Source organism: Centroberyx gerrardi, chromosome 21, assembly GCF_048128805.1.
Source record: "Centroberyx gerrardi isolate f3 chromosome 21, fCenGer3.hap1.cur.20231027, whole genome shotgun sequence".
Classification (NCBI taxonomy): domain Eukaryota; kingdom Metazoa; phylum Chordata; class Actinopteri; order Beryciformes; family Berycidae; genus Centroberyx; species Centroberyx gerrardi.
In genome coordinates, this window is record NC_136017.1 from 11,887,119 (window position 1) to 11,991,616 (window position 104,498).

The 104,498-nt window shown below is 41.9% G+C and overlaps 3 protein-coding genes across 8 annotated transcripts; 1 reads left to right on the plus strand and 2 right to left on the minus strand.

Annotated features, from left to right (window-relative positions):
• Positions 1 to 34,281: 34,281 nt before the first annotated feature.
• LOC139930595 (lysine-specific demethylase 6A-like) lies at positions 34,282 to 83,843 on the minus strand. Of its 3 annotated transcripts, none has more exons than XM_071923814.2 (30): positions 83,668 to 83,843; positions 83,467 to 83,530; positions 68,440 to 68,548; positions 67,805 to 67,854; positions 66,034 to 66,092; positions 62,909 to 63,029; positions 61,337 to 61,391; positions 59,558 to 59,592; positions 58,530 to 58,623; positions 57,384 to 57,510; positions 56,202 to 56,300; positions 55,564 to 55,783; positions 53,502 to 53,639; positions 50,118 to 50,249; positions 49,450 to 49,521; positions 49,035 to 49,142; positions 47,038 to 47,442; positions 45,364 to 46,247; positions 43,815 to 43,944; positions 42,681 to 42,786; positions 41,776 to 41,981; positions 41,471 to 41,532; positions 41,038 to 41,112; positions 40,416 to 40,564; positions 40,052 to 40,166; positions 38,847 to 39,034; positions 37,983 to 38,124; positions 37,686 to 37,812; positions 36,260 to 36,430; positions 34,282 to 35,804 (listed from the first exon to the last, which is right to left on the minus strand). In XM_071923814.2, the coding sequence occupies exons 1-30, from the start codon at positions 83,841 to 83,843 to the stop codon at positions 35,775 to 35,777; spliced, it is 4,449 nt and encodes a 1,482-aa protein (XP_071779915.1). In that variant the 3' UTR covers positions 34,282 to 35,774. The 3 variants fall into 3 exon arrangements, with proteins under 3 accessions (XP_071779915.1, XP_071779914.1, XP_071779916.1); XM_071923813.2 differs by having other exon boundaries at positions 55,474 to 55,783; XM_071923815.2 differs by lacking the exon at positions 53,502 to 53,639.
• Positions 83,785 to 89,802, plus strand: LOC139930583 (FUN14 domain-containing protein 1). 4 transcript variants are annotated; one of them, XM_078291185.1, is made up of 5 exons: positions 83,785 to 83,869; positions 85,322 to 85,487; positions 86,589 to 86,664; positions 87,667 to 87,801; positions 88,555 to 89,802. In XM_078291185.1, exons 1-5 carry the CDS (start codon positions 83,842 to 83,844, stop codon positions 88,630 to 88,632), a joined length of 483 nt encoding a protein of 160 aa, XP_078147311.1. In that variant the 5' UTR covers positions 83,785 to 83,841; the 3' UTR covers positions 88,633 to 89,802. The 4 variants fall into 4 exon arrangements, with proteins under 4 accessions (XP_078147311.1, XP_078147312.1, XP_071779900.1 ...); XM_078291186.1 differs by having other exon boundaries at positions 87,667 to 87,795; XM_071923799.2 differs by lacking the exon at positions 83,785 to 83,869 and adding an exon at positions 84,660 to 84,778.
• A 1,124-nt stretch (positions 89,803 to 90,926) lies between these two features.
• On the minus strand, positions 90,927 to 95,338 carry LOC139930592 (centromere protein L-like). The gene is made up of 5 exons (XM_071923809.2): positions 95,280 to 95,338; positions 93,442 to 93,616; positions 92,387 to 92,641; positions 91,578 to 92,168; positions 90,927 to 91,324 (listed from the first exon to the last, which is right to left on the minus strand). Exons 1-5 carry the CDS (start codon positions 95,294 to 95,296, stop codon positions 91,250 to 91,252), a joined length of 1,113 nt encoding a protein of 370 aa, XP_071779910.1. The 5' UTR covers positions 95,297 to 95,338; the 3' UTR covers positions 90,927 to 91,249.
• Between the last annotated feature and the right edge of the window lie 9,160 nt (positions 95,339 to 104,498).

Below are 104,498 nucleotides of genomic sequence, written 5' to 3' on the forward strand. Positions count from 1 at the left end.
CCTAGAGAGAAGAGCTGAAGATCACGGCTGGCCTGCGACTTGTTGGTCTAGGCCTGTTGACATTTATGGGAAGTTTATTGGACGGTCTTGGCAAAAGGACCGGCCACAAAACTGCCATGTGCCGAACCACGCGGACTGACGTGTGCTCGATTCAACTCTCCGTCCCAAGTCTGTGATATAACACTCAAGTCAGTTGGGAGTTAGGAAAAAAAATCCGTCCTCCAGGTATTACGGAATCCACTTTGCTACTATCAAAGTGTTCAAACTGAGTAGTCGGCATAAACATTTCTGCGGCAGTGTAGCCAAGTGGATAGAAAGATTCCCGTAACCAAATGGTCACAGGTTCAGTCCCTGCAACAATCAATGTGTCCATCACCAGCCATATAACCTGCCAGTGGGTCCTTAAGCAACAAGGCAAAAACTGAAAAAAAAAATAATAATAATAATAATCCATCTGGGGTGAGACAATTTCATTTTTTTTCCACTGCAAATCAACTTGTTTCAAGAATTTTCTTGAATCAAATTAAATGATCTTGACACTAGTTGAAAGATCTGCCTTATTTCAAGACTCTGAAGAAAATTCTCAGAACAGGTGAAACTTCATTGGAAGCAAGTGAAATTATTTCAACACGTTGGCTGATTTTTAGGAAAACACTTGCTTTAAAGGGCCAATAGGTAAAATTTCTACTGTCCTATAGCACACAGTGACCATAATATATCTAGGGGTTTGATAGGGTTGTTGATCAATACCCATAATCATACCCATACCCCCCCAACACACACACTCCGTATGTACCAGAGACTTGCGTAGGAAGAGATCAATTCTATCAATGTTGTTGCAATTCCTGCTTGTCACCAGTAGAGGTCAATAATGGTCATAGATTACTTAATGCCCCTTTAAGAAAAACAAGACTTAAGACTCAGTATGACACTGAATGACTTGTTAAGACACATTTGTTGGAGTGGAGACACTGAGCCCCTGTCTGCTCACTCATCATAAGTCACTGGATGAGAGCGGATGTCAGCTAAATTCTTAATGTTATACGCATGTTGAGTCAGCAGTAGCCTCACGGTCAGAAAAATGAACTGGTTGAATCCCTTGGGCAAGGAAAAATCTAGGTAGGGGGAAGTGAAAAGCAGCAGTCTCCCTCTCTGACCATCACTGCAGCCTCCTGGGAGTAACACTGAACCCCCAGCTGCTCACTGGCAGACTGTACGAGACTGTGGTTGGCTCCCAGGTGTGAATGTGTGTGTGTGTGTGTGTGTGTAACCCTCCCTACAGCTAACTCCCCCAGGCTGTTCCTGTAAATAAGACTGCACTCTCAGTTAACTTGCCCGGGTTGAATAAAATAAATAAACCGAATTACAGCTTAGATAAATATCTCGCATTTTCATTCTGCGCTTGCATCCATGTGGGCGGATCGGCAGTTTGCAATCGAAGTTCGCAGTCGCCGAGGTTGTATAATTGTTGACTCATAAAAGCGTGACACGAGTCCAGTCCAGAACATCCCGTCCAGCCCAGAAACACAGCAAATGACACTGAAACTAAATGTACTGTACCGCAGGACGCTTTAAGGGAAGATTAGCTATAGCCCCTTTAGCCTTTTGCTGCGCTGGCAGCGGCGGGCGATACGTGCCAGTCGCTCGGGTCCCGATACTCTCCACTCGTAAAGATGCCACTCCGACATCTGAGAGAGGCAATTAAGGGAAGAGAGGAGGAACTAAACATCCAGCTCCATCAGTCTCTATTAGCGTCAAGGCTGGGGAAGCGGAGCGATTTTCGCGAACCGCCTGGCTCGGCAGACCTTCGCCTGGTGTGAATTAAAATGACTCAAGTGCATCTTGTGGGTTGTAAAATCCTCAATGCAATGAAACTGACAATAACAACGCACTAGGAGCTTTAGTTTCAAGTATGAGAATATATCTATTTTACCCCGTTTCACCGGGGTCCGTCTGCTTTGCTGCACCTGTTTTGGAGTGGCCCGAAATGTAAAGTGAGGCCCATGTGCTTGTGATTTGAAGTCATGCATAGTGTCTTTGTTTTTTGCCTCCACTGCTGGTTTGTATTTGGCAAGCATCTGCAGGGAGTTTGTTCCAGAGAGTAGCCTATCCAGTAATTATCAGTGTATGTGAGGAGCAGAAGCTTAATATGATCGGAGAAGGAGATATCCAGGAGAGAGAGGGGGGGAGAGAGAGAGGGAGAGAGAGAGAGAGAGAGAGAGAGAGAGAGAGAGAGAGAGAGAGAGAGAGAGAGAGGGTGAGGGGAACTTGGTGTTTAGTTGTAAAGATGTATACTGCCCTCCAGTGGCAGTGGATTTAGCATTCAATAAATCGAACATTTTGATTTATTTATTACTTTATTATGACTTTAAATAGTAATCAGACATCCAGAATTTTCTGTGGGTGCAACAATGTTGCTAATGTTTTCATATTAACTGTCTATATGAGATACAAAGCATCGTCCATCTTCTCCTTACACTTATGCATGTTTGTTTATGAATATACCAGAATCATAGATCCACTAACAGTACAGTCATGCCATACAGAAGAAATGTCCACCTTTCTTCTTTCGACATAAAAGAAGTTAATACAATGTTTCTTTCTCTGTCTCTCTGCTCACCTTATCATACTATTTGTGAGTAATTGTTAGCGCTTGTTTCAACCTACTTGAAGTGTCAGATGGGTGGTGCTCACTGCATCAGAATTATTCTGATAGTTTCAGGTAAGTTAGAGTGGTCTAAAGTCACTTTCAAATGCTTCTTATTTTGCAGTATTCATTCTATTTTCCTCTGTGGCAAACCCCACCCATCTGGTACCACGAGCAGAGCAAAACAAACACTTTGCACAGACTGTTTCCCCTCAGTCTGCTTGCTTTGCTGCAGGCATTAAACTGCACAGTAACAACCTTGGCACAACTGGCTGCTGTAATGTTTTCACCTCGCCACTAGAGGGAAGAAGAGAATAGCAGACAAAGTAACGACTTTCCAAGATATACTGTATACTGTATGTATGTATTAATGTGCTGATTTATCAATCTATCTGTCAGGTTCTTGTGGTGTCTTCTTGTTTTCCTCTTAACTTTACTGAAAACTTTCAACTGGCTTGGAACATTTCAAAGTGTTCCACACGAAGAGAAGGAACATATTGCAGGACACAGCAGACTGGGCAACAGATGTTTAGGTTACATTATGTTTCCAGATTAACTGTGTTGTTGTGGATCTTTGTGTGTCTCTGCTGCATTCTGGTTAGTTGGTATGCGGCATGCGCTTTCACACACACACACACACACACACACACACACACACACACAGTTGCTGTGTCTGAATTCTTTACACAATTGTCACGTTCTTTACATACATCGTCCCCGGTACGGCAACCATCCTACGCACCGTCATGTGCAGCATGTGACAGTTTGAATCCCAGCTGGGAAAATCTGGGCAGGGAAATTGAATGAATAAAGCCCCCCACCCCCTCCCCCCTCCCTCCCCTCCCCTCCCTCCCCTCCCCTCCCTCCATCAAGAGCTATTCTAGAAATGCCCTTGTGCAAGGCACTGAACAGAAGAGCTCTCAGGTGTGAAAATGTGTAACTGTATGAATGTCAAGCAGGGTGTTGCTTGAAAAAATAAAGAGCTCAACAAAACCATTTAGGAAAAATAAAGGTTAAAATATGTTAATTTAACCATCATAACATTTGGTTTTTTTTTTTACCCCTGTTAGTGTTTTGCTGCTGGCTACTTAATCAAACCTGCAGAACAGTGTAACGTCCTGGCATTTTCAGCATTAAGCATTGGTTGGTAATGGTAATCAGCAAGATCCTCAAATTTTTTTATGTTAATTACATCTTGGCAACAGAATTTATTTATAAATCCTGATTTAGCCCAGTTTAAAAGTTGTCCTTGTTGGTGCAACCCAGCCTTATAGTGGTAATCCTCAACTTGTATTTATTTTATTTTGTCTTCATCTTCGGTGCCAAGCGCTCATTGTTGTGGTGTTTCTGCACTGCTCTTCCCAGAGGTCACCTGTCAATCAAACAGTGTGTCAGTACTGTGACGTCTTTTTCTGTTGGTGCAGTTTGAGTTTCTGTAGGTGGCAGAACAGCAAATGTAAAAGCTTTCATGAACCGGAATCACTATTGTGTTATCACTCAGTAATAGAGAGTAGCAAAACGGTGGATTATTACTTTAAATTGTATCTATGAAAACAGGCTGCTAGTCAGTAGGTGCTGTTCGTTATTCAACAGGACATGCCTCTTACTTTCTCAAAGATGCTTTAAAGATGGACTCAGTCTGTCTCTGGGAACAGAAATCAATGTTTTCTCCCTGGACGGTCACTCTAACCACTGAATTATCTGTCCATCTGATAGAAGGAGAAAATCTAGGGATCAACTCTTCAAACATGTTAGCCTGGCAGCAGTACAGCTCCCCAGTCAGCAGGCTCCTTTGTTGGACTCTCTCCTCTGCCTCAAAACTTCAAGCCTAGACTCAAACGATGGTATAAATTAATGGGTTCATTTGCAGGTTTCCTCATCCAGGGTTTCACTCCAGTTCGCGCTTATTGCAACCAAATACTGAATTTTCTGTGATTAGTCTGTGTTGAATTGCTTTAGTCAAGTTTGTTTCTTTCTGTAAAATTGTGAGGATTTATGAAAATTGTGGCCCTGTCATTTTCTTAAAAGATTTTAGGGGATTGTTGACGCCGTTATGCACGAAAAGGTCAAAATTATAAGCAATTGCAAAACCAGCTGTTCATTTTTTTTTTTTTTTTTTGGGGGGGGGGGGGGGGGTCTTCACAGATTCCTGGAAAACTTAACAGCAGATTTATTTAAATGATAATTGGGAGACCTAGTGAAAGATCTGGGAATGGAGGGAAAGCTGAGGGAATTCTTGACACACATAACAGCCGTATTTATAGATTTATCTGAAATTCATGTATAGATGTGGGATCTCAGTCAGAAAACTCTGTTGTAAAAGTCAGCAGTCAAGGCACTGTGGCACCAGGGTTGCGCTCAATTTACTTTCAGTTCAGTCACTTCAAACTATGAATTGAAACTGCAATTCACATAATAACGGTAGAGCCTTTATTCTCAGTTCTTTCTTTATAGTCTGTGTATACGAATTGAAAGGGAATTGACCCCAAACCCCCCATGGTACTATTACCTGATACAAACCCTCTGTTTCCCCTTCTCCAACTTTGTGGAGGTGTGAGAGGGGGAAGGGGGGGGGGGGGGTGGCTGTTAACCCTCCCTCCCCCTGTCTATTTGCTTTCCCCTCAAAGGGACTATGCGAGGAATGCTGGGAATCCGACTGATCCCGGTGCGTCCCGGTATGGCTCCCGGCGCTCCTGCCCGCTCACGTTCTGGGAACAGCAGAGCTATACCTGAAACCGGACACCGGTCGGGCCGGCCCGCCGTGGGAAACCGGCTCGGGACGAAAATACACCCCAGAGAACGTTTGGGGGGATATATCTCACTCTCTACTGGTGGAGGGCGTGAGATGTGCTTGTAGTGGCTCAATTTAGGAACTCGCTCAGTCACTATATTGCACAAAGTGTAATTTGCAATATGTTTCCTGGCCTGTTCCCCCTGAGAAACACAATATGCAGCATCTAAAAGCATAGCACAATAAGCTAAAGCAAGTGTTTCTCAACCATATATTTTGCTTCTGGCATGTTTTTTTTTACAAAAGCATCCAAGCACAAACTGAGACCATCCATTGGCTTTATTGACCAACAATGAGCCATGAACAAAATTACTTTGGGGAAACTGGGTCCACATCTGGAAACCAAAGCACCGCTGAATAAAACAAAAACAGAGAAAAACCTAAGCTGGACCCAAAGCCGAGGCACCAGTACATTCAAACTGGGTTATTCTTGCTATAATATGTTGCCAAAATCTCTCCGAATCCCTGCAATGTGATGCAATATACTGCTTAAAATACTGAGCAGTAAGTTAGTTAGAAGTGGGATACATTTTGCTTGATTAGCCCGCATAATAGCCTGCAAAAAATAGTTTGAAGATGTGGTGATAATCAGAGGTAATGGCTGAGCTGAAAGCTGCTTTAATCAAGCTTTTATTGAATCTTTTCTTTTTTTATCAGATTCTTTCACTTTATAGCTCGAGTGTTCTTCAACTCTGGGTTTCTAGTGTTTTCTCTTAGTCACACAGTCGATCCAATCCACCGCCGCTCTTCTCAGTCTGTTCACCTCACCTCACATCCTCCGTTTCTCTCTTTTTCTCTCTCTCTTCATAGTTTTGTCTCTCAGTCTCTACTTCCTACAGTAGTTTCCTTTCTAAGCATGCTATTCATCTGTCTCAGCCTGTCACGCTCACTTCAGTTGATTCAATTAATTTGATTCAATTAAAGAAGCTGCAGTATATTGTCATGATAAGATCCAATAAGATTACCAATTATCACCTTATCTCAAATTAGATTACAGTTTTTCTCAGTTGTTGACACATTAACGCTGTCACTGGAGACACAGTGACAAACCTGACGCTCATGTAATAAAACCTTAAAACAGTACAAGCACATTTTCTGCTTTTACCTAACTAAAATCCTCTTTGTTCACATGGAAAGCAGTGCCATGCAAAATGCTGAACTGAAATTACCATTTGGCCACATTGATTACTCACAGGTACAAACAATGGCTGCTAAATTGAGCCCAACCTGAGTCGCTCCACTGTAGCTTCTGTTGTCCGTACTTTCAAAATGAGAATAGCTAAATAAGCTCTACTCTACACAATGCTACTGTTTACTGTAGCACTACATATACAATCAGTGTTCAGTGATTACTGGACTATAGAACGCACTATTGCAAGTGGAGCATAGTATTGTAAACAACAAGTATGTTCCATGTATCATATCAAATTGGGAGGCTGGGTATTCCTCTGTTGCCAGTGGAGATGTGTAGTATTGTATGTGTAATATCTGCTCTCAAAACAGTTAACACAGCCATCTAAACCCTTGATAATTGATAATTTAGCAAATATAACTGCACAGTTTTCAATACAAAACTATAATTTTTCCAAACAATACACATAAAGCACTCCAAAGGTCCATGCTCTTAAAATAGTTCACACTGCTGTCTAATCATTTTGTGTTATAATGTACTTTTACCTAATAATCTAATAACACTGTTTTCATTATCTCATCGTTAATGAGGAGTAAAATCATTGGTTACAACAGTAAACTTGTTTGTGTGTGTGTGTGTGTGTGTCGGGGGGGGGGGGGGGGGGGGGGATGGGGGGGGGGGTGGACAGAACTGACAAAAATACTACAAAAATTTACAAATATACTACATATGAAACCAATACGAATATTACAGGTTAGAGTATTTCCAAAATGCTTAAGGATTGTGGAACTTTCTGATAACGTATTTTATAATCAGTATTCCTGTGTGGATATAGCTGAATATATGATCTAATCAACAGATGGCATGTGTGTAGTTGGTTTCTATTACTGTAACATGTGATCTGAAGAGAAAGCAGAGATTCTTTCACTTTATAGCTTGAGTGTTCTTCAGTTCTGGCTTCCAAGTCTTTTATTGTATTTCTGTGTTTGTTTTATATTTGAGTAGTAACATGATTATCTTTTACAACAGGCTACTGTACATATAAGTGTATAAGTAAAGGTACTTATTGTACGTCGCGTTGGACAAAAGCTAAATTACATAATGTACTGTAATGTAATGTAATGTTAAGTTATTCATAGTGGTGCTTTCCATTGAGCACATCAGTGTGCAATTGGTTCTTAGAAAAATTGATTCATCTGATGGTGTGTGTGTGTGATTTGAATGCAAAATTGAACCTTGAGAAGACATGGTTTTGAATATAATGTTTCCTTTTGCAACCGATTAGTTGAGTTTTGCATTCTGTGTCCGTGCTTTTTGGATTTGTGTTCAGAAAAATTCAGAAAAACTGTATTATATTATCTCAACCTAAATTTAACAGACCCCCCACACACACACACACACACACACACACTCCCCAAACCCAAGTGCGTCCCCCTCCTCTTTGACCTCCTCATCAACCTCCTCATCAGGTCACATTCAGAAGGAGGTCGGGTGGGGGGGGTTCTTAGCAGCAAAGGATTGTGGGAAACCGTGGAGAGGCCAATGAGAGCCCTCCAGACAGATCGCTGCCGGGCATCGCCACCCACCTATGACTGCTCTCCAACCGTTGCCTAGGCAACAGCAGCGCTTGACAGGAGAAGATCCTACTTTTTAAAAAGAGATGTGTGTGTTTCGGTGCATGTAAGTGCATATGTGTGTGTGTGTGTGTGTGTGTGTGTGTGTGTACATTTATTTAAATCTTGAAAGCCAAATTCCTCGCAGTTGACCTCCATCCTTAACAAAGGGGAAGCAGCATCAGAGCGGAGCTCTAAGTTACATAAAAAAAAAAAAAAACTGTCGATACTGGCCAGAACGCTCTATTGATTTATTCCTTGGCTTCGATTTTAAAAAAAACTTGGAAAAAGAAAAAAAAATCTGAAAAGATTTGAACACAATGACATTTGACAGATTCACATTTTCAGCTAGATTGAAATGTTTAAAGATTAGAATTAATCAGTGCGTATGTCGCTGTGTGTGTGTGTCAGTGTGTGTCTGTGTGTGTCTACGAGAGCTGAATGTGTGTGTGAGTGGGATAGAGAGAGATTTATTGTGTGTTTACACGTGTTTTCATGTTTGTATGTATGTGTGTGTGTCTGTTTGCATCTGAAAGTGAGGTAAAGGCAGAGATTGACAGTTTGAATACAGAGGAGATAAAGAGAGTGTGTGTATGTGTGTTTGTGTGTGTGTAAATGTATGTATATGTGTATATGAAAGACAGGTAACAAGAGAGATTGAGTGTGTGTGTGTGTGTGTGTGTGTGAGAGAGAGAGAGAGAGGCAGAGGGATAAAGAGGGAAAGATGTGTTTATGTGTGTGCATTTAAGAGAGAGGTAAAGAGGAGAGATTGACTGTGTGTGCGTGTGTGTGTGTGTGTGTGTGTGTGTGTGTGTGTGTGTGTGTGTGTGTGTGCGTGCGTGTGTGTGTGTGTAGGCACTGTTACATTGGCGTGGGCAGTGCTGTTCATGTTTATTCATAGCAATGCTGATCTCCTCTCAGGTTTGGATATTTCTTGCTCTTTTCATCCCACCCTTTCCTCTCTCACCTTGTCTCTCTCTCCCTCTCTCTCTCTCTCTCCCTCTCTCTCTCTCTCTCTCTCTCCCTCTCTCCCTTGTTTCTCACTCTCTCTTGCTTGTCTTAGTCCAAGCAAATTATCTCTCTGCTTGCCTGTTTCTAATTTTCTCTAGGACTCTTTCTCCTATTCTCTCTCTCTCTCTCTCTCTCTCTCTCTCTCACATACACACACATACACACGCACACTCACAGGTGTGGGTAGCTCAATAGCGGGGGAGAGTTGTGGTGAGCCTACACACACACACACACACACACACATTTAGAAGTGAGTCGTGACTAGTGTGGAGTCGCCTTCACAAGACAACTGAATGCACTCTGCAATGATCCTGGATTCCAGCTAGCAAACTGTGTTACTCAGTTACTTGCTGCCATTTGCAAATACAAGTAAAAAACTGTTGAAAAGACATAATTAAAGGTGCTAAGTGTAACATTTTAACATCAATAAATCATTATAACATTCATTTTGAGACATTAGTATAATTACAATAAACAATCAAGATCATTGATGAGAAGACAAACTCTACCAGCCTCTACACCGCATTAAACGCTGTGAGCCGTCGGGTCGGATTTGGCGGGAAATCTGCTGGATTGCTTTACGGCACAAAGGGAGATCGCTTTAGGGCACAAGACAGGAAGACGGAGACGGAGCTTCTGGCCGTGGCAGATGGTGGAAGGAGTGAAAAATCACTTCCAACACGTTTATCCTCTTCAGTAAAGACAAAGAGGAAACAAATGCATGTGGAGCGACGCCAGGGAGGGGAAGGAGGGGGGCTTATTGTGACAGGACGCAACAGGGTTTAGGGCTTATGGGAAATGTGGTTTTAACTTTGAGAAACACTAGCACTAACAAGACCACTTCTGTGAGATAGAGGCTACCAATCGTCTTGACCATGGTCTCATTTGTTTATGGTAATTATACCAAGGTATCACCATTAATGTGACAATGATATATTGATGTATAAAGATGCACCTTTAAGATTAAGATATTACACAAGGAAACTGAACTTTGTCTTTCCACATATCCCTCCCAGATACATAAACACATAGCACCCTGCATACATGCATTTGGTCAGCTTGTGTAGTCTGGGCACTGCAGATGTAACAGCAGCTACACATCAGTCACCTACAGTGCAGGGAGCCAACCAGCAACCTTTTGGTTATTAGTCAGCCTCACTATCTGCCTAGAAATGACATGCTGACATTCACCAGTCAAAGGCTGTAATGTCACTATTCACCGATTCAACTTTCACTAACTTCGTGACTCGCTCATCTGTGGTCGAGTATATTTCATTTATCTGATTACGTGGCTCCTTCATTGTTAGGCTGCGTAACAACGTTCCAGCATCAAACCCGCACCGAAAACAGCCTTCCTTCCTCATCACCTGCCTCTTCCTCCTCCTCCTCTTCCTCCTCCTCCACTTCCTTCACCATTCCACCCCTGCTCTGCTTTTGTTTGACTCTTGTCCTGTGTATGTGTGTGTGTGTGTGTGTGTGTGTCATATTTTTGTGACATTTTTCCCCTTTTACATATTATTCCTTTGACATTTTTTGCTACCTAAGTGCGAGGCAGGATTTCTTCTCTCTCTCTCTCTCTCTCGCTCCCCTCAACCTGTCTTCCAGTCAGTATGTGAGCGCTGCCCAGGTACTTCAGTGGCTTTGCTGTGATTTCACAGTTTGCTGGCATTAGAAACAGACAAATGTGTGAATTATAATTCCCTTAAACAAATAGAAAATAGATATTTAGATTTGGTTCACTGTGATTTGGATGTAAATATGCGTTATGAGTGGGTGTATGTTTCCTCACTCCGTCAGTGAAAAGAAAATAGGTTTCAAAAATGTAATCCATTACATATTACTGATTACCTGATTAAAAATGTAATAATCTATAAAATAATCTGTTGAATTAGTTCAATCCAGTAATGTATTCTGATTAGTTCTTGTTATTTTTAGGTTGCTGTGCCTCCAAAATCGACACAATATGTCAGATAAAGTGTATTGTAATTTCCAGCCTAGTTTAAATAGAGATATTATCACCTTCTGTGAGCATAATAAACCAGTATTTCACATTGTGCGATCCAACAATGAATCATATTTATCGGAAAGTATCTGCATTGTGATGGCTGTTTTTTTTCAGCATTTGCAGCAGACTCCAGCCAGGAATTAACCGACGAATTACTGTAAAGCGCAAACACACCAACACACTCTTCTTAGTGCTTCTTGTCATCAGCGGGATTCACACTTGACTGTTGCCATGGCTCTGGGAATCTGCCGATGTCTATCCGTCAAGGCCAGAGTGTTTGACAAAGATATTGTCTGGAACGATGATTCACTTCGCACTCAATAGGCAGGGTGTGTGTCTGTCTGTGTGTGTGTGTGTGTATGAAAAGTGTGTGTGGCGGAATGCAGAATGCAGCACATTTGTGTTTGTCCACTCTATCAAGGGAAACAAGAATATTAAAGTTCAACACAATGTCTGTCTCTACAAGCAGCCGCTGCAATAAAAGAGGATTAGCAAGAGGATTTGGCCTTCGACGTTGTGCGATTTCTAATGTTCAGCCGAGTTCGGACTCAACACGCTCTCAATTCGCTCAATTTGACATATAAAGTGAGGCTGCAGAGCGCATAATGGCACCAGAAACCTTCAATCTTCTACAGCGTCAAGATAAGAACCTTTTTATAGCGATAGATTTCTGGGTTTTTGAATTTTTTTTTTGAATAAAATCCACCTCCTGATTTGAATGAATTAAAAGGAGCATAAAAAAACAAAACAGGTGCATGCTTAGTGTTTTTCACACGCAAATCCATCAGAGATCAGACTGACTTTGCGGCGGATCCCGGGCTCCGTGTTGAGAATCTTTTCTGGCTTGCGAGAGGCATTATCACTATTTCTCAGATACGAAATGTAGCATTTCTTCTTCTTTGTTGGAAGAAGGCAATGTGAGCGTTCTTTGCCAGAATACACCCACGCGCCCCATGTGTTCTTGTTCTCTTCTCTTGTACACAAGGCACACACACACACACACACACACACACACACACACACACACACAAACACTTGAATACACACCAGCCATACTCTGCATCGAGTCGGATCTTTCTGCATAGTAACAAGCTGCGATGTTGGTGAATAAATGCTCTCTATATCAATACATGTATTGTGCCAATAGCTGACTATGTGTATATGATTATTTTGTTACAAATATAACAATGCAGCTAGATTCACTAGTGACTAGATTCACTGTCAACCAGACCGACACTAGTCCTGGACAGCAGGCAGGTTTGTGGAATATTCCCCAGGAAATATAACATTTGTATGCTTTTATCATCCTTATTACAGCATTCTTGTTATGTGGTGTATTGTGTCTCAAATGTGGATTGCTGCTGCAACGGTTGAATTGAATAAATTTAAGTCCCTACCCAGCAAGCATTTGATGGCGATGTGCCGGAAGCGGCCAAGTTCAGCCTCAACCCAACAAGCACAAAATTTCCATAATAATGATACTGTGGTATGGTAAAAATTCATATTACTGTAAAACAGCTTTGGAAACTGTGTAGAACTGATGTTAGGAAGATATTTAGGGCCTGGTTTCACAAAACAATGCAGGTAGTTTTCAATGTTGCAGGTTGTCTATCTATCTGCCTGTCTGTCTGTCTATCTGTCTGTCTATATCATAACTCACAAGTAGTTTTTTAAAGCCTTTACACCCAGTGAGGTGTTTTCTTTCAAAGTGAGATATTCACCATTTGAAAATAAAGGGACTACTCTTACAAAATGATTGACAGTACAAAATCAAAATAGATGATGGTACTTTATAGCTAAAATCCTTGGTTGACAAAGTGATGATTCTTTTACAGAGTGCATTCAGACGTATTGAAAGATGAACTTCAGGTCATTACTTTTTTTTTTTCCCAAAATGGATTTATGGTGTTTTGAAGCAGAACTCTTCACTTGCTAAGCATGTATGCAGTTTTTCATCAACATTTATTCATATTCATATGAATTCACACCTGGGATCTGCATGTAGTTTTTCTTTTAGCCTGGACTCGACTTTCTCTGTGAAGTCGTGATCCAATATTGTGATCCGCATCCCAATCCGAACGTCTTACACCCCGATTTTGGTTCAGGAGCCACCAGTGTAGCAACACTGCTCAACTAGTGCAACTGCCAGGTTTATATTTTTAATCCTGGCTCATGAAACGCTTTGCTTCTCTTTTACCTCTCGCCCAACCCCCTTTCCACCAACATTCAAGTTTGATTTCTACAAAGCTGTTCATAATTTAGTAGCAATTTAGTAGGATGGTAACATTTTACATCAGATCCTGTGTTTTGGTAAACTGACTTTGCTTTTGGTTTCTCTTTGAGTTAACACTGATGATTTTACTGTGTCATTCAGATACTATTTGTTTCATTATTTGTAGCTACTAGAGAAGACTGGCCACCTGCCTTAAAATAGAATAACAATAATCACCTATAATAGTATTTTTATGTGACATGATGACATGATGTCGTCATGGTGATGTCTATGTATGTGTGTGCACCTTGCTGCATACATTTTCATATTAATGAGAAAAAACAGATTTTCTTGAAATGACTATAATTATAACTCCCCATGTGTTATGTGAAGACAAGCATGTTGGCATAGATATATTTGCCAATTAATGCATTCATTAGCTTAATTAATGGCCTCATTAGCATAACTGGCTATAGTTATAGTTTTGTCCATATCATGTCCATAACTGGGTAAAATAGTAAGCCATGCAGGTATTTGGGGGTGCAGCAATAGTGATGCTACCACTCTCTCTTCATGCTTGTTAGCATTAGAAAGTTATGTATTTCCTTATTTCTTCTTATTTCTTCTATATTTTCTTCTATATTACAGTCTATTTGAGCAAAATGTACTTATTGTAAGTCTGCTAAATTACATAATATAATTAATGTAAATGTATTTATGGCATAGACAGTCATAAGTAATTTGACAAGGGTAACATCATGACAAGCAAACAAAACTAGGAAAAAGATGTTTGATGATGATATTTAGTGGTTTGGATGGGAAGGCATGTGCCTGCTCATGTGTTGTTACCTGTGTGTGTGTGTGTGCGTGTGTGTGTGTGTGTGTGTGTGTGTGTGTGTGTGCGTGCGTGCGTGTGTGCGTGTGTGTGTGTGTGTGTGTGTACCAACTCTACAGCTACGGCTTCATCCTTACATCTTCAGTGTGCAAACCCTACTCGCAGCAGGTTCACACACCTCCTCCACCTGTATAGACACCAGCAGGTGAATCCAAGTGAAAGCTGAGCTCCCTCACTGATTTCACCAATTGCACTACTTCAGTCCAGAGCGGGAGATGGAGATGAACACAGATTAAAGAAGGATTATTAAACCACCATATTTTTTCATCTTTTTTCTCCTGCCTCGTCCCTCCTCTCCAGGTGTAAAAAAAGCCCACGAAAAACCGTTTGATTGATCTTATTGAGTTATCTTGAGTCTCAGTTCAAATATGGGAAACCATTTTGAGAGCCGTTTTTTATTTTCTCCAAGGTCAGCGATCACTCTGCTGCCATCCAGGGTGACTCATTTGCTTAAAGCACAAATTCCTTGAAAGTCTCAACGCATGTTATAATGTTATTGCTCTCACGCTTGCACCCCCACAGTCTTCGCTGCCGCCTCGCCTCCCCACACACACACGCACTACACACACACGCTCAAACACCTACACAAACACACACACACACACTGTCTATGGAAGCGAGTGTTGAATGCTGTTCATGCATGTCTAGCAGAGTTGAGCTATGTGGAGAGGATCTTTGATCTCAGCCAGCCAGCCAACCAGCTTCTCCACTATTTGCATTTCGTCTCCTGGGTCTGTCGGCTTCTTGGCCCCTCACCAGCTTCAGATGCAGGTTACAGAGGTAGCCAGAGGGAGATTCCCACACATTCCTCATGTGTGTGTGTGTGTGTGTGTGAGAGAGAGAGAGAGAGAGAGAGAGAGAGAGTGTGATTTCTTACATGCACAACCCCTGTCACAGGCTAAGAATATAGCCGAGCAGTTTGTGTGTCTGTTTGAGGGGTAAGTGTGTGTGTGTGTGTGTGTGTGTGTGTGTGTGTGTGTGTGTGTGTGTGTGTGTGTGTGTAAGAGATAAAGAGAGAGAAAGGAGAAAGAGGGCCAAGTGAGAGTACCTGGGCCAGTTCCACATCAAAGTGCAGCAGGCTGACAGAGAGAGAGAGACAGAGAGAGGGAGAGAGAGAGAAAGTGAGGAATAGAGAAATCGTGAGGGAGGGAGAGAGAGAGAGAAATAGATATGCAGAGCAAGAGAGGGAGAGAGAATTCTAAACACCTTTAGTTTGACTGAAGTCCAACTGAAAGCAGCGACATTCAAATCATGATCACATCAAAAGAAAAACAATCAGGGTAACAATGGATAACAAAGATATTAAAAAGCTACACAACTGTACTGCAGTTTGAAAGAAAGGAGCCAAGAGAGGGAGAGAGAGAGAGACAGATAGAAAGAAAGAGAAGCAGAGAGAGAGAGAGAGAGAGAATAGGTTTTCGGATAGATAAATGAGTGCAGAAATAGAGAGAGAAAACTAGAGAGAGAAATAGAGAAAGAATGAGTTGAGGGGAGAAGGAGATAGGAGAGGAGAGAAATAGAGAGTGAGGAGAAAAATAGAGAGAGTGAGAGTGAAAGAGGTAGAGAGAGCTAGAGAGAGAGAGGTAGAGAAAGAGCGGTAGAGAGAGAAGGGTAGAGAGAGAGGGGGGGTAGAGAGAGAGTTAGAAAGAGAGGTAGAAAGAGAGAGGTAGAGAGAGAGAGAGAGAGAGAGAGAAAGACAGAGGAAGAGAGGTAGAGGGAGAGAGAGAGAGAAAGAGAGAGAGTTAGAGAGAGAGGCAGAAAGAGAGAGAGAGAGAGAGAGTTAGAGAGAGAGGTAGAAAGAGAGAGAGAGAGAGAGATAGAAAGAGAGAGAGAGAGAGAGAGAGAGAGAGAGAGAGAGAGAGAGAGAGAGGCCTCTCCAGGAGGTCACTGAGTTTCTGGATCTCCGCTCCTTTTGTCCCACAGCACATTCCATAGCAACAATCTGACCAGTCAGCCAGGGAGCCGCAAAAATGAAACGAAATATAGAGGAGGAGAAAAAAAGAGCTAGCAGCCCACCTCAAACTGGTCCAGACACACTTCCAGAGGAGTTCATCTTATTCTGCCGCACGGACGCTGCAGTTTGACTTTCTTTCTCCCCAGGCCGCAAACAAATTATACAAATGTTTTTTTTTTTTTTTTTTACAGCAGATCCAAATTAGACTCACTTCAGCGGCATTTACATTTGCATTCCAAATTCTCATTCTCAGTGCAATGTAAGGATTAAAACGTGATTTTTACCTACATTTTTACCTTAATTGTTTCAAAAAATACAAGTGAGGGTATAATCCTGCAAGCAAAGTTCTTAAAATACTTAATAATTTGACTCGGAATCCATAGCGAGTTTCACTTTACATAGCAGAAATAATATATATCATACCATATACCAACATCAGTATCATCTTTTAAGTCACTTCTTAAAACCTATGCTTATGTGATGGCCTTCTTCTATTTTAGTTATTTTCATTAGTTTTATTATTTATTGTATTCCATCTTTTAGATGGTGTTTTCTATTTTGAAGTGCTTTATCTCGTATGATGATTTGACTTTTTAACCTCTATTTTTCTTGTTGTAAAGCACTTTGTAACTCGGATTTGAAAAGTGCTATATAAATAAAGTTTATTATTATTATTATTATTATTTATTATGAGTGGGCATTGCCCCCAGTGGGCATTGAACCCTTAACCCTGGCAGTGTTAGTGCCATGCTCTACCCATTTGATTTCAATCACTAAAAAGTACTACTCAATGCATTAAGTATATAAAACAACTTATAAACTCATAGAACAGTGTTTTCCTTACCATGTCCCTCTGTGAAACTAGGCCACGCTGTTTGATTGACGTCATTTGATTAAAGCCGCACTCGGCAGCTTCGCACGTTGGCGGCTTCAAATGGCAGCGAGAAGTGACTCGCTGAAAATTTTGACCTTCAGTACCCAGAAATCATGCGACGTGACGTCAATAAAGCGCACGCAGCGCGCTCGTATTCAACAACCTGTCCGGCCTGCGATGCTTTTAAAGGAAACCGAGGGGAGGAGAGAGGAGAAAGATCAAACGCTGGCGAGTCCAGCTCTCTCTGGAAGGAAGGAGCGCTGACTCACTGCTGTTCAGGAGACAGTTTGTTTTGCTCTTAAGTTTGGATTTGTCACTTCCGGTGGCAGAGTTTCATTCGGGCAAATAGGGCAAATGTACAGTCTTAGTTAGAGGAGATGAGATGCTCTTCTCTGTTGCAGCCTCACTTTGTGATTTAGGATAATAAGACAGCTGTAGTTTTACATAAAAATCCATCCTAGTGCAGCTTTAAGCAACGCAAAATCCTCAAAATCCTCTGCAGGACAAATTCAAACTTCCCGACTCCTAAAATAACTCAAACTCCAAATTGAAAATTGCATAACAATGCTAATAGTTTTTGGGAGAGTGAGATGCGGAATGAGATGCAAGATAAATCCGATTTGTTGTTTGAGTGAAGTGCCCCTTTAAGCTGGTATTTTCAACTATGCAAATCAGCGCTGCCTAAACATAGGAATTCTAGAAATTACCTATTGCTCACTGATTTCACTGCTCTTAATGCATTTCCCTGCGCACCAGAGTCAGGGAGTTCGCTCTTGTTCCCATCGGTAATTTGAAATGTAATTACCCATCATTTTAGAGTGCTTCAGGAGCCCGACACCTACATCTCCCTCTCTCTCTCTCTCTCCCTCTCTCACTCTTTCTTCTCTCCCTCGCTCTCTCTCTGAATGTTTTCGTATGCCGGTGGAGAATTGTATATTTTCCGCCCCCGCACATTTTTGAGCGCTACCCCTACCATTACCTATGTAAATGATTCAGGCTCAGACAGGCGGATTACAGAACTACCTCTCCTACACCATGACTAAATGAGCGCTTTTACATGCACACGGCGCTCCGGATACCAGATCATATCCCTGTTAAGGTCATATTCGGGAAAAGCTGTTTATGTGCATCTTCACATAAACCCCCCCCCCGGACCGCAAATATCCAAGTGTGCATGAATGAGCATATAGCATATTCCTGACATTACAGCGGGAACGGAACCTATACAGTTGGAAAAAAATTGAATAATGTGTTCAGATGCCTCAGTAATATATGTATATATGTGTTAATATGTGCATGTACCAGCTGTTATACTGGGGTCACTAATAATTGGGGTATGAGCTTCCCAGCTATTATATTATAGCTCAATTGCTATAGCCTACTCTAGATAGATAGATAGATAGATGGATGGATGGATGGATGGATGGATGGATGGATGGATAGATAGATAGATAGATAGATAGATAGATAGATAGATAGATAGATAGATAGATAGATAGATAGATAGATAGATAGATAGATAGATAGATAGATAGATAGATAGATGGATAGATAGATGGATAGATAGATAGATAGATTTCCTTGTATCATATATCAAAATTCCCTTACTTTTACTTACTTTTACTTCTACTTTACTTTTCCAGGAAAGCAATATATTTTTGGTGGTTACTTCATGGCATATCAGTAGGCGTACATAAAAAATTCCAACCAACAATACCAATATCAGATTTTTGAACAATCCTCCCTCCCTCCCTCCCTCCCTTCCATCATATAAAACCTGAAACTACGGCGGTGCATTTTTGGGTGTTCACCCTCGAAAGTTTCCTTTTCCATGGTTGTTTCCCAGTGGCTGGAATTGAACAGTTTTGAACAATCTGGAATTTGTGACAGCTAATTGTGTTGGAGGAGGTGAGCGGTGCTGCTGAGTCACTTTCCATGTTTGTTATGGTCCAACCCGCCCACTTTTGAACAGTCCCACGTTATGTTATGCAGTATGTCCCGCCCCAACATCACATTACAACTGCAAATACGTCACATTACGGAGGCAAGACACAAGTGATGATCCGCAAGTTCATAACTTTTTTAATTTTGTCTCCATCTTTGTCGCTAAGCGCTCACTGCTGTGGTGTTTCTGCACTGCTCTTCCCAGAGATCACCTGTCAATCAAACAGTGTGTCCAGTACTGTGACGTCTTGTTGCTTGGATTTTCTGTTGATACAGTTTGAGTTTCTGTAGGTGGCGCTCTATTCTGTGTCTGTTCAGACATGGTGGCTATCACTGCTCATGCTAACTACCCAGTTCTTCTTCTACTTATTCCAAACAAAACGGAAACGTAAAACGCATCACTTCCTGTGTGGCAGAGGATTGTTTCCCAGGAAAGACCTACCAGACACCGAGTGTTTAGAACAGCAAATGTAAAATCTTTCATGAACTGGCTATAGATTGAATCACTGTTGTGTTATATCTAACGCTGATAGAGAGAAGAACGGACATATATTTATATGAAAATGTTGCGGAAAGAGAAAATGAGAAAAACTTTGATCAAAACACACTTTTTTGATTTAATAATTCAAGCTAGTCCATTGATCCGTATTATATAATATAGCATTTTAAAGCACTGAAAGCCTGTGTTTCCATTTGGTCTAAGTGTAGCGCATCCTCTTAGACAGAAACCCAGCTCCATTAATGTGTTTTTTGGGGCCTCAAACCAGCAGCTAATTTGTTGTGATTAGATTTGACCCTTCGTGATTCCTCCACTGAATCACTTGCATTGATTCTCGACCGATTGCCTCTCCTCCTCAAACAGCGGGCGGAGCAGGGTGAATTTAGATGACTATTTATAACCCTGTTGGGCTGGAAGTCGCTCGCATTCCCTTAGTTCCAAATTAGCTTGAGCCGCCGAACGGTTAAAACCCAAGCTTTGCGTAAAACAACTCATTAGGAGGGAAGGCGGTTGACACTTAAAGATGTTCTTGTTACCTCGTCTCTCCATTATTTCTGAGCTCCTCTGGAAAACTCTTCAGAAAGGGTCAAGTGTGACAAGCTCAGTCACGATCCCAACCAGAATCAGGCTTTTCTGTGCAGCAGCGAAGGCAGGGAAGGGGATACAGCCACGTACAAAGTATTAGGGAAACTTACTCTTTTCAAGAAGTACACTGATGAGGTGAATCCAGGTAAAAGCCTTTATCCCTTATTGATTTCCCTTATTAAATCTCTACCAATCACAAAGGAGGAGATGGAGATAAAGAGAAGCAGATGGATTTTGAAGCTTTGAGACAATTGAGATGTGGATTGTGCAAAAGGAGCAGAAGATTTTGTAGGCCTACATTCACTGTACACCTTTCTCTGTTTCAATTGGTAGGGATCACGAGTCATGTTTAAAATTCAATAGTTGGTGAAGTGCTGGACAGCTCCCAGGTGTGAATGTGAAGGCCAATTTTGAAAGAGAGCACTCATGCTTTTGATGTTGCTGATGATGTCAGCCGTGCCAACTTTTACATATCTGGCTGTCTCAGCTGTTAGAAGACGGTAAAATGGGTACAAGTGAATCATTTTCTAATGCTAACAGGCATAAAGAGAGAATGGTAGCCCCAAAGTTGCTGGATGGCCTGTGTCTATCTATTCAGCCGCTATAGGGAAGTAAAGACAACATCACATCCAGACCAGTATAGACTTTCCTACTTCATACAGAATAAATTACAAAATATAAGCAAACTATGCAATGTGTCACGGGATTTCAGGATATGTTCCCACTTATAGAATTTGAGTTCAATTCAACCACAAATACACAAGTTTTGATGTCTTGAACATTGCAGGGATTACTTCATCATTTCCAGTCAAGCAACTGACGCACTCGACGGATCCGTCTCTTCCTCTCCCTAACATCTGATGTAAATCTATCAAACGAGCAATAATTTTTCATAATAATGGTCGCAATCAGGTCGCCCATAAAACATTCCATGCCAAGTTTTCATTCTGTCTGTACCAATGGGATTTTAGGAAAAAACTGTGGAAAATCACACATGATTTATGTGTTTATGATGCGGAATGGGCTAAATTTAAGGGGACGGAGCAGAATTTTATGTCATTTGACTATGTGAAGATGTACATCAGTGGGTCTATACCAGATGTGGATCTCCCTGTGTCAGTTGTGCATATAATGGGTAAAACGACTCCCATCAGAAGCTACTCTGCTTGTCTCTGGATGAGTCACAGGTATCCGGAGCGGTTTTCTGAAGATGCTTTCGGCTCTAGAGCTCCTGCTGCTGTCGTTGCCCTTCTTAAGACTCCAAAAACCCACCACCTCTTGATTACAGATGACACTGGAGAGTGGGCTTTGATTTTAATGGCTTCACTGTGTGTGTGTGTGTGTGTGTGTGTGTGTGGATGTACGGGTGTGTTGAGCACCTGCGGGCGCGTGTGGGTGTGCTGGGGTGTTGCGCACGCATTCACACACACATACACACATGCTATTGATGCGTAGGGGTGTGGAGTGGTCAACTGATGAGGCACTGTGGAGGCTGAGAGCTCTGGAGAGTGGTGTGTGTGGGTTGGAAGCCTCCTCTCCTCGCGGCAAACACACACACACACACACACATAACACACACACATAGAGTAAAGCTGGGGGAGGTGGAGGCAGTAAAGCTTGCTCGCCGGTTGCCCATTGATCAGTGGAGAGGTTGGGAGTCTTAAAAGATGAGAGTAGACACGGAAGATACCGGCATCCCGGAGGATATGGCAACAGCGGCAGAGAATCAGACAGACAGAAAGAGAGAGAGAGAGACAGAGAGAAAGAAAGAGAGAGAAAAGCCAGAGAGAGTGGAAGAGAAGCAGAAAGACAGACAGACAGAGAGAGAGAGAGAGAGAGAGAGAGAGAGCGAGGCAGAGAGAGGGAGGGATTGTCTCACTCACCAGTCCATCTCTGTATGTGCACTGCTGCAGAGTAAGTCGAGTGAGAGACAGATGGAGCGCCGAAAGAGAGAGAGAGAGAGAGATGAGCGAAGTGAGAGTGTGTGTGTGTGAGAGAGAGAGAGAGAGAGAGAGAGAGAGAGAGGGAGAGATGAAGGCGAGAGGAGAAATAAAGAGGCAGATCACGCCGTCTGGGTTGCCCTGGGTTTTAACTGTCTGGATCAAGCCTGCTGGTAAGCACTTGATATCTCTGTGTTTGTGTGTGTGTGTGTGATATGTACATATACATATAGTGCTGGCTGTGTATTTGTATGCCTGTCTGTGTCTGTGTCCATGCCACTGCAGAGCAATGCCAGCCGCTCGTGTCTCCACAGTGCAGCAGCAGGCAGGATGAGTAGAAATCTCACCGCTTTCCACTGCAGACAAACCATTCAGTCTGTTATCTCTTCAATTAGAACAGCAGCAGCAGCACTCCTGCCTTCCACTGCTGCAGGATTCATTCAAACGTGTGTGTGTGTGTGTGTGTGTGTGAGAGAGAGAGAGAGAGAGAACGCAAGGTGTTAGGGTGGGAAAAATCACAGAGACTTGCTTGCATTTCAAGTTGTTGCCTGCGAGGGAAAGAAAGAGTCATAATCCCCATAGATGCAATGTGTGTGTGTATGTGTGTGTGTGTCCATGAATTGGCACTTCAGTGTTTTTCATGAAATGTCATCATCTGCCAAAATGACTTTTTTTCCCCCAAGTGTAAAGACAGGTTCATGTAGTAGAGGGGATTGACAGACTGATGGATTGTATTGATCCATCGCATGCACAAACCTAAAAATCCCATTAACAGAAACATGCTAAATGTAATCAGTGTAGTCTCTCTCTCTCTCTCTCTCTCTCTCTCTCTCTCTCTCTCTCTCTCTCTCTCTCTCTCTCTCAATTAGTCAATCAATAATCAATGATAAATGGCAACATCAGTGCTTTAAATCATGATCTTGGATGGTGTTGCAGCCTACTGAGAACCTCCCTAACAAAAAAAAAATCTCTATAGTATTCCTATAATATTCCTATAGTGACTCATAGTGTGTCTGTGGTACTGAATAGTGAGTTTATACTGACCTTATCAATACTTTATAGTATTTTGTTTTATCTCCTATGGTATCAGCATAGTATTTCTATAATATTCCTATAGGGACTTATAGTTTTGCTCTTTTTTCACAAGCGCAGTATGCATTCTGTAGCATTTCACACTGGTTCCAGTAGCTGCAGTCTGTGTTAGTACATACAGTTGGGGATTGATGCTCTGCAAAATGTAAACTATGGGATGTCGGTAGGCTAAAGCAGGGTTTTCCCCAACATTTTCAAGTCAAAGCCCCCCAAATATATATAAGCTTTTGTCCCACCTGAGAACATTTTTGTAGTTCGACATGATCTAATATTGAATTTCATAACTGTCTGACTGCAGGAGAGCACAGGCATGCTCATGTATTCTCATTTCTTTAACTTTGAGGGAGTGAAATAATGAAAATGATAAATAAAATAGACAGTTCTGGTGCTCGTTTCTGATAGGCTGGAGCCACTGTAAAATAGCCAATAAACGCACACCTGTTACCGCATCATAATTAATTTAAATATGAATGCACCAACCAGAAATTACCCCTCATATCTACTTGTGTGGCTTAGCAACCACTTTGTTTGGCAGCCACTGTCGAAGAACTAGGCTATATTAGGTGAAAGAATAATTATGATTGATTAAAAAATAAAAGATTTCTTGAACATTTAGATTTGTTTTATTACAGTGGTGTTTTATCAAAGCAATATGTTTCGAGATTTACAGTATAAGTTTTGATTTACAGTGATTTTAAAACAGCTGAAGGTTTTTAGTCATAGGTGTTAATGCAATAAGGGACTCAGAATAGTGAGTGCAAATTTGATCTTGTAGTTTTTAAATCATCACAGACAGCAAAGATCACACACAAATAGCCAGAAATTTATTTGGAAGTCATATCTACAAAAAAAAAGAGAAAAAAAAAGGGGAGCATTCAGGTCCAATGTTCCCTCTAAACTGATACGTCTAATAATTTATCATGTTGAAAGCAGTTTGGAAGTTTTATTTGTCTGCAAATGATATTAGATGCAGGGATTTTACCACATACATAGGGTTTAATAGATTGACACCCCTTGTTTTAGGCAACAGCCTCTCAGCTCTTCTAAAATCACTGTAAACCACCGCCGCTTGTGGCTTACTCCTTATTAAACTATCCCCCATTCTGCCGGGAAGAGGGGGGGGGGGGGGGGGGGGACCACCCTGGGGCCCCCGGGAGGTCCCCGGACCCCGGTTTGGGCACCACTGGGCTGCAGGCAGCAGCTGAAGAATCCCCTTTATGATATGGAGGCAACATGCGTTGACGTGTCGCGCTGCGCTTCCGACCACTAGTATCGGTATGCGTCTCCTGCACACAACACTCTCATGGGGACATGCGGCCAGCAGACAGCCACGGTAAGTGGACCCGCTTTTCATACGGCACTTTATTCCCCAGGCAATGCTCAATATCAACTTTCTCCAGCCTCGATCGCTCGTTGTTGTTGCTGCCTGTCGGGGAGAGGGAAGTTTAATAGACTTTTTCTCGTTCGTCGGCACCATTCTGCCTTATCGTATCCATGCAGATTGCGCAACACGGTGTGCGATCGGGTTGAAAACGTGAAAACAATTCAGTATTGTTGTTGTTATTCAATAGTAGTGGCGTTACTAACGGCGGTCCGTGGCCGAAATCCATCTCATCACCTCGTTTATTCTTTGCTTTAACCATGCGGGGCTTCCCCGAGGAGCAGATTTCAATCTGTCCACTTGGTTAAAAAGGGATTTTCACGCACCAATTGTCGTTTTTTGGGAAGCAAAGCCACATCTAGAGTGTTGTTGCCGACCGAGGATCAGTTGTTGTTTTTTTCCAAGTTAAATGGTAGCCTAGTTTGAGGGCCAAGTGTGCTGGTTGGTCCCGTGTGTGGGGGCAATGCGCAAAGTGTGTGGTCTCCAAGCTCTCCACCCCCGCAGAGACGCACGGTGGCGCACACACACACGCGCGCGCGCACAGGCATGCAGGCACGCACGCACGCACACACACACACACACACACACACACACACTCGCTCTGTCTCTCACGGCCGGGCATGGTTGTCTCTGGATCTCAGGAATGCGCCCGGCGTTTTCTCTGTATTTTTCACATTAAGACCAGTTTGGGAACCGCTCTCAACCCTCTCTCTGAACCTCTGCCACCACGGTTAAGCTGGCTTCAATTAAAGAGAAGGTTTCCGGTTATAACTTTCACAATAAAAGCCACATTGAGGAACGCGCGCAACGTTTTTGGAGTGATGCAAAGTAGCCTAACCAAGTGAACATAACGAATATATTAAAGGAGGAATTTGTAGTTCCCTAAATGAATTTTTTTTTTTTTCTAAAATGTCCTTTTGACAGCATATGTTCATATGGTCATATGCATGTGTAAGATTCCATATTTCGGCTACAGCTTCACTCTATAATGTCATGAATTCACTATTTCACTGTAATTTTTGCGGATGTGTAGCTACAACATGGGTTAGGCTATAATACATTTCGAATTTGCATCCGTTTTTATTTGGATTTTATTTTGAAATTGGAGTTCACTTTTAGTTTAGTTTCACAATGATTTGCGAGAAATGTTTAGTTTTAGTTTTTATATCATGTAGTTTCAGTTTAAGTCATGCACAAGGACAACGTGTCCTGAGTTGCCATTCATGTAGTCTATCCACAGGAGTTTAGGACTAAAATGAAACTTTATCACTTTATCATTAGGTAAAAAAAAAGAAATGAAGTAGCCTAAAATATGGAAAGCTTCACGAATTTGTGGTTTCATAGTATGTAACTATTAATGTAATGTCATGTGATTTTAACTGATTTCTAGATAGTTCTTTCCAGTATCTTAATTTGTCTTAGACTGAAAGATGTACACTGAAAGTAGCCTAATATTTCAATATTTTTCATTTATCTCAGTTAGTTTTGGAGGCAGTGATTACAGTTTTAGTCTTTTTCTAGTCTTAACTTCTCGTTTTAGTCCACTATAATAACCTCAGTGCAAAACTGGTGGCTTTTATTTCGAAGGCGAAATCACCTAACTTCCGGTATGCGTCTAGCGAACCGCGGGCGGCTTGACGCAGCTGTAGGGAGGAGGGGTGGTATGCCTGGAGAGGAGAGAGAGGGGGAAATTCTTGTGTTTTTTGGTATGCGATTACCCAGTGGAGAACCCATGACTGAAGAGGAGGAGGAGGAGGAGGAGGAAGAATTGGCCGACTTTAGGATGCATTCCTGGCCCTCATCTTTAAGTTAACCACATTATTTGAGCTGCTGACATGTCGCCTCCTCACATGACACCCATGGGCTCCCAGCTGATACATTACAAGTGGACAGAGTGGTCAGATGACCTCTTCAACTGAGGAAACAAATCCTCATAAGGAACCAGACTTCCTATAGGAAACATGGCAAGGATGCTGCACAAATACCACAGTAAAAGTCACTATAGGAAAATTATAGTGATACCTTAGGAGAATAACAAAAAGTATTATGTCACCATAAAGTCACTATTGAGTACCAATGGCACACTATAAGTTCCTATAGGAATAATATAGGAATATTATCGTGATACCATAGGAGATCAAAATAACATAAAGTATGATAATGTCACCATAAAGCCACTTTGCGTACCAATGACACACTATAAGAATATTATAGGAATATTATAGTGATACCATAGGAGATAAAAAATACCATAAAGTATGACAATGTCATTGAAACTCACTGTTGAGCAGCAATGACGCACTATAAATCACTATAAAAATATTATAGGAATATTATAGTGATACCATAGAAGATTTTTAAAAAAACAAAGTTCGATAATGTCACTATAAACTCACTATTCACTACTACATACACACTATAAGTCCCTGTAGGAATATTATAGTGATACCATAGGAAATAAAAATACCATAAAGTACCATAAGGTCACTATAAACTCACTATTGAGCAACACTGACACATTATAAGTCCTTTTAGGAATATTATAGGAATATGAAAGTGATCTATCTATCTATCTATCTATCCATCTATCCATCTATCTATCTATCTATCTATCTATCTATCTATCTGTCTGTCTGTCTGTCTGTCTGTCTGTCTGTCTGTCTGTCTGTCTGTCTGTCCGTCTACAGGCCACTTAAGGCTAGACTAATGTTAAATTACAGTATGTGTGTTGTTCCACTTCATGATCGGTGTGGTTTCCCCTGCTGCTCCGCTCCTGACAGCTTGATTGGCCTATCAGCCCCTGCAGGACTGCCTTTGCTCAAATCTTTTCTTCAACTGAGTCAAAGAACTGAATACAATCCGTCACTTTTATCAAATTCCTTTTTTTTTAATCACTAACAGCCTGTAAGACCTTCAGGTGGCCAGTGACACACACACACACACACACCCTAGCTCACTGTTAATGTCACAAATACAGTGACATTACATTTGACATATTAAATGGGGCTTGCCAGATTTGCATAAAACCAGCAGAGATTTGCCCATTCTTTGGCATCTCTGTCGAAAAGTAATCGCCCACACGCTAACGACAATTATTATAATGGACCGATTGTTGGATTATACCACCAAAGTGGTTTTAGCACACATCTGCATAATTGTTCTTAGCATATACGCGCCTCTGGGCTCCTGGCTGCCATTAACTGTTGCAGAGCGGAGGGTGATTGAGGAGTCTTTTGATGCTTGAAGAACAGCAGCAAATTGTGTGCCAACTGTGTGGGCGCTCCCTCTTTCTCTCCCTCTATGTGTGTGTGTGTGTGTCTCTTCATAATGGCATTGTGGAAGCGGGTTAAACTCTCAGGATGGAAACGCGCTAAGCTTTGTCTAATTGAAGATTGTTTTTGGATCAGCTGGACTGATCCGTGCTGTTGACAGACGTGGGACTGGTGGGATTCAGACAGGCGTGGGGAGAGGTGGGTGTCACTGACAGGCGGCAGGGTGCTGTTAGGAGATGGGAGACCGTCCAATAACCTGAAGGCCCGGTGTGTGTACATGACCCTGTGTTTTCTTGTGGGTGCTCTCTGTGGGAGGGGTGGGAGTGAAATCAAATAGAGGTGGGGAAAGAGAAAGTGGACGAGTGACGCTGTCCTTTTCCTCAACAATCACCGTTGAGGTGCCTTTGAGCAAGGCACCGAACCCCCAAATACTGTGAAACATGTCGTCCCCCACGAATGATGCAGGCAGCCCTCGGGCCAATCAGTAACAAGATGCATCATCCCTCCAAGTTTCATCAAAATCAGACCGGTGGTGTAGCAGTTATGGCCTTTCAAAGTTTTAAATTTTGACCTTTAATTATTGCACCCCCATTAGGACAATTAGTGTCATTTTTTTAAAAGCCACAACACAGTGCGAAGATGCGTCATCCCTCAAAACTGGACCAGTAATGTGATTCTGAGTTAAAGACCCCATTAAATGGCATCTTTACTTTTCTTTTATTACTACTGGATTTGATGCATTTCCTGTTGAAACAGGATGTTGGGGCGGGACATAATGCAGTGAGGGATCATTCAAAAGTCTAAACCAATGGAATATGAGTCAGGGAGAGAAACGGAATTTGATTTGATGGGATGGTTGAGGAGGGGCGAGATTGATAAAATATCTGATGGTTTTATTGGTTAGAAATGTATATTTACGCCTGCTAGTGCAGCATGAGGTCACCATGAAAGATACTCTGTTTTCTGTAGGAGTTAATTTCATGGGGACTTTATGACCTTAAGTCATAGCGCCTCCATCAGGCCAACCAGTGACCCAGATCAACAGTCAAACCTCCTCTTCTCCTCCTCTTCCTCCTCTGCCTCCTCTCACTGCTCATCACTCCGCTTGAAAATAGGCCCACATCCCACACACAAACTTGTGCTCTCTCTCTCTCTCTCTCTCTCTCTCTCTCTCTCTCTCCTTTTCTCTGAACAGCACTTTATGCTAATTGCTCTCGGTTTCCATGGCAATGTGTTGCACCTCTTATTTTTTTTTTGGCAACTTGGGTAGCCAATTGCAAACATGCACCACATCACATAATTTGATCAACCTGCCTCGTCTACTTCTACTTCAGTTAGTGATTTCCTACATTTCCCAGAATGCCTTTTGACACCCCTCAGAGAACATGCCTGAACTTGTTGCATCCAGCTGTGTGTTATACATGTGGGTGGAGCAATAGCGTTAGCGAATTTGGTTACGTTTAGCCAGTTATCTGCAGTAATAAAAAAAATACTCCACTAAACAACAAAATGGACCCAGAAATGCAAAGTACATCACCAATAGTTCTTTTTAACAGCATTTTTTGGGTGGATTTTTCCTTTAAAAACATGGACAGCATACATTTACATTATGGTTTATCACTGGTGTGCACAGACTACTGCATTAAAACAGATGTGATAGTGATATTACCATAAATTCTCATTATTAATCAATATACAGTATGCTTGTTTATGTTAAAACATATATGCATCTGCTTTGGGGTTTTCCCTCTATGCATCTCCCATACTTCATAAAAGCATCAGAGCGGCCATTGTTTTATACATGGAGACATTTCTCATGAAGTTATGAAGTGAAGTATAAGCGTCATGTTCAACTTGACTGAATGAATGAATCTGCAGTGTCAGCCTCTCTCTCTCTCTCTCCCTCTCTCTCTCTCGCCCGCCCCACCCTCCTGCTCAGCTATCGGCCTGTTCTCTGGATGTCACACGTTACATACAAGTGAGTCACTTTGACACAGAGTCACACATGTCTATATATAAGAGTGTGACTTGAGGGGGAAGAGAGGAAGCGATCGACGTGGAAAGGGGGCATGAAAACTGGCACAGGTGGTAATGAAGGGGGGGAAAGAAACGACACGAGGGAGAGTCAACCGCTTCAAGGAGTATTAACGCTTTTGAGTTGAACCTGAGGGCGATAGCTTGAGAAAACAAAAAGGAGAGATTACCGCCGAGTCCGACTGACCCTCAGTTCATTACTCATTAAACACACAGGAATTCTCTCTCTCTCTCTCTCTCTCTCTCTCTTTCTCAGACTGGATGGAGGGAGACTTTAAAGGATAAGCATTCTTTGCAGCTGTGACGGCCAAAGACGTCGTGTCGCTTCACACTCCAGTCCCACACATTATTGACACCTTAACATGTGTCAATAATGTGTTTGATATATGATATATGTCAAATGGCATGGGCCGGATTTGAACCCATGCTGCTGCAATTAGGACTTGACCTTAATGGTATGCACTCTACCAGTTGAGAAATTGTTTGCTATAAAAAAAGATATAAATCAGATATAATTGACAAAATAATTGATAACAGCATCATTAATAGGTGAGTTGCAGTTTCAGTTTCCATTTTGAATTGAATTGGAATTGGTGTGTATGGGGGTTAAACTGTATATATGGGGGCTAAACAGGAGTATGGGGGGTAAACAGTGACCTCCTGTCAGTGAGCATCTTAAGGCATCCACCAACATGAACAAAAATCAATTATACTTTCAGAAAAGCATTAATTTATCATTTTTCCCCTTAAAAGACCCATATCTTCATTTAACTTGAATCTCTTTGATACTACTTACACTGAACACTATGAATTTATATCATGAAGATTTATGTCAGGCTAAAAAGGTGGGCAAGCTATTCTGGAAATTAAAAGGTGGGTAAATTTAGGTGGGTTTACCCTCCACTATATCCCTGCATGGGGCATAATACGAGAATACACTCTGTGAACGCAGTGTGTGTGGAACACTGTGCCACACTCAGTGACCCTGGGTTTTATGAATGGGCAGCAGGAAGCTCTGCCATTGGCTGAGATCGAGAGCCAATCAGGGGTGGAGATCATTTGCGGCAGGGGGGGAAGGGGGGAAGGGGGGGGGGGGGGGGGATGAATGGAAGAGTTAACGAGTCAGACATTTTTAGAGGTCAGGGACCGGGGTGTGTGTGTGTATGTATATGGTGTGTGTGTGTGTGTATGTGTGTGTGTGTGTGTGTGTGTGTGTGTATGTGTGTGTGTGTCGCTCACACACTGACCTACTTGGTTTATTGCAGGCGTCTATACATAGCTGTGGGAAACGCAGACGGACAATCGGCCCGGGTTAAAATTAGCAGTCAGGGCCACCTGTCTGCTTCTCACATAGACGGAAACGCAGGAGCACACAGAGCAGAGATGGAGGGAACAGGAAGGAAAGGGAAGAGGGAGGGGAGGAGGGGGTGGAGGTGGGGAAGGCATTGATCACTCTGCTGGTTTCCCTTGTTCCCCCTCTCTCTCTTTTTTCCGCTGCTACACAGGGAGACATTGTTAGCCAGTTGAGGGGGGCAGGTGGGGGGGGGGGGTTATGGTCTGGGCCAAGCAGAGTTCACATACCTCTCCGCTGGATCACTGCCAGATTTCACAGAGGATATAGGTGGAAGATATAGGGAGAGAGAGAGTAAGGGGGGTTTAAAGTGCTACACTGACTTGAGTCACTGAGTTTTGCCCATTGGTCACCTTACCCAATATGTGATGAGAGGATTGGCAAAATCATCTCTGTGTGTCCAAGAGATAGTCCAGTGTGCATGCTAACGCTTTAGCATACAATTCAAACCCATGCCATTGCGAATAGGACTTAGCCTTAATGGTACACACTCTACCAGTTGAGCCACCAGGGATTGTTGGGTAGTTTAGGTTAATGACACGCACCTAAATCTTCGCACAGACTCTTCTCACCTGTATCCCCTCTCTCTTAACCTTGAATATCTTTATCACCGTATCGCACAAATCGAGTTTCCTGCTTTTGTCATTTCAGACAGCGAACAGGAAGCCTTCACCTTCTTTGTTAACACTCAAATTAATGGCATCTTGTTTCCTAGAGTCAAAATCTCTAAGCCTACACCCTGTGTGTACCTTCTCTAGAGTTTTTAGATTTAGAGTAAACCTTTAATATCTCCGAGAGGCCATTTGCTTTACAGCTAGGAGGCGGCAAAGGCAAAAATGCATTCTTACATGTATTAATACTATGACTAATTCAAATGCACTCAAATGCTATTGAATATTAAATGTTGGGTGCTTAATTTCCCTCAGGAATTAACTAAGCATCTGTGTTGAAAGTACAGCATATATGTAGTCTTTCACTGTCCCCTTGCACTGTATGTGAGGTCCTGCTGTCCTGTGTGTCAGTATGTGCTGTAAATCCCCGTATATTTACTGGTCTTGGTGATGAAAGTGATTCTCATCTGGATTCCTTTCTCTTTCAGGACTTGCATCAGACAATCCGACAGCAGCTCAACAGTCCAGGAGAAGCGGCAGAGAGACGCTAAACTTCTTCAACATCCGTCTTCGGCAGCCATAACGGACACATCCACACTGAACCAGACTCATTCCACAACAACAACAACAAAAACGAAGCACGATTTTAATTTCGGCTTCAAGTGATTCTCGGCTGGATGTGTTTAATTACCGGTTGCCAGGATGTGGAGAGTGATTCATAGGCGGCCATCTTGGTGTCAGTGTGGGAGCGGAGGGACTGTATCAGCTCAGATGCTAAGAGGCGAAAAGGGAGATGCAGGGGGAAGACAATAGAATTGAAAACACCAATCCTACATTTCTCTTCAGCAGTTTCTTTCAATCTTTAATCGGTGTGCCGATCTTTCTCTCAATTCTGTTCTTCTCCTGCATCTTCCTTCAGGAGAAATCATGAACACAGTGGATGTCAAAGGCATGTAACAACTGCTAGAACAAAATTCAAACCTGCTTGTCTCACTCACACTGTAATGTCAGTGAACAAGGAGGAGACGATATTAGGGTTTGACCCATATTGGTTCTTGAAGGCCGATACTGATATTTTTATATTAAAGCTGCCGATAGTTGATATTTTAGACTATTCTGCATATTAAAATTTGACAAATTTCTTGCCAAAAAATCAAAAACTTTCAGTCAGATTCAGTGTTTTCCCCCAGAACTGTATTCTTATCTGGGTGGAAAAGCAAATAATAATAATGACAAACTATAAAAAATATAAAATCATATCCTCACCTCCATCATATTGGCAGTGGCCAACATTGACTGGTCGATTTTTATTGAAAGGCCAACATATCGCTCTAACCCTAGACAATATCATGAGTCAAAATGCAGGGTCCAACACATGCCTGTGACATCTTGTGAAATCCAGTCTGCAAAAGACAAGTACAAGTGCATTTGTTTGCCATGTCTGAACTGAATTACATGACATTACATGACAAACACAATCCCGATGGGAAGCGAACCGTCCGGCACGCTGGATGTGAAAAATGTCAAGAATGCCTGTGACAGCTTGAAGGTCCCACATTCAAAACACATTGAAGCCCAAAGTCGGTTAAGCGTTAGGCTACATTGTTGTGGCTGGTTAATTTTTCCATCATGTCAAACCGCAGGGCATTGTGGGTAATTTTTCATACTATTATATTAGCATTTTGCCTTTGATGTCGTCTCAGTCTCACAGGAAAACAGCAGAAATTGTGATATACTGTATGTTTACATTATACTGATGTTGGGAGAAATATTTGCCTTCTAAACTCACTATAGTTGAATTTATCAAGTAGTACCACACAATTTTTTGTCATATTCCCCACTTCTTCCTTGGCACGGCACTGTTTTCTTCCTCATGCTTTCCTCCTGGTTGCACTGTTGGCAGCTGGGAGGCCATCTTGGCTCCGAGCGGAGCCGCGGAGCCATTGGGTGTCCAGCAGTTGCTCAGTAGTCAGTGTAGATCCTGTGGGGCCGGCAGCAGCTACATCTGGCTACTGGGTCTCTGCTGGCAGCCATGCTTTCCACAAGGATCACGACATACTGTACGATCAATGACGGAGACATGCAAGTCTACTGCGACAGTTTTAATGAATCCCCATATTCAGAAGCCTGTAATTGTTAAAATGTATTCTGTAAGTCTTTTTTGGACAGATCTGCCATTAATTTCTATTGAGATTGCTGTATTTTTGCTTTTTTCACAGTGGTTTCTAGGTAAGAATCCTGAATCCTGCAGCCTCTCTCCATGCCCTTTAAATTTCAAAGAATGTCTACCCACCGTTAAGAAACAGGTCTCCAGCAGAGTTAATCCTTGCATGGGTGCATTTGAGGACAGTAGGAATTTCAAGTGAGACTAAAAATGAACTGGATGTTTTGACGTGCTGGGTAACTTCTGGACCTGGCATACAGTGTAGGATTCTGTGTGGGTGAGTCTACAGCTACATTGTCTGCTGGGTTTCAGGCTGTACTCTTACACATCGGAGTCTGCGTCAACATGTTGCAAGTAATGTTTGTTTTGCTTAAATCTTACGGTAAGTTCTCCCACCTCTGATTCTGTGTATTATGGCTGTACCACATCAGAAATAAAAGCTGTCCACATGTTCAAGAAATGATGTTAGCGAGTACTGTGGTATGTCAACATTCAACACATGGATAATTTGACAACTTTGTGTTTATTGACTCATCATAAAACATTCTTCAAACAATAAAACAATTTTAAATGTCCGTTTCTGTACAATGCTTGCTAAGCAGTTTTATTCATATATAGAAAATGTAAGAGGAGTCGTGTTAAAATGACAAAACTCCTTCAAATTTAATGGCAGGTACTCTGGAAAAAATAACAGCATTCCATCAACAAATATTTTCAAGCAATAAATATGTATTTATAAATAGTGTAAATTTACATCAAGATTAGAAACATAACGAAACAAAATCACAAATTAAACTTTATTCCATAAGTCTATGTGCAACCCATTTTCTTTGTGACTTGGCTAGTAATTTTTTTTTTTTCTAAAATTTTCCTTTTTTTACCTAAGAAACAAAAACAAAACTGAACGTCATAGTTTCAAAAAGAACGAGACAAAGATAAAACATAAAAGCCGTAAAAAAAAAAAAAAAAAGGAAGAAGAAGAAAAAAAAAAAAAGAAATCACCTAAACTCTTCACATTACAAATTTTTTTTGGAGATTTTGCTGTCCAAAGAGTCTTAAAATTACTATCTACCATAGAAAAAGACCAGTTAGGCTAGTGCTCCTTAGAAGGGGAAAAAAAGAAGAAAAATCCTGGGGAATTCAATAAAACAAGAGGGGAAGCCAAGGGTTCATCCTGTTACCAGAATACAAAAAGAGAGAGAGAGAGAGAGAGAGAGAGAGAGAGAGAGAGAGAGGGAGAGAGGGAGGGAGAAAGGTTGTCAAGTCAGTAGTCTTTTAAGGGTGGTGTTGCCAGTTGTGACAGTTAACAATTATCTACAAAACATTTTCATCACGCATTAATAATCCCACTCCTCCCCCCCGTCCCCCCTATTCCCAACCGCTTTTGATTAAGTCCTCCATTAAAATAGGGCAGAACCATTGTCACTAGAGGGGGGGAGGAGGGAGAAGAGAGAAAGAGTCCTGTATTGGGTTAGTGTGCTCGGTGGCGCCCCCCTCTGGGAGGGCCGGGCCCGGCACTTCAAACAGGTTGCATAGACAGACACTCGGCCGCCTCGGCCTCCAGCCGTCGCTATGGAGACCAGCCATGTGGGAGGGGGCGGTGGTGAGGGTGGGGAGACGGCCTTGGCTTTCCTGAATATCAGAAATGGTCCGTGTATGTAGGTGTGGTTTTTGTTCCTTTTTTGTTTTTTCTTTCTTAATACAAGTTCCTGTAAAATGGGCTTGATGGCTCCACAGCAGAAGAAGAAAGGGGGGTGTTGTCTAATGTCAAGATGAAGATGAATGAAGAGGAGGGGCCTGGGGACGAAGACGAGACAACAGAATTAGTCTGGCAACTGTATTCACTGGCTTGGGGTCTGTAGATTTCTGTAGATTTCCTATCCCTGATTTTGAGCTAGGTTTCACACCAAAAGTTTGTATTTTAAAAATGACAATACAAGGAGTAAATGTTAAAACATCTAATTACATAAGGCACGCATTGCAAAATGATTGGGGAAATGTAAACTAGACGTAGACAGAAGTAAATGGGATATAACTCTAAAAGACACTGGCATTCTCCTTTAAGCATGAAAAGGCAGATCAAAAGTTTCCATTTTACATTCAAGTTGGACAGTTTTTAGTCCAAATGAATCATGGAGGTGAATAATACTTGAAGTAGAATTTTTCTGAAACGTTGATTTCCCCATCCTCACATAAATGTGCAGATTTTTCTTTCAGTTTGATAGAACTGAGCACTGTGTCTGGTGACTTACTAATGTGAACTGGTCGTAGACCTGCATGAGGTCCTCCATCCTGTGCTGTTCCAGCACCACAAAGTTGTCCAGCGTGGCGCTGCCTTTCCTGGCACAGTCCTGGCAGTGAACCACGTACTGCTTCCTGGACAGCAGCTCGCTGCGCACAAACAGCAGGTTGAACACCTCCACCTGCAACACACACACACACACACACACACAAACAGGTAAGGGGTGGCACAAAGTGCGTGAGCGACTCCATGCACTTAATAGTTACTGCAATAGTTACAGTTACAGGTTCTGTACAGTCCCACTGCACATATGTGGCAATAACATATAGACCTAAATAATTATCATTTTATTTGAATGTGATCTCAGCTCTCTGGCTCCGTGGTTGATCCACTGCCTTCATCTCCTCTATGGAGAATACATTAATGTAACTTGGCTTGCTATTTCACATACAGCAAGTTGAAAACATAGCTTATAACATACTGTATTACATACATAAATAGAAGCACTTCATATAAAACAATCTGATTTATTATAAAATACCAGAGTATGTGTTGTCTTACGATCATCAAAAGATTTAGCTACATATATAAACATCACAATATATGACAAAACATGAGGAACCCAGGAGTACGTTCTCCCATTGTGTGAGTGTGTTGTGTCATCGAAATTCATTTGCATACCAGGAGATGATTATGGGAGTTGTGTGAAAACTCACAGCTAAGATGAAAGGATTCATAGTTCAACTTGAATTTTCAGTTATACAATATTTACTTGCTTTGATTCAATATATACTGCTTAATACAGAACAGACTTAGTTTGTAGAAAATGATTTTTACCACACCGTGACAAAGTTTGATAGCATCCAGATATAGAGCTGTACTGTCTCACCCATACTGACCTGACTGGCTCTTGAAGACCATGGCACCGCAGTTAAAAACTAATACCATTTCAAGATTTCAAAATATGTATTTGAACATTTTGGGTCAGAAGTCAATATGATACACAGTTGTGAGGTAAAATGACAGTTAACTTGGTCATGTCACTGTAGCTGAAGATTATTCTTCACAACGATGAATATCACAACCCCAAATGGCAGAGGGTCTACACCTACCTAAAATATGCGGTCATGTGCATTGGAAACTGAACAATATTTTTTTTCCTCCCATACTTTTCCGCACATTTTGTGCGAATCCCAAAGTTGTCAAGACCTGCAAATTATCAGATTTAGACCTGCACAGACACCCGGGCAAATACATTTGGTTCCAACCAAGCATGTTTAGGGGGGAGGGTGTTATTCGGGATGTGAACAGGAACAAAACAATTGAGAAACAATAGTCTTCCAATAGAAATAAGTATGAGTTGTGTGTCCAAAAAGCTGAAATCCTGTAAAACTTCACACCCCTGATGATGAAATGTTGGCGGCGGGCTCACTGACCTCACAGATGGTGCAGTAGTGGGCCGGCTCGTCCCTGCTCCTCGGCCTCAGCACCGTTTCCTTGCCGGCTGACGCCAAGGCTTCCTTCACCCACTGGCACTGCTTCAGCGTCCGCAGCAAGCAGTACCTACGCAGGATCGACAGACATGCAAACACACGCGTCACATGAAAGGATTTCAGCCTGTGCAAACTGCAAGCTCAAACACTTGAGCAAACATATAACACAGCCACGCAAAATCGGCATGCTGACAAGCTTAACAATTGTTAGAGTAAAGAGGGAAGGATTTTGTGACTCACTTGATCATCTCAAACAGTTTGTGGTCGGACACTTTGATGTTGCGCGCCATGTTCCAGGAGAGGTGCACCATGGGAACCACGGACTTAACGCTCTGGAGCTTATTCCACTCGTACCGCTCCACAGCCAGCTTGTACTGGTGGGCTGAAAGCACAGTTTAAGTTTTAAGTTTATTTGTACAGTGGTAAAACAGACACAGAGAAATACAAAGCAAGTACAGATTGCATTCAGCCCAAAGGCACATTCATGGTTTTGCAAGCTACAGCTCGCTAGATAAAGCCACTTCAAAGACATTGTAAAAGTGCAAGTATCAGCCATAATCCATGTCAGGCAGGGTTGTAAATTCTAACTTCCTTTTGCTAGTAAAAATATCTATCTCCAGTAGTATACCTCTAAATAAACAAATGAGATTTGTCCTCAGATGTTGCTGTAAGTAGTCAAAGAGTCAACGGAGTAGCTTGTGGTTACGAGAAGAGGATTGTGGGAATATTTGCAGCTAAGGTGTGAGGATTCATAGCTCAGGTTAAATATTAACAATAGAATGAATTAGACACTGCTCAATAAAAAACAATTATAAACTGTGCTTCACGCTTAGGTATAGAGGCGTGAAATGTCTCACCTCTGACGTGAATTTGCCTCACACACTGATAAAATGTAATAATTACACAATAATCTGGGCAGGTGAGAAAAAAACCTAATAAAAACATCTCACTTCAAAACAAAGCGACAACAAAAACTGACTATTATTTACCAACAGAATCACTGAAATGCTGTGATTCTGGGACATTTCCATATATTCCAAGAATTTTCCAGACCTGCACGAAAACCCCCAACATTACTCCCGTATCCCATAATCCCCGGTTTACCGGTGAGAGGTCCGACGTTCCAGGCGATGTTGTTGCACCAGCCGATGGCCTGCACCCAGTGGACGGTGCCAGTGTTGAGCCACACCAGGTCGCCCGGACGCTGGATGAACCGGTAGACGGGGACGTCGGCCTCGTACAGGTCCTCCAGGTTGGGCCACCACGAGCCCATCAGGAAGTTGATGTTGTTCCTGGAGGGGAGGGAGGGAGGGTTGGGATGGATATACGTATGGAGGGACACAGGGAAGAGGGGGTGTAGGATGGAAAGAAACAGGGGAGGCGATAAAAGTAAAGAAAATAAAGGAATGAGAAGTGTGGGGAGTAAAGCGAGAAAAGGGGCAAAGAGGGAGCGATGTAAGGAGAGGATGGGAGAGTGGGAAGGAGGAGGGAAATGGTATGAAGGATGTGTGTGTGTGAGTGTGTGGGTGTGGAGGGGGGGCAGAGAAGAGAAGTGGATGAGGATAAGAGAGAGAGAGTTCAAATGAGGTTAGGTCTGGTGAGATCTGTCACTCTACTGCTTTACTTTTTTTCCCTTTCAGTCCAACTCTTCCATTTCCTTTTTCGTCAAGATTAAAGTGATCGATTTTCTTCCCCCCCTTGCTGATTGTAATTCAAGTCATCTTCTGTTCCCTTTGTTCCACTCACAAGCGCACATATCTTTCAACATGCACACGTCTGACTGTTATGAGCATACGTGGCATTTCATTCCATGTATTCATCTGAGAGTAAAAATTCTTAGCTGATGTTTTTTGGTCATTATTTCCAAAATACTAAACGACTACATTCTTTATGTTCTTTTTGTAATGCAAAGGTTGTAGGATCACTCATGTCTTCAATAATATTCCCCAGACAGACAGGAGAGGAAACCTGAATGCTACTTTGCTTCTCCAATTAAAATGCTAGGTAACATTTGGACACCAGGCTCTTCAAAAGCAATGAAATGCAGGCACTCCAAAGCACTTAGGAAACGGTCTAAAAAAGCTTTTAAACTATTAGCTGTTCATAATAACAGGTTAAAAACATTGACCGTAATGGTTTTAACCCTCTGTGGCAGCCAAGAGAAACAAGACTTTTTAATTTTCTGGAGTGCTGTGGATCCCTCTTGTTCATTAATATTCCATAGTGACTTTCAAGTCTCATGCCAGAAATAGGCACATTTTTAAAAGAGATTTTTTTTTGGATCTCACAGTTAAGAATGAAGCTCTTACTTTTCACAGAAGTTGCTCATCACTCCCCAGTAGGGCTCCGGTACGGCGAACCATTCACAGTCTCCTGGTCCGATGTTGATGTTGACCGAACAGAAGTTATTGTGTTCCTGGTGACCTGGAAGGACAGAGGCAGCACCCGTTCACAAACTGGACTACTGTATACCAAAACTGACACAATGACAGGCTGGACATTTTTATTTATACTATTATAGAAATTCTGATATAAATAAAACGTGAGAATCTTCTTGTACTGACAGAAAATGTTTGCTGGGGTGATTCCCGTTGCTTTCATGTAAATAGTGTGAATGTGTGCACACTGTGTGCCTGAATGTGTATGTGTGTGTGTGTGTGTGTGTGTACTAACCTGGTATCCTGCTCGCCGGGACCTTCATGTAGAGCTGAACGGTGTTCATACCCAGGATAGTGTGCCCCACGTGGCTGAGCAGGTTGCCGGCTGATACCACCCGGGCAAAAGCGGGCAGTTTACTGAGCTCCTGGAGCTGCTGCTTCCACCTGGAGGAGAGCGGGTCAGATAAGGACACAGGTTCAGGCTGAGTGATACACAATGCTCCGTATTAGCTTGGATTATAATGGTGCAACAATAAAACAAGTCATTAAATTTGACTCTTTTGCTCAAGGCATGGCAGTAATGCTGCCAGTGTTAGGGGTTCGATTCCACTAGGGCCACCCATGCTAAAAATATTATTAACTTTTGGTAGTGTAAAAATTGAAAAATGTACACATCAGAAAATCAGAAAATGTGTATCACTTATGATGGCACCAGAAACAAATCAATTATGATTTGTGTGATTAATTCTAGTAATTAGGATGATAGCGTTGAGCTTTAAAGTTGAAATGTTCCTAAATGTTACACAACAGCTCGACGGCACCAAAAGACCTAAGATGAGATTTCAAGACCGGGGAAGTAAAAGGACTACAGGAGAGATGCTGAGTGTATTTGATTCAGTGATGAAATCCAGACTCACTTCCTTTCATCTGACACGTCGATGTTGGTTCCAAACTTGATGTGCTTTAAGGGTCCCCTTCTTTTGCGTGCCACACTGAACACACAAGCACACAGAAAATATGATTAGCCACATGAAGTGAATCTGATCACCACCTTCTAATAATAAATTCACAGTGATAAAAAGATTAAACCAGATTGCACCAAGTCCAAGCCAGTTATAAGGGCTGCAATAGCAATTCGATCAGGTCTTATGTCATCATAGGGTTTGTTAATGTGCCATGTAATAACCAAGTTACCTCAAAATCATTCCTCAAAATATAAATAAAATGCATCCAAATACACAAAATATGATACCACTTATCAGCCTCTGGAATCCTTTTATGGAGGAGAATGATCAAGCTAGGGCAGCTAGATGTGAAGAAAAATATGTGTGGAAACGTGAAGGTATGTACCTCTCTGCTGACGCTGGCTCAGTGTCTGAGGGCTCCTTTAGTGCCTTCTTCTCATTCTCCTCCTGGACACAAACAGGAAAGGCATCAGTAAGTGTGTGTCTACCCACAAAAAGGGCCAAACAACTCAGAAATTCTGTTCAGTCTCTACAGTATTAGGTATTCAAGCTGGAAGCAATACTTGTATCCTTAAATGTCCTTAAACCTTGTTGAAGCTCTGTAAAACTTGAATCCTGCATAAATTGTAAGTCAACCCAGTGGACACAGGTAAAGCATCTAAAATGTTGCGTTATCCATTGGTCACTGACCCGTAGGGATTCCTGGAAGGAAGCAGCCTGATACTGGGCGTATTTGGCGATGGTGGTGTGGGCGCGGGCGCTTTCGCAGCGCCACATCTTCTTGGTGCCGCTCGGGTCCCAGTTCTCGTCTGCGGGCTGGGAGAGCTGAGTCCGAACCTCCACCAGGTGCTCCGGGTTAGCCTCCACCAGCGTCTTGGTGGAGAACAGACCCAAGTCTAAGGAGAGGAGGACACCAGAGAGGGGGGTGAGTGAGAGGGAAGCTAATAAGACTTTTGAATGCAATAATGATCAAAAAGTTATGATTTAAACTGCAGTGCAACACATTATACGCACTTGTAGCCTGTTTAAGGTTGTAACCATTTTGCTTTTAGCACCAAGGGCAACAATAGAAATAAGTCCGACTTCACCTTCTCCTTCTCGACAAGGTTGCATATGCTAGTCCAGTGTATTTTACATTTAATTGTCAAACTAAACAAAAATGGACGGAAGGCCAAATTCAGGACATTTCCAAGACAAGTATGAGTCAACCTGCCTATATACTGGAGCTACAAACTCCTGTCTGGCCTTCACCGTGTCCAAAAAGCATCTTAGAGTAGCTGAGGATACAACTCAGAGCTGTCTATTGCAGAGAAGCCAGCCAATGAAATCACAGTCACCAATAGTTCTCAAGGTTTCATGAACTTTGCTTTGTAAATTAATGTTGCCAAGCAACATAAAATTGTAGCCTATGTTCAGAATTATGGCTAATTGTGCTTTGAAACAAAACGTAGCTCCAGGGAGAAGACACAAAAGAAACACCAGTGGCAAAACATAACTAGACCCCTCATTATTGCAACCATGTTAGATATGCATCTGTGCTGCATGGAACTGCACCCTGATCCTGTGCATTGATATATAATATAAATGCATTTTACCCAGTTTGAGTGCTCCAGCCAGTCCTCTGATGACGGTGACAGGGTTGGAGGGGTTTGTGCAGAACTGGTGCAGTGGGGGGAAGAAGGCATCTCTCTTGTTCTCCAGCTGACAGAGACAAGAAACAGGGAAAAATGGGTTATCACACATTTTGTGTGCAAAGTGCTGCGAGCACCTGCTCTTTCATGAATTAGACTGACCAGGTGAAAGTTACTATCCAGTATTGATTTCACCTATGAAATCCCCTTCAACTGTACAGGCAAGATGTAGATGAATGGGAGACAGGATAAAGGAGGGCATTAAGACTTGCGAAAACCAATATGAACTGTGCAAAGGGAGTGTGGGTGTTACAAATTGTACTTGTACACTCAGAGTATAGCTTAGCTGTGTCATCATTTAGCGGCTTTAAAAAAAATCTGGTTTCATTGCAAATGTTTGCAGATAGATTAGGGGATATCATAAAAAAACAGAAATGGAAAGAAAACAGTGCTCTTCAACTACAAATAGTTTAGAGTAATGTCAAAAAAAACAAAAACGAATAAACCTAATAATCCTGATAAACACTGGAAAAAAACAATCTGATCATAACCACTCAGACACCTTGTCAAAGCAAGAATAAACCCTGAGTCTCCAGCAGACAGACAGGATTTATTAAATACTTTTCTCACTTCATATTACAAGACTTATAAGACTTAAAACTGATACAGCGGGGCAACATAACCCTAGGACTTGTCCAAACACACTTGCATCAACTGCATGGCTTTAATTTTAATATAATTGTTTATACATATAAAAATCATGAGATGGAGAGAAAAAAGAAAAACATATTAGATTTTGCAGGTGAGATTAAAAAAACATGGGACTAACCCTAACCCTAAAAAACAAACACACACAAAGAATAATCAAGGTAACAGACAAAAACTGATTAACTAAAAAATGATGTTGCCAAGATAATTTCTAGTGTATATTTTCCCCTCTCTCTCCTGTCGCCCTGTCACGCTGTCAAAATGCTGCCAGTTGGACCATAACCTTTAAATTTCAATCCTAGCCTGACATGACCACAGATATATATTTCTAAACAAAAAAGGTCTTTAAATCAGCTCAATCTAGCTTGCAGCCCTCTGGGTAATACTTACATAGATGCTGGGCGTGGGGGGGTTGAGTTTGTCCTTAGGCAGGACCGGCGAGGGCGGAGGGGGCAGGCGGGGCGGGGGACACTTATCCAGGAGGATACTGCTGTTGGAGAGACCATTCTTCCCCAGGTTCCTGGACAGACAGAACGCAGAAAATGGCTTTAGTGGTAGAAGTGTTACTGCTGACTAGTCCACTAGATCTTATGTCCAAAATATAAGATGCTGATTATAATCACATTGGTTACTTAGGTGAAGGCTGGATACAATATTTGAACTAATCTGCTCAGTTAAACAAGCAAGGTGGGAGGCTACATTTTAACCATCAAAGATGAATTGAGAAATTGTTCATTTCCATTTGATACTTACAAGAAAAGTGCTTCCACAATGGAGGAATCTATTCAAATTAATGTTTTGTGGTGAATAATATCTGCATGGCAACAAGACTGTCCAGTAGCCTTCGGTTTTGTTTACAGTTACATAACGGTTTGTCTCTGATTTTGTAGTTACTCTCCTATTCCACTGGGGGGAGACATCTTCAAAAACAAATCCGAGTCCAACCTCATGGCATCATCCTTCTTTCATTTGCACATTTGAATGCAGAACCCTTTAACCTTCGCCTTGATTAACCTCACCAACAGTTTTTACTTTGTTTAACATACTTTGCATGAAAATTATTGGTTTAGGCAAGAGGCACCTCACCTGAATTTCCCCACTGCACAGGTAAACCTTATGATTGGGGTAAAGACTGCTTTCAAGAAAAACTGCTTCAGGAAAAGCTCAGATTTAATATTTATTATTTTATAAACCTTATTGCTTACATATATACCGGTAGTACATCGTTGTTTTTATATGCAGCTCTTTTGTTTCAAAAGGAAGGCATCTTTTCTGCTTGGTATTGCTTACTATTGTTCACACTGGCTGGTAACTTTTTGGGACGATAACACTGGAATGGCTTGTTATAGAAAGTCTTCGGTCTTTGCCTGTTTTCAAACTTTTTTTCCTGCTGGTCACCTACACTCTCTCTAACCGTGAACCAATCAAAGCAAAGCAAAACAGTGGCTCTGTATCAAATTGTTGATTGGCTGCCTGTGACTTCTGTTTCTCTGCTACCTGGATGGTTAACTAGTGTAACGTTAGTTGAAACTTATTCCCGTGTGGTGACACATGGGAATAAGGTGTGAGGCCACCAAAAAGAAAAAATGATGGAGACAAAAGAAGATCCACTGTATGAGTCAGCAAATTTTAAATTAAAACGAAATCTGGTCTCCTTACTAAATGTTTCACACAGTACCTGGCCCTATACACAAAAGAGCATTGAAAAGGGTAGGGTGACATATTTCTATCAAAAATGCCTATTACTTATTTTGGCGAGTAAAAATTATTCTTGGCAGGTTAATTTTTTTAGTTTACCAGGTATTGGCAGGTATTTTGCTGTTGACGACGCCCCAGTTTCCTCGCCAAAACCATCATTCCCACCATGAGGAATAAAGCGGGCCAGCAGGCCTTGAGGACATTCTGATGTGAGAAAAGCAACAAGGCAGTTCAGTCTCACCTGCAGGCCTTGAGCACATCTGTGGAGCTGGGGTAGATGGATATTGAAGATGACGATGAGGAGGAGGAGCTATGTCCGTGTGGGGGCGTGGCTTTGAGACTGGTGGTGACGGCGGGCGGTTCGGCCTTCAGCGGGCTCTGAGAGTCCTCAGAGATGCCTCCTTTGCCGTTACCGTTCATGGCGGGTGCGGTAGATGTGGTGGTGGTGGTGGTGGTGGTGGGACTGTGGACGCCCGTTTGGGTGTGTTCTGAGGATTTGGGCGAGGGCGTAGCGGTGGATATGGCAGAGATGGGCGAGGAGGCGGCCGAGCTGCCCTGGGCATGGGGGGTGGAGGGCAGGGCGGCCGGGTGGATGTTGTTGATTTTCTTGTGGGGCTCGGGCGTAGCAGACGCGGCCCCCGCCGACTGTCCGTCACCCTCCTCCCGGCCCTTCCCCCCCGCCAGCAGGGCGGATAGCCTGGGATTGTCTGCGCTAAGGCTCGGCTTCTCGCCGCCCTCTCCCGCCTTGCCGGCGTCCCCAGAGTGGACGTGATTGGCTAGGCCCTCCGCCTGTGCCGCCGTGCTATTAGCCGGCGGCGGTGGCGTCTGGCCCTCGGAGCCCCCGTTGCCGAGGGCTGCGGTCGCCGCGCCGAGGGCGGTTGCGGTGTTGCTATCTTTGGTAGGGGGCGCGCCGGGTGTCGCTCCACCTGAGGTAGCGGAGTGGGGGAGGGCGGGAGGGGACGGGAGGTGGTTGTGAGCCTGCTGCCGTGGCGACGGGGCGCTAGCGGAATGTCCGACCTGATTGTTGGGGTGCGGGGGGGCGGTGGAGTTGGGCGTCTGGGGGTGAGACAGGGTCCCCTCACCATTGGAGCCCGGCGCATGGGGAGCGGACCCCTTCTGAAGCCCCTGAAGGAAGAAGACATGGAAGCAAAGAGACTGTTAGAGTAAACCAGAAAGAACAGCTGGCAGAGCTTTATTGATTCATTAGTTATGAAGACAATTGGTCATATTGGTCACCAGGTACTAGACGGACATTATTCAGCATGGAAACCTTTAGTAATTGATGTCAGAAGGTGAAGGAAATTTTGGTCTGTATCAAATTTGAACCAAACAAATTTGATACAGCTGCTGGGGCAAGATATTGTATGCCACATTTCCACCAAGTAGAAAAACAACAACGTGAAGTGAATGAACCAAGCCTAGGAGAAAAGGCCCTTGTATTGTATGTCAACACCAAAACATTCCAGAAATTCCATGACTAAGAGATATCCTGACACTGATTACTTAGAGATTGTGTTGTATTGAGAGACTGTCACTGAATTCTGGGAACTGTGTTTTAGACAGTCAGGCAGCTTGATAAATTCTATGATGCAGTCAAGGAATATCAGGTAACTTTACAGATGCGTTAAATTACAGGAATCTACTGGGATGGATTTCACAGCTTGTTTCATGACATCACTTGAATTAGATGGATTTTCTCAGCTGTTTATGACATTCAACTGACACTTTTTTTTTACAGCAGGGTCAAGTAGACCAGTAGGAGCAAACTGACCTATATTAGATTAATCCTTTTACAACAGAAAACATGCCAGGAGGGAGTTTACATTTTTAGGACATGGAGATGCTCTGCCATAGGAATGGAGAAGTCATGGCAGAGAGCGCTGAAACATGACAAAGGCAGTGAGTGATGTCTGACCTGAGAGGAGTTTAGGTGCAGGGCCCGGCGCGCCGTGGCGTCCTGTGTTTGGGTGCTTGTGCAGGTGTGAGGTAGCAGTGCTGCGTCGCCGCTGCCGGCAGGCTGCAGGTAAGGCACGTCTCCGTTGGGTCCTGTGGCCGTGGGCCCTGGCTGATTATTACTACTACTATTACTAGTACTGTTACTACTACTGGTACTATTGCCCACAGAGAGGGAGTCCGAGTGTCCGTGTGTCCCGTGGCCCAGGGGCCCGTTGGCCAGTGGCTGAGGCGGGCAGGGGGGCCGGTGGGGTCCCAGGTGGGGTCGGGAGGGGTGGAGGCTGGGGTGGGGGGAGGGGAGGGAGTTGGTGGTGGGGCCGTTGGGGAGAGACGGGCGCAGCTGACCTCCTGAGGCGTTCTGTCTCATCTGCGGAAGGGAAAGACGACAACCGTAAAACACCACGGTATAAAGTAGTACGGTTCAGGCTGTCTCAAATACTGATGGCAAACACTTTATTGTGTTTGTTTGAACTTGCGTGGAGAATCAGATGGGTGGGATCTACCACACCGAGACAACTCAGAGACAGTCAGGGAAACAGAAACTTAATTGACTTTCAAATACTTTCACGGGATCCTTTTAACTTTCTGGCACTCGCTTGTATTGTGATACATGGCAAACCACACCAGCCTGACACTTAAATAGGCCAAAACAAACAATGAACAGAATTTGAATAGACTATCTGAGCCCAGTCTAGTATAACTACTTTTAGTATGGGATCATAAATCATGCTTTGTGTTTACGATTTCTGGCTAGGTGAGGTTACCCATTCATTTCTTCTGACATCATGGTTTGAGCCTTGAGCTACATAGTACTGTCATGTTTATGGAATCCTGATCTCAATGTGTGCCATTACAAATGCAGCTGTTTTTGATGGCAGCCATGTTGACTCAAATCCGTTTCCATAGTTATGCCTTTGTAGACTGACAGGTAGACCTTTATGCATGCATGCATACATTTGTATCTGCATCTAAATTATTCATTTTCTTTACTGGTTCCGTAAATTGACTATAAATTATTCAAACTTTTGTGCGCAAGCATGCATGTACATGGGTACGTGTGTCAGAGCGCATCTGTGTGTGTGTGTGTGTGTGTGTGTGTGTGTGTGTGTGTGTGTGTGTGTGTGCATCATATACAAGGGTGTCAGTGGGTATTTGTGCATGTAAATACATGCTGCTGTGTCAGACCTAGCTCTACCAGTATGTGCAAATACTGTTTGTTTTAACCTTGTTTCGAGCACCAGATGGGCAGGGTTTGCCAGGAAGGACAATATAGTGACTGCCAGCTCAATCACAAGAACGTACTTGAAAGTCAATTTAGTTTACTTTTCTGTGATTGACAACCTCGCACTGCCTGATGCGGTGAACCCCACCCATTTGGTGCTCCCAGCAGGTTAAAAACATTAAGATTCATCAGCAAATATTAGACAGGAAACACAGTTAATTGTTTAACGGCCAAATTGGCTAGTAGATACAAGCATCTCACCAATTAACTGGCCAAACTGGTTTTCAGAAAAGATAAGAATCTCAAAATGAGTATTGTTTACCTGCAAAAGTAGCTGTGAGAGTAGACATGTCACAACATCTCAGGGTTCTTACACGTTATGCTTTTCACAATCACATATTTCTCCCAGACTCACTTCTTCAATGGATTTGAGGATTTTGTTTGGTGTTCAATATGACGTATGTGTTAAATGGCTAGGCAGTTTGAGTGTCAACTAGGCCGCATCACTCTGTAGCTGGAGAATATTCCTCACAACAACAAATATTTCAACGTGAAATAAAACTACATGAAATCTGCCGTTATGTCTATTGGGGTTGAACAACAGGTTTATTTTCCTAGTTTTCCAGACTGTCCAAGTCCCAATGGAAATTATCAAATTGATTTTTCTGGTGGCTGGTGTCCACCCCCCAGTTCTGGGGTGTGTGTGTGTGTGTGTGTGTCTTTGTAGTTTTTTTTACCTGCTGCTGGTGCTGCTGCATCATGGTGAGCTGAGCCTCCAGCTGCTCCAACATCTGAAGCTGCAGAGGCTTCAGGCTGGCCCGGTTACTCCGCAACTGTTCCAGCAGCTGAGGGCAGACAGCAACAAACACATGGTTAACTTATAGTCCCAAACACAGCACTACGGTTCCAACAGGAATGATCCGTGTTTTCTTCAGTGACTGAATGGCTTTCCAGGAATTAGAGGCATTCTTTCACATACTGCATTCCAGGGGAACAATGTTAACCAAGACTTAACACTGATATTGATATGAGAATGGGATAGAGCAGAAAAGAGCACAACAGTCCACATAAGGTAGAAAATTGACTTTGACCTCAGCTGGGATGAAAAACAGACATGCTTAATACATCAGAATACAATATGGTGTTACCCACCTGTAGTTTCTGTGGGGAGAGGTACCAGTTGGGAACTGGCTGCTGTGCTGAATTACTGGCCCATGAATCACCCTGGGAAAAACACATTAAGAAGATTAGAATATTACATGACATATGACCTCAGAGATACGGACAGGAACTGAGAATTAATGCTAAAAAAGACTTTGCAGATATTACAAGTTAGGAGATTTTACTTGAAGTATATTGACAGCAGAGACATAACTAACATCACAGGCTAACAAAAATTAAAATGGGAGGTTTAGTCTTGGTTAACCGATGAGCTAAAAATATTTGGTTTGGATGGGAAGCTAGGAGTGGGGAGCTAACGTGTATCCCTGTACAATATATGAAAAAAATATATATATATATTACAGGTATTCAGTGTTTCCCCCAGAATTTTATTAGCATGGGGAAAGACCTCTGAAACAGCATTTAAACTATCATGTGACACTAAAACTTTCCATTTCACCTATTCAATAGTAGGGGGAACTACATTAGGTCTTTAAATGAAGAATTGACTGAAGACCATAACATTCCATGTGAGTGTTTGTATGTAGCATAAAACCATCATATTGGCAGTGAACGACATGACTGGCAAATATCTGATGTTTAATAAAAGGCCAATATCAGCAAACCACTATATCGGTCAAACAGCAGCAGGTAGTTACCTTGGTTGGGCTGGAGGCTCTCCTCCTCTTGGCCGGGCTGGACTGGTCCTCTGCCTGGCCCAGAGCGCCCATGTGAGGGGGCAGAGACTGACCCGAGCCCCCGCCCTCTGCACTGTGATGGGGCTTACAAGCCTAGAGAGAGAGAGAGATGGGGTGGGAGGGGTAGGCAGGAGCATAGACAAAGGGAGACGCAGGAAAAGAAAGGAGGAAAAAAACAGGCAGGTAAAAGGAAGGACACAGCAAAAGGTCAGGGAAGAGAGAGAGGGGTCGGAATAGAGGAATAGGAAAGAAAAAGATAAAGGAGTGAAGCAAGCGAAGGAGAGGAGAGCAAAAGGAGAAATAACAAATGCCAAAAAAAGGTGAGAATGAGAAAGAAACAAAGGAGGGAGAGAACGCAAGTGAAAAAGATGTAGACACGCATATTTGAATATCAAGGAATGATAAAAGAGATAAAAGAGCGATAGGGAGGAAAAAAAGCATGACAAGAAAGAGGCCAGAAGGCAGAGCAAAGCGATGGGGAATGAGGAAGGGAGAAAGAGGAGAGCGCTACTGTGATATTGTGTTAGCACTTCAACAAACAAGCAGCACATGTAGCAAAACATTCCTGTCTATCTAGGTGTTGCTTCATAGGGCAACAGCAGCCCCGGGGCATTTTTCCTGTTTTTAAGGATTACAGGTAGAAATTCACCACTACTGCTTGTTGTCAACACTTGCAGCACTAAAATCACTATTACAGAAACAGACAATGTCATATTGGCTTTCAACAAAATCGTCTTTCTTCACAGCGATTCTATTCATTTCAAATTGCACGGTCAGACTTTGTAAAGCAGTTGCTGCTGCTGAAGCGTACATGTAGCATAACTCAACCTTTAAAGCAAAAGGTTACACCACATTCCACACACTGAGAACCTTATCCTTACTTCTGAAGACGCCTATGGGCCAGATGTGACTGCACACAACTTTAGCTCAATAATACTTTACTGTTGTTTTCACATAAGTCTCTCATGTTCACAGAAGTTTCCAGTCTCTCTACATTTACTCTTTATTTACTACAATTCCATTCCAATCTCTAACTGTCACTGCAATTTGAGGGTTCAACAGTACAATCATTGCTGTTTTGCTGCCAACAATATATTCATGCTACTTAGAAAAGTGACATGTGAAACTTGAGCTTAAAAAGGAGAATACCGGTGTCATTTAGAGTTATAGCCCATTCACTACTGCCTACCTCTAGTTTACATTTCCCACAGACATTTTACAATGCGTGCCTAATGCAATTAGATTTTTAACATTTACTCGTTATGTCATTTTTAATAATACAGACTTTACGGTGTCAAACCTAGTTTGAAATTAACTGTTACTGACAAAGGCGCTCTCAATAAGACACAGATGGGACAATGACGTTTCTAAGGCAACATGTTTTTGAGGGATTATTTCCTGGTCGAGACCTCTATCTCTTCCTGTGGGTGTCAGCTGATTGACAGTAAGCACAGCGTAGCGTAATGTGCGCATTCATATGAAAACACTCAACTCAGGCAGAATTAAATAACGATAAAACAGAAACTTTGGCAAAACCAAACGAAGGCTTCATATTTACTGTGATGGATTATCTCGCTCTGGCAATTTTCTTTCTGCGGAAGTTGTTTTTCATACTTTACAAAAATAAGTGGCAGCAAATGGCTTCTTCTGAACGGAGGAAAAGCCCTGATATGTCCAACTATGCTGACTGTGTACAGAGACCCCCGGGAATAATGTAAAGGAGAGGGGCAACCCAGATGACTGGCACAAACTTAAACACTGGTATTATCTTTTAAAGCAGGGTCATTCAATCTCAATTATTTTTGCAGATTATACACAAATATTTATCCTGTGTTCTCAGTTTTGGAGCATGTATGCTTCTCAGGTAAAAAATGTCACTGTAGATCACTGTGGCTAAAGCCAAGTGATCCAAGCTTCACCTGATGTGTTATTCTGTCTTCCATCGACCACAATGGAAATAAATATTTTAATTAAGACGTTTTAATTAAGACGTTCTCATCATGTTTCTTTTCTCTATTTCCCAAATCAAATCAGGCATGCAGTCACATCTGACCCATTGAAAACCCAAGGCTTTGTCTGACTATCCATTTAGAACTTCCCCATTCCAAAACACCTTCACACTGTAAATAGACATCTTACAATGAATTTACTGGGACCAAATCAAATCACTGCTGAAAATCAACACATTCCAATGCCAAGTCAACAGCACAACAGTGAACACACACCTACGTAGACACAATGGAACTACTGGCCTCTATGATGGGAATCGTGAATGGAATGAGTGGTAATGCAACACTAGGGGGCGCTGCTGGGGCTTTGCGAGCAGCTGCAGGACACCTAAGGTCAACTACTAAAAGGGGGAGGAAGATGGACAGAGCCAATGGGAGACCTGGATCTACTCTACGGCAGCACGACCTCACCAATCACGTCGGGGCAGGGTCAAAGGCCAAACGTCAACGAGTGTGAGAATTACAAACACTTGGCTCAGAATTAGAGCGTTTTAATCTCTCCAGAAAGGCGATCATTCTCAGCCTATAGCAAAGCAGATTAGGAACAAACAACAGCATGGTGCAGGTACAACCACAGCTTTTTCCCCCCCAAAAAAACTGGCTTTGTCAATGAACTCCAGAGAGGTCAAGTCAGATTAAAAATAGGATTAGAAGAAAGAGAAAAATGGGAAGATTTTTTTTCGAAGGAAGTAACAATAGCCTGCACAACTGCTTTATCCATTTATTTAGTTAAACTTGTGCTGAGCGTGATGGGTGAGGCCGAGTGACTACTGTGCTGTGGAGAAGAAAGGGAGTAAGGGCTGGGTAACACTTGGCTGGACCCTCCCTCAGCCGTAACAGATGCCATAAAGCAGCCGCGACGTTGACGTGTTACAGTGGCCATTTGAAAATGTTACAACTGACTTGACTGTGTGCTGACAGTACAGTCTAGTGCTCCGATCTGAGTGAAACAGCATCCATGTTGCAGTGAAGTAAAGCCATGACACTTATTGATCAGTTTAGTTTTGTGAGCGTACCTTGATGTTTTCGGCTTCTTTAGGCATCTGCGTTCGCACACAGAGTGTGGAGGGTGGAGTTAGGCTGAAGTGTTACCCATCGTCGTGTATGTGTGTGTGTGTGTGTGTGTGTTTGTGTGTCCACCTTGTTATCAATGGGTGAGTCAGTGAGTGTACACATGAACGACAGTGCATGCGTGTTTGTGTTGACCTGCAGGTATGTCTGTGTGTACATTAAGATTATGTGTTGGAATGCCTGTGTGTCTGTGTGTGCGCTTGGTAAAAGGCAGGGGAGGGAGGGGGAGGGAGGGGAGGTGTAGTTGCTCTATCTGGTCTCTCACCTGCTGCGGTGCACTGCTCAGGCCTCCCTGCCTGGAGGTTAGCTCAGCTGGGATTGGTAGACTCCATGCCTCCTCAATAAGAGGGAGCATTTTACTTTTACCCTGTAGGCTACTGAGCTGGGGGTTACTCAACTGAGCCTATGGGAATGGAAAACGACGTGAAAAACAAAACAAAAAAATAAATAAATAAAACACAAGGTTTTAAAAAACGATGACCTCAAAAGAAGGAAATGATCAGTAATGGTAAATAGGTAGAGGTTATAACACAAGTGAAGCTAGATTGGAAATCGATAGCGACATCCAAGCTTGTGCCTTCAAATTGTTTTGGCTACATAGTATGGCTGCTAGGACCATGTCACGCATCAACCAAACAAGGAGGTCTTAATACTTGAATGACGTTCAGCAACAATATTGCACAACCCAATAAACACAATCACAACAGGTCCATTAAAGCAAGCCACTGAGCTTGTCTTAATGCCATGGAATTATGCTAAATTAACTGGTGAAAAATGTAACGTTCCTTCATGCATACGTACAGGGAAATGACATTGCTTTTACAAAAGGCTTGGACAAAAATATAAATGAATAAATTAACACATGGGATAAGGGGATTGGCAAGATCCCAACTATTAAACCTAATGAAGGCAAAGGGTGACTTTAAGACTAGCTATGATTAACCTGATCATGAATCCATCCCTGCTCCAAATTAACCGCCCCATAAAGATAAACCTCAGAATAAGGAAAATAACTCTCATCTTTCCCTAAGGGAGCTAAGGTGGAGTTTTCTTAACGAAATGAGAAGGGACTAAAGATTTAAGCTCAAAAGAAGCTCCACTTAGGAGCAACCACCCTGTCAGCCAGACACAAGTATAGATCTCAAAGAACAGGATAGGTATAACCCAGGAAAGTTAAGATGCCACCAGAGGGAAAGACAAGCCTGGGACCACCTGGATTCTACCCATCCAGTCAGCTGAAGATCTATACAAACATCTGAGCAACACAGGAAAAGGTGCTTCTGGACAAAGGCTCTGGTCAAATCATTTAAGAAAGGGACAATTTTCTTCTCTTTACAGGAAAACGTTAGAGCGGAACACCCAGCAGGAGAGGAAACAGAAATGTGATTTTTCAGAGCTTTTTCTTCTAGGATTTCAGATATTTTTGGGTACATAAGTTTCATTCATGTCTAATGGGAGTTTGCTGTTTTCCTGCTTTGTTCCCGGCTTTTTTGTACTCCTAATCACATCCCTATGGAATGATACACGGACTAATCCAACATAGCTGAGGCCTCACCGGGATGCGAACATGAAACGACAAAAAGCAGGAAACTGTAATCTCCTCTGTGCAACGAATGGTAGTTATGTGTGCTAAAGAGCAAACCCTGAAAAATTCCATCCGTTCCTCTCTGTCCTGGTGGAAAGGGTTTTAGGGTCTGGGAGGTTTAGGGGGGACAGAAAAGGAGGAGGCCGCTGATGTTGAGGGAGCCAACCATCAGTAACGTTTCTTCTCAGATCTTGGTCAAATAGTATTTCCAAATAATTATCAGCGTTTGATTTAACCTGCTTGAGGTGTCAGATTGGTATCAGCTATTGTCCCTCAAGTTGTCAATTACAGAGAAGTCTAGTAAATTTAACAGCCAATTGTGATTGTCTACATTTTTTTGGCACTTATTGTGGGGTTAGGGTTAGAAATCCATTTGTAATTATCTGTATGTTACATTTGCTTCACAGAACTAGCGCTAATCAGATGGGAGTATAATAGTCAGCTAGTTCGTCAACATTAACCTGATTAGCTTAGGGTTAATAGAGTAACTGATCTTAGGCCTGAACAAAAGATAAGATACTGAGCTCGCTAAATGAAATAATCAATAAAACTGCTGCCAAAATATAGCCTATTTAAATATAGGCACACACAACTGAATAAAACAACATCAAGTCCAGAATTATTAGAATACACTGAAAAGAGCCATATTCACATATATCAAAGTAGGCTCCCATGGCATCGGTGACTCCTGCTTTTCGTTTTTCCCCTCCAGAGGGAGGGACGCGCTCCCCTCTCCACCCACCTGCAGGCATTTGATGCGGTGGGTGAGCGCGGCGGTGTTGGTGCAGGCCTTGCTGCGCGTGGCGTTGATGTAGCACTTGATGGCGTCGTGCGGCTGGTTGCAGGACTCGTACAGCGTGCCCAGGTCCATCCAGGCGGCAGCGTGGCTGTGGTCCAGCTGCACGGCGCAGATGTAGGCCTGCAGTGCGTCCATGGGCTGGTTCTGCTGCTGGTACAAAACCCTGCAGAGAGGGGCGGGCGGGGGAGGAGAGGAGGATTGGGAGAGAGGGAGGGACAGGCAGGAGACAGAGGCGGAGGGAGACAAAGGGAGGAGAGGAGGTATGAATGGAGAGGAGAGAGGGATGGACAAAGAAAGAGATGGATAAGAAGTTAGAAGTGGTTGATCATGGAGGGAGAATGGACATATGGGGGATGATTGAGTGATTGAAGCAAGGGTAAAATTGGGAGATTGAAGGTACAATTTTGAAAACAATTGTAGGGGAAGCAGGATAAAACATTGAGAGAGAATAGGTGGTTGCAGAAGAAAACAGGAGATTGTTGGATATATGAGGGAAGCCAAAGGTAAAAAAAATAAGTGCATAAAAATAGGTTATATGGTGATGGTCATCTGAGAACATCATTGAACAAACTGGCCCTTACCCTATAGAGCACCAGGTATCTGCACTGGCCTCCGATTTGTCTATGGATTGCCGATAGGAGATGAAGGCGTCCTGGACCTTGCCAATACTAGAGTAGCACCTGGAAGAGACAAAGGCATGTCAAGCTTTTGCTGTAGACAAGGAAAAGCATTCACAAAGAAAACAAGTACACCAAGTACCTTATAAATAGGGTTCCTACAGATTTTCCCCATCAAATCTAGCAATAGAATCATCAACTAGGCCCTGTCACTCTAAAACTGAAGATTATTCTTCTAAAATGTGTGGTCACATGTGCATTGGGACTGAAATCATTTTCCATACTTTTAGACTTTTTGGGGAAATGTCTTCACTTTTCAAAACTTTTCGTGTATACAAGGTTCCTTCATACTTGCTAAGCAAATTCCATGACCTTTCCTTGATTATTCCATGACATAGAGGAATTTCCAGGACCACTATTTGCCAGTGTCTGTGTTCAAATGTTACACTGTTTGCTGAATAGCTGATTAGAGTGTCTGTATATCCTTGTGTAAAAAATTGTGTAAAAATGTAGCTACCTGAAATTCATCAATCAACATTTCAAAAACAGACAATTCTATTGGCAAAGACTATTTTGGTGCCAGAAGAAGTCAAAAACATACTAAAAAGGGTGAGTTCACAGCCCGCTCTCTTTAAAAAAAAAATAAATTAAAAAAAAGTGCAATCTGTTTTGCAAGCAAAGGTCATGTAATCACTTCCATTTGTTTTGGGGTTATTCTTCCTTCAAAAATGTGTTCCCAGTACTGCTAGGGCCAAGCTTGAAATTAAACTCTTAACCAAATGAGGGTAAAAAAACATTCCATGACATTTCAGATAAGTGTCCTTTTCCACAAGTTTCAAATTCCTTTACTTTTCCACGTTTCCATGACCATAGGAAGGAACTGTATATTTGTCTAATTTCACAAGTGCTGTAAATGTGCCAGGGTCAGACGCTGGGTATTCCCGGTGGGGTTTAATGAATCAGTAAGTTTCAGATACTCTCAGGTAAATTGTTGATGACAGAAAAGTAGCTTAAATTCAAATACTTTTCTACGATTGTCTAAACTTTCTGGTACTTGTTGTACTGTCCTCTACAGCAAACCTCCACCCATTTTGTACTCAGGTTGAAACACACACACACACACACACACACACACACACACCCTACCTGCCAAGGAAGTACCAGGACTGTCCAGAGTTGGGGTCGGCCTCCAGAGATTTCTGCAGACACTGGATGGCATAGCTGTCCTTGTTGGCTCTGTCCCCGAGCTGTTCCACTGTGTGATGCATCCAGCCTGGAAAATCAGATGTGAATCAAATCACCTCAGCTGTTCATCAACTGAAGCCCTCAGACAAAGAACCGATTTGAAATCGGTCCGTTTTGAATTTTTTATGAGAACCCAACATAATCACTTGCATATGAGTGTTATACTATATCACCTCAAGGTACACAACCTCTACTCTGCCCAACTATTTCTTGTGTGTTTTCAGGGTCAAATGCTATGACTCAGGTTTAGATTTCATATCAGCAAAGTTTACACCCATAAATGCTACTAAATGACATCCAGTCCAAATCTGTATCAACAGTCACTTTGTCAGGATAGAAGAGAAACTTTGAAGTAATTTTTCTTAGTTCCACTTTAAAAGGTAGTGCCCCTGAAATCATAAAATGGACTTATATGGTTCTTTGAGGAAAGGCTTCAATCAGTTGGCTTGCAGGTCACCTAAATGATTATATAGTACAGGCTGGGCTATGCAGCAATCAAGTATTAGGTCTTGAATAAGGACAATCACTTATGTATATATTTGTATATTTGGTATAATTTGTGGATTTGTATAATAGCTTCATTCAATGAACTGAATACGACTATACACAAAGCCGTTTTATTGGTCAAATTGATTATTTCATCCATCAAAGCTCCCCTTTTCTGGCTAGAGCCCTTGTCATTTACTCTTAGACTTACTACTTTTTTAAAATTAGATCGGTCAAGTTTAGTTAGGCAGAAATCAGTGTATAACAAGAACAGAAAACTAAGCAATCAATAACTGCAGGGAGCTTGTGGTGATTAGAGGGAAAAGCAATGTGTGTGTCTCTAAACATTTTACTGTAAGTTGTAAAATTCACTGGAGTTCACCCTTTTTTAGGCAAATTATGTTAATAATTCTTTGTGCTGTACACTGTCTCTCTCAGGGGTAGCAATTCATAGTAAGTTGGTACATTTCAAAATACATTTTGTATACCATACTTTTTAAAAAGGTGGTAATTGTCAGAATCATTTTTCATACTTCATGTACAGCACGTGGGTGTTCTTACCTAGTTGCTGCAGGGTAGTGGCCTTCACCTGTGCAGGGAGATCCTCCGTCTGCAGAAGGCTCTCATAGGCCTCCTTGGCAGCCCGGTATCTCTTCTGGATATGCGGAGTGGAGGGGCAGTGAGGGGGGAAAAAAAGGGGGGAGAGAGGGATGAATAGGGTGGCAAGAGATGGAGGGGAAGAGAGCAACAGGGAGACAAGTGTAAGAAGAAATCAACAGAGAGGGGTGGGGAGACGGTGACAAGAGAAGGAGGCAGAGAATGAAGCGATGATTGAAAAAAAAAAAGCTGAGATGCATTTGAAAATCCCTCCGTTGGGGCATCCATGTGGCTCAGCAGGCTAAGTTGTTTACCGTGTGCTAAAGACCTCATGGATTTGAAATCAACCCATGACCTTTGCCACATGCCATCCTCTCGCCTCTTGTCCAGCTTTCCTGTGTCTCCACTATCCAGCAGAACAAAGCAGGACCGCCAAAATAATCATCTTGATGAAAATCCTCCCCCCCTCCAAATCTAGTCACGCTTTTGCACCCAAAGATTTGCTGCACGCAACGGAAGCCTGAGACTTCCACTGCAGCACTCGATTCTGACACAGCACAAAAAACACATTAGTCCTAAAGCGCTGGCACTCCCAGAGCCGGCGAGAGCTACTGTACCTCTCCACTGAAACACAGAGAGAGTGAGAGAGAGACCACCAGCATACAAAAGAGGGGGAGACAGACTTTCTTGTTTCCGTGGCAACCTCGCTGCACGGCCAAGAGGAGTCTCCCATCCCCTCCCACCCAACGCCCACCCACCCATCCTGCTCCCTCCTCAATTTGTCGGCACCTGGTTCAAAACAAAAAAATAGGGCTATCCCCGGCGTTCAGATGCATTGTGATTTTACTAAGCTAACTAGGCTAGCAGCTATAGCCATGGTACTGGACATTTAATGAACTATTCTCATAAATTAAAATGACAGAAAGAAAACAAGAGTCTTGTGTCCTGGGGAGGAAATGAAATTGAAACAGAGGTTTGATAAAAGCGCTTACCTGAATCTCATACAAATGAGCAATGTGGAACTGAACTGTGAAAGGAAAGGAGAGAAAACACACATTAGGCAGAGATTATTTGGCATTTAAGAAAGCCTTTCCCGCCCCTTCTCAGAGTTAGTCCTCCTTATAGGAGTCTTCTCAAAAGTAGCGCTCCGGTGCCAATAGATGGGTCTTAGTTAATCCAAGGTTGCTTGTCTACGCTGAGTGTAATGGAGCAGATAGGTAGCTGTGCTCCTGGCGGCACCTTCCTTTGTCTGGAGCGCTGCAGTGTCTCTGATCTGAGCTGCCTGAGTGACTCTCAGCAGATGGAGGGAGAGAGAGAGAGAGAGAGAGAGAGAGAGAGAGAGAGAGAGAGAGAGAGAGAGAGAGAGAGAGAGAGAGGGAGGGAGAGAGAGAGAGAGAGAGAGAGAGAAGGGAAGAAAGAGAGAGGGGGGGTGTCCTTGGTGTGTGTATGTGTGTGTGTGTGTGTGTGTGTGAAAGAGAGATAGAATGAAGGGACATAGTGAGGGAGAGGCAAACAGTGAGAGCCTTGTGTACATGTGTGCAAGTGTGTGTGTGTGTGTGTGTGTGTGTGTGTGTGTGTGTGTGTGTGTGTAAATAGCAAACAGGATCTGGAATGGAGTGTGTTGGGGTAGAGAGACAGATAGAGAGAGCGAGGCTGGGCAAAAATGGATATTGCTGTCTCCAAGGTAACAGGTACCGGGGCCGGGGAGGAGAGAGATGGCAGCGGCATATCAAATAATGCCAGTATCCTACCCAGGCTGAACCCCACCAGTCTACCATAATCAAACAGTCTGCTCAGACAACATGGGAACACAATTAACAAGATTCAAGCCTTTTTTACCAGCGTGTCCTGTCAAATTTTTGGTATATGAGCAGAGGGGGGAGTGGGAGTCCTGGGCCCATTCCAGGATCAGTTCCTGTAGGTGTTGTAGTGCAAGAATGGCTCTCATTTGGCTATTTATACCATAATATGTGGACAATTGTGCTGTAATTGCAGCTGCAATATTTTTTTGTGGACTGCACAATAAGGGTCCAGATGCTGAATTTTCATTGCATTTACATTTTCTAGCTGTGGGGCAATTTTCCTGCTGTCAGTGGCCACCACAGCGTAATGAATGTAAAGGAAACACTGCATTGTACCAAGCAGCATCAATAACATACCGTCTAATCATGTGAAAGAAAACAGTCTTGCTTGTGTTTGCTGCATTATGTGATATCACTGTTGTAGTATACAAACCATGAAAATGAAAAAAGGACGTTTTTGTGAATGAGGAATAGACTGCATACTTTCTCATTGAAGCACTTGAATGAAATCCTACAATGGGCTTTTAACAGGTTTCAAGGGCCCAAGGGTAACAACAGTCACTCAACACCACATACAAGCATGTAGGCTTTCAATTCAAAGGAGAAAAATGTCAAAACTGCAGCAGCAGCATTATGGTGTTTACTCTGCTAAGTACAGTAAGGAGATTGAGTCAACGCTTTCCACACTAAGTAAGTACATTTTCAAGGCTTCATTCCAAAATGCTTGACATCAATTTTGACAAGTGGTTACCTGAAATTTATCAGTGTTTCATCTTATAACTTAAATGTCTTTTCATGTCAGCAATTATGTCAGAGTAGGTGTCACATTTTTCCCCAAACGGTGACCTCTCATTTTGGAATAAAACGTTTAATTTCTACAAACCTATATTTCTAAGATACTTCTATACAAATCAATATTATATGATGCAATTTTTTTAAAAGGAAAACAATTCAAAGGATGTTGCTTACTTTCAGCTTTGGACAAAGTGCAGGGGTTGGAGTCAATCAAAGCCAGCTGAAAATGCTGTTGAGAGAACATTGGTGAAAATCAGTAAGCTCATACAGAATTATCATAGCAACTCTCCCTCCCTTTGTGTACTGAAGGCAATCTTGAACCTTAAACACATTAAAGTCCCACAGATTCCGTCGTGTTCCATTTTTTGGCAGTGCTACAAAAAGCAATGGCTTCAAATCACTACATTAACCACCCATTCAAAGTAGCGCGCTAAAGCTACAATTGTCCTATGTAGCTCAATGGGTAGAGCACAGCACTAACACTGCCAGGGTTAGGAATTACATTTCCACTGAAAATATATGCACTCATGGCACTGCAGACAAAAGAATCCGCCTTCTGGTTAATATGTTGTTTTCTTCACACTAGTCATTTTTTTCTTCAGCTAGAGTTCTGTTTACAGCTAGATATTTCAGAGGTGTAAAGTCTTCTATCATGTCTGGGTCCAATAGCTTTGGGTGTTTACCTTTCTTCTTCCAGTCAGCTAACTAACAAACTAACTTTTGCATCCCCTGACCACAGTAGAGAATTTACTTGTCACCTCATTATTTCTCCCGCCAGTTAAACAGAAATTAACCTAAAAAGATAGGTTACTTGCCACAGTGGCTAATAGAATAGACAGAAGTACTGGCCACAACCAAAAAGTATCCAAATTTGACTGCTGGCTGGTGTTAACTGCCTCACTGACAGACAGTCATATATATTTCTGATACCTGAGGTCAAGTCAACAGCCATGGTCAGGGTTCCCACACATTTTTACCAATGAATTTTCAAAACTTTTCCATAATATTTTACCCCATTTCCATGACTTTAAGTAGTTTAAAATAGGTAAGGCCTATATAGCGATCATAGGGCACAATAATGAGGCTCTTACTCCAGTGTGCTATGCCCTAAGACAGGCAGTGTAGCAAAAATGTAGCATGGAATATGGAATGGAATGCCTTTGCCAAACGTTTTGGTGCAGAGCCTACATCCAGCGCGGCTAGGGTCTGCCTCTCTCTTGAGCCATGTATTATATTTGGCGTTCGAAAGCCATACATTATTGAACACGCACTTCCCAGGCATTTTTGCAGATAAGCAAACTGCTAGCGCTTGCTAACTTTACTCGCTCGTTTCCCACCGCCAACTAGCTGCATACGCCAATGTGTATCACGTGATACTAGTGAAGTTTCAACGGTCACACAGCCTGTGCAGCGCAGCACTAGATTTTAAATTGGTAATACAAGGAACGTATTTCGCGTAACATTAGACATGTTTTGGGATTTTTATGAACATATTTTAAACAATTGCCAAAAACAGTTCAAATTCAAAACTTAAATTCCAAACCATTTCCAGGCCTGGAAAACAGTTTTTCTAATTTCATAGCTTTTCCAGGAATTTCATGACCGTGGGAACCCTGCATGGTGTTAAATCTGTGTTTTCCACTGAAGATCTATTTCCATCCACTTAAACTAGAATTAAGTCTAACAGTAGGATTAATCCATGATGGCAAACCTGAACTGTGTGTTAAAGCTGTGGAGTGGCCCTACCTTTAGGCTTGACTCATAGTCTGTGTTGACCTTGAACATGAGACCCAGGCGCAGGTGGATCTCCTTGGCCCGGGAGAAGCCTGGGTCGATGTACAGCACCTCCTGGAACGCTTTGATCGCCCTGCAGGAGGGACGGAGGGAGGGATGAGGTAAAGGAGGGAGGGAAGGATCAAAGAATGAGGGACAGAGAGAAAGAGGGAGAAAAACAGCACTTCAGAGGCCAAGGAAAAAATAAGATAAGCCAACATCAAGACTGGATAGCTGGTCCAGGTCCTGGATAGCTGGTCAGATTGGACCAGTGAACCAATCAGTTTTTCCTATATCATGTTCATACTTAGGAAGACCACGCAGGTAGATTTGTGTTTTAGATTAATTTTGGGTGCTGTGATGCACAAAGCTGGCATTTCTCATTCATGTAGTTTTCAAAAAATCCCAAATGCCGTAAAGCTCTGACAGTGTGTAAGTGGACTACAGTGATCATAATTCATTGCACCTATGATGCAGCACAAGGTGTCAGACAGTCAGCGCTCCTCCGAGTCTCGCTGTGTCGACATGAACTGAATAGCGAGGAAGCATGAGATGTTGCTTACACAACATGCTGTGGAGGTAACCCATTTGCAATCAGCTGTGTGTTGCATTTGCTTCACTGAAGTAGTGATAATCAGATGGGAGTGTAACAGTCAGCTCATGTTGCAGCAGCAAGTTAGTCAGTGCTCGCCTCATTAACTTACACTACAGCAGGATTCGACAGTGCAAGCATTTTACTCACATTTGCTCCTACAAATAGAGTGAATGAGAAATATCAAACACAAGCACCTGTGCAAATAGAAATTTTGCCTTCTAACAGGTATGGCTACACTGCAGTTTATTATTTTAACGCTGCCACTGTGATCAATGTGTTCGTCATTGTTTTAAAAAACACAATTCAAAATTTGGTGTTGAGTAAATGGTAGTAAATGAAGTAAACCTTAGTCGTAAATGAACTACAAGACCAATTTAAAGGTGGCAGGCAACTATTCTTTTGTGAAGGGGAACCTTGATTTGAAGAGAGACACTGTTGTTAAATACAGCGTCTAAAGGAAACACATTAACTGCTGTGACTTGTACTGAAAGAAAAGCAACCACTGGTGGCAGCTGTAAGGAGGCAAGTGGTGTTATCTGTCACACACACATGCGCGCGCACACACACACACAAACGCAAAAGGGAAACTGACTCGGTATTTACAAGCATTCTCAAATGAAATCCGAAATGTCTGTTCACTGTTTATTAATAAAACCTGACACTTTTAATTTGTAAGTATGCCCCTAAATTTATTTCTGTGCTCGTATGAAATATACCCTGAAGAGTGACATGAAATGCTGAGATGCTGGGCTTGTTAAATGAAATGTAGCAGGCAAGTGGGAAATTAATTAAACTCTGTCCTTGGTATTTTGGCTCATATTCCAGCCCTCTGATGACATTCTCAGAAAATTAAGCTTATACAGTAGGTCACACAGAACTGAAATGCTAAAATCTGTTGAGTAGCAGTAAACATTAAACAAATTAATAGAGGATTAATCAGAACTCAATTACAGTTTTCTTGTTTGGGGACAGTGCAGATTTATTCTGGACAAGTAGATTTCTGATGTATTGGCTCAACCAGGCCATTGTGGGGAGAAAATATTTAACCTCTGGAAGATCAAATGACCACGTGAATCAAAGTCTGTCCTGGAGAGATGCGCTTGTCCCTTCATCATCATTTTTAATAAAGCTCTGGGGGTAGATCTTTGCATGAAAGCGGCTTCTAGCAAATGCACACATCACTTCAAAAAACTTCAAATAAATAGTTGTAGCACACTCATTCACCTACAGTTTGATGCTCTAATTGTATCCCATCCAGATGGCCCTGTTACGTGACTCAGCTACTAAAAGGCCTTATTTGCTAGCTTGTAGCTATCGGATACTTGTTGGATTTCTAAAACAAGGCAACAGTAAACATGCTGTCCCCTACGAATGATGAAGTCCCCACCTAGGCCTATCAGTAACACATACAGTATGTCACCTTGTTTTGAGCTGTAATTGTCGTTCCCCCTTTGGCCAATCAGTGTAATTTTGAATGCTGGAATGCAGTGGTGTCTGAGATATTGCATGTGACGAATGAACAAATGACGTTCCTCCAATTTCATCGTGGGGAACAACTATTAACATGCCAAATTTAGAAAGTGTGTCAACAAAAGTGGTAAACATAGCAGGGGATCCACCAATGTTGGCAGTCCAAGGAATTAAAAATCAAAATTATCAGTTATATTCACATGAATACAATCAACCATACCCATGAAAAGCAAGAAATAACTGGTGTATTTTTTTATGGTTGATTTTAAATTTATAAAACACAAATGATTTTGGGTGTGGGTGTAAAACACATCAAGAACACTTCTGAGCTAAAGCCACAAGTCATTCTTCTATGACATGAATGCAGCAGAAAACCGGCAGCCAGTGAAATAAATAAGGAAGTGTGTGAGCAACGCTAAAAAAGTATCAAATGGGCTATTACAACTGAAATGTCGTGATCAGTGTTCAGTCGCAGCTATACACGTTTAACTGCAGTGTGAGTGTTGTGTGAAAGAACGCGTTTTAATTGCTTTTTGGATTCAACCATTATTTATGTATTGGACAGCAGCGCTCCCAGTAAACTGAAGCTATGTCAAGCTCTACAGTGAAGTAAGTGTTATTATCCTTTAAATTATCCTTTAAATTGAGTACTCCTGATGCCTGATTCTTGTTGGTACTTCAGCCAGAACTGAGTCTTATCTGGTAGTGGCGTTACCATGGAAACAACACACCACAGCTTCACTCACAGGCATTCTCCAGCTGGTAACCACACATACACACACAAATACAGACACACAAATATACAGACTACAACAATAGCACCTAATCGCGGTCTCTCATTCACACATGCCATTCTATGGATAAGCAATCACTTGAATGGAGATGTCTTTCCATTGTGTATTATACGCCAAGATTACAGCGTATTCAACAGCGTTACCATCAAGTCAGTGGTGTTTGCTGTTTTGAAGCACCACTGAAAATTGCCTAGCAGGACTAAATTAAGTTAAGTGAATTGAATGGAGTTGGTACTCACCACTGAAAGGCATTATAGTGGAAGTAGACCATCCCTAGGCCGTATAGAAAGGCAGCATTCTGGTGGAGAGATGGAGAGAGGGGAGAGCCAATTAGGACAAATAGTTAAATGAAAACACACTTTAACAGCTACCCACATTTCTCTGTAAGTGCACACACACAAAGAACGCGCACACACACACGTTTGTAGCAGACAGCTGCTAATGCTTTTAATGGCTAAAGCACAAGTGATGGAACGATGTTTACAGGAATAAAACAGGATTATCAGACCAACAAAGAAACAGAATAGATGGTTTCAACATCAGCAACAACACTGTAGTAACCAAAAACAGAAATCCTGCTCAAAAGGGGATAAAAAAGGTACTGTAATTTCAAAATATACATTGATGAATCATTTCAGTGTGGTGTTCAAGCGCTCTCTCTGTATATCAAAACTAGGAGGGTGCCTGGCAGTGTCAGAAATTAAAGGGGGCTTGGGGCAAAAATGAAAGTTTATAAAATGCCTGTGAAATTAAACATGACAATTAGGAGCACCGTTTTTTGCATTTCACATTTTGTGTTGTCAAATATTCAGGTATGAATGTGACAAATGCCCCCCATGGGCCACCGTAGGTAATTCAGGGGGGCCCAGGGATTCTTTCCAGTGCATTCTGGGCAAGAAAAATTGAGTGGCTGTTGATCAGAAATCAACCAAGCGCACAGCCTGAAGAAGTAGAGGAAAATGCAGACCCCATACAAACCACTGCGTCAACAAAAAATAAAACCAATACCATAAAAAATCCAATCAAGGGGCGGAAGATGGACTGGTTAGGGAAAGAGAGTGGGGGAAACGGCACCAAACCTCTCTGTAATGCCTGCTGCGGGTTTCCAGCAATGGGAAACAAACTAGTACAAATTTATTTACTAATAGGCCCTATGCAATGAAAAATTATTATTTCATAGTTAAATTAAACTGCTGCCAATTGAACAAAATGCCTCTAAAATTCAGATCAAGGAGGCAAAAAAATGCCCTCCGGAAAAAGTTAATTTTTCATTTCCTTGTGTCTAATAGTCCAGAGGTTGCAGGTTTAATCCTAAGTATCAACAGTACCTAAACATGCCCATGAGTCCCTGAGTAAGGGTACCTATGCCCTGTGTATATCTACCAGCCTGCTCCAAACACAGGTATTGATAACTATTCAATAAAAACATCAGTGATGGGAGGAGCCAACTTCATATGCCCAGTGATATATCACGCACCCCTCGTTCCTCTAACATCCAAGCTAGGTTCCTACATAAGGTGCGCACCTAAACAGCACCTGAATAGCAAAATCAGATCCTGTGTATTGGTAAATACCTATCATTGAATAACTACTGGGATACAATAAACAGCAATACGTTCCTGTGATTGTATCCGTTCTTGAAAAAACAAAGCATACATATTTACATAATCTTGCAGCTACTTGGTACAGCTCATTGCAATAGTGAGACTTTCATCAGAATACCAATAACCAGCCTTCAGTCTCACCGCAGAATCTCAATACAACAGGAGAGAAGCTCAAAATGACTCCAACACGAAACCTGAAACCGCACCTCACACCAGAAACCAACCCAATCATGACCATACATTCATCCTGTGTGTGAGTGGGTGATCGTGTCAGTGTGTGAGAAAGAGAGCCAGACTGTGAGAGTGTAATTGACAGGATGTAAGTGTCTGAGTAACTGAGTAAGCGAGTGAGCGAGCATGTGTGTGTGTTTGTGTTTGTGTGTGTGCATGTGTGCATGTGTCTTACCTTCCAGTAGTCTGACTGTAAACTGTAGTACCTCTGGTATGCCGATAATGCTGTAATTAGAGAAGAGGGAAGCTGAGAGTTAGTCGGGATATCTAACCGCAACACCATGGAAGAAAAGCAGCCAGCGTTACAATCACGTTACGATTGTTATCGGGACAATTCCATGTCCTTGCCAAATTTAGAAAGGTGAAGAAAACCACAAAGAGGTAGTAGGAGACAATGGTGTATGTGTGTGTCTCTGTCTGGATTACAATACAGTGAAGTGACAGTTGGCTGTTCTGTGTGTGCATGGAAGTACAGCTACACAACTCCCAAAGTCCTTCAAGGCATAATAAAAGTTTTCACATATGGAGGTCTTAACAAGAGGAAAAAAAGGTTATTTTTAGGTTAGGACTAGGCCTTTAGTGGTGAGAATTAGGTGCTAAGAAATGAATGCAGGTCAATGGAAAGTGCTCAGAAATATAGCAATACCAGTGTATTTGAGTGTAAACCAAAGGTGAGGATGAAACAGAACATTTGACTTAGTGTGTCTGAACAAAATTAATTATTCGCACCAATTGAGTACAGTGGAAGAGAAGAGAAGAGAAGAGAAGAGAAGAGAAGAGAAGAGAAGAGAAGAGAGTCGACCCACTCACCTTTCGGGTAATCCTCCAGGAGGAGGTTGAAGTGGCCTAGCTGGCAGAATAACTCGGGCTCCACTTTGCCCTCGGCTTTCAGGATGAGCGAATCATAGCAGCGAACAGCCTGGGGACCACACAAGAACAAACTGGCTCAACTTCAGGACATGGGGTGCGTGTGTGTGTGTGTATTTGTGTGTCTGTCGGACATGCGTGCACACACAAACAGGGCTTGAGAGAGGTGAACAAGAGCATGTCACTATCTATGTCTGTGTTATGCAAAGAGAGAAAGAGAAGAAAGAGATAGAGAGAGTGCAAAAGAGAGAGCGCAAAAGAGAGAGAGGCAGAGAGAAAAGAAAGACAGAACTTTTGAAAGTCACAGCCAGCCTGACGTCAGCGCCCTAAGTCTGGCCAAGCCGACTCAATTTCATTTCACCAGATAAAAATCAGCCAGTGAATAACTGGAATGAAGTTTGCTCTAGATAAGGACTCATGCTTCAGGGTTTTTTTGCCTGCCGTTGTGGAGACGGTATGCATATTCCTGCCTTGATAAAGGATGTACAAAAGTAGTCGGCGCCTGTGGCTGGATACACACTACCACATCTCTGCAGTTAATTTAAAAAGATGGCAACAGATACTTGTAGATGCCAAAACTTTAAAAGGCGTGGAGGTAGAGTGCCTCTGGTATATACAGAGTCATCATAAGCATATTCAAATGTTTTATTAAGGCATGTGATCAGAAGATTTGTGTGCGTGATCTGATCCCAGTCCCCAGCTTCAACAGCTTTGCACGGATATAAAATCTGTCATGTGCAAAGTCCAGGGTAGAGGAACTTTGTTTACAAATCACAATTTCAAACTCCATTTGGCTTGGTGAAGAAACTATTTTAGTGTCATCAGATTGGAAACCAAGGTTTGTAAGTTTACACTTAAGAAAATGTATTGCCTCTAGTTCATGTTTCCTCAGATTTGAGCCCATTTCACATTTGTAACTGGATAATCAAAAGTTGGAAAAGCATTTATTACAATCACCTGTTATTCTCCTACCAAGATGTGTGGTGATGTAACAGAATACTATGAATAGGGCCAATAGACACTCCAAAAATACAAACACACCAAAAACAATGGATCTCAGCTATGTATGCCAGAGTTTTTTTTACACCCTCAGAAAAGATTGAACATATATTTTGAGAAAAACAACCGTTATTGCCCATCAGGGCTGGGCAATAGTGTATCAAATTTAAACATCATAAATCATAATTTTTGCCCCTGCGTCTGCTTCCCCATTTCTGTGTCAGTGTTTCCCCTGAAGAAATGTGTTAGTCGAGGTGGTAGTGGCTGACTAACTTTAATACCTAAACAAATAACACGCACAGTTAATGTTTTCCATCTGCCATTTCTGGGGAAAAAAAAAAAAAATCAAAGGAATTCCCACTTCCAATGGACACAGTCTGTTGCCAATCCCCAATGTTTTCATCCAATCACCCAATCCTATCGTCCATGCTGCAATTTAAGGCCATACCACCCAGCCCTATCCTGAAGCGACACTTTTTTTCTGGCAATATGCATACATTTTCTGGATCAGAGGTATTAGCGCTACTATGAAATAAACCTCACTTAGGTATAAAAGCTGAAGCACGCACAAACAAGTCAACAAAGTCATCTTTTCATATACTAAAAATGTAACTTCAGTAACCCTGTTACAAATACCAATGATGCCAATTAGCAAGTGAAGACTGACTCGTCTTCTTTGCTGATGCCCTGCTTCAATACCAATAAGGGGCTGTAGAAAAATATGTTGTGATTTTCACAAAACTTCCATCTTCTACCTCACTCTCTGAAATCTTCCAATTCACAACGAGCTCTGAAATCCATCCTTTATAAACAATTTTCTCCAATACCCCTTTCACACCAGACTAGTGAAACAGGAAACTGGAAATATCCAGGTCATCTGTCAGTGTGAAAGTGTCGATCCGACAGACAACGACTCTGGTACACAAGTGTGGCGTAAAAGGTGCACTATACAAGGGTGGTGTTTACCGAGCTGGGACACTGTCACGGTGACAGAGGCGCTGACGACATCCAATAATCTACAAAAGAAGAAATGGATAGCTGGAGAGATAACAAAATTAAAGAACTTCTCTTCATTCAAGGGCAAGAGGAAATTCACAACCAAATAACAGGCACAGCAAGCATCATGTGTTCCTCTGTGTCGACCACAGAGAGGTGATGATTAAGAAAGCACACTTGCATGCAGGTCTGTCCTGAATGGTAGTGACAGAGTACATTCCTGTATACCAGGCTCAGTGGGAATTTCCTCCTAAACAGAATGAACCCGAGTCAAGGGTCTAGACAACTTGTTTTTCATATGCCTACTAGGATTACCCCGCAGTCAAAACCAGCTCCTGCCAACTGATCCTCCAAGTAATAATTTGATTGCACAATGTTCGAGACTGAGGAAAATATGAGGTTGTTCACAAGAGGCAATTCATAGTTTATTTTACTGTAATACTTGTTTTCTCAGTTATCTCTCCTTTCACCTCCTCTGAATTGAGTGCATTAAACTGGAGCAGGTGGGCAATGTTACCCTAGCCAAACAATGCTAAGTTGCTATAAGTTTATCTACTCTTGTAGGGAACCAACCACCATTTATAAGTCCTATTTTGTTAAAAAATCTAGTTTGCTGGTAAAATAGTTACAGTAGCTGGTGAATTTTGAAGTTTAGTGTCCTGCAGTCCTGTGGGCATAGTTATTGAAAGTAAAGAACAATGGAAAAAAACAATACAAAACACTGTAAGAGCAATGAAGGAAACTGACCAATAACTATAGAGGATTCTCCCTCTCTCTCACACACACAACATGCAGTCTGGAAGCTCAGAGAACCAAAACACAACCAGGAATTTGCGTTGAGTGACATACAAACACCTACCGAATCTTTCAGAGGTTACTTCACCTCTGCTTCTGCATTACACTGTCAATAAAGCTTGAGTGCATTTAATTTAATAATGAAGTATTTAGCCTGGGATACAGAGCGCTGTGATTCTTCTGTGAATGCCAAAAGAGGCCAAAGCAAGATAATACACTCCTGCCAGTTTATAAGCTCAAGTTGCTAATCTGGCCTTTATATTCAATTTCTGCTGCCCCGTTCTTTATTTGTCATGCCACACAAGTAAGCCTTAGGCAGTGACAATGATCTTTTGACATTGATGAGGTTCACAATCATGCTTTATAATTTTCAGTGTAGCCCCAAGAAAACGGTGAAACAAAAAGGACCTCATCAGCACCTCATGAGCAATGTACCATGATAAAACCTTTAGTTTCTCTTTTGGCAGAGTTTCAAACATCCTGTTGCAGAGCTACTTCAAAGAAAGTCAATAATGTCTGACCAATGATTAACCTGATGGCATTACGTCTTTTCCTGAAAATGTCTGTGTGCTAAGAGGGGAGGGAACAAGGGCAAAATGACCGCTTGATCCACATCTGTGTAGGTCTAGAGCTTGGCTGAGTTATCCAGTATATAACGAGGGTTCTCAGATCAACTGAGCCCACTGAAGTACAGCAAGGAGCGCAAGTCAGAAAAGAAATGAAGCGTATGACGTAAATGTCACTTTCCACAACAACTTCATAAAACAAAGCCGAGGGTGGCCTTCCCTGGTATGTTGGTAAGTTCCCCTGACGCCACACTGAGACCACATAAAAAACCGCCTCAGCTGGTCCCCAACACCGCCCCTTCAAAGCCAAAGAGCAGCAACTGCGAGAGCTGTGAAACTGAGAAATATGACTTCTAAGTTTGGATTGGCGATACAGAGGTGGATAATATATCACCAGATAGCATTTACGGGGACATCTTTTTCTCGATATGAATTCTAAACCCTACTCATGACCTTTGTCCTTTAAAAACACAAAAAAATACTCACTGCTGTTTGTCTTTCTTGGGCAGTGTCCAAGCCAAAAAGCAGCTTCACGATCAACTGCAATTAATTCACACAATTATGAAGATGCTGAAAAGCCCAAACCTATAGCCAAGACAACACATAGCACATGTGGCAACGAGGCAAACCACAAGACAAACAGGGACACTCTCTTTCAACAGCTGAGCTGGCTGTGTGCTGAGTGATGGAGTGGCTGAGGACAGACGGGCTGCGACGCCACTGAGGCGTGTTTACACTGGAGGAAAATCTGGCTTTTAACGTCTCGGAGAACAGAACTCCAGCCAAACAAACAAAAAAAACATTTCATGGACTTCAGATAATCTATATTGAAGGCAGGTTCTTCCTGTTCAGACACAGGTTTTTGTTTTTAATATCAGTGAAGAAGTATCCACAAGGATTATCTCAATACCACAACTGTTTACTCAACAACGCAATGCAACACTAAAACGGCAACCATCCTCATTATCACAGAGAATTTAAGGTTACTGTTTCACCAGGTTTACTGGGTCATACTGAACAAACAAAATGTATATACACATGTGTATGATCTCAGCTGCAAGTAACAGTTATACGCTACATAGGCAATGTGGGTGAGATGGAGTAAGAAAAGAGCGGAACGAGTCTATCGATGTAAAATATGTTTTATGCTTCTCTAACCAAAATTTGACATGGAACAAAAGGATGGTGACCATTCCATCATTGGAGAAATCCTAGCAAAACATGGATGCAATAGCACAAACACATCATGTAAACCACCTCACCTCAAAAATAATTTAGTTTTTAACTCTGTTGGACATAGGTCAAAATTCAAACTATATAGTAGTGCATCAACATAATCTGCTATTCCATATGTGCAGTTGAATCTGATCCTTAGAGCTCAGTAATATTTCGTACTCTTTGGTAGTGCAATTCTTCAGTAATGCTAAATCATTGTCAAACGTGCAAAATAGCCAAAACAATATTCTCTTAACATCTGTGTACAGACTAGAGGTTTACTGATGAAGTGCAGGGGGTGGGACCAGGGCAGATGACTGACAGCACAGGTGTGTCAAAGGTGTGTGCGATGTGTGAAGTGTGCAGTGGGCGTCCAGTTGACACTGCAGATGACTGGAGGCACCCTTGCTCGTTTTCCCCCACAGTTCCACTGCTTATACTGGCAATAATGTTGATGGACACAACTATGTCTGGCAAATGGAGACACTTGGCTTGCTTGTTTAGTCTCACTCAATCAGAAAGTAATGGAGATATTCAAAATGTGGCGAGACATGTAGACTAGGAGGCCAGTCCACTTTTACGCAATTACAATGAGTCTATACGTGTATGCACGAGTGCACACAAAAACACTTCAAGTTTTCCTAGTAAATTGGAACAGATTTGCCATATGCGCCACAAATCAAAAAGCTCCAGGAAAAAACTACACTAATTATCCTTGATAATGAGATCCCACAATGCATTTGTTTGACTAATGAGCAGAATATTATGACGTGTGATCTCCATAAGATGATTCAAGTCAAATGAACATTTCTTAAATGCTGAATTCATACCCCCCCCCCCCCCCCCCATGGGCTATGCTAATTTGCCAAGTGTTTGAGCCTTATCAGTGTCTCCTATACACACCTAGCAGCGGCGTTACGCCACTGCTGAAATATGACCGCAGCTGCTGAATAATTTTTTTTTTTTACGAGAGGAGAGAGGAGAGGAGAGGGCTCCGTCTTATCTCTTTAGAAACTAACATTATATATAGGACGCTTCATATCCAGGTCAATTCACACACCTGTGAGTAGGGATGCCCCGATAACGTTTTTTGACGCCGATCGCCGATCGTCTATGAGCCATATCTGCCGATACCGATCGGCCATAGATATTTTTTTTGTTTTGTTATAGCAGCTGGTATAGCAGTATTATAGGTCAGTTTCCATTTTATATACATTTCATCCATCAAATTGAGTCCTGGTTAAAAAGTATCAACATTTTCTTTTTTTCTACCTCAATATTTACTTGATCATTATGTAAACAAAACCATGTGCGTTCTAGGTAGCGCAACATGATTTAGTGAGATAACCGAAGCACAAGACTCAGACTGTTGCCACTTGCCTGTGTTGTTGAGTCGAGTTAAATAAATGGAGACACCCTCCGAAGATATATATCCGTTTCAGTCTTTGTTTTTGTATAAGTGAATGTTCTTAAGAGAGAGAGAAATGAGACTTTTCAGTTGCCTCTCCGCTGTTAGGGTCTCGACCGTCGTCCAGTACAACGTGGACAGCGGTGCGGAGTGCAGACCATTATGTAAACAAACGCACATGGCATGCGATGAATTGATGCATTAAATCAGCAGAGAATTAAATGAGGGGAAGTAGCGGGCGTGACGGACTGTGACTTTACTGGGTTGTCCATGAAGATTTGTGTTTTTAATTAACATGTAGCCTAAAGAAATATGAATTCAAGAAGTTCAAGAAGAGAAATGGCTCATGTGTTTTGCGTCATCGATCGGTTTTTGCAATCGGCGACTATAAAGCATTATCGGAATTCTCCTATCTCATATTTATACTGAATATCGGCCGATTCCGATTGCTGGCCGATCGATCGCGGCATCCCTACCTGTGAGTGAAGCATATAAACGAGAAACTTTGCGCTTACCTGATAATGTCAGCACAACGATTATAACAACAAGCACCGGGTAGATGTCAACAATGAAGCAAGCAATGCTGATCACGGATTCAGGATTATCATTCGCCGAAGGGAAAACAGTCCTGCAACTTCACGTGAGTATCGCACAGTAATGTTACAGCAAACGCAATCATTTGATAGGAATACGCAAGGAAACGCCTATCTGTGAAATAAACAACATTTGGAAGATCCATCTTGATACAAAGATAGTATTCCACAAGCACCGATTGTTTTCTCATTCCTGGAGGCGGGCCTTACTTTGCGCGAGAGCCACCGTGACGCGCGAAAGCTGTCAATCTCAAAGACAACTGACAGATTCCCTCACAGAGATATTAACGTTATATATTATTTGGATAGGATTCCCTTAAAGAAACGTCATAAATGTAAGTTATTTTATCATTGAAAATGTCATTACATTTAAGTAAATTAACACTGTTTGATAATACAACAGTGTGGTGATGCAAGTTAATTCTGGAAAAAAGGACAGTTAAGAATGAATAATTGGAAGAATGAATGACAGCTAGCTAGCCGCTAGCTAACACCCAGTGGATGTAAACGTCACCCAGTGGGTGATATGGGTCACACATAATAGCTTGTTTGTCAAATCACGTTTGAATTTTTAAAAGTTTAAAAGACTGGCTGATCAAAAGAAGAAAGAATTAATAATTGACAATAAATGTCAATAATTGTTTTAAAGATTATACTTTTATTATGTTCAATAAAAGTGTATTTTCCTAAATCTTGAGACACCTCATATGTATGCTAGACAGACATTTCCCCTGCTCATTACTATTATCAAATGTACTGTATGTACTTAGGCCTCAAGAGCCCTTCTGGTGCTGGCAGAGACATAGAAACCTCCCGGCAGGGCGCGCTTTGCGAGCGCACAAAAATGTTTTTGTGCAAAAAAATATTTTTCCCTCCGTTGCTACAACTCCATCCTAGGGGAAACACTGCGTATAGTTGAATCTCAAAAGCATCTGAACGGCTTATAGGTGTTACTACTCCTATGGTCAACCAATGTTTGTGAATATGAATAATTCTCTTGCCACAAAGCTAGGGTCCAGCAGACCAACTCTCTGATTGGTAAGGTCATCAAGAGTTAAAACCTGGACTCCACTGGCACTATATAGGAGGCCCAGGGAATGTTTCAATTTTAGTTCACTCTAGTGCCAACAGAGATGAAACTTTTAACTCTCTTGTTTCTAGCTATGGAAGCCATTTGTTCTCATACACCAAAGTGAGAAAGGCTGTCAAATCAGCACTTACAGACCCCAAGAAGTGGAAGTGCGAGATAAGATCTACAAAATGATGCATCTTTCATTTAAATCAGAGAATAAATGAGTAAGCTATGACTTGATAAATGTTCTTTTGCTGTGAAACATTTGAGAAAATGCCTTTCAAAGCTTTGCTAGTTTTGAACTCCCTCTCAGTGTATTTCTATGGTAGCATGCATATATTCCCAACAGCAAGAACTATATAAAATGCAATTTGCACAGCAGAGGGGTTTTCGCATTTCCATCAACTTAACATGACATCCTGACACGTTATCCAAATAGGCCACTGATTTCTGATTTCCCCATTACTCCAAACCTATTCCAACATTTAGACCTGGATGTGTTACTTATTATCATAGAGATGCAAGTTAGGACTGCGATTATCAAAACAATAAGACAACCATAGCAAGCACACAGGAAGTTAGCATCACAGGAGCTGGCTGGCTAGCTAACTGATCTGAGCAAATAAGTAGACACATTGAAGTTGTCATAATCTTACAGAATAGATGTGTTTTACTTTTACAAATCTGTATAGTGTTGCTGTGCATCAACAACAACTTTTTAAACACTACTATTAATATAACATTTAATATAACACATGTAACAGTATTTAATCGCTCAATATGGATAAAAGGATATCCTAAACTGATTTATCACAATAATTACATGACAAGGCTGGAATATTTCTTGTCAAGCTGACACTGGTTAATGACTACTAGCCAGCCAGCTATGTCTCACTTTCCTTTCCTCTCTGTCCATTAGGGCTAAATCACAAAATAATGAAATTACAATATTGACCCCTGAATTTGAAAAGCAGCTGGATTTTTACAGAGGGAACAGTATATCAGACAGCCTACTAAACCTGTTGTGGTGCTGTGCATAATCTCTGTCTTGTAAATCAAGTTGCAATTCAGAGAAAATTGTCATTGTATTAAACCCTAAGCACTGGCACCTCACACCCAAAATTCACCTTGCACAGAATTTGAGCCAGGATGGTTTTAGAGGAGGTCACATTGGCCCCCCACTACATATCTAGAGGGTCAATGCCTTGAGGGGTCAACAGAAAACAATGATCTGGAGACTAGGGTTGTCAAAAATATCGATACTTCGATACTTACGGTTGAAACGGTTACAATACTCATTTTCAACAGTATCGATACCAGCAGTGCTTTCTCTTAATGAAAAATCAAACATATTATTTCTCCGCCTCCACTAGCCCCACACACAGACACACACACACTCCGCACCGCTGCCCACAGCCACTCCTCTCACTAGCAGTCAGCTGGGTTGTTGCCTCAGTCAGCAAACAATGCTACAGAGTGGTGCCGACGAAGGGGGGTAACACGTCAAACTTGGCGCAGCACCTTAAGGACCGACACCCCAGTCTTTATAAAGAATTTTGAGAGGTTAGCTAAAGCTCCCGTTTCAACATCACTGAAGCATTAAACATTTATCATAAACGTTAACGTACTGTGCACATTAGCTGTTTTAGTTTAGCTAACTAACCAAGCTACATAGAGCTAGCTAACGTTATCACGTAGGGTTGCCAGATCCCCCCTTTCGACCGGACTGTCCGGTTTTCAGATGCATTGTCCGGGCCCGGTCAGAAGGCTTGAGCAGACGTTGAAATGTCCGATTTAAAATGATTCTGTCAATAATAATCCACTAACTCTAGCCCTGCTGATTTTTCCCTATCATTGGTAAGTATCTGTTGCGACTAGTTTCTGTCTCTTGTGTTTGTGTTTTTTGCTTAGTTGCTAACAGTCTATGCTGCAGAGGTCAGGAGGTAATATGATGTTTCACATGCTTGTACAGTATAAGCTCACTCCCCTCAATAAAAAACAGCAAATAATGACAGCGACACCTGTCAATCAAAAATGTGTTGTTTGATCTCAGACAACTTTAAAATATTGTTTTCATGTTAAAAATATTAGATTTTAACATGAAAAAATATTTTTTTTAAAAAGATTGAAAATCAATTTTTAATATTAATATTAAAAATCAATTTTTATGCCTCTTAATGTGTTGTAATTTTTTTCCCCTGTGGCATCAAAAATGGTATCGAATATCGATATTTTCCTGGGTATTGTATCAAAGTTAGAAATTCTAGTATCGTGACAACCCTACTGTAAGTACAGATACCAAACAATATATTTTTCAATACTCTGTGCTAATGATAGGGATGTGCAAAAACAGGATTGTGAGGATGTGTAAATGTTTTTTGTACTTTTATTCATGCCTGGTAAATATTTTGCCAAAATGCAAACCAAATGGAGAATGAAACAGCACCGATGCACTGCCAGCCTCTCCCCCGACACAATGTCCTCAGCCATCAGAGATGTCTGATTGGGCGATGTGACGATGTGTAAATGTTGGACATCGAACAACCCGAGACAGAAGGGCCTCCCACCAGCAGGGTCTGCCTGGGTGGCTGCGACATCACATGGGAGAGAGCGCAGGGGACGAGACTAGTGCTGGTAGTGGCAGCTGGGTGGCTTTTGGCTTGAAATATAACCATCACATTCCCTTGGTTTGCTCTTTCTTAGATAAAACATAGATTAAATAAAGTGAAACAAAATGTGTCATGCAGCTTGTAGTAGCAGCAGCGAGGCCACTATTGGCTTGTTGTGTTTGACTTGGACTCAATATCGCATCGATCACATTGCATTAAACATGCACAGAAGCAGAGTTTGTTTTTCTGAGTTGTGTTGGAATGGCTGTGTGTCTGGCATGTAGCCAGACACACAGTAGCCATGCAGGTTAATGTACAGCATGTTGCTGCCCTGCCAATCACAAGTAAAGCTGAACACAAAAACACTGCTAGCGACTGGCTGAGAAGAGCAACAAAGAAAGGGATTTCTCCGGAATCTCAATTGAGCGCGCTGACCAAATTCCACCAGGACATTTTATATTTAGGGGGCGCGGCTTTGATCAAACCCCGCCAGCATGATGGGCAGCTGAGCCCTTTTTAGCCCTTCTTATTTTCCATGTTTATAGGTTGCATTCAAAATTGCAATAAGGACTAGCTGAAGTATCTTCAAGATTGTTTTTTTCTGACAAAAAAAAGGGGGGAAAAAACTCCAACAGCCAAAATGACAAAAAGTGTGCCCTTGCCAAAAATGGGCCGGTGCCACGAATGCCTTGATGATTCACAGTGTGCCACAAAAACAGGACTGCCCTGCCAAAGACAATAGGAATGACAGTAGCCTGCTTTATGGTTTAGAGTGAATTTTCCCTCCTTGAAGTAGATGGTCAAGGTATAAATACCTGTGACTTGTTTACTTTGGGAGCAAGAAAACAGAATCAACTGAAGCAAATAAATTGAATAAAGTTCTTCATGCAATTAAACAAATACACAACTGCAACACCAAATTGTGACACACCAAGACATACTGTGGTCATCTGTAGCTTAATGGGCAGAGAACAGCACTAACATTGCCAGGGTGAGGGGATCAATTCCCACTGGACCACCCTAACTAAAAATTTTGATATTCATTTTGGATAAAGGAATCCAACAAACGGTATGTTATATTACATATAAATAGTATGATACATTACTGTGATAAACTCCTTGCAAGTGCAGTGCACAAGGTTTGAGTGTTTGGAGGGGGAAAAAAATAAGTCAGGTCCAGCAGACATAAATTAAATACCATTTATGTTCTACATTAGGCTACCCAGTGTGAAAACAGTCATACATCAACACTGCACAGGTTTTTAATGTAAAAAAACAAGTCCAGGAGACCTCAAGTAGAAAATTTGTCTTCCTTCTACTTAATCTAAGTCTACGTCATTGCCACCTAGTTATTGGTGGTGATACAGTGACCCAGTTCTGTCAGAAATGTTGAACCCACGGTTATCTGGTGTAGATAGCGGTGCAACAGAGCTGCAACACGGCCGTCGCAAAGTGCCAGACAGCGAAGTCACTCAAAACTAATAAAGCTGTAGAAGGATAGCGAGTCATAAAATGCATCACGCCTAGAAAAACAATTGAAATATTTGGCAAGCAACAGAGAGAGGCAGGTAATGATGACACAGCGTATAAAATCATTTTGAACAGAATCAAATACAGAATGTCTGAAATGTTAGTCTGAGATTAATCGCCTGTGATGCCACATTCTGGGTCACGTGCCGTTTTGTTTTCATGAGTCCTCCTCAGGTGAAGACACAAGAAAACCTATGAAGACTCATAGTGTCACAGAAAGACATTCTTTAACGCAATTAGGGAGTGTTTACACTGGCAGAAAATGTTCAATAAAGCCAAGCAAGACTTAGGTCAATAGGTTTGCTTTCTGTTTGTACTGACACTGAAAAATAACTGTTTATTTGCCTCTAGAAACAAATAGTTAAAATAATATGTTAATATAGTACACCTAAACTATAAAGCTGTCAATAAGCAATATTCACAATAGTCTTCATGTGTTCTACACAATTTACTGGTCCAGTTTCAGCATGAGACCTATGCTATATAATGTGTGCTGCTCACCTGACTAAACTTTGCTAAGAACATAGGTATGGTTAGGGTTAATATCAAGTCCATAAACAGAGAAGACTTGTGCACACTTGGATCAATGCCCTTATAAAGGTCTTGCAGATGGAAAGCTAGTGATAATTATGAGAATTGCCTCGATGTAGGTATGCAGACATTGTTAGGAAGAGATGTTACATAACCACTCTGCTTATCTGAACCTCAAACTTTCAAAGACAACAGTTACTGAAACATGCCTAATAAACAAAATATACAGCAATGTAAACATTTTCTAGTAATTTTTAATTTTGGATAAAAAAAAAGGCTATACTATCCTCCAAAACAATTGCTATCTGAAGCAATAATTTTCTGTTTATTCCACTGTCCACAAGTTTATTTCTTTAACACATTGCAGCATACAATATTAAAATTGATCTGAGCAAAGAAAAAAGACAAAATGAGTCTAGAAACCTATAAGCTAAATCTACATTGACAACAAATACATTTATAGAACTGCATCATGTCAACTTTAATGTTGTCCACAACACAAAGCTTGCATCAAGATGTGTGGGGTGAATGGATGCACATGACTAAGTGAGGAAGAACCAGTGGGGTACACACATTTTCCACGTTTGCAGATTCCCATCCAGTCCACAGATTTTTACATTATCAGTCAAGCAAATCTAAACATCTCACACACTTGGTGTTTTCGTTAGCCTGTCATGCCGTCAGCTATGTTTGCTGCTACATACTTGACTAGCGTCACTGTTAGACTGCAAAATGGTCAGAATGAATATCTTCACAATGATAACAGGCTTACAGGCTGCGAGTGAACTGTACGGGCGTCAGTAACCAGATGACCTGTGTGCATCTATACCAGGGTATAAAACAGTGGGGCTGCATCAGGGCTCCACACCACTCCCTGTAGAGCAAGATCTGGTTCATACCAATGTGAAACCTCACTGCCACCAAATACCCACCAATGTCGCATTCATTCTTTAAGACACAGAAAGTGTTTGAATCCAACAATTTCCACACTAAGAACAAACTACAAGTTGTGCGAATGACATGCAAAAGTCTTGTATACACGCCACTAACAGCAAACCAATTGCACAAGGCCTGAAGGTGACCAACCAGCCTTCTCATCGTGACAGGGTATGTTTGTTTTGACGCTATGGGAAAGCTTTTTTTTCATGCCAGTGTACCCATACATGGCAGTAAACAGTTGATTGAAATTGTCCTGTTAAATCAACAAATTATGCACCCCTTTTCTGGACTAGGTTAAACAATTTTGCAAAGAAGAAAGTAAGGGAAAGAATAAGATGCTGATAAACTTGCTCTACTATGAATTAGGAACTGGACTGTTTGAGTGAAGACTACTGCCTGTGTTGTATAGTACATCATCCATATTATCTAATAAGTCTATCTAGCTCTACTGCTTTATGCTTTGTCTGTGCAGCTAGATGAGCCCACTTCCTAGGTATCCCACACCACCTAGCGAGCAGATTTTGAGTCGTGGATGGCCCCTAAAACCATGAGCTGTCAACAGCACCATTTTTTTGGATCTAGGGTGCAACACAAATGCACAAGGGGTGCGTTTTGCTCTTTGTTAGCCGTGCACGGTGTTACCTACAGGTTGATCGTGCCCGTATAACACGCAGCTTGCTAGCTGGGGTTCATGGAGAACACATGCAGAGCCAGAGAGGGGCAATGAAAACTGTAAACAAAGGACCCTGACATCACTTAAGTCGGGCTGAGAAACACATCATTGCAAACGGTCGGGAACTGAGAAATAAACGCAAACCCGCTTCGACTAGAAGTAAAAGCTTTGGGGCAACATATTCATATCAAATTGGGTATATAGCTATCGGTGTCACTCCGCCATGTCCCGCCATCTTGGACAGGCAGCCAGCCATTAACGTTACTTGTAACGTTTATCAACTCGTTCACATTGACTTGAGTATCCACACTGAAAACAACCAGAATCCAGCTTATAGTCCATTCAGTAGAGCGATGCAGTGTCACAACACACACTGACACAGCGGCCAAGACACTAACGTTACAACACTGCAAGTGCACATACAACGCAACTGCTACTTGGCACTAACCTTACCAGCTAAACGGGCAAGCTGTAGTCGCTGCACCCTGGAAGACAGCTATACTTCCAACTAACGTTACACATTCAGATACTTCTGTGTTCATAGCTTAATATGAGAGTCTAGTAATAAATCATTTCAAGACAACATAAAGTTTCCTCATTAATAGTGCAATGTTTCCAAAGAGTGCTACACAAAACCGTGACGACGTTGTGTTATGGGTGATGCATTTGCAAGCGCACGAAACTGAGTTGTATAGAATAGCTACCCAGCTAACCGGGAAGGGCGGCTGCCTAACAAACATTAACCAAGGTTAGTTAAAAAAGAGAACCGTGGCTAGTTGGCTAGCTTGGATAGCGACGCTGCGTAGCCGCAGGTGCAGGGTCGCTGTTCATCGGAGGATTGTAGCTAGCAAGTTAGCTGACTGGCTAAAGAGGGGCTGCGGCTAACTGGCCTTGCTCTCCTCAGCGAGTGGGCCTCGTACACTCAGACTGGCTAGCTAGTTTGACAGCAAATAAGCCGCCCTGTGTGATAGTTGAGGGGTCGGTGTATGTCTTGTGGACCACGGTCCTGCTTGGTTGCAAGATAGGTCCAGTTAGATTTGCTACCTTCATCAGCAGGGCCTTCGTTCTGGCGCCATCTTCATGAAGCCTCTGAAATCCAAACAGTGAGCTGCAAGCAAGAAGACAACATAGGCGGCTCAGTATCACTTGCAGAGCGACTCAGAGAATTTTTCGACATGCAAACAAAGAAAACAATTTAATTTCAAAAGGAACGTTTCGGTGTGTGTACGGGGCTGCTGTTCCGACCTGTCAATCCCGGCCAAACTGTCCCTCTCCTGGGCTGTCAGTGTCGGAAAGTCCTCCTCGGTTTCACTCGCTTTTCCCGCCGCCATTTTCTTTTCCTCATCACCACCAGAAGCCGAGCCGAGACTCCGAGCAGCAGCGCAGGCAGCAACGGCGAGCGACACACCGCACGATTGCATGGAAAATCGCGACGCGGGGACGAACGGTTTGCTCCGCCGAATCAAACAAGAAAAACTGAAAAAAACAAAACGATCAAAAACTTTTTTTCCTGGAGGAAAAGATGCGATTCGATATAGTAAATCCTTTCGGGGGGACAGAAGCGCTCTCCGGGTAGCTCCTCAAACGTCACATTTTTCAACACAAAGTGATATTGTGTCGCTATTTAAATGCGAATTACTGAGTACAGTATCCAAGAAGTGTATATTTGACAATAAAATCCGTTACAGCCACGAAGATAAAGTTGTTATAATTGTGTCACCCAAGCGAACCCACGCGCCGCTCTAGCCACGCCCTCTCGTCCCTCTTCAGCCAATGGGAGCGTCCGGACCCCACCATATGACTTCTCTTGCTATATGATTTTTTTGTCTTAAATATTCATATTCTCTCTGCAAACCACTCATCTATATTCCACGATTATTCTGGAAGCATTATTGCAAAAAATATTTGCTGGCGGAACGTGTCCGTCGTTCCCGTGCATTGCTGTGCATTGAAATGCTAAAACAACTTTTTTCCACTGTCGAAAGCAATCATTTTCATACGATAAAAATTCATCTCATATGTAATAAGTATTGACAGTTGGTTGTCAGTTTTTCTACACAAACTGGTCAAACGATGACTGCAATGCATCACTGCAATATTCGTGCCTTTCACACCATGCAGTCTCCCTATGCACTTTTTAAAGTCCCATCATAATTCTGCGAGATCTTTCCCATGCGGGCAGAAGTTGCAACATTTAAGTAATATAGTAGCTAAATTGCTGAGACTAATCAAACCAGATCAAAGCATTATAACTGACGTGGCAGAGCATCATACAGAGTGGGCGGGGCCTAGTATTGTCAACATCCTGGTGACACAACTAGCTTCTCCAAAATGGCGGAGGTGGACCATAGAGAAGGTTAGTGACTTTGTTTGGTAGCAAGACCGGCGTAATGGCTCCGTTTAAAAGAATAATTGAAAACGTTTTACACCTAGGTTTATGAACTTGTGATTTGGCCATTAAATCGACGCTAAAGATGTCTCGACGGGAGTCTCAGTGTTTATTATATTGGCTTGGTAGCCATTTAACGCTAGCCAGCTAACATTAGCTAGCCATTTCATTTATATGGTAGTATCTAATTTAAAAAATAACCAAGCTGCAGAGCGGGTGGTAGCTGAACGGCTGTTATAAATATTTGAAGGGTCACTGTGGCCATTTGGTTTTGTACAACTACGTATGGAGCCCTAGCAAAGTAACTGAATCATTTTGGAGCGCGTTCATGTGGGAGCGGGTGCGCGCATGGATTAGTTATGTGTTTTTTGGGTGACGTGATGTGCAGCAGTACATATTTGTTTGATGGCTGTCTACACATGGAGGGGCCTAGTTCTGACGGACCGGTGGTGCTGCTAAGTAGGGTACTAACTCACTTTTTGTTTTTATACATAATTTTCCTCATGGCAGGTCAGGACGAACCAGAGAGTGAGGATGAGGTTTATGAGGTCGTGGACCTGACAGAATATGCCCGGAGGCACCAGTGGTGGAGCAGGGTGTTTGGGAACAACTCTGGCCCGATCGCTGAGAAGTATTCCGTGGCCACACAGATTATGATGGGAGGGGTCACTGGCTGGTAAGGCCTGGGGAGCTGTTCATGTGTTACACACACTTCAGTCATTTCCTGCTTTCAAACAATGCTTCAAGCCAGGAACCAAAATCTTGCTGTGTCTTGAAAGTGACAAACGAGGCTTCACATATCACACCAAAGATTTGCATGATTCACATAATTTAAAGCATTTGAGAAACTGACACTTTATATATACATAGTTTACTATCTTTTAAGGAAATAACATCTTATACCTTTAAAAATGACCATGGTAAATAAACTGCTACAGGTTATTTGTTTCTGATGAGGAGCAAACTGTACACTCAAGGCCAAACTCTTGTCTGTAATTCATGTGACAACACAGTAATCAAAAACACTGAGCAGATGGACAGTTTGTACTCATTTATTAAGTCCACCAGGTAGAGCCAGAGGTATGCATGTTGGAAATCTGATGGTATGGTGAAGGAAAGTAAATGTGGCATGGAGCAAAGTTTGGTTTTGTTATAATTTGGGATTGTCCTGTTTTTGTCACATTACTAAAATAGCACATTAATTTGCATTATATCAATTGTGCGAGGCAGCTGTGAGTGTCAGCTTTTATCTCTCTTGGTCACAAGCAGTGTTCAGTCGATCACTACTCCACTGTCCATGCTGTGACTAGTTGTCTTGACAGGCTGAGACACACACACACACACACACACTAATTTATTAATGCAGCCGTGGGCCGTGGCCTGTGGCCCGTCATGTAGCTGAACAGGACTGTTAATAGTAGAACAAACTGCTTGAAAAGACCTAACACTCATGCCAAAGCAAAAACACTGAAGCATGATAAAGTGCACATAACGTAATGAAATTATAGGAAAAAAGGAATGATTTAATAATGGCATATTCTCATCCAGCAGCTGGAAGTGTAGATGTGTCCAAAGTGTCAAATATATGATATAGAGCCAAAAAATCCTAAAAAGCCCTGCCGTTGTTCATCATTGTCTATGTTTTGACCCAGCTGAGCCAAGATTACATTGCAACCGTCCATCTGTCGGTCAACTGGTTGATCAAAGAGCTTAATCAACATTGTTGATTGGTTCAGTCAAATAAGGAACACTCCCTCTCTTCTTCTCCCACATCCAGGTGTGCAGGTTACCTCTTCCAGAGGGTTGGGAAGATAGCTGCTACTGCTGTTGGCGGAGGGTTCCTCTTGTTACAGGTGAGAATACTGTAGCATAATGTTTCTATTGAGTCAGTGGCCATAGTGCATCATTTGACACAACTATAGTGTCTTGAGTGATAAACACAGTGCATCATTTGTGAGATTCACATTTTAACAACTACATTAACGACTGAAGATGCCAGCTGGCCGGCATAATGCGAGGCTGGTCCTCTCTACAGCAGAAAGACTGGCATTGTTTATCAGCTGGCTATAGATGGACACGGACCATCTGGGTACATATGGGGTGCAGTTAACTCAGTCCCGATGCTACAACTCTGTTGATTTGCCTCTTAAAATTACAATGCAGTTAATTCTTACCATTTCACCATCTTAAAACACCAGAGACGGTCAGTTAACAGGTTGAATAAAAGACAAAATAGATGTTTAGATTTGGTTCAACAGCAGTCTTATTCAAAGAAAAGCATCCACGCATAAAACTGAAGAGATGGTCAGCCTACTAGAGCGAATCAGATAAGAGAGAAAAGAAGAAAATCAGAACTGATGGTGTCTCCTACCGATATGATGAAAAGGTTGATGCCTACACTTACAAAACCAATGCTGGCATTAAAGTAAACCACATTATAGGTTTCTATTAAAACTATGAGTCATTTACCTCAGCCTACAAAAATAGTTATGTTTTAGACTATAGAGTCATCTGTGGTTTTGAAATCTTTGTTGATTGGTGAATTCAATCTTTATTGTCCCTTAGTGGGGATTTCTTGCAGACAGGGTCTACAGTAAAAACACACAGTAAGAACGCATAACAAAAGCAATATAACACCTAATAAAACACATAATATTAAGTCACAATAAAACATATTACAAATCGCCACAACATACTGCAATATACTGTAGACAAACTTCAGTTGATGAGACCAGACAAGGAGTCAGTTGCTCAATAGAGTGCAATAAAAGGTTGTTTATTAGTGTGTACGTTATTGTGCAGGCATAACATGCTACATTAGAAGACAATTTTGAGCACCAGGTCTTTTTCCACAGATCGCCAATCACAGTGGCTACGTGCAGGTGGACTGGAAGAAGGTGGAGAAGGATGTGAACAAAGCAAAGAAGCACCTGAAGAAGAAAGCAAACAAAGCAGCCCCCGAAATAAACTCTTTCATTGAGGAGGTAAAGGTACCTGTAACAAAGCTTCATTTCTTCATTTTTATCTCCTTACTGCTCCCAATGCATGACTTCGAATGTTTCAAAAAATGAATCCAATATTTCTAATTTGCATTCTTTCTGTATAATAGAAAAACACTAGTCAAGCACTATATTTCTTTTAGGTGTGGGTATTAATTATAACATGATTATTGTGAAAATGTCTAAATGTTTTTGATGTCTTGTCTTTAGTGGAGGGGGTTTATTGCTCGAGTCACAATAAACCAGTAATGCCCTCTAGTGTGCAGTTAGCTGTTATTACACCCACTACCTGTGACACAGGAGGCTGTAGAGAGATGGTGTATACTAGATAAATGTGTTCATGACCATACACAGCAACACCAGTATGGATGTTTTTCTTACTACATGTCCTCAATTAATCAACCACGCTAGAGAACTAATGGGCACAAGCATGTTTGCTCAGGATTTTCCAGTTTACACTTTGGGCATGTAGCGGATACTCTTATCTAGAGTGACTTGTATCAAGTTTTTGTTTTTTTTAATTCAGGGAAAGGTGGCTTAGCGTGCACGCCCTGCTTAACGCTCAAACAGTTACACCCATTTAGAGCTGGGAGTCTTCTACTGTTGGCTACTGAGCAGCTCCTTTACAGCAACTGGGCATTTTTCAGGTTTAAGTCAGGTTTTCCCAGTCTGTCTGTCTAACTCTATGGTCTGAGCTGTTGGTCTTCTCCACTCACTCTCCTGCTTTTCCCTCCCCTCCTCTAGGCCACAGACTTTATAAAGAGGAACATCGTCTTGTCCAGCGGGTTCGTCGGTGGCTTCTTCCTGGGCCTGGCCTCCTAAAGCTGCTGCACACGCTGCAGTCGACATTTACTGTGAATCCAGACACTGCATAGGATGTTGTCATTTTCCTCTCCGTTGTTTACCTCTCTGCCAAAAGCGTGCATTGATTCTCTTTTTTTTTCGGTGAACTGAACCAGGGTTTTTAGAGCATGATCTGTTGTGACAGTGGTATTATCACTTCTCCCATTCTTCATTGCACCAATCCAAGCTAATTATTTCCTATGGGGAGGACTGAGTGCACATTATGAAGGGGGGACACAGTAGAGACTGGGGTGCTTGGATTGTACTGTGAAAAAAGCCTCCCACCTCTCTACTGTCAGAACCATCATGGACTTGTGCCAGACTGCTGAATATGCCAAGCTGCCACAAACTTAACGCAGGTTCCTCTTTGCTTTTTCAACACTGATCTGAGTCCAGATTGTCCATCCCCTTGTTTGCTGGTGGATGCTGATCTCGGATCAGTAAAACTCGGCCTGTGTAGGCACCCTTGTAAATATATAGCCAATCCCTCTGAGAGCTGTAAATAAACACACAAGAGTAAATATTAAACAGAGGATATGTGGATGGCAGCAGGGTGGGAAGTTATCACCAGACCCCAGCCCAGTACTTGGATGTTTTTTTAATGCGGCTGCTAGGTTTGTCTGTTTCACAAGCCATGTCAGCAGGTTCGAGTTTATGAAATTAGTGATACTGTGGCTGGGGGATGAAGTCAGTTTTCCACCCTGAACGGGACTTCTAACCAATATACGACACATATCATTAGCATAAATCACAACTCTAAACTCAATGTTAAATATAATGTGTGACTTTTCTCTACTTTACAGCGAGTACAAGGACTTAATACAGAGAGTATTCCTTTATTACTGTAATCCTCAACCCCATTATGCCCTTTAATTACTGGCCTAGCATCTGCTGTGTCCTAATTACCACCATCACACACTAGACGCCAAAAGAGACACCAGTCCTGTCATTAAGGGGCATAATGGAGCACCAGTTGTGATTCCTGCACCTTTGCTTTTGTCATTGTACAATTAGAAGTGTCAGTGTAGCAATAAGAGAACAGCCATGCTGCCGAGTCATGTGTCATCAGATTAATCATCTAGATAGGACATGCACAGTTACAAGTGCAGTTAAGTTGCTTACGAGTTGCTTATCTTTTTTTGGCCTTTTTCTAACAGTGCAATATAACGTTCCAGATGTCAGATGTATGTTTCTGTTGAAGTGCTAGTTACGTCTCTTACTGGCGTTTTTTTATGTTCATATTTCCACAGTGTTTTTATTTAATTTTATTATTTTGAAAACCTTAACTGAACTGTATGAATTGGGTTGTCTCTTTTGAAATAAAGTTGCCTGGTTTTGTTTTGAGTAACGATACAAAAGACTGAATTAATTAATTTCTACAGTCGCAGGGATGAAAGAATTAGATTTTTGCAAAGCAAACATTTTTTTCTTGGGAAAATATCTTTCACTTCATGGGTGCATAGTTGTAAATGCTAACAAGTTAATTATTGTATCTGAAGTTAAAATTTACTTCATCCTTGTGTGTGTGTGGGAGGGTGCAAACTCTCACCACTTGCACTGTAACTGAATTTGGTAAAAGAAAAAAAAACTTGTCAGAGTAGAGAGACCGAAAAGAGGAAGAAATGAAGGTTTCCAGTACAGGGCCAAGCCGAGCCAGCCAGGCCTTCTAAATAATATATGCACCTGACCACATATAATGCAATGCAAACTCATATTCCATATTTAACGTCATAACTCTTTAGTCTAAATATTTAAATTCATCCCCGTTTTCAGAATTGCTTACTCTCTGGCCTATGTTATTATCAAATGAATCAAAACAGTATTTAGCAGACTTTGCCAATATAAATTTGAAGCCAAGTCAAAAAACTGAGAATTCTTGCAATGCACGTGTGCAATGGTCAGTTTCTTGGTGGCCCTAATAAAATAAAACATTTAACATTTTTCACAGGGAGTGGTGGCCTGCAAATGATTTCCATCAAATGCAAAGTGACTATGAATGATAATCCCATTTGGGAGTTTCAGCACCACCTAGTGTCGATTTGTTATATTTTCTCCTTTTGCAATCTATTCCCACATTGTAAACATTTCGGGCATTTATACGCCTATTGTCAAGTTACTGAAAATTCATTGAGATGTACATTTTCTACTTTGTTTTTCAGTTTCACCCTTTTTTAGCTAATAAACCTGTGGACAAAATAACGTCAGTCTATGGAGTCTTAGTTGAAGAAAGGTGTTTATCTGACTGTCAAAGCACTTGGTGGGTGTGGAGGACAGTACACTGTCAGTCATAATTGTGGCCACAAGATTTTCTGTTTATTTGCTGTAAAAAAAAAAAAAAAAAAAGTGCTACTATAGGGGAGAAAAAAAACTCAAATAAAGATACTGTTGGTCGTGCCTTCATTAAAACTGCAAAGACTTGTGAAAACGTCTTTCACTGTTTTAAAAAACAAAAAAGGGTTTACTCTAATAAAAATACAGGCATCTGGACAAAAAACTGCATGTCCGGTCTTCCCAGGCAGTGGTTGGTTTTTCAAATGAATGCTGCAATTGCAATATTGAATTTGCTGTTGGAGAAAAGTCTTTATTCTATTGTTATTCAGATGGGCATTTTGAGGAGGGCGCACTCTGTCAGCAGCATCAGGGTGGTGATCATGTAACTGCTGTTGGAGATCTGAAAAGGAAGGAAACAAACATCAGAGCAACACCCACAGTGACATGGTTGTGCTTGATGGTTTACTCAGTGGTTGTAAACCAGCAAACAAAATGACTGAAACTAGAATAAACAGCTAACATTTCTTTTACATATTCCAATCCAATCCCAGTGTGTGTGTGTGTTTTGAAGGGCATTTGTGAAAAGAGAAATTTCTCATGTGGACATCTTTTTAAAACGTTCAGTAACAGCAGCTGTTTGTGTGTGATGTTACCTTGATCCTGCCGTTGTGCTTGGCCGACCCCAGCGCTGTGGAGACCTGGTTCAGCCTTCCAGCCGACAGATCCACCCTGAAGTGTCTGTAGAAGTGGCTCTTCAGCCCCTGCATGAACCTCGTCACCTCCTCAACATCGATGCTACCCTCCTCCTCCTCCCCTCTCCCTCCTCCTCCCTCACTGTCGTCCTCCTGCAGCTGCCGCCTCGTGCTCCTCCACAGCTCCCAGGCGTCTTGGGGGTGAAAGGTGCAGGTGACCTCCAGCGGCGTCGCCACCGGAAGAGTCCACATCAGTTTGAGGTGCTGGATGCTGGACTCGGGGTGGCAGTTTGTCCATAGCGCCGCCAGCCATTGCAGGTTCATAGGGTTGATTTCCAGGGGGCCGAAGCAGCAATCGAAGGTCCGCTGGAACCAGGATTTGACCAGGGAAGTGAGCCACTCGGCCCCGCTGCTGCAGAAGAGCGGCAGGCACACAAAGTCTTTGGGGAGCGAGTGCAGGTAGTCGGGGCTGCCGTTGACGCAGGTCAGCCAGCCGCTCCACACCAACTTCTGGGGCTCGTCCTGCCCGGCAAAAAAAGACTTCGAATGGATCTGTGGTGGGAAGACAGAGAGGGAACGGTTAGAACATTTAAAGGTGCAATGTGTAGCATTTTTAAACCTCAATATCTCATTGTCATATTAATTGTCCCGATTGGAATTGAAAAAATGTGAGTCCAAGCAGCTTGAAGCTTTTTTTTTTACACGTCAGATCTGTGTCAGAAACATCCGAATTGAGACACTCTGAGCTGCAGTGTGAACCCTGCGCTGACCTGTAGGAAGACGGTCTCGGCGTCGGCGTCCGTCTCCGCCACCCCCTGCACCACGGAGAAGGAGACCCTGAAGCTGCTGTCCTTCCCCTCCACCTCCACCGCCAAGCCCTGCCGCTTCTCCGCCACGATGAACGCCGAGAGCTGCCTGGAGTAGCTCTTCAGCAGGGTGTGTCGGAACTGGTGGAGCGGCGTGACGTACGACAGCTGCCACTCCTTTTTCACCAGCAGGGCCAGCTGCTCGGGGCTCACCTTCTCCTTTAAAGGTGGAGGGGAGAGGAGAGGAGGAGGAGGAGGGGAGTGTTATTGAATAGGGTAGAGAAGAGAAAATGGGGAAGAGCAGTGGGAAGGGAGTTGAGTGAAAGAAGATAAGGAATAATGTCAAATACAGTACTGTTAAATACAAAAACTTTTACATAAATTACATTTTGATTACTCTTTTGGTCCACCTCATCACTTTTGAAGTGTTTAAGTAGACATGATGATGAACTGCATGTTGCTGTGCGTCCCTCTTCAGAAATAATAACATGCATTGATTATGGTATGTTTAATATAACATTGGTATCATTTGTGATGTCAATAAGACTAGCTGCCACTGCATTTTAAAGTGGGAATTGGACCCCTAACCCTGGCAGTGGTATTATGACTTAGTAAGATTTTTTACCCATTAAGCCACACAGGGATCCAGTTCAGAATCATAACTGGGATCCAAACGAATGACTAAAAGAAAAAGAGACACTGACAAACATCATGCAGCCTATTGTAAATCTAAACCTATATCTAAGTTTGCCAGTGAGTGTAGTAACAGATAATAACAGACACTAGGCAGGATGAATGAGAATTTTTCACCAAGCCATTTCTAGACAATATATACATAGGAGCATAGGAGGGAATTAGAAAACAGGCAGGATGTGATCAGAACAACACAAAAAAGCCCAAAAAACTTGGAGAAAAAGTAGGAAAACAGGAATCTTGGTGAGAACTGAATGGGGAGCTGCATGTCCAACACAACTGAAATCCTGGATGAACCTTGAGTATAACAGCCTGGGCTCACTCACGGTGATACAGCGGGACTTGGGAGCTCTCCTGCTGGTGGTGAGCTTGCGTGTGGTGAGCCCCGGGGTGAAGCCCAGGTGCGAGGCCGTCCCCACACAGCTGCGGTACGACTGCCGGTAGCTCTTACTTCTGCTCCTCCTCTGGACCAGCACGCTGTTGAAAGGAGTCCTCGCCATGCTGAAAAGACACACACACACACACACTGTGAGCTCTCGGTTTCCTCTGTGTTTTTTTTTTTGTGGCAGTAGTAATAGAGATAGTGATTGTAGTGCTCACTGTAGAACTCAGCCGCTCTCAAGTGGATGCTTTGCTGTTTTTAAAGTGCTGATTCTAAACATTGGGTCAGTACTTACAGCCGAATTGTGGTGAAATATACATTTCCACAGCCCACCTTTTCTAGCAGGAGTGGCACTTCACTTTCTCATATCAGTTCTGAATGAATAACAGACTCACTGTGTTGAAAATACCCAGCCTACTTGCAATGCTGCAACCACATTCTCTTACATGGTGAGTGAAAATCAGTCTGTAATCTGTAATTGGTAACACTTTACAATAAGGGTCACTAAATTAAGGGTTAGTTAATGCTTAATAAGCATTAACTAACCCTTAAATAACAGTTAACTAATGTGTCTGGTAATCATTTACTAATGGTGTTCATGTTAACTAAGGTATTAATTTATACATTTAATAGTCATCTTTATAAACTATTAAATAATGTATAAACTAATACCTTAGTTAACATGAACACCGTTAGTAAATTACACATTAGTTAACTGTTAATTGTAAAGTGTTACCATGTAATTTTTATGTTTCAAGTAAATCTAATCTAGTTTTCATATATGTGTTTCATAATTAAATTTCCCCCCCTTTCCATAAAAACATATCATCAGATTCTTCACAAAATGCATCTAACCTAGTTTTTATATATGTGTCAAGTTCAATTCCCTCTCTTTCCATAAGAGCATATCATCAATCAGATGTCCATACTATCAGCCTCAGTACAATTTAGCAATGTAGTGGGTCTCCACGGTGTTTTATGCATCTTGATGGGTGGGGAAGCATTCACACCAAGAAGCTAACATAAGATAAGATAGCACTTTATTAATCCCCTTGGGGAAATTCAGGAAGCTATTGAGCAGGCAAACTGGAACTATGGTAAAAAAAGGCCTCTACCTTGTAAAGATTTCACTTCTTTAAATTAGCCTGCACTAGTTCATAATAGTGAGTCTACGTTATATAGCCTGAGGAACCATAGGCCTTTCTTTCTTGTTTGGACACATGCCACGAAATCCATTCAAAAATATGGTAGTTTAGCGTGGCCTTGTCTATTAGCAAATGCACATGCCTGGTAAAACATGCCTTAGGATTTTTACTATTATAACTATTAGTATTCTGGTAAATTCGGCATGTAGATAAACCACCACGCGGCACTATATTTCAATTAAATTCCAACTTTAAAAAAAATTCCACCAACTTGGTGGAAGACGACTGCAGGAATTGAGGCGAACCAATTCTAAAAGTTAAAATTTTGTTGAAGAAAGTGCCGCTTGGGGTATTGGATGTATGCCGAATTGACAAATAGACCCTAACGATTCGTAAAAGCTCTTGTGTCATATTCTACCATTTATGTACGTTTCCCGATAAGCAAGCCAGCATTAAACGGCTAGTTTATTGAACGGAATATGGAGTGTGGGTCTCTTCATGCGAGAGAGAACCAAGTATCGGGGCGAGAGTAACCGTAACACATTGGTGCATTAACTAGGCTAGTTAATAGAACTAGTTGTTCCAGCAAACTAAAATGCTGACAATATAACTGTTATTATATATTATAGAAATGTACCTGCCATGTCGCTCCATGTCCGAGACAACAAAACACACTTCTTCTTCTCTTCTTCTTGTTTTACGGCGCCTGGCATCCAGCTAACAAAACAAAACACACTGCACCCGGAAGCAAATTTTGAACATCGCGTTTTCCCGGGAGTCCACGGGGTTCCGACCAGCCAATCACCGGATCATCCAACCAGGAAGTGGCATTCTAATTTTTCTGGTTACTAACCTTGTAACCAATACACTACAAATATCGACACGGTTTTATCGATCAGAGATTATGTATTCAGTTAAATTTCGAGCGTCGCTGACCTTACATCACGTTTTTCCCTAAATTAGTTGAGATCGATTTTGCAGATTGACTACTTTGGTCGAAACTGAACAACATTGACGTCACACCGGCGCATTTTTTGTGCACTTTTTGTTGCCTTGATGATGTCAAGATGTCTCTAAGTGGGAGAAAATGTATTAATAACCTTTCTAGTCATTTGACCTCAAAATAGTTGTCTTTACACATAACATTCAGTAAAGTGGTCAAGTTTGATATTCAAATATTTGTATTGGCAATGTAAAAGTGGTAGCGGTGCATCCACAGTACATGTAAAATAAATTTAAAAAGGTCTCATTTGTCAGATGGAAAATGTATTGCAGGGTTTGATATTGAAAGAGTGTACCGCATAATAAATGATAAACAAATAAGGCAGAAAAAATGTCACCAATCTGAATTTCCTCAAAATGTTTCCACATATCATGCTGTTAAAGGATTGTTCTGCCACAGCATGAATTGAGTCTGTCTGTGTGTGTTTGTCTGCTAACCTCCCTGTCACACAGCTGCTGTCCTTGTCTCGTTCTGCTTCTGTGAGCTTCCAAATCTTATCTAGTGCTGCTGGTATTGACAGGGTTAATGCAGAAGAGCCACTTCAGCGGCAGGACCAAGGTAACATCTCAGAGGAGTAGCTGTTCATCATGATATTGAGCATTTCACAAAATAGTCCACATGAGAAATTTGTCTTTTCACAAATGCCATTCAACACACACACACACACACATTATTCTAGTTTCAGTTATTTTGTTTGCTGGTTTACAACCATTGAGAAAACCATCAAGCACAAAGAAACTTGTCACTCAACTAAGAACAACAGAACATTTTTATAAATTCAGAAACCATATAAAATTAAAAGAATAAAGATTGTGAGTTATTTTCACAATTCTACAGCAACCAACAAGCCTGTTTTGAAAGCACCACAGCAGTCATATTATTGTGACTTCTTATCTGCCTTTATTTCCCCCACGAGTATCACTTTTACAGTAAATTAACACTGAAATGATTTTTGCTGAGTGGGTGTTGGGTGTCAGTGAGCCAGCAGCATGAGTTGTCCTTGTGAGAATATTCTTTGTCATTTTTTGCTTTATTCAATAGATCATAGAGACACGGGAAAGATGGTAGAAGATGACATGCAACAAGGGACATGACTGGATTCAAACCTAGAACATTGCGAGAGCACAGCAAGATTCCCTCATTTGTCCTTTATGCTTCAATTTGATGGTGTATTTTGAACTGTTGAGTGGAATTACAAGTCAAAAGTGTTATTCATTTTGTCCTATTGATATGGTTTAGCGACTACTTCTGTTCTAAATCATATATTACAGCAAAATCTTCTCAGATGGGGTTCCTAAGGTACCCATGATCTAATGCAAATATATTTAGAGGCCTTTGATATGAAAATGTTTGGGAACCGCTGCCATAAGAGCGCTTTGAATAAAAGCCTGCATCACATTACATAGGGATTTCAACAAAAAGAATGGTGTCACATTCCTTCAACAGAGTGTCAGGTACTGTAGCATTAACATCTTGGGAGATATTTCAGAAATGGTGGATTCTGTGTGGCATTGTTAATCTGAAAAGTGTAACATGATGTACAAAAGTGTCTTTTAAGCTTATATGGGCTGAGAACCTCAAATGCATGACATTTGAATAATTATCAATATATATATATATATATATATATATATATATATATATATATATATATATATAGAGAGAGAGAGAGAGAGAGAGAGAGATTACAATAGTATTAGGGTACAATATAGATTAATATATCAATATTCATCTATCAATGCAGTATCAGTGCTGTTTATTTGATGTGATGCTTGCTTCCACTTACTGTGGCATCAGTGTTCTGGAATACTGAGGTGTCCCACAAACATTGTGCACGTTTCTTCTGAACGCACAGTGATAGGAAGAAGCACTACTGGAAATTGGGTTGCCTGTTGGACAATACTTTCTGCAATCTCACACCGACCGACGTACGAAATACATCATGGAGCCTTGGTCAGGCCACTGCTTGACTAAAGTTCTTCATCGAAAGGTAAGTTAGTTTAGTTAGTTCAAAAGGAAAGATGCAATTCTTAAACGGGGCACAAAACAATATTCCACATTGTTTTTTGGGACAGCTATGGACTTAAAGAGGCCAACAAATAGTTAACAGTTAATTAAAAATATTGAATGAAAAATATCTACTTTTTTAATGTGTGAACTAACATTGAAAATTGTCACTTTTCCTCAGGTAAAAGGCAAGGATCTCCTATACTTACAAACAGCCTGTGGTGCAAATGCCAGCAAAATCAGCTACAGTGCAGATCTCCAAGAAAACACAGACAGGTAAGTGTTACATTACACTTAGACTCAATTATATTAGACATTACACTTAATCAAATAACCTCAAATATACTGAACCAGTGTTTAACACAGTTTGGCAGGCTATGTTTCAACACAAACAGAGCGGTACTCAAAAGAGCACCAAATGTCTGACCAGAATTATGGCAGTTGTAGTTCACAACACATTTTGAGTGCTCAACAGTATTACATCGTTGACAAGAAACACAAGGTTTGAACACCAGCTTATAATGCTGCATTCATATCGTATGGGAAACACCATCAGAATGACTTGACGGCTCTAAGCAACGACTTGGAAGTTTTCACAGCGTTCAAGCTTGTTTGAAACCATCAAAGACCATGAATGAATTTTTCTGTAGGTTTTGGTTGCTCCAGATCAGATTTTTCACACTTAACATGCATGCACTTAGAGAGATACATTGGAGTTCATGTTTTACAGTAAACCAAACATTGCACTGTTAACCACTAACCATTAAAATTCCAGCAAGTTGCGGCCTGCCATGACATTTTAAGAGGTTTGATCACAAAATGAATCATCTCATGAAAATCATTCATTTTGCTGTTTTATTTGAATTGAATACATTATTCCCTATACTTGACTCCAAGTGTTTCCTTGTCGGTAACGTCACAATTTGATTGCCAAACCTCAAGTTCTCAAGTAATATTTACGACCTGAAAGCTGACATGAACAGTATTTTCAACTAGTAAGCTCGTATCTACAGTCTTTCCCATAAGACATGAATGCAGCATTAGTGCATAACAGCACCCAACAAAAAAATCAAATATAATCAGTACATGGGAAACTCTGAGAACCCAATGCATTTAGAACAATGGTGGTAAAGATAGAAATGATAACAAATGCATAGTCTTGTCTATCTTATTTCTTTGTATTGTATGGCATTAACATATTTTCAACCTGACAATCTTCTGCAGAGTGTCCAGCTTTCAAAAAAAGTGTGCAGCCTCTACACCAACTGGACCAGGGGAAACATACCACCACTGTGTGTTCTTTCAACCTGAGGAGGTTCCACTGCCAAAAAGCCCAGGACCAGCAGACCTCAATGTGTCTGCAAACCGGACAGAAGCAGGAACTCCGAGTCTGTTGCCTCATGAGATTCCACTGCCTCCAAGCCCTCCACCTGCTGAGGCTCCACTGCACATGAGACAAACCCCCAAGAAGAAGTACCCGAATTTGCCAAATGTAGGGTTTCCTTCTCTGGACGATGAGGATACTTGTGTCAGCCTGTTGCCTCATGAGATTCCACTGCCTCCAAGCCCTCCACCTGCTGAGGCTCCACTTCGTATGAGACAAACCCCCAAGAAGTACCTGAAATTGGCAAATGTAGGGTTTCCTTCTCTGGACGATGAGGATACTTGTCTCAGCCTGTTGCCTCATGAGATTCCACTGCCTCCAAGCCCTCCACCTGCTGAGGCTCCACTTCATATGAGACAAGCCCCCAAGAAGAAGTACCAGAATTTGCCAAATGTAGGATTTCCTTCTCTGGATGATGACGATTCTTGTGTCAGCCTGTTGCCTCATGAGATTCCACTGCCTCCAAGCCCTCCACCTGCTGAGGCTCCACTTCATATGGGACAGACTTCAGAGAAGGACGCAAATCTGGCAAATATTGGGTTTCTCTCTCTGGATGATGACAATTTTTGTGTCAGCCTGTTCCCTCATGAGATTCCACTGCCTCCAAGCCCTCCACCTGCTGAGGCTCCACTTCATGTGAGACAAGCCCCCAAGAAGAAGTACCCGAATTTGCCAAATGTAGGGTTTCCTTCTCTGGATGATGACGATACTTGTGTCAGCCTGTTGCCTCATGAAGTTCCACTGCCTCCAAGCCCTCCACCTGCTGAGGCTCCACTTCATATGGGACAGATGTCAGAGAAGAAGAATGCAAATCTGGCAAATATACGTTTTCCTTCTCTGGACGATGACACTACTAATGTGGTTCCACGGACTCTCAGCCCTCCGCCTCATGAGGTTCCACTACCTCCAAGCCCGCTGCCTATTGCAGTTCCACCTTCTATGGGACAGACGCCAGAAAAGAAGTGCCCAAATTTGACAAATATTGGGTTTCCCTCTCTGGACGATGAAGTCCTCCGCCTCATGAGGTTCCACTGCCTCTCAGCCCTCCGCCTGCTGAGTGTACGCTTCCTAATGCACAGACTCTGGAGAAGAAGCACCCAAATTTGGCACGCATAGTGTTCCCTTCTCTGGGTGATGAAACTCTCAGTGTGCTTTCCAAGCCTCTCAGCCTGCTTCCTCACAAGGTTCTGCTGCCTCCAAGACCACTACCTGCTGAGCTTCCACCCATTACAACACAGATTCCTGAGGGGAAGCCTCTCCTGAGAAGCATCTCAGTCCTCCGCGTCAGGCGGTCCACACATCGGAGAAGATGTACCCCAGTTTAACTCAAATAAGGTTTCCTTCTCTGGACAATGAGACATCTAGTGGCCTTTTTATTTTCTTGTCTCTTGAAGAAATTGCTTTTTGAAAATAAAAAAATATTTGCATTCATTTCATGATGTTTTGTCTCTTCTATTCAGTCCATCATTTTTAAAGGTAAAATGTAAAAAATAAGTTTTCGACATGGTGTTTATTCTGATAAATCCAAAGCATGAAGAAAAACATGAATATCGACAGCTACTCATCAGAAACACTTTTCAGACAAAGCATGCCAAGGAGCCGCTTCAGAGAAATACTGGGAGTGTGTTGACTGTGGATCGGAAGGAGGACAGAAGAAAGGCAAGTATGTGCACCAGAGCACGTTCCCAAACAGGACAGAGTTCATTATAAATGTATAAATATTTAGCAAACATTTAGCAAATGTCATTCAAACTGTTTATTTTATATGATTTTATACTATACACTGTAAGGTAGGCTACAGGAAATGTGAGGTAAGTCGTACAATGCGGCACCCCTGAAGGGCAAGGTGTAAAAAAATATAAAATGCAGTCAGTGTCGGCCAAAACCTAAGTTTATCTCGTACCTCACATTTCCTGTAGCCTACCTTAATATAAACTTAGGTTTTGGCTGACACTTACCGCAAACTTTTTTTTTTTTTACGTTGCCCTTCAGGGCTTCCGTAGCATGGCTCTTTGACGTGTTTTTTAATAGTTTTTTTAATACAATGGGGCTACTGGGACATGGCTTTATTGGGCATCAGCTACATGGACGAGACTTGTTAGTGAAACAAATTCATTGCTGATTTTGTTATTTTCATAGGATTTGTTGACGGTAAGAAATGCATTAAAAAACACCAGCCTTATCCTTTAAACCAAGCTGTATCACAGCTCATGGTGGAAGAAATCTCATGCTCAGGAACAGAGATGCAGCCACAATGTTCAGAAAACCACAGGAGGATGTTAAAAATAATGTTTAATGGTGTAAAAGTCAAAAACAGCATGATGTCTCAGTTATAAAGTCCAGCACCCTAACTCTAGGTGGGTGTCTCTTCTCTTGGGATGTTACCAGTTGTTCTGTGTTGGCCTCCTACTTCAGATTTGTTACCACATTATTAGAGAAATGAGAATGACTGACTTTAGGTAGATACAGATAATGTAATAAATATCAGCGCTAAACTGCGTTAAGATTGCATAAGATTTACGGCAATTACAGCAGATTATGCTGCTGATGCTGATTCATTTTATATAAACATCTATTTGCAAAAAATGTTCTGCCTGTCAAAAAGATATATTGTTCTTATATGCTCTTTCTGAGATTATATCAGTCTTATCTCAACATTGTTTTTTCTGCATGTCACTGCTTCTTTTTCCTCTTCTCTGCTTGTCACATTCTCTCTCTCTCTGTATCTCTCTCTTTCGCTCTCTCTCTCTCTCACACACGCACACACACACACCGTGTCTCTTTCTCAACATTGGAATGTGATCATCTTCTATGTGCATTGGTCTAAAGTTTGTCCATGAGGACTGTTGATTCCAGCTAAATGAAGGAAGAAAGGAGGGAAGGAATAACTAAAAAAGATTGATGTATGGATGCACATTCATAAACTATATATATTATGTGTGTGTGTGTGTGTGTACACGCATGTGCATGTTATTATGTGTGTGTGTGTGTGTGCACGCATGTGCATGTGTGTGTTTCACTGTAGCTGCCAGTAACACACAACTGCTCCCCTCCCTGTTACCATGGAAACTGCGCTCTTCTCTTTTTTCTCTCAGTGGTGTGGTGCTTCCTCACTCTTTCATTCTTTCTTTCTTACTTTCTTTCTTACTTCCTTTATTTCTCATGTACTTTCCTCCATATTCTCTTCTTCTATCCTTCCAGTTGCCTTAAACCTGTATTATTCTGTCTGTGTAAGCGTGTATGCACGCGCGCGCGCGTGCGCGTGCGTGCGTGTGTGTGTGTGTGTGTGTGTGTGAGTGCGTGTGTTTTCTCAGTATCTGTGTATTGAACGGCAGGGCGTTCCAAAGCACATACATTGCAATACATATGATGACCACATCATCAGCCAATCAGATCATCAATAGCTGCTCCGGGGCTTCAGCCAATGGGGGAAGCTTCCAGATAATGTGTGAGCAGGAGGGATGCAGCGCCATGGAAACTGCAGCGCATGCCATAAGAGAACAGCGCGCTCTAGTGGCACCACATGTTATTACTGCAGGGAAAGAGTATTGAGCTTCACCTTTGAAACATAAAGGTGAGAGTACAGGTCCACTTACTATTACTGGTTTACTTACTATACTGGTTACTACTGGGTGCTACTAATTTACTGAATTTCCAGCTCAAACTTCCCGTTTTTGTTAGTTACTTTGTTTTACCTCAATGGATTCTCATAAATTAGATAATTCTTACAATTCAGATAGGGTCAGGTAAGTCACAGAAAATGACACTAAATTGACTTTCAAATGATTTCCTGTGATTGTCTAATCTTTCTGACTCTGATTCTAATGGGCGTGATGATGACTTTGATAATTGGTTGATGATTTGATAATGATTTTGCCACTTATGTGACAAACCATCTATATTCTGCTGAAGGAGGCCAAGTCAAACTATAAAAGGCATTTGCAAATACTATTTGACACAGCTCTGGATTTAAAAGCCCCATATTATTCAGTATACATGATTTTGTTTGTTTATGTTTTTCATAAGATTTTGCAAGTAAATATAGTTTAGTTAACAGCTGAAATTGAACTGAATTAGCTAAATTCAATGAATTTGACACAGTCCTCACAGATAGTTGGTCTGAAACTTTAAATTTAACCACTCAAACAAAACCAAATTTTAACAATGTCTTCATTAAACATCTCTGATCATATATGTGTATAAATAGAGGAAAAGTTGAATAATACTGGGGAACCTTTAAGACGCAACCTCACAAGCCACCTTAAGCAAATCGACTTGGTCCTGTCCATACTTTCTGAAATGATATTAACTGATAATTGTATTTGAATGACCCGTAAATATCAAGCATCTCATTAAAGCATGCTACAGTAACAGTGTTTCAATGTTAATTCAGAAACAAATCCTAATATTCACACTGTAATAATTCATGAAAATTAACTGCTAGAGTACGGCTTACTGAAAAATTAATATATGGAGACAATTTTTGGTCCATTAAACAAATTATTCATGACAGAGAAAATGAAAATTGATCAAATTAGATCATTGCTCCATGAAGAGGTGCCTGCTTCATTGTACATTAGATTTTCCTGCTCTCTTCTCCATTAAAATCTCAAATGGAATTTAACCTGAGTTTTGTTGTAATTTTGTTAATATTGTGTTGAACTGTATTTCATTAGAATGTCTGCAAGATGTGGGACAGGTTTGAGTTAAGGGGGATTCCTTTAACCGCCTCTAGGGGGCATCACCAACACATCTCAGTGCTTCACCTCCTGTCCTCCCTCACCTGAGGACATTTCACCTGTCTCTCTGCACCTGCACCAGAGGAAATCCTGCAGAAAGATTAAATGAAAGGAAATGGACTTCATCCTGACAGTATTACATGCTGATCATTTCCAACATTGTGCTTCAAACCCTTTTCATATTGCCAATATGTTTTAGCCTACCTGCCAAACACTCATTTTACTATCCCCAAACCAACAAATCTGCGTGTTTCAAATGCATAGAACAAATCCTGAAGGATGCAGCTCAGGAAATGTTGTCTAAAGCAGGGGTTGCCAAACAGTTTCATGTCAAACCCCCCTAAATAGACACACCTTAAGCCATGAATCCCCATTTGATAAGAGACTGTCACCATCTGAGAAGATTTTTGTAGTTGTATATGATTTGGTACAGAGCGAGACAACTGTTTATACTTTTAGTGGGGAGTTAACAGCGGGTAGAGTGACACATCTGATCAAAATAGACACGCCTATGTCGTTCTCTCAATGTCTTAATTTCAAATGAATAAAATAATAGTGAAATTAACTATTAATTGATGAATTATTCCTCATTTTGCAACCGGGGACCCTTTGGAACCTCCTCAAGGACCCCTGGGAATTTGGTAATCACTGAAGGAAAATGCATTTCCATGTCTTCAAAGGGAAATAATGCCTATGGTTGGTTTTCTCTGATGACCGAGAATC

Coding starts and splice junctions, on each gene's coding strand:
- LOC139930592 (XM_071923809.2), bottom strand. Junction 92,642..93,441: donor CCAAGTCCCGCTGTATCACC/GTGAGTGAGCCC, acceptor CCACCTTTAAAG/GAGAAGGTGAGCCCCGAGCA. Junction 91,325..91,577: donor AGCACAACGGCAGGATCAAG/GTAACATCACAC, acceptor CTTCCTTTTCAG/ATCTCCAACAGCAGTTACAT.
- LOC139930595 (XM_071923813.2), bottom strand. CDS start 83,843: ATGCAATCGTGCGGTGTGTCGCTCGCCGTTGCTGCCTGCGCTGCTGCT. Junction 47,443..49,034: donor TGCAGCAGCACCAGCAGCAG/GTAAAAAAAACT, acceptor TCCCTTCCGCAG/ATGAGACAGAACGCCTCAGG. Junction 39,035..40,051: donor ATGAGCAACTTCTGTGAAAA/GTAAGAGCTTCA, acceptor CCTCCCCTCCAG/GAACAACATCAACTTCCTGA.
- LOC139930583 (XM_078291185.1), top strand. CDS start 83,842: ATGGAAAATCGCGACGCGGGGACGAACG. Junction 85,488..86,588: donor ATGGGAGGGGTCACTGGCTG/GTAAGGCCTGGG, acceptor TCCCACATCCAG/GTGTGCAGGTTACCTCTTCC. Junction 86,665..87,666: donor GAGGGTTCCTCTTGTTACAG/GTGAGAATACTG, acceptor CTTTTTCCACAG/ATCGCCAATCACAGTGGCTA.